General features: G+C 43.7%; 3 protein-coding genes across 7 annotated transcripts; 1 reads left to right on the plus strand and 2 right to left on the minus strand.

Annotated features, from left to right (window-relative positions):
* Positions 1–16640: 16640 nt before the first annotated feature.
* UBA52 (ubiquitin A-52 residue ribosomal protein fusion product 1) lies at positions 16641–20401 on the minus strand. Its single transcript, XM_072112449.1, has 5 exons — positions 20272–20401; positions 19228–19349; positions 19023–19109; positions 18808–18910; positions 16641–16805 (listed from the first exon to the last, which is right to left on the minus strand). The coding sequence occupies exons 2-5, from the start codon at positions 19328–19330 to the stop codon at positions 16712–16714; spliced, it is 387 nt and encodes a 128-aa protein (XP_071968550.1). The 5' UTR covers positions 19331–19349; positions 20272–20401; the 3' UTR covers positions 16641–16711.
* A 20526-nt stretch (positions 20402–40927) lies between these two features.
* KXD1 (KxDL motif containing 1) lies at positions 40928–52256 on the minus strand. 5 transcript variants are annotated; one of them, XM_072112462.1, is made up of 6 exons: positions 52052–52234; positions 51597–51650; positions 47537–47646; positions 47307–47459; positions 46520–46566; positions 40928–42454 (listed from the first exon to the last, which is right to left on the minus strand). In XM_072112462.1, exons 1-6 carry the CDS (start codon positions 52145–52147, stop codon positions 42222–42224), a joined length of 693 nt encoding a protein of 230 aa, XP_071968563.1. In that variant the 5' UTR covers positions 52148–52234; the 3' UTR covers positions 40928–42221. The 5 variants fall into 5 exon arrangements, with proteins under 5 accessions (XP_071968563.1, XP_071968571.1, XP_071968588.1 ...); XM_072112470.1 differs by having other exon boundaries at positions 52103–52232; XM_072112487.1 differs by lacking the exon at positions 51597–51650 and having other exon boundaries at positions 52103–52256.
* Positions 52257–64152: 11896 nt separating this feature from the next.
* FKBP8 (FKBP prolyl isomerase 8) lies at positions 64153–109116 on the plus strand. Its single transcript, XM_072112522.1, has 9 exons — positions 64153–64307; positions 69576–69910; positions 88129–88298; positions 88580–88668; positions 89361–89578; positions 89793–89965; positions 102613–102690; positions 103916–104047; positions 107870–109116. The coding sequence occupies exons 2-9, from the start codon at positions 69607–69609 to the stop codon at positions 107954–107956; spliced, it is 1251 nt and encodes a 416-aa protein (XP_071968623.1). The 5' UTR covers positions 64153–64307; positions 69576–69606; the 3' UTR covers positions 107957–109116.
* The last annotated feature ends 6239 nt before the right edge of the window (positions 109117–115355 follow it).

Consider the following 115355-nt stretch of genomic DNA (forward strand, 5'->3'; position numbering starts at 1 on the left):
CGCCCCCTCATGAATACGTCGGACAGCTTTGCGAGCTGTACGACAATTACATTGTACCCCGCCGCAGTGCTTGATATTGTTACCGGAGGTTTCCGGTAACGCTATCGCTCTAACCCTGCGGCGTTTGATCAAGCACTAGGAGCTGCTTACTTTAGTAAGCAGCTCCTAGTGCCGATAAATTGGGTGACAGGTCCTCTTTAAACTTCACAATATATAGATTTTTGGCAGTTAACCCCGTATCACAGACACTTGTTTTCGAATCTGCCCTGTGTCACGATAATTGGTTATACCTTCGGAACGTATCCAGGTGATTTTGAGATTGTTTTCTCGTGACACATTGTACTTCATGATAGTTGTAAAATTTAAGTGATAAATTTTGAGTTTTCATTTTCAAAGTTTGAAATTTTCTGCATTCCAGACAGGAAGTAAAACTACCCAAAAAGCTAGATAACTAACATTTCCGGAATGTCTGCTTTATGTTAGAATGCTATTTTATGCGTCCTGTCCTTTTTCTAGAATGTTATGAGGCGCAGATTTTTCAAATTTTCATGAAAATCGCCAAAACTCACATTTTGAGGGACAACTCAGCTTCCAAGTGACTTTGAAAGGCCTAAATCATAATAAAACCGCATAATTACCCCACTATATAAACTACACCCCTCAACATATGTAAAACAACTTGTATTAAGTCTATTAACCCTTTAAGTTTTTCACATGGGTTAAAACAAAATGGAAGTGCGATTTTGCTAATTTTGATGCCCAATTTCTCCCGAGTGTACTGATACCCCATATGTGGTGGTAAACTGCTGTATGGGCGCACGGCTGGGCATAGGATCAAAGCAGCACTTTGTACAGGCTATAAAATTTTAATTTTTTTGGTAATGTGAACATATGATTCTTATTATTTATGCGATGAGATACAATGTATAGATAATTAATTTGGGGGTCTATAGCTTATTCATGAGATTTTATTAACTATTTCAAGGGGGATACAAACAAAATTATGCATTTTTATTTTGGATTTTAGCACTTTTTTTTTCTCTGCTCACCGTAACATAAAAATAATATTTTATCTTTATTCTCTGGTTCACTACGATTGCGGTGATACCTCATTTATATAGTTTTTCTTATCTTTGTTAAATTTTACTGAGCAAAACCAATATTAGAGAAAATCGCATTGTTTTTACTATCAACAACTTTTTAGGGGCATAACTTTTGTATTTTTCTGTTGACAGGTCTAGTTGAGGGCTTATTTTTTGCGAAAAGAATTGTTTTCAGTTGTATCATATAAGGGCACGTAACATTTTTTTGTGAGGGTTTTTGATTAAAAATGGTATAATGGTTTTTCGTGTCTTTTTTTTTTTAATGTCGTTCACCAAACGGGTTCAATATTGTTTTAAATTTATAGTATAGATATATCTAAAATATAAGCCAAAATGAAATTTTTTGTTTTTTAACCCCTTTAACGACCTGGCCCTTTTTTGTTTTTTCATTTCCATTTTTCACTCTCCACTTTCAAAAATCTATAGATTTTTTATTTTTACAGAAGAGCTCTGTGACAACTTGTTTTCTGCTTAACAAATTGCACTTCAAAGTGATGGTATTTAATATTCCATGCTGTGTACTGAACTGGAGCTGGAAAAAAAATTCCAAATGTAGTGAAAATGGTGAAAAAACGCATTTGCGTCGTTTTCTTGTTGGGTTGGATTTTACAGCTTATTCTTTGGGTCGGTGCAATCATGTGAATTAAAAATTTGTATAGGTAACGCTTTCATACATTTACAAAAATAAAAGCCTCCTGTACAAATTGTTTCTTTAAATTTTGCCATATTCTGGGGCTAATAACTTTTTCATACTCCGGTGTACAGAGCTGTGGGTGGTGTCATTTTGTGTGACTTTTGATGATGTTTTGAATGCTACCATGTTTAGGACTGTACAACCTTTTTATTGAATTTTTTATATTTTTCAAAATTACAGTGCCATTTTGACTTTGGGCGCTGTTTTCCGTTACGGGATTAAACACTGTGAAAAACTGTTAATATATAATTTGATATATCGGGCATTTTCAGACGCGGCAATACCTAATGTGTTTATGATTTTTACTGTTTATTTATCTTTATATCAGTTCTAGGGAAAGTGGGGGTGATTTTAATTTTTAGGTCATGGCTAGAAATCGCTGCTCCCCAATGATGTCACGGGGAGTGACGACTGTCACCAAGATGGCAGCGCCCATGTGCCACCATATTTTTGTAGCCAACAGCAGCTTTGCCGGTGGCGATCAACGGGAAAACACCTGCGATCAGTGCTAGCAATATGCAGCAAAGACTTCCCAGCTATGGAGAGGGCTCAACCCGTGAGCCTTCTCCATGCACCCGACGGCAGATTTCTGCCTTCTTGGGTTCCAGCTCTTCAGGAAACTTCGTGGATGCTGCTCTGGTCTCCCACCATCATTTTTCTGTGGTCCATCTCAAGAAGCCCCTAGTCAGCACCTCTGTCAGTGGCCAGATCCTCTCCAATCCGGTACCGCACTATGCTTTGTTCCTGCAAGGAGCACCACACAAGGAGAGACTGTCTTTCTATGTGCCACCTCGGTCCACATCTTACATCCTGTTGGGTCTTCCGTGGTTGCAGCTCCACGCACCTGTTCTTAACTCAAAGATGGAGGAGATTCTTTGTTGGGGACCAAATTGCCAGTCTCGCTGTATGGTGGTTCTTCATCCAGTACCTGTAATGGCCTCTTCAATGGTCACCAAGCCTCTGGAGGGTTTCCAAGCTGCCTATCAAGATTTTGCGGATGTCTTTTCAAAGAAGCAAGCAGAGACTTTGCCAATGCACACCGTCCCCAAGACTGCCCTGTTGACCTGCTGCCGGACACATTTCCTCCATGGGGTTGGGTGTACCCACTCTCTGTGCCCGAAACCTCAGCACTGTCAGCCTATGTCAAAGAGAACTTGCAGAGGGGGTTCATACGTAAATCCTCTTCTCCAGCCGGTGCAGGCTTCTTCTTTGTGACCAAAAAGGATGGGTCACTCTGTCCATATATAGACTATCGCGGTCTTAACAAGGTTACTATTAAGAACCACTGATCACTGTATTGTTCGACCGCCTAAGTGGAGCCAAGGTCTTCTCAAAACTGGACCTACGCGGGGCCTATAACCTCATCAGTATCCGCGAAGATGATGAGTGGAAGACCACTTACAATACTTGCGCTGGACACTTCGAGTACCTGGTTTTGCCTTTTGGTATCACTCTGCACCAGCCGTCCTTCTTTGTCAATGAAATCTTCAGTAACTTGCTATATACGTGTCGTGGTCTATCTTGACGTTATCTTGGTGTTCTCTTGGCCCTTGAACCCATCGGTCCCACGTATGGCAATTCCTCAGTCGTTTAAGAGCCAATGGTCTTTACGCCAAACTTAAGAAGTGCCATTTCCATCAGAAGAGTCTTCCCTTCTTTGGCTATATTATCTCTGACAAGAGCCTACAGATGGATCCTGCTAAGTTGTCTGCAGTTCTTCAATGGCCACACCCAGTAGGACTGCATGCAATACAGAGATTCCTGGGCTTTTCAAACTACTACCAACAGTTTATTCCGCACTTCTCCTCTCTTGTGTCTCCCATTGTGCCACTCACCAAGAAGGGCGCAAACTCTGGCCTCCAGCAGCTGAAGAATCCTTCTCTAAATTAAAGTCTGCCTTTGCCTCAGCCGCAGTTCTCAGACGGCCTGATACAGAGAAGCCTTTCTACCTGGAAGTTGATGCCTCCTGGGGTGGTGGTCACCCAGAAGGAGCCCAAAGGCCGAACTCTTACTTGCAGGTTTTTCTCTAAGACTTTCTCCTCCGCAGAGTGGAATTACTTAATAGGGGACCGAGAACTATTGGCGATAAAACTTGTGTTTTGAAGAGTGGCGTTATCTCCATGGTGGGAGCTCATTTTACGGTCTGCGTATACACAGATCACAAGAATCTCCAGACTGCTCAGCAACTCAATTCACAACAAGCTCGCTGGTCACTCTTCTTATCCCATGACTGACACTCCCTCTTGTGCCTTTGATATCATTGGGGAAAAACCCGCCCCCCTCGGCATGTTATCCCTCCTGAGTGACTGGTTGCGGCCGCTCCAGTGGACCTTCAGCAGCTACCTCCTCGCAAGACCCATGTTAGATCTGCTCTTCGGAAGAGGATTCTGACTTGGGGACATTGCTCACATGTGGCTGGGCACCCTCGGGTGCAGCGCTCTGTCGCCCTCATTTCCTGTTTCTATTGGTGGCCAGATATGGTCAAGGATGTACAGGACTTTGTGGGCTCCTCCACTTCTTGTGACCGAAATAAGCCGTCTCGTCTCAAACCTGCTGGTCTTCTACAGCCATTGCTGATACCCAGCTGCCCGTGGACTCACGTGGCTATGGACTTTATCACAGACTTTCCGTCTTCCCCTGAAATACTGTCACCTAGGTGGTAACTTACAGATTTCCAAAATGTCCCATTTTGTTCCTCTGCCAGGTCTTCCTTCTGCTCCACACCTTGCCAGTCTGTTCTTCCATCACATCTATCAGGCCCATTGACTTCGTTTCTCACCGGGGGGTTCAGTTTGCTTCTAAATTCTGGCGATCCCTCTGTAAGCAGCTTCAAGTAAAATTGGACTTTTCTTCCGTCTATCACTCACAGTCTAATGGTCAAGTGCAAAGAATTAACTAGTCTCTGGGCTGCTATCTCCGCCATTTTGTTTCTGCATCTCACGCATCCCGAACTCCTTCCACGTATCGCTACTCGAGCCTGTCATCCTGAACCACTTCTCCCGGCAAGTGCCTCCTCCTGCTTCACCAACATCTTCAAGGTAAAAGAGATCCTAGACATGAAGGCGGTGGGAGGTAAGCGGTTCTTCTTGGTTGCCTGAAAGGGGTTCAGGCCGGAGGAGAGATCTTGGGAGCCCGAGGATAATATCCTGGACGATGATCTCCTGCAAAGATTTCTGTAGCCCAAGAAGAGGGGGAGGTCGAAGGGGTGGGTACTGTCATAGGTGCTCACCCGTATCCCTCTCATTGCGTCAGCGCAATGCCCACTTGGTGATTATGGCTAGAGACCAATATGTCCTTATGTTCCGCAAAATCCTTAGGGACAGGAATTGCTATAGAATCTTGGATGAAAATCCCACTGCAACCCACGTTTTATGGCCTCCCTAAGATTCACAAGGGGACAAGCCTGCTAAAGGGGCGCCCGATCGTGTCAGGAATTGATAGTGTCAGTGATAGTGTCACTCAAAAGCTAGTCTTTATGTGGACCAGATATTACGCCCCTTCGTCCAGGCTCTCCCGTCATATGTGAGAGATGGACCAGGACACCTATCTAGCCAGTCTGGAAATCGAGGCTCTTTACAATTCGATTCCACGCGATGCTGGGTATAATGCTGTTGCATCTTTCTTACACACCGGTGGCAAACAGTTTATGAAACATAATTGTTTCACTTTTAATGGCAAATTCTCCCAGGGGAGTGGCTATGGGGAGCCTGTGTGTTCCCACATATGCTAATTTCTTCCTGGGCTGCTGGGAGGAAGAACTGTCTTTAACCACTTAACGATGCCCGCCGTAATAGTACGGCGAGTGTTGGGTGAAGGCACATGGAGAGGGCTCACGTGCTGAGCATTCTCCATAGCCGGTAAGTCTTTGCTGCATATTGCGTTGATATCTATGAAAAAGTTATTAGCGCCAGAAGAAGGCAAAATAAAAAAATAAAAATTGTACAGGTTTGAGGTTTTAATTTTTGTAAATGTATGAAAACCTATACAAATTTGGTATCCCCGTGATGGCACCGACCCAAAGTATAACGTAGACAGCCGTAAAATTCAAGCAAATGCGTTTTTTCACCATTTTCGATGCATTTGGATTTTTTTCCCCGTTTCCCAGTACACGGCATGGAATATTCAATTCACCATCACAGAGCTCTTTACGTGTAAAAATAAAAAAAGTTGTAGATTTTTGAAGGTGGGGAGTTAAAAATTGAAATGAAAAAACAAAAAAAGACCAGGTTGTTAAGGGGTAAATGACCAGTTGGAGTATTTCACGTCTCATACAATGATTTGGCTACTTAGCTCATCTTGTGGAATGGTACAATTGACAAATTCAAGGAATTTGTAATGGTCCTGAATACAAACACTATGGAGCTCATTTCCATTTTGTGACGAACTGCACAAGGTTTTTGGCGCACGCAATCGGATTATGGTGCATCGGCGCCGGCTTGCACGCGACAGAAATCGGGGGACGTGGCCGTCGGAGAACCTGACGGATTTGGAAAAACTTTGGAATTTAGAAAACTAATTGTGTCCCAAGATCAAGCACTCACATGCACCAAGAAGGTGAACTCCGGTGGACCTCAGCGCAGCAGCGACACCTGCAGGAACTTTGGCGCACGATCTTAGTGAATCACGGCAGACCCGAATCCTCGTCGGACAACGCACTGTGGAATCACGACAGGACCGGGTAAGTAAATGTGCTCTATAGATCTATCTTTGACCTCAGAGATTCATGTAAACAAGATCTTATTCCTTGATCTCTCAATTGAAAAATCTGAGTCAGGCAGGCTAATAACAAAAGTCTTTAGAAAATCGACGGCTACAAATAGCCTGTTGGTATGGAAAAGCTGGCACCCAACGCCACTTACGTGGCATTCCCAAAGGACAGTATCTCTGAGCAAGGAGAAATTGTTCAGATATGTCGGTGTACCTAACAGCGGCCACTGACCTTAAAGGGCACCTGTCATCAGGTCTCTGTCATTAGTCCTGTCAGCTCTACCTGTTGGAGCAGCTCACAAAGATCCATCACAGCCTTTATCTAGTCAATACATACATTAATCATTGCAAAATCATCTATTCTTTCTTATGTAAATGAGGCTGGTCAGGTGGTCAGAGGCAGTGATGTCACCCCTGTTTCCCCTCCCCTCTCCTCCCCCTGCTCATGTCTGTGTGTAATGTATATTAAAGCATTGCTAGTGTCTGTGCTGAATCTGCTGACATGCTCTCCCTCCTAATACACAGAGACACAGACATCAGCTACACAAGTACCTGACATGTTCTGCTAAAACATGGCTGCCTGGATCTGTTGTATCTCTCCTATACACACACAGGCTGCAGGGGGCGCCAGCACCAGGAAGCACATCATTATACAGCCTTACACCATTATACAGGCTCTCAGTCAAGCACTGTGCCTCCCACTCATGAATAGAGTGGACAGCTTGAATATGCTAATGCTTCATTGGACATTTCACAGGTCATTTGCATACAGCTTTAGGACCTCATTGCTTAGGTTTACAGGCATGAAGAGGGACAATGAAGGGATAGAGGCGGCGGTATTAGGGGCGGTGACTGCCGCATGATAGACACAAATCGATATAGGTAGATCAGTGGTTTGCTAAAATCAGTAGTACTGTAGACAAAAATGCACATCCAGATCGGGTGTATTTCTGATCCCTGGGCTTGCATTTACGTCCTGCACTGATGTCACCGAGACTATTGGCAGACGGGACTCCTAGGTAATAGCCGGGATCTCGATAGCTGTGAACCCAGCTGTGTAACCCTTTAGACGCTGCGGTCAAACATGTCCGTGGCTCCTATAGGGCTTTTATGTGTTCCCCCTCGACGATCACCCCTCCCCAGCCGGTTTCAGGTTATCAAGTTCAACAAGGGCTGTTTTGAAGTTTGAAGGGTGCAATTTAAAAATGTAATACTTTGTGGGGAGTTTCTTATAAACAGAACCTTTAAAACCCCTTTGAAAATGAATAGGCCTCTAAAATAATTGAATGTTACTTTTTTGTGAGAATCTAGAAAATTGCTGATTGCTTTGTAAGCCTCCTAACATTCTAATTAAATAAAATAACATTAAAAAAATTATGTCAACATAAAGCAGACATATGATTAATTTTTGTTACTAAGCAATTTGAGGGGTTGAAATAACTGTATGATGAGCATAACATTTGGAAATAAAAAAATTGCAACTTTTTCAAAACTTTCAACAAATTTTTAATTTTTTTTCATAAATAAATGCAAAACATTTCAACCAAAATATGCCACTATGGTGAAGTACAACAAGATGCAGAACTGGGAATAGGGGTGGATGGGCATGGCTGACCAGAAGCTAAACTCAGTGGAGAGACGGCAGCGTGGGACACCAGGAGGGACCACGGAGGTAAGTAAATGTTAATTTTTAAGCAGGCCCCGGCCCGGCAACTTATGATTTTTTTTCACATCTCGTGCAACCCCTTTAACCTCTTAGCGCACTGTGCACTGCGCTGGCTCCTGCGATTAGCGCTCAGTGCAGTACTAGTAAGGCGCAAGCGCACCCGGGCTCTTTCGTGTCACCACGTCACATGATGTGGTGACATCGCAATGGTAGGCGCGTGACGGAGGCAGGAGAACCTCCTGCTGATGCTGATGTATTTGTCCAAGTTTTTAACATGTTTCAAATGGAGGGGTGTAGTTTTCAAAATAGGGTCAGTTCTTAGGGGTTTCTACTGTACTGGTCCCTATTGGCATCTACAAATGCTTGATGATGCCAAAAAGAAAAAAATATGTAGAATTTCTGTGCTCCAAATGCAAGTTATTCCCTTTTGAGCCCTGCCATGTCTCCATCCTGCAGATTATTGCCACTTAAGGGTATTGCACTAACTGGGTAGCCTGCAGAATGATTTCCGTGCAGAATGTGTTTTTCCCCAATGGCATGAGTTGTGCAAAATGCTTTTGTCACTACAATGGCACGTTTGATAAATTTAAATACAATTTTACTTTGCACTACTCACTTTGGGGCATATTTATCAGGACCTCTGCGCACCGCTTATTGCTAGCTTTTGCGATTATTTTCCCCAATCCACCACCTTCACGCCAGTGGGGCGTGAAGGGGGGGCGCGGCCGGACCGGATTGGGCCGGCGCGGGGCGTTACTGTCCCAGCGCCTGCGCACTCGCTGCTGCCGGCGACTTTTCATACGTGAAAAGTCGCCCGCTGCGTTTTTTTCTACGCCAGGCCCTGCCGTAGGTTAAACACTGTGCTGCTGGCAGCCCGATACATCAAGAGGCAGAAGCCTCTTGATGTATCGGGTTGCAAATTTGCAGCGGCGGGGCGATAAATATCCTCCTTTGTATTACATTTGAGCCAGCTTTTGTTCTTGGGTTGATTTGCAAATTTTGGACCAAAGCACATTCATCTCTGGGACACAGAACCGGTCTTCTTCCTGAGGGTGCGTTCACACGTTCCGTTATGAGCGCAATGGTAGGGGAACGTTTGAACGCGCTCTAAGCAGTATGATAGCTGAACATTCCCATCTAGTAGGAACTTGCATAATTGTTGAACGAGGCAACACATGGTCAAGGCAACATCAGGTTTCACCCAAGGACTTGTGCAAGTCCACAATTCTCTTCCTGATATGTTGGCGGATTTCTTTAGACTTTCCTATGATGTTACACAAAGAAGCAGCGAGTTTCAGGTGTGCCTTCAAATACATCCACAGGTGTGTCCCTAACTCAGATGTTTGCAATATATCAGAAGCTTCCAAAGACATGAGGTTACCATATGGAGTGGACCATATTGTTTAAAGTTACAGCAATCTTAGGGCTGTTTTACATTATTACGTGATCACAGTCGTGACATGGACTAAATCACTATGCTAAGAATTGATATATATCAAGATAATGCAAAAAGTTAAATCCCCAGCATAGTGATTAACCCCTTCCGGACGCGCTCTGTAGTAGTAAGGCGTGCGTCGGGTCCCGTGCATGGAGAGGGCTCACGGACTGATGTAGTATGGCAGTATATAATAGGATCGATCAGACAACCTAGAGTTAAAGTACCCTAGGGAGTCTGAAAAATAGTATAAATAAAAGTTATAATATAAAAAAATCAATAAAATGTGACCAAAAGCAGGGTCCAGTCGTAAAAATTATATTGAAAATGTAATCAAAAGTCGCATAATGACACCACCTAGAGCTCTGTAAACCAAAGTATGAAAAAGTTTGCCAGAAGATGGCAAAAAAAAAAAAATTGTACAGGTTTTAATTTTTGTAAATGTATGAGAACATTAAAAAACCTTTACACATTTGGTATCCCCGTAATCGTATCGACCCAAAGAATAAAGTAAACATGTCATTTGGGGCGTACACTGAAAGCCGTAAAATCCAAGTCCACAAGAAAACGACGCAAATGCGTTTTTTCACTGCATTCGGAATTTTTTCCCGCTTCCCAGGACACGGCATGGAATAGTAAATACCATCACTATGAACTGCAATTTTTTTACACAAAAAATAAGCCATCACAGAGCTCTTTATATGTAATAATAAAAAAGTTATAGATTTTTGAAGGTGGAAAGTTAAAAATGAAAATACAAAAAAAGCCAGGTCGTTAAAGGGTTAATCCATGCTCTCAGAATAGCCCTTAGTGTAAACTTTCAACTTTGGAGAAAGTAATAAAATGCCTTAACTCTCTAGCATTTACTACTCTGGCATTTGGAAAAAAAAAAATAATTTTTGCTTTCCTAACTGACCTAAAACAAGATTTATTCTGATTTCATGCAAGACATTGAGGACAGACATGCATAGGTGTCTTTTTGTATAGTTCCTATAAACTTCTTGTTTCAACTATATCAATATGATGCACAGTTTCAGTCCCAGAAGTGCGGTCAATCCGTAACACTGCCAGGTGTTCCAAACAATCGGAAAGGGCATTCATCAGCAGTCCACTCCCTGTACCTTTTGCAGAATATCAGTCTGTCCCTGATGTTTGTTCTGGAGAGAAGTGGCTTCTTTGCTGCCCTCCTTGACACCAGGCCTTGCTCCAAGAGTCTCCACCTCACAGTGCGTGCTCCCACCACTCACACCTGCCTGCTGCCATTCCTGAGCAAGCTCTGCACTGCTGGTAGCCCTATCCTGAAGCTGAAACACTTTTAACCCCTTAAGGACGCAGCCATTTTACAGCTTAAGGCTCAGTCCCATTTTTTAGATTCTGACCTGCGTCTCTTTATATGGTTATAACTTTTGAACACTTTTACTTATCAAAGTGATTCTGAGATTGTTTTTTCCCCACGTGTTGTACTTCATTTTAGTGGTAAATTTTGGTTGATAAGTTTTGCGTTTATTTACAAAAAAAAGAAAAAAATGATGAATTTTTAGAAAAATTTGCCATTTTCGAAATTCAAAATCACCGCGTTTTCAGGCAGATCGATTTACCACCTAAATAACTTGCAGAATAACATTTCCCATTTGTCTACTTTACATTTTCATAATTTTTGAAATGTTTGGATAATTTATTTTGACGTCACGCGGCCTACAATTCGAATAGCGATTTTCCGTATTTTCAGAATTGACTATTTTGGGGATAAATACTGTTTGAAATCAAATTTTACATATTTAGCGACAAAAACCCCCTATATAACCAACCCATTTTCAAATCTGCACCCCACAAACTATCAGAAACAGCATTTACAAAGATTGTTAACCCCTTGAGATCTTCATAGTAATTGAATCAAAATGGCGGTGAAATTTAGAATGGTCAAATTTTGTCGGTTATACGTTCATTTAGCCCTAAAATGTACATTTCCAAAAGAGAAAAAGAGAAAACCCACCATAAAATTTGTTCTACAATTTCTCCTGAGTGCAGCGACCCCCCACGCGTGGCCGTTACTTGTGTTATGGGGGCACAGCGAGGCGCAGAAGGGAAGGATCACCCTGCAGCTGCCAGGATTTTAGTTTTCTCGTTGCCCCCTTTTGAAGGCTATAAAATTTTCGCTTTTCCGTTATTTGGGCCATGTGACGACTTTTTTGCGGGACGAGATGCTTTTTCCAGTGTTACCATTTTGGGGTTGGTATCACCTATTGTTGAAAATTTTTGAACTTTTTTTGAGGTCATGAGTAGAAAAGCATCAATTCTGTACTGGATTTTTTACTTTTTTTTTTTTCGTGTTCACCGTATAGCCTAATAATTATGTTATCTTTATTCTATGGGTCGATACGATTACGGGGATACCAGACATGAATATTTTTTCTTATGTTTTACTAAATTTGCCAAATAAAACCCTAATGTGGGGAAAAATCTATCATTTTTGCATCGCCGTCTTCCAAGTGGCATAACATTGTTACGTTTTTGGCTACAGAGCTGGTTGGTGGCTTGTTTTTTGTGGGACATGTTGTTCTTTGCAAGGGTATCATTCTGGAGTACATATGTTTTGTTGATCACTTTTTATTGCATTTTTAGTGGGATATAATAGGTAAAAATCATAATTTTTGGCAGGTTTTTAACGTTTTTTACGGCGTTCATCATATGGGTTCAATAGTTATTTAGTTTTATTCTATGGATTGTTACGGACGCGGTGATACTATATATGTGGGGTTTGTGTTATGATTTAGACTTTTTTGAGCGTTATATGTCTCTTTATATGTTTTGGGGCTTATGGGCATTTTTAGTGATTTATAAAGTAATTTTTTATTGAAAAACATTTTTTTAACATTTTTTTACATGATCCACCATGGGATATGAACAAGCAATCATCTGATTGATTGTTCTTGATAATACTCTGCAATACTAATGTATTGCAGGGTATTAGCAGTGCCAGCCTATAAAGAATGCATAGGCTGACACTTTGCCTTTAAGATGACGTCAAAGAAGCCATCTTAAAGGTAATCCCTCCAGGCTTCTCTGGGGTCCCGATCGCCCCCCCGAAAACGGGGCGGGGGGGGGGGGCGATCGTGGGGTAAAGACCCCCAGAAGGCATGTTAAATGCCGCGGTCGCGTTGACAGCGGCATTTAACGGCTTAAACACCCGCGATCAGAGCCCACTCCGACCGCGGGTGTTAGCCGGGGATGTCAACGGTAGATTACCGTTGAAATCCCGCGGCTAACAATGCCGGTTCAGCATCGTCTCTGCGCAGTAGCTGTACTGCGCTGATCGCTATTCGCGGTACAGCTACGGCGCAGAGCGCTAAGGGGTTAAGAGATGGTCCTGGCGCTTGCTGGTCCTTCTTGGGCGCCCTGGAGCCTTTTTGGCAACAATGGAACCTCTCTGCTTGAATTCCTTGATGATGCAATAGATTGTTGACTGAGGTGCAATCTTTCTAGCTGCGATACCCTTCCCTGTTAGGGTGCGGTCACACGTCGCGTTTACTGCATGCGTTTAAAAACGGATTGTTACAGCTGAAGGGAGAATTGCCTAATTAAACAGCTGTTAACGCTTGCGTTTACAAAACACAAGTGTTAACGCATGTGTTTGATAATGCATGCGTTAACATCGCAGTTAACACATGCGTTTTGTAAACGCAGGTGTTAACAGCTGTTTAATTAGGCAAATCTCCCTTCAGTTGTAGCAATGCATTTTTAAACGCATGCAGTAAACGCGACGTGACCGCACCCCTAGGCCAGTTTTGTGCAGTGCAATGATGACTGCATGCGTTTCCTTAGAGATAACCATGGTTAACAGAAGAGAAACAATGATGCCAAGCACCAGCCTCCTTTTAAAGTGTCCAGTGGTGTGATTCTTACTTAACCCCTTAAGGACACAGGGATTTTTCGCTCATTTCTCACTCTCCACCTTCAGAAATCCATAACCTTTTCATTTTTCTGTGTACAGACCTGTGTGAGATCTTATTTTGTGTGTAACAAATTTTACTTTCCCGTGATGTTATTTATTATTCCATGCCATGTACTGGGAAGCTGGAAAAAAATTCCAAATGTGGAAAAATTGAAAAAAAAAAATATGTGCATCACGTTCTTGTGGGCTGTTTTTACAACTTTCACTCTTCGCTCCAAATAACCCCTCAGCTTTATTATTTGGTTCTATATACGATCGCGGTGATACCAAATTTATATAGGTTTTATTGCGTTTTAATACATTTTCAAAAATGAAACAAATGTGTACGAAAAAGGAAAAAAAATTTTCACCATCTTCTGACGCTAATAACTTTTTCATACTTTGGTGTACGGAGCTGTGTGAGGTGTAATTTTTTGCAAAATGAGCCGACGTTTGCTACCATTTTGAGGACTATGCGACATTTTGATCACTTTTCATTACATTTTTATGTCATGTAAAAAGGTGTAAAAGTCACATTTCAGACATTTGGGCACCATTTCCAGTCCCTGAGGTCACTGCCAGTTAAAACTGTTTTTATTTTTTGATAGGTCAGGCATTTTGGGACGCGGCGATACCTAAAGTGTTTGATTTTTACTGTTTATTATATTTTATATCAGTTCTAGAGAAGGGGGGGGGGTTTGAACTTTAAAAATTTTATTAATTTTACATTTTTTAAACAGAACCTGTCATGCAAAATAACCCCCTAAACTAAATATATTTTCATAAACTGCCATTAGAAAGCATTGCCTCTATCTCTTCATTGTCCCTTTACATGCCTGTAAACTTAAGCAATTAGGTCCTAAAGCTGTATGCAAATGACCTGTGAAATGTCCAATGGGTCATTAGCATATTCAAGCTGTCCAGCTTATTCATGAGTGGGAGGTACAGCCACACCCCCAGTGCTTGATTGACAGCTGCTCCAAGTAATGGCTGCTCCATGTGCTTGCTGGTGGTCACGCCTCCTGCAGAGTGTGTGTGTTAGAGATACAACATCTCCGGGCAGCCATGTTATAGCAGAACATGTCAGGTACTTGTGTAGCTGATGTCTGTGTATCACACAAGTGTATTAGGAGAATGCAGCATGTCAGCAGATGCAGCACACACACCATCAATGCTATAATATACATTACACACAGACATGAGCAGGGGTAGGGGTAACAGGTGTGACATCACTGCCTCTGACCATGTGACCAGCCTCATTTACATAATAAAGAATAGATGATTTTACAATGATTAATGTATGAATTGACTAGGTAAAGGCTGGGATGGGATCCTTGTGAGCTGCTCCAACAGGTAGTGGTGACAGGACTAGTGACAGAGACCTGATGACAGGTGTCCTTTCAACTTTTTTTTCACTATTTCTTAGACCATCTGGGGTACATTAACCCTAGATGGTCAGATCGTTCCTACCATATACTGCAATACTACTGTATTGCAGTATATGGAGTTTTAAATATATAGAAGCCATTCAACCTAGGGTCAAACGAAGACCCGAGGCTATCATAGCAACCAATCGCCACCCCCTGATGACATTCGGGGGAGTGACAACCAAAGGTAACATGGTGCCGCCGCCGGCAAAGTCTAGGTTAACACCCGTGAACGGTGCAATCAACGACCGTGGGTATTCGCAATGGGTCTTTGCTGCAATATGCAGCAAATCCCATTTCTGTATAAAGAGGGCTCAGGCCGTGAGCCCTCTTCATAGCTCTGTGGTAGATATATCCGTCACAGATTGCTCTTCAACCCTGTCCTCATCAACACCCACACCTGTGTTAATGGAGCAATCACTGAAACAATGTTAGCTGCTCCTTTTAAGGCAGGAATGCAATAAAGTTGAAATGTGTTTCGGGAGAAAAAGTTCATTTTCTAGGCAAATATTGACTTTGCAATTAATTGCTGTTAAGCTGATCATTCTTTATAACATGCTGGAGTATATGCAAATTATAAAACCTGATGCAGTAGACTTTGTAAAAATTAACATTTGTATCATTCTCAAACCTTTTGGCCATGACTGTAGAGTATTCTAACATAGTACATTTTTATCAGAATGTAGCATCAATAATACTTATAATGTCCAGTCCCAGTAAAAACCCCACCACTTTTTGGAAGAAATATGCTAATCATTTATGATGAAAGCTACACCACCTCCTGGTTGGTTTTGGCAAGAGTTGTGGTGGTGAGATGAAGCCATTAGTTAAATCAGCTAACAAGGATAACTGCAGCACACTGCTGGCTTCCTTCATCACATCATCAAAAGTTCATAGACCACTTTGCTTCAGGGCTTCATGGAACTTTTCATGATTTGCTAAACTGTAATCTCCCCAACCCTCATAATGAGAGATTAACATCCCTTTAACACGCCCTGCCATTCTGCCTCAGTTTCTATCACTACACTCTTAAAACTCAACTCCAATACTCCTACTCACAAAGAGGGAAACTTCCCAGACTTCATGCTCACACAGAACTGTATTACACATGCAAACAAATATTCCATCCAACTGAAACATACCTACTTGTTTTAAAAAATAATAGAATGCATTGCACCTGGCTTCCAAATATCAGCCAATTAAGGATTGCAATCAGTTTCTATTTTTCATGAAAAATTGATAGGCATCTCTTAAGTAAACACCAACAACCCATAGGGCAAAAATTAGTGCAATTCCATCAATGTGGAAATGTACCAAAATTGCAATTAAACATTCAGCATTTGTGGATGAACAATACACCAAGGCTGCGGTCACACGCAATGCATTTTTAAACGCAACAACTGCTAAAGAGATTTACCCAATTAAACAGCTGTTAACATGTGTTTACAAACCGCTACCGTTAATGCATTGTTAATGCAAGTGTTAACAGCTGTTTAATTAGGCAAATCTCTCGCTGTTGCAATGAGTTTTTAAATGGATGCATTAAATGTGACATGCGACTGCACCCTAAATGTTTTTTTTGCATATGTTCCTTTATCATGCACTTCAGGTTTATTTTATGAAGATTTTGAAGCCAAAAGCAGAACATTACACATCTACAAGGTATTAGAAAAGATCTGAAACAAGAAGTTTGTGTGTTATTTATTTCTCAACTAAAGTCAAAAAATAAGCAGGGGACAAAATGCAGCTTATTTGAGCTTCTTCTTGGGGCGCAGGTTGTTGGTGTGGCCGCACTTCTTCTTACGGCAATTCACAGCACGTGGATGAAGACGAGCATAGCACCTGAAATATATGCAACAAGTTATACAAAAACAATCCAAACGACTGCAAATAAGTCTATACTACAGATTGGGAATGTTCCAAGTTTGGAAGCAGAAAATGTGTAACTGGCATTTTTTGCTCTGTTCAAATTGTGCTCTCTGTTTATATCAAAGCAGGACACTATTTGATCCACGAGATGCACCTAAAGCAGTTCTGCCCTATGAAACAGACTCAGAATTTCATAGGAAAGTGAAAGCTGGCTTCTGGTTAACACAAAATGCACAATACAAATTTGACTGCCAGGTACTGGAACAATATGCAAAACTCAAGTATTTGATATTTTACACCCTATATCACGCTAGCAAATGAATTAAGTTGCATACACTTATCTGAACAGCTGCGGTCACTCAGTTATGTTTTAGTAAACCACAGTGTAAACAAATGTAAATGTCAAAACTTTAGCACAAGTGTCAACAGGGCCAAAGTATCAGTAAATCACTGCACTAAAGCCTCTATTTACATATGCAATCTATAACGCATGCACCGATTAATCTCATGATAAAAGCAGTTATGCCTCTCACCCATCCACTGTCCGTTTCAGTTCAAGTGTCATGCTTGGAATTCTGCATGGCACTTGAACTGAAAAGGGCGGTGGATGGGCGAGAGGCAGAAGTGCTTTCATCATGGGATTAGTGCATGCGTTATAGAGACCGCATTTGAACAGATGTGCACTGTTATTCACTGATACTTTTGCCATGTTCACACTTGTGCTAAAGTGAAGGTTTTTTTCTGTTTTTGAACTTTGTATTATACCAATGGTATTTAGGCAAAACTTTAATTGTTGCACTTTCTAGTATATCACTTGTCGACATAAAATAGGAAAACAAAGGAATGATTCTAAAAAAACAAAAATGTGAACAGAAAGGAGAATGGAACTTGTCAACTGTAGTTGTGAACTTCGCCTAAAAAGTAGGCGACATCACATTTAACCTCTTTGCGCACCAGGACATACAACATCATGGTGCTGTTGGAGTCATTTTGAAAGAGCTCACAGGCCGAGCTCTCCATAAACTGTAGGTTTCTGAGGTATAACAGCACAGTGGGTGTCATAAGACAGCTGACCGATTCCAACCCCAGTGACAGAGTGCTCCAATTAGTTGCCATGACAGCCTACAGTCCTACCAGTGATTATTAGAGTTTAGTAAAACATACTGCAATACTGTAGTATTGCAGTATATTGTATGAGCAATCAGATCCCCAAGGGTTTAAGTACCCTAGGAGGACTGAAACAGTAAAACTTGTTTAAATGACATGTACCATCTGAATACTACTCAACTCCCGTGCGGATCTGAAGTAAACCAAGTAAGTGCCACATTGCGTAGAAAACAAGCTTCTAATATGCAGTGCCTCTTGGTCCTGATAATTTATTCATAGCAACCAGCCCCACACAGCGGTCAGAGAGCCTTCCTTTGCAATTCTCGAGCTATGCACGATCATAGAGTGTACGATCAAAGCGCGTAGATATACAATGAATTGACCACTGTGTGGGCGTGCCCAACAGGCATGAAGCCATGAATAAATTACTTCCGGAACCAAGAGGCACTCGGCAAAGCACCTCAGGCTAATTTACATCTTTAAAAAAAGATTCAGATCAGACTGATGTGAAGTACCTTTGGGTGCATGTAAAGCTTGGGATTAATTGTATATTTGTGTCCCTTTGTGTAGTGACCCCAACAATAGTTTATGTAGGCAACACTCAAGGCACGGTCACATGGCACGGTTTCACTGCATCTTGAAACACGTTACAACAGTAGAGATGAGGAGATTAGCGTGATTACATGAATATTAACATTTGCGTTTACAAAACGCAAACACATTAACGCATGCGACCAAAACGCACCGTGTGACTGTTTTAAATGCTCTACGCCAGTGTGGAGGATTATTATTGCTGCAACCATCTATTCAATAGCCTAGAATAACAAATATAGACATAGAAAGAATAATCAAAAGAAAACTGTCTTACTTGCGGCAAATCATCTTGTCGCAATTGTACTTCTGGGCAAGTTGGCGGAGGGAAGGTTCAATGATACCACCACGGAGACGCAGCACCAGATGCAAGGTTGACTCTGTTAAAGATATGTAAGAACTGCTCAATACAAGTTTCAAAAGCATTTACTATACAGTATTGAATCCACAAGTCCACAGCCTATGAATAGATAATGGAAATGATTACCATACCTTTCTGGATATTGTAGTCAGACAAGGTGCGTCCATCTTCAAGCTGCTTTCCAGCAAAGATCAAACGCTGCTGGTCAGGAGGGATACCTTAAAAAAAAAACAAAAAAAAAAAAACAATTTAATACAAATTGAAAAAAATTCTATGAAAATGGGACAGACTGGGCAGAAGAGCTTTGAAACAGACTGCTAGTGGCAAGTTCCTCACCTTCCTTATCCTGTATCTTAGCCTTGACATTTTCAATTGTATCACTGGGCTCAACCTCAAGTGTGATAGTTTTCCCCGTAAGGGTTTTTACAAAGATCTGCATCTTGACGCCTTCCTGTTTCCTACATTAAAGAAAGAAAAAAAATGATTAGCAAAAAAATAACACATACGGGACTTTAGATTGTGGGTCCCTGAGCCACATTACTACATATCCTGTGAATAAGGCAACATGAATCAAAAATAGGCTTTGGGCTGAAACAGATGTGTGGTGCAATTCATTGCGTAGTAGCATCAGCAAACTGCCCAAGTCTCAGTTTTTACAGCTTCACAAGGAGAAAAAAAAAAAAAAAAAAAAAAAAAAAAAAAAAAAAACTTTGAAAGGGTCACAATTGTGATTCAAAAGAAATGGACTGCACATGGATGACACCAGTGTGGCATATTTTTGTCAACTTCAGACTCCTATAGTAAGTACCAAGCCATAATTATGGGCAGGAATAGTTTTTGGACTGAATAAAGAACTTCTTGTGACCAGGTATTTGTTGCTAAATACAGATGGGTACCACTTCCCTGCAATATGAAAGCCCCACCTGTCAGACACTAGATCTACATATTGGCTGCCCGCATAGTGCAACCTACAAGCCTGTCCCCTTCCCTGTCACACATTCACTGCTCCTTTGTAGCTGCCAGCTGACTAACATGGCCAAGTATTAGTCTTTATTACACGACTGCAAAGAGTAATCTATACAACCACTACTCCAGTACAATGGATAGTAAAGCGCCTGATAGTAAATTACTACACGCTGTGTATGTATCATACGTGTATGGTACGAAATGGAGGGGACTGAGCGAGCCCGGCTCTCGCACGCTGGGAAGGCCTGCGCCATGTGGAGCACTGGCCGCTTCTGTACCACGAGCGGAGTCCGCTCTATCGCCCCAGTCACCCGTGGCTGAGGTCTGGTAGTCTCCCCCGGCGCTGTACCATATACAGAGCGCTTCACTCACGCTCAACGCGGACTATAACCGCCACACTTCACTTATACCCACCCGCACGGCGGCCCGACTAAGGAGAAAAGGACAGGCCGGAACTGGACGTGACGTTTTCACTCCAGCTACCGTGGGTGGGGCGGGGAGGCGTTATCTGTGTCATCGGTGCCGGCGTCGCCATATTTGCTAAGGGCAACAGTGACCTATAACACGATGATGTCCTGTCTAGTGGTCACAGTTATCCGCTTCCTGCAGCACTATGTGGCTGGTTATGACTATCACGTTTAGTGGAGTTCTCCCCAGAAAGACAAGACACTTATTTATTAGAAAGTACTTGCAGGTTTGTTGTGTTATAATTGACAGGGTTATCAAAGGGACATACACAGATCTAAACTGAGGGTTATGCTGGTAAGACCACATTATTATGCACCTGTATTATTCAGTGTATTACAGACAACAATCCTGTGCTGGCCATGTCGCTGTGAGGGAGATTTATCTGTAGTGTATGAGGTAAGATTGTTCTTGCTGACTATTGCAACCAATCAGAGCTCAGCTTTCATTTTATAAAGAGTTGTGGGAAAATGAAAGCTCTGACTGGTTGCCATGGGAAACTAGAACAGTTCTGCTTTAGCCCCTTAAGGACGTAGCCATTTTGTAGCTTGAAGAGGACCTGTAACCTATAAAAAAAAAGCAGCTCTTAGTGCTAACACCTCCGATAACGCTAGTAGACACTGCAACAATGTACATTTCGTGCGTGGTTCAGTGTATTCATGAAGGGGTGGTCTGAGGTGCTGCCTCTTCCACGGACCGCCCCATCGGTGACTGACACGCATTATGTGGCTGTCACCATCCCTAATCCTGCCCCCTCATGAATACTCCAGACCAATTCCAGCACGGTGCAGCGTTCACAATGCAGTCGCTGGCTGTGCAATTGTCCTGGCTGTGCACAGTTTGCAAAAATTCAACCACAGCGTTCATTTAACCTTTAGCCTGCTGTGCCGCCCTGCCTCCTGTCGCCCCACCTCCCAGTCAGCTTCCAGAACATGTCGCAGCCATAGTTATTTTACTGCTGCATGTCCTTGCTGGCTTACGATACACGGCCAGTGTGTCCTCGGTCCTTCCACCCCCATATTGTGCACCAGGGGGCACCGGCTGAGGCAAGAGTCTCAACTCACCTTATGGGTGATGCGCCTCTGAATGGGAGGTATTAGGGGACGCTCTGCCTCTGTTAGCCAATGCGTTGGATAGAGACTTAAATAAATCCTTTTCACATGAGAAATGGCAAAAGGCACTCATTACTGAATTACAAAATTTTATCCCAATTTTACAGCATACTATCCAGATTACATAGGATTTTTCCTGGTATCCCTTCTATGTGCTTGATAAAGTGAGGAAAATGGTGCATATATGGTGGGAATGCCCAACCTCTGGAGGGAGAATCTTCAGATTACTTAAAGGAAACCTACCACTTGAAGTGGCAGGTTTCCGATGGCAATACCGAGCACCAGCTCAGGGTGAGCTGGTGCCGGAGCTTATTTTAGTTAGTGTTTTAAACCGCGGTATCGCGGTTTAAAACACTTTTTAAACTTTATAGCCGGCGCATGGAGGTACGCGCGGCTCTCATTCACTTCCTATGTAGCCGCGCGCATGATAAGCGCCGAGCGCGTACCTGCCTGCGCCGGCTATAAAGTTTAAAAAGTGTTTTAAACCGCGATACCGCGGTTTAAAACACTAACTAAAATAAGCTCCGGCACCAGCTCACCCTGAGCTGGTGCTCGGTATTGCCATCGGAAACCTGCCACTACAAGTGGTAGGTTTCCTTTAATGGCTTGTGCCACACCGAATATCTAACCCTCACTTGTGTTGGTGTTGGTAATGTTCCCAGGCACCATCTCCAAATTTAGTCTGCATCGCCATTTTCTGCTGACAATGAGACAAATAATACCCCAGCTGTGGAGATCTCCTGTCCTCCCTCCCCCCTTACAAAATACAATCGGTGTTAGCTCTTAGGCTACATGCACACTGACGTATGCCTGCACAATGCACTGCACACGGCCTGTAATAAGGGGAAAGATAGGACGTGTCTCTCCTTTACCCATGTACAGAGCAGTACGGTGCCGCACATGTGCAGCACCGTCTCGCTCCGTGCACCCATTGCTCAAGCTTGCAGCCGTACATATGGCCCCCTATGGTTCTGTGCATGGGGCTTTAATTTAATCATGTGCATGGAAGAGATGCGGGAAGCGATGATGGCAAGCATGTGAACTCTTCCACAAAGTTCCTACCTTACTTTGAGAACCCTACCTGCTATTGGCAACTTGTTGACTGCTTCATCCTAAGTATGGCATCCTCGCCAAAGGTGTGTGTCTGTTTGCTCCAAACTCTACCCCTCGCTACCTTTCTTCTTTTATCATGCATTCTATGTTGTCTTGTGATCCCTTGTCATTTAAACCCCTTTAATTATGTTCTTATTCACAGTCCTTTATGGATCACTTTAATCAGTCAGGCTCGGCTCCAGGGTTTGGTAGGCCCCTGGGCAACAGAGCCTCAGTGGGCCCCTTTCCTGTGAACTCTTATGGCGGCATTAAAAATTCAGAAACTAAAACAGTCTCCTGTTCCCTAAAATATTCTCTAGTTTATTATACCAAATACCCCCCTATTGATTAATTAGATACAGCCCCCCTTTACCTCATGGATCACCTCAGGGCCGGGGTCAGCACCCGGCTGACCCGGGCAAGTGCTGGGGCCTCAGAGCTCCAAAGGGACCCACTGTGGTGATGGATCTGAAAAGTCAATTACATCAGCGTCGGCATACTTGCCGCTGATGTAATTGATAGATATGATTGTCTCTCTTACTGTGTCCGGTGACAGGGGGCGGCGCCAGCGCTGCGATCATCATAGGGCAATAGATAATATACAATCCTCATCGGCAGTGTGTCGATGAGCCAGAGAGCCAGCGTGCATGCGTCCGTGCTGGACACTTAAGAAACCATAATGTGTCTTTGCTTGTCCTCAGTATTATAAATGATAGTTGGGGATCTAAAACAGGTCTATATCAGCAGCTTCAAGTTATTTAGTTATATAAATAAAGGAATTATTATTATTATAGCAGGGCAACTAAGATGGACTGGTGGTCGACCATTTTGTTGATTGCTGGGGGTCTTGCCAGTCTGAACCATAATAATCAGACATTTGTCCTATTGCAACATTTGCCAAAGTTATCAGAATGCCATTAAGAAGATTTTTGAAAAAGAAAACATGAGCTTAAATTGAATTATTGTGTTGAAAAAAAAAAGGCTTTATTTTTGCTTTTTATAGACCAGTATGGATAACAGCGATCAGGCACAAGAAACGACAGGTCACCATGCACCTCCTTTCAAAAGATATAAGTCTGAAAGCCAGAAAAGAAAATAGAAATAGATTTTGGAGGAGAAAATCAAGAAACTACTTTTCATTGAGAATAAAGAGTCTTCAACTTCCACTGTATCCAATGCTGAACCAAGTGTAATTGCATCTCAAGGAGTATGTTCCAGCATTGAGAATGTTGTTGAACTGGCTGTAGATACTCCACAGCAGCCAATCTTACTTTGTCATTCTGGACATTAGTGATGATCCAGAAGAATGGCCTTATATAGTCGCTGATCCACAGAGATATCAAATCAAAAAAAGGGGTCCTAAACAAGTAAATCTTGAAGATTTTCCACTTTCAGAATTTCAAGATGGTACAAAGAGACGATTCTCTTCTGCCCATTATTACCGATTAACCCCTTATCAGCTCAATGACCAGACTCGATTTTTCAAATCTGACATGTCTCACGATAATTGGTTATAACTTCGGAACGGTTTAACATATCTGGGTGATTTTGAGAATGTTTTCTCGTGACACATTGTACTTCATGTTAGTTATAAAATTTAAGTGATAAGTTTTGCATTTCGTTCTGAAAAAAAGTGAAAATTTGGCAAAAGTTTGTAAAAATTCTTCATTTTCCAAGTTTGAAATGTTCTGGTTTCCAGACAAGATGTAAAACTACCCAAAAAGTTTGATAATTAACATTTACAGAGTATCTGCTTTATGTTGGGATGATAATTTATGCTTTTTCTAGGATGTTATGAGGTGTAGAACTTTAGGTGCGATTTTTCTTATATTCATGAAAATTGCCAAAACTCACATTTTGAGGGACAACTCAGCTTTCAAGTGACTTTGAGAGGCCTTAATAATAGTAAAACCCCATAAATTACCCCACTATAGAAACTTCACCCCTCAACGTATGTAAAACAACTTCTATTAAGTCTATTAACCCTTTAAGTGTTTCACATGGGTTAAAAAATATGGACTTGCGATTTAGAAACTATAGAATTTTTTTGGAAAATACATTCATTTAGGCCAAAACTTAAATTTTCAGAATAAATTAAATGATGAAACGCACTGCAACGTTTGATGCCCAATTCCTCCCGAGTGTACTGATACCACATATGTGGTGGTAAACTGCTGTACGGACGCACGGCCGAGTATAGAATGAATGGAGGCGCCATTCACAGCTGATTTGTATTGTCACATTGTACGACCTATACATTTTTATTTTTTTTGGTAATACAAACATATGAGGGCTTATTTTTTATGGGATGAGATACAATGTATAGATAATTTATTTTGGGAGTCTAAAGCTTATTCTTGAGATTTTATTAACTATTTCAAGGGGGACACAAACAAAATCATCAATTTGTATTTTGGATTGTTAGCATTTTTTTTCCCCCGCTCACCGTAATGTAAAAATAATATTTTATCTTTATTCTCTGGTTCACCACGATTGCGGTGATACCTCATTTATATAGTTTTTCTTATTTTTGCTTAATTTTCCTGAGCAAAACCAATATTGGAGAAAATCGCATTGTTTTTACTATTGACAACTTTTCATGGCCATAACTTCTGTATTTTTCTGTTGTCAGATCTGGTTGAGGGCTTATTTTTTGCGAAAACAGTTGTTCTTTTCAGTCGTATCATATTAGGGAACGTAACTTTTTTTGATCACTTTTTAGAACATTTTTTGTGATGGTGTTTGATGAAAAATTGTATATTATGGGAAGTTTTCCGAGTTTTTTTTTTTACGTAGTTCACTGAGCGGGTTCAATATTGATTTAGATTTATTGTACAGATTAATACGGACGCGGTGATACCAAATATGTATGTTATTGTGTTTTATTTACTGTATTTGCATTTTATGTGTTACTGGGGAGATTATGGGACTTTTATTTTATTTATTTATTTAATTATGTTATAAAAAGATTACATTTTTTTTTTTTTAACTTTTTTACATTTTCTACTTTTTGGCTTGAATAATCGATCATCCAGGAAGGCAGGACCCGGCGAGAAGAGGAGCCGACAGCCTCGGGTCACTCGTCGGGACCCGGGGCAGCGGCAGGAGGGATCGGATCCCCCGGGAAGCACACCGGGGGGTCCGATCCACGGGGGACACAGAGTTTTTCCGATCCCGGGTGTTAGTGCCGGGTCTGGGCTGTGATATCACAGCCCGACACCGGCACTATACTGACCCGATGTCCCGAAATCTTCTTCTGACGCGGCGCCGTAGAAAGGCGTCACATCAGAAGAAGTACCCTTAATGACCGCCGTAGAAACCCGATAGGGCGGTCATTAAGGGGTTAATAAGTACTGGAGAAAAAGTTGCAGGGGATTGGCTGATTTATATAAGTGCTTGGACATTCGTTATATTGTTATTGTTGGAAGTTATTTGACAATGACTCAAAATCCATTTTCTGAAGCCCAGATGGATTTAGAGATTGGAAGCATGTTGGTGTTAAGAGATCCTTGCATTCCCATGAAACTTCCTGCGGCCACATATTAAATTATGCCAAATGGAAGGAATTGGAGGAAAACATATGTTCTGGAAGAACTATTGACAGAGATTTGTGCCAACAACTCCATTTGGAAGAGCTTGAGGTGTTGCTGCGGTTACTGAAGGTTATTAGATGGATGGCAAAAAATAATCTACTATTCAGAGGATCATCAGATCTCTGAATTTGATTTGTTTTTGAAGGAGCACATGCAGCGTGCTAAAGAGAAAACCAACGTGCATTATCTTAGTAAAGATATGAAAAATTATTTTCTGCGTTTGATTGGAGATTGGAATTGAAAAGTCATTGAAATTAGGTCATTGAAGCAGAGACAAAGTGACAAAGGTAACAGCCCAGAGTTTGGTTGACTCTCTCTACTTGCCCGTTAGTCTGGGGATGAGGTGCAGAGGAGAAGTACAATTTGACCTGCAGTTGATTGCCGAGGGAACGCCAGAATCTGGAGACAAACTAGACTCCACTAGACAATGTTCAGAGGGAGTCCATGTAGCCGGAAGATACAGAAGAAGAACAGACTGTCCAGACGAGGAACTGATGGCAGCGGAACAAAATGAGACATCTTCGAAAAACCTGTCAGTTACCACCCAGATGACGGAATTTCCAGAGGAAGATGGCAGATCCTTAATAAAGTCCATGGCCATGTGCAGTTGTGTAACGGCAATGGCAACAGGAGACCAACAGGTCTTAGACGAGATGGCCTGTTAGGAGCGCAGGACATGCATGAACCCACAAACTCCCGCACATCTTTGACCAGGTCTGGACACCAATAGTAGCGAGAAATGAGGGCCACTGAACGCTACACCTCAGGATGCCCAGCCATTCGAGAGCAATGTTACCAAGTTAATGGGGCTCATTTAATTACCTGTCCTGCGCGATCTCCGAATGTGCATTGTTCCTCCGGAATGCACATCTGCTGCGATTCAAGAAGATTGTGCACCCAATATCTTATCCATTCCCCGTTCAAGTCCAACGGAGTTCACCATCTTCTTCCCCGTGTATGTAAGTGCATGTATTGCGACACAATTTAAAAGCTAAATTCCGCGCTTAGTCCGAAAAATCATCAAAATACCCGACGAAAGTGGGGTCCGCGGACCCTTATTAAATGAGCCCCAATATCTTTTTCCGCAAAGCAGGTCGGACATATGTCTTGTCAGGAGGGAGCTGCCGCAGATCTTCTGGAGCAGCAAGAATCAGTCTTTCAGGAGATATAACATGCTGCGGAGCCGGTTCTTCCGGGACAACGTCGGAGACACCACAGAGAGCATAGGCTTTGACATTTTTCTCAGCAGGGCGGAAGTGGATCAGGAAATTAAAGCGAGAAAAGAAAAGAGACCAGCGTGGGTTGAGGCGCTGAGCGGTCTGGAGGTGCTGGAGATTCTTGTGGTCCGTATATACACAGACCAGATGACGAGCCCCCTCCAGAAGATAGCGCCACTCTTCCAAGGCAAGTTTAATAGCAAGAAGTTCTCGATCTCCAATGGAGTAATTCCTCTCGGCAGTGGAGAATGTCTAAGAGAAAAACGCACAAGTGAGTGTTCGACCTTTGTGCCCTTTCTGGGTGAGAATAGCTCCAGCACCTACAGAGGAAGCATCTACCTCAAGTTGGAATGGTTTCTCAGTGTCAAACCATGTAAGGACCGGGGCAGAAGCAAAGGCAGACTTAAGCTTGGAAACTGCTTCTTCGGGTGCCGGAGGCCAGAATTTAGGATCAAAGTTCTTTTTTGTTGAGGCCACAATGAGAGACATGAGAGAAGAAAAATGCTGTATAAACTGCTGGTAGTAATTGGCGAAACCCAGGAATCTCTGTATGGTATGAAGTCCTACTGGGCGAGGCCACTGAAGTACCGCAGATAACTTGTTTGGATCCATCTGTAGACCCTCACCGGAGATGATTTTTCATAGTTTCATAGTTAATACAGTAGAAAAAAGACACATGTCCATCAAGTTCAACCAAGGAAGGGAAGGGATTGGATGAGGAAAGGATTTAAGGGAAAACAATTCTATACAACATAACCATCAATGTTATTTAGGTGTAATAAAGCATCTAGACCCTTCTTGAATCTCTCTGCTGTCCCCGTTGTGACCCACGCCTGAGGCAGGCTATTCCACAGATTGACATTTCTCATAGTAAAAATCCCTGTCATCTCTGGTGATTAAACCTTGATTTCTCCAGATGGAGACAGTGTCCCCTTGTCTCATGATTTGATTTAATCTGAAACAGCTCACTACCATATTTTTTGTATGGACCATTCATATATTTATATAAATTAATCGTGTCCCCTCGTAGTAGTCTCTTTTCCAGACTAAATAAATCTAGTTGATTTAATATTTCCTCATAACTGAGACCCACCATACCCCTTATCATTTTTGTGGCTCTACGTTGAACCCTCTCCAGCTCCAGGGCATCCTTTTTATGGACCGGTACCCAGAACTGGACAGCATATTCCAGTTGAGGCCAAACCAATGCCTTGTACAGTGGTAATATTACATCCCTATCCCAAAAGTCAATACCACTTTTGATACATAACAAGATCCTACTGGCCTTAGAGGCAGTTGTTTGACATGCATGCTTTTATTCAATTTATGATCTACTAGTACCCCCAGGTCCTTCTCAACAAGGGACTCTCCCAGATTTACTCCCCCAAGCACATATTTTGCCTTTGGATTATTAACCCCTAGGTGCATAACCTTTACATTTATCCACATTGAACCTCATTTGCCAAGTGGATGACCAAACTCTCAGTTTGTCCAAGTCCCCCTTCAAGAGATGATTGGCCCTGAGGTGCCTAAGAACTTGTCGTACATGGACATGATGAGACTCCAGGTCAGAAGAAAACACCAAGATATCGTCTAGGTAGAGCAAGTCTCTAAAAATGTCATTGAAAAATTCCGGAAACACTGCACATGCATTGCACAGCGGCATAACAAGGTATTCAAAGTGCCCGTCATGAGTATTGAAGGCGGTCTTCCACTCATCACCTTCACCGATGCGGATGAGGTTATATGACCCGGAGATCCAGCTTGGTACCACGTAAACGGCCAAAAAGTTCTGTGATCAAGGGTAGCGTTTTTTCACCGTGATTTTATTGTGGCCCCTGTAGTCAATACACAGGCCCACAAAGAAGAATCCAGCACCGGCAGGATAATAGGATTTTTCGGATGAACCCCTTCTGCAAATTCTCCTTGATATAGGCCGACACACCCAAAGTCTCGGGCTCTATAGGACAGTCGTAAGGATGGTACTTTCTCAGAGAAGATGTCAGCAAGGTCCATATAAACAGCAGAAAGACCCACCAAAGGCTTGGAAGACTCACAAGAAGACCTTGTGAAGACTGGTTGGAAAGTCTCGAGGCAGCAAGACTGGCACTCAGGACCCCATCGAAGAACCTCCCCAGTCTGCCAGTTGCAAGGACAGGTAGCGGGGAAGTACATAGAAAGTAGTCTCTCTTTATGCAAGGCACCAACTTGTAGGCACTGTGGTTCGGTGCGATACTGGACTCGGTTACAGAGGGTCTGCCCACTGACTGACGAGATGACCAGTGACTTCTCCAGACGAACCACAGGAAAATGATGCCGGGACACCAGAGCAGCATCCACGAAATTCCCTGCAGAACTGAAGCCCAGGAAGGCCGAGACAGGAACTGGTTCCAAAGCTGAGCAGAACTGGAAGATGCAGGCATGGAGAAGCTTTACTCTTGTCTAGGGACACTCCTCTTAGGAACCCTAGGTGTGAATGGCTTCCTAGACGCTGGGGACGCACTGGACACGACTGGAGGAAATGTTCCGGGCTGGCACAGTAAATGCAGAGATTTCCCTAGCACTCTTTGGGTGTTAGCCGGGTTTAACCCACCTGCAAGGGCTTTTCCGTAGCAGTTGTAGGAGATGGCAGAGGAGATTTCTGGAAAACCGGTGCCAGGCGAGAAAAATGTCAGACTCTGGGTTGTGCTAATTCAACCCGCTGTTCTTCCTTGTGTTTAGAGAGGCGGATCTCTATCCGAGTAGACCATTCAGGTCAGAGGGCAACTCCCGTGCAGACAGGGCATCTATGATCTGACTAGAAAGTCACTTTTTAAAAGTAGCGATCAAAGCTGCTTCATTCCAGGAAAGTTCTGAAGCCAAAATAGAGTCTCCTTGGCACAAGTTCCGAAGGGCAGTCTCAGCAGAAGATGCCCAGGCTGGTTCCTCAAAGATGGCCTCTAATTCAGCGAACAAAGTGGTGATGTCTGCAGTAACTGGGTCTCCTTTGTCCCAGAGGGGTGTGGCCCAGGCCAGGGCTCTGCCAGAGAGAAGACTGATCACGAAAGCTACTCTTGACCGTTCAGTTACGAACTGTGTAGGCATTAGTTCAATATGCATGGAGCACTGGGTAATAAAGCCTCTGCACAACTTCGCATCCCCATCATATTTAGGGTAGGGTCACTCGGCGACCGTCAGTTCCTGATTCCTGATAGTGGGTTCGCCCTTTCCAGGGCAGTTTATTTGCTTTAGGCAGGCCCTTAGCCCGCAGGGACGTCGCAGGGTGAGTTCGCCACCACTTACCTAGTCTGACAGATAGCGCCAAGCCTGATTGTGGTTGCGCAGTTGCTGGACAGGTACTGACACCATCTAGTCAAAGTACCCTTGAGCTGCTTTGTAAGATACCATTGGGTAAGTGTGGAGGGTTTCATTAGACCCACCCTTTCCTGTACAGTAAAATATTTTACCATGAACAACCTCCACTTTTTAAAAAGTTTACCCGCCAACTTGGACTTATGGTGCTCTGCTTCCAGCCTTTTTATATAGAAAAGTTTCTTCATCTGCTCTACCACCTCGTTTATTGTCGGGACAGTAGGTTCAAGCCACTGTTGCAGCAATGACCTCTTTGCCACCAGGAACAGTTTTGGAAGCAAACAAAAGTTCTTGAAACTCTCATTGTCTTGTAGAGTATTGTAATGAAACAAATACGTCATTGGGTCCATAGGTATTACCCATCGCCATAGGTCTTCGCCTATCTCCCTAATTTGTTCCCAGAAAACCTCACATAGCCATAAACCATGATATAAATCCGTGCCGACGTCTGACATTTCAGGCGGGCCGTCAACCTTTGAGGGTTGGTTGGAGATGGTGGAAGGTTAAAAGCGAATATTGCTCTGTGCATGATTCTGAAGTGTGTGTCTCTCCATATTTTGTGTGTGAACTTCCTATTTTGATACCTTCAAACAATGGAGAATCAGACAGGAGTCTTGCCAATGATTTAACCGTGATATTGAATAACAGGGGCGAGAGCGGACAACCCTGGTGCGTGCCCTTCACTAAAGCAAATGGTCTGGAAATAAATCCAGGGCCCATGCACCACTATAAAACACATACAGGTAGTCTTGGAATGAGCCCGTGAACCCCACGTTATTGAGCACCTGTCCCAGCCACTCCCAACACACATTATAGAATGCTTTTTCTGCATCAATAGTGACCATGGCAGGCGCCGTCTCGCCTGCGGGGCGTGGGATGTGGCATCTAACGCCAGCAACACTCTATTCAGGTTTGTTACTGCTGAGCGCCCCACAGTGAAGCCCACCTGTTAGGTTGACATTAGCATGGGCATAATAGGCGCCAGTCTGTTTGTGTAAGTTTGGACAGGATTTTTAAATCTTAATTAAAGAACAAAATCGGGCGATATGATGCCCTGATCCTTCCCCTCCTTGGGTATCAATTTCACATACGCAGTGTTCATATGATTTTATAATGGGGTGCCTTTTTGAATTTGGTTAATAGGGTTGCCAGTATCGGTGCCAACTGGCTGCGCATTGCCTTATAAAATTCCCAGAGTAGCCATCCAGCCCTGGTGCCTTTCCATTCAGGAGATCTTTGATAATATTTTTTATCTCGTCCGCTGTGATTGGAGCGTTCAGTGTCTGCAGTTGGGCTGGTGTCAATTTGGGAAGTGACACCTTATCTAAGAAAGTTTAACCCCACTCTCTGCTGGTTATGGGTCCCAAATACAAGGATTCATATAACTCTCCCACTATTGCATTGATCTCAGCCGGGTCAGTTTTTACTACCCCTGCCCTATCCTTCATTCTAAGGGAATGTATCAGTGTCCTCCTGCCTCTTGCCAAATTGGCCAGGAGTTTGCCCAACTTATCTCCATATTTTTGTAGAGCTGCCTCAAATTGGGATCATACAAAACTGTCTTTCCTCTCCGTCCACTCTCCATGAGTACTCTCTCTGCGCTCGCATCCACCACTCTTTGGTGTCTGGTGTTAGTCGGGATTGAAATTCAGTACAGGCGGCCCCCTACATAAGAACACTCGACTTACATACGACCCCTAGTTACAAACGGACCACTGGATATTGGTAATTTATTGTACTTTAGTCCTAGGCTACAATAAACAGCTGTAACAGTTATCAGGTGTCTGTAATGAAGATTTATTGTTAATCCTGATTCTTATGACAACCCAACCCAATTTTAAAATCCAATTGTCACAGAGACCAAAAAAGTTCTGGCTGGGATTACAATGATAAAATATAAGGTTCCGACTTACATACAAATTCAACTTAAGAACAAACCTACAGACCCTATCTTGTATATAACCCGGGCACTGCCTGTATATGCCTTACGGACTTCCCCACCTGCCTGTTGATACTGTCTGTCCGTCGCCTTTTTAAGACCCCGATATTAGGTGTCTATACGGCCTCTCCTTACCACCTTTCCTGTCTCCCAGAGTAATGGTGAATCAGTGGTGTATCCTCCATTTTCCCCTAAGTACTCCTGCCACAAACCCTGCAATAGATTCAAGAAGTTCTCGTCCTTGAAGGAGGGAAAGCACCATAAAATATCAGAGCCCTTTGGGCTTACATCTGCCAGGTCTAACTGTAGTGGCGAATGATCTCATATGACCATGTCTTCAATTAGCACGTTGTTTATTTTTGAGATTAAGGGGTTGGACTAAAATGTATAATCTAGTCTTGACCATGTGTTTTGTTGATCAGAATAATGTGTAAACTCGGTGTCCTACGGGTGGTGGAGTTGCCACATTTTTGAGTTGGGATAATGGAGTCTCCCTTGTTTCAGGTTGTGTCTGTTGTGGTTCTGATTGTTTCGTATCCTCCTCTATTTTCACTACATCGTTGAAATAGCCCCTCCACCACCAGTTTCCAGGGTTCTCTGTCTGTTAAGATTTTAAGAGCTAACATGTCAAAAAGGGTTTTTGTTCTGAGTTTGGGCGCTAAACATTATACACACTTAAAGTGCCGGTAGGCAATAGTAATTTCATCTCGATCAACCTCCCTTCTGTATCTTGTTCCACATGCTGCACCTGGCTGGCCAGGGATTTGTTTACTAATATCATCATCCCTGCTTTTCTCTCTGTGGCTGGGGAGCTGTATACCGCCCCAACCCATAACTTACACATTCTTGGAAAATCGTCTTCAGTCGGGTGTGTTTCTTGCAACTCGATTCGACTCGATTCCAGCCGCTCCGTTCCTCCTCCACTTCATGTCTCCTGTGGGTCAGCATGCGTCGTTTCTCATGTAACTGCAGACTGTCGGCCAGGAGTTGCTCCACAAAAGTCTCAGCCTCCAGCGGGTTGCTGAATTCATGTTGGACGCCATCTTGTGTCTTAATTTGCACAATTAATCGTGCATTCTTTGCTGGTAATGAGGAGCGTAATTAACTTAACATTTTTCATTTTTTCATTACCACTACAGAGAAATCTGCAAAGAGGAGAACCCTTTGGCCCCTCAGGAAGAGTGGGGCACGCATGTTAAAATATGCACATAAAATCCCCTGAACCGGATGTCGACCAGCTCAACATCTGTATACCTCGCCTTGGCTGCCGTCGCGGATAAAGTCGCACCTGTGGAATGACCTGGTGGTATCACGACGCAGCAAGTCCAACCCGCTTTCTGGCGGGCTCTGGTGAAAACCAGGTACATTCTGGTCCCAGGTGTTGGCTACCCCTGAAGCCTGACAATTATGGGCGCAATAAATTATTACTATATTATTTATTGTGGTGGTATCTATTTATACAAAAATAATTATGGGTGGGTGATGTGAGGAGTATTTATGATATATGTGGGGGACACAGTGTGGTATATTATTTAGGCACAATCATTGGAGGAGATTCATCAAAAGTGACTGAGAGCAAAACTGTTCTAAATGCTCATGACAACCAATCAGAGCTCAGCTTTAATTTTCCCACAGCAGTTTAAATAATGAAAGCTGAGGTCTGAGAGCAACTAGAACAGTTTTGTTCTCAGACACTTTTGATAAATGAAGCCCTGTGAATGTTTGACATCCCGGTGACATTTTGCACAGTGTGGAGATTTTTTGCATGGAGCTAAAGATATTTGGGGCCAAATACAGCCTCGGCAAGTCATGGGAGATGAAAACAAGAAGTTCTGTATTTGAATGAGCAGATAGACAAAAACGATCCCCGCCAGTACACTTTGTTGCCGACTGTGCCCTTTCACACCCCCTTGGCGTGGAAATGATGTAAATGGAGAAATAATCGCAATTTCTGGCATTGCACCAATAATTGCGCTTCTTTCAGGCCTTGTACGCCTGAAAACTGTTGTACAAGCCCTGATAGATAATCCCCTATGTCCTTATCATGTGAATTCATGCCTCATTTGATACAGGCGGACACCCAACTTACAGACAACCCATAGTTACAGACGGACCCCTCTGTCCACTGTGACCTCTGGTGAAGCTCTCTGGATATTACTATAAGCCCAGACTGCAATGATCAGCTGTAAGGTGTCTGTAATGAAGCTTTATTGATAATTCTTGGTCCAATTACACCAAAAATTTTGAAACTCTAATTGTTACTGGGACAAAAGAAAAATATTTGTCTAGAACTTCAATGATAAAATATACAGTTTCGACTTACATACAAATTCAACTTAAGAACAAACCTACAGACCCTATCTTGTATGTAACCCGGGGACTGACTGTACTTCCAATTATTTTATTTGCCTTATTAACCGCTGTCTGGCTCTATTCACTAAATTTACGTTTCCTGTCCACCAAGTAAGTACTTGTTTCCTTAGCTAAAATGCATACTCTTAGGGCTTATTCACATGGCCGTCTGCGGGGACGTATATGCGGCTGCATGTACGTCCCGATAGACGGCAATAGCGGCACGGCGCAGATACATGTGTGGCACCGATCTGGGACGCACACCGCAAAAAGATAGAGCATGCTCTATCTTTTGGCGTGTGTGCGCCTGTGTCCCGCTATTCTTTATGGATAGAGGAGGGTTCACCTCTTCCTCCTCTACAGCACACGGCGGTATGCCCGTACGGCAGACATACCGCGTGTGAATGTTCCCTTACACTTATCTACATTAAACTTTTTCAGCCATTTTTCCACCCAAGCCTCCAGCTTCCACAAATCCCTCTGTAATGTTATACTATCTGCCTCGTTATTAATTACTTTACACAGCTTAGTATCATCTGCAAATATTGAAACTCTACCGTGCACAACCTCTAATTGGTCAATAATAAAAATATTAAAATGAAGATGGCCCATTTCATGATCGCTGTAGCATCCCACTGGTAACTTCAACCCAATCTAAGAATGTGCTATTAATCCCTTCCCGTTGATGCCCTTTCCCGTTTTTGCATTTCCATTTTTTGCTAACTTTTTTCATTTTGCTGCGTACAGAGCATGTACTGGACAGCGGGAAAAAAATCTGAATATGGTGAAATTGATGAAGAAACGCATTTGTGCCAGTTCTTCTAGGCGCTATTTTTACAGCTTTCACTGTGCACTCCAAATGACACCTCTACTTTATCTTCTGGGTCGGTGTGGTTTATATATGTTTTAAAAAATGAAAACCTCTTGTTTGAAACATTTTTGTTATTTATTTCGCCATATTACGATGCCAATTACTTCTTTTTACACTGCGTTTTGGCCAAACCCCCTCCCACTTGAGTTTTGAATGCGTTTAAAAACGCCCCGTAGGAATCTGACCTATGGAGCTGTGTAAGTTGTAATTTCTGCTAGAAGACCTGATGTTTTCAATACTACCAGTTTTTGAACTGTATGATAATTTGATCACCTTTTTTTTGGCAATGTTTAGAGAAATTTGGTGAATTGACCTGGAATAATCATTTTTATAATGTGATAGATGAGGACTTTTGGGACACAATGATAGTTTTGTTTATGTTTTGTGTTTTTCACTGTATTTGAAGCATATGGTAGGGGTAAGCAGACCCTGGACATTAAAGTACCATTGGGGGCTGCTCACTCCTGACATATAATGCAATACTACTTTGCCCCCAACACAGACCCTTAGTAATGACAGAGCCTGGAGTCTCGTATGGACCCCAGGCTGTCATGGCGACAGATCGTCGCACCCCAATGACATCAACAATCCCCAACAACATGGGTCGGGAAAGGGATCAACCTGAGTTGATCATTCAAAATCTAAGTTTTTCCAATTTTCAAAACCCTACAAGAATGGAAAGACGCTTTAAAAATAATTCATACAAAAAGCTGATTTTCGGAAAATTACTTATTTATTTGGACTATCTGAAAATCATAAAAGTAAGACATTTGAAAATGGCAAATTTTTCTACATTTTTGCTAAATTTCTCAGTTTCATAAACAAATGCAAATAAAATACAAACAAAGTACATCCATATGCAGTCCATTTGTTCTGAAATGTTGCTAGGCAACGGGCTTGTCTGGGCAATAAATACATTAGAAAAACCATCCATTTCTTTTCCCGGATGTAAAAACATGCAAATGACATACAGATGGAAAAAACCGGATGCGGATACAATACAGACTGAACACAGATATCATAAGTCTGCATTTTTTGCAAAAACGCTTTTTTAAATAAGCCCTTAAAGCATTCAAAAGTTATCCCCACATAAAGTGACACATCAGGTCTGATAACAGGGCCTGGTAAGTAACGTGAAACTAGCTTTAGCGGAATGAGGTTAAGAACATTTCCACTCCCACTTACCTTACCATTTGGTGCCAGCATGCACCATTAAGGCTAGATGCTCACCAGCCCCTCACAGTAATTGGTCAGCCCCATCCAGAACATTACAGGCCTGAGCAACTGACAGAAACAAACAGTTTAACCCAATTATTTATTGTGGTGATTCAGATAAAGACTAGGCTCCAAACAGCTCTTGGCTCTATCCTGCTTTCTATATTTCACCCAATTAGCAGTCCCCCTCATTCTAAACTTCCCAAATTCTATCCTCACACTTGCGACGGCACACAGTTTTAAAATATGCTCATTTATATCCTGAAGCATTCTCCCCATTTTCTCCTGCTTGTAGGACATCCTTCCCAGCTGACTCACTGAAGGAACATGTGATTTTTTTCCTCATACTCCGCTCTAATTGTTCATAGCTGCATCGCTCTCTCTCTGCATGTACAGAGCTAGGCCTGCAACTAGGAGTGGGGAAGGGGGAGGGAGTACTAACTATATTTTACTCTAGTGGGCATATTTATAGAGATTTAATGTAATGGGGGCCGACCCCTTTAAAGGATTATTCCCACAAAATGTTGAAATATACTCAGGAGGGCAAAAAAACAAACAAACACGTTCTCCAATTCAATGTTAACAAAAAAACAACATTTCACAGATCGAATACTAACCTCTCTATCAGCCCCGTATATTTTGGATGCCCTTAGATACGACCATAACCTCTGTCCTGACAATGGTCAGATTCCTCTGACATGAACACGCATCTGCTGTACTGCAGGGAAGAAGGGCAGAAGGCAGAGGGCACTAGAGACAGAGGCATTTCATGTCCAGCAGTAATCAGAGACCAATTTATCTGAAGGAGGCATAGCGTTGTCAAGTGTGTGTTTCATTAGTTAGGAGGTTTCATTTTGTCTTATATCTATTTCATGACTCTGATCAGTCTCCTCTCCCTATTTCCCGATATTAAAAGAATCTTTTAAAGTTAAATGTGTAGCTAAACCCTGCACCATGATAATTTAATTACATTGTCAGCACACAGCATCTTGTGCGTGAGCAAAGAACAGAGAAGTATCTGCTCAGCTAGCGCCCACCCCCCTTACTGATTCTTACACTGAGCAGTTAATGCAGCAATAGGAGAAAAAGTTGAAACTAAATCAAGTAAGACTGCAAAGAATACACATACACTATAAAGATAGATTGGGTGGTTGGTGCATCTATAGGACCCCGCAATATTTTAATAACTTTTTTTCGCCAATATGTTCATTTTCTAAAGAGGCTACTGGGGCGTGGAGTAGCAGGAGATGAGACTACACGGCGTGGCTACTCCACAACCCAGTAGCCTCTTTGTTCCGCCTACCAGATAACTTCAGGGCACAGCTCCTCATAGCTGCGCGCCATCATCCGTGAAGCCTGCTGTCTCCGGCTACTCCATGCCCCAGTAGCCTGTTTAGAAAATTTACATATTAGCGAAATAAAGGTTATTAAAATATTGCGGGGACATGAGGATTATCCCTTAAAAGGGCTATCCTCATGTCCTATGAATGCACCGACCACCCAATCTATCCTTACAGGTAGATTCGTGGTGGTAGGTTCCCTTTAAGACCATGCACATGTGCTTCACTGTTTGTTCTACAATGGTTTTGATGTCGTAGAGGTTGCTCTGGTGGCTACCACTTAGTAGTTAGGAATAGTTGTATGTAGAGGGCTGATTACTGGAGAGAGGACTTTACCCCCATCTCTCAAATTGCCATTAATGTTACTGGAGACGTAAAAAATGGTGTAGTGCATAACTGTTAATGTTTTACCTTTAAGATAAGTCATCTGTTTTCCCCATTGAGCCAGTGATTGAAGGTTAACCTGTGATTGCACAGCACAGCCACTGCAAAGTGCTACGGTAACAGTGTGGAGTTTTCCTATTAAGGATACATATTCCCTATTCATGGAATTGATTTTAATGTCTGATGGTGGAAAAGCTTTGGCAAAGCTAGAGACTTGCAGTTTCCCCTTCCGAAAGATATGCCATCAGTTGTATGTCCTGGGTACCAGTGGGTTCTTATAAGGCCCTGACTGCTGTCTACAGGGGTGGGAAGGTATGCGAGTTACATTCCACTTCCAACATGGTGACAACAGCAAGCAGGAGGACTGTCGGGCGGAATGACTCTAGGGTCTGGTCTCCAGTTGCTTCCTTGTGGCGCAACCCTTTCTTGCCCGAGTTATACTCTTTGCCAGAGTTTGAACTCCGAGGCCCCTTCCACACTAGCATTGCATTTCACGTCAGGGTGCAATGCGTGAAAAACTGACGTTTTTGGCTGCGTTTTTGTTCCATTTTTCCTTCGAGTCATTAGCGTTTTTGCATTTTTCAAGCGTGTGTTGTTCACGTTTTTTGCGTTTTCAGTGCGTTTTTCACGCACATTTTTTAAGTAAGTGGGAGACTCGAGCATTTTTCAAAGGGACCATGGTTCAGGAATAAAATGTTTTATTTAATTGAAAAAGAATGTCTTCTGATAAGTTTGCAGATGTATGCAAACATCTGCAATCTATTCTTCACTGTTCCGCGCGTATATTATCTCCCGACAAGTTAGATGTGAAGAACAGTGAAGAATAGAATAAAAACAGTGAACACAGGATCATTTAAGTGAAAAACAGTGGAGAATAGATTGCAGATGTTCGGCACATCTGCTTAATTGTCGGGAGATACGCGCAAAATGGTGCGAACAAAATAGCATGTGAAGAACAATATATATGTGTGAAGAACACATTGCAGATGTATGGAAACATCTGCAATGTGTTCTTCACACACACACATATATATATATATATATATATATATATATAGTTCTTCACATGCTATTTTGTTCGCACCGCTCCGCGCGTATCACCCGACAAGTAAGCAGATGTGCCGAACATCTGTAATCTATTCTTCACTGTGTTCTTCACTGTGTTTTTCACTTAAATGATCCTGTGTTCACTGTTTTTATTCTATTCTTCACTGTGTTTTTTTAATTAAATGCTCGATCTCGAGCAGGGGAATTATTCATGTCACCTAGCAACCCATCCGTTTAAAACGCATTGCACTTGCAATGCTTGCGAGTGCAATGCATTTTTGATGCGTCTCCATAGACTTGAATGGGGCGGGAAAACGTGCGTGAAACGCAAAAGTAGAGCATGCTGCGATTTTGACGCACGTCAAAACAAACGCAAGTACGCGCGTGAAAAAAAAAAGCAAATGAGGAAAGGCCCATTGGAAACAAACAATGGGACAGAGTGCAATGCAAGTTCTGCGCGTCAAAAGCACGCGCAGAACTCGCGCGTGAAAAACGCTAGTGTGGAAGGGGCCTTAGTATGCACGCATGGTATTGAAATATCTTGCTCAATTGTACCAAAATGGGATTCTCAGGATGTTTGCATCTATTAGTCAGGAATTTAATTTGGCAACTAACACCTTTTATAGATACCTTCAACTGCATCATGGACTGAAGGAGCACTTTGGAAAAGACCTAAACCTAAAAATCAAGTATAGTCCTTTGGAGACTATTCCTAGACCCAAGGATCTTGCAATACCCATTTCCACCTTCTACAAACAGTTACTAGCCACACAGCCGTCACCCTCGGAGAGAAATTTCATGGGATAGCAGTGAAATAGCCATGAACTGGAAGATAGGCACTTGAAGGAACTCACATATAATTGGCGCTCCACAGTCATCACCACCTGCAATCAGTCGATACAAGTCAAATGGCTACAACACGCTTACCTGACCCCTTTGGGTCCCCATCAGATGCGCAGACTCCCCTCTGATACCTTTTTCCACTTAGTTTGGAAATACCCTTCCTTTCAAGATTATTGGATAGGCAATCCTTCCTACATTAATGAGCGTTTAGGTCTCCTTGATCTCATAGGCAACATTTTTCAGAATAAAATTGAAAGGGTTTTTGTTTGCTAATATTCTATGGTAGTATAGCGATCTTACCTAACTGGAATCCTCCTAAACTCCCTACTCTTCCCAAAATGGATTTGTCTAATTAATGCAGATCTTCCAGTTTATAAACTTACCTATGCGGCTATGGGTAGCCCAGATTTTTTTTTTTCTCTTTGAATTGGGATGTATGGCTGGCAGCCTAGACAACCTCAAACACGGAAGGGGAGAAACTTCAGCACGGGGTGAAGGGGTGTGCGTGTCGCACAAGGGAAGAGGCAGTATGCTACTCTCATTTCGGAAATATTATCTTATGGGGTTTATCTGCACTACTACTACTACTACTTGAACACAGATGCTCATTATTGTATTATGTACGCCTTTGAGGCAGATGTTTGCCATTTCTATGTTTTTAAAAATGGAAAATAAAGTCTTTAAAACAAAAGTTGCTTGCCCTAGATAAGATTTTTAAGTAGTATTACAAACTATGAAATGCTTCGCCAATGGGGAAGGACAGCCAGTAATCTGCTCTGCACCAACCGCATGTAGATGAATGACTTGTAGGATATCTACCTTCTAATATGTAGAGATAAAATAGGGGGTAGAGAGATGTATTCATTTATATTTAGAAAGACAATTTGTTCTATACAGATGAACTGTATGGCCTATAATGCCCATTTCCTAAAGAATAACTGTACCACCCATTACCTGTTTTACAAAAGTGTGAGGACAAAAATCCTTTACAGACTACTAAAACTTTTGTATAGCTAAAATATGAAGTAGTCACTGAAAGGGTTATTACCAAAAAGTGGAAGGACACCTATATTTGTGAAAGAAAATAACAGACGCAAGGTAAGACAATGTTATAAAGTGCTATAACATGATGATCGTTCACATTCCTGAGCCAAAAATCAAACGGGATCAAATAGGATCAGACATTGGGCATTATTATGCAGTTATGACAATATAACAAGGTACTGGTAGTTCAAAATAAAACCTTATATGGAACAGTAATCCTTACTTTAAACCTCACTTTGTAGTATTGTCAAGTCATTTACATACAGTATAGAGAAAGAAAATCTATGAACAAGTGCAGCTTTGGACGCAGCCTTCACCAGAAGAGAGAATGTGATCTCAGCCTTGAGAGAAGTCTTCACATGCAGAGGCTTGGAAACATACAGTTCCTCCCAATGTCACTTCTAGAAGCAGTGTGCTTGTTTCAAGATTGCTGAAATCGCATCCGTGGCAAAGGTCTTAAAGGTCAATAACCTACTTCTCGGAGTTTGGCCACAGTCCACTAGTCCTCATGAGCCACCTCATCATCTGTCAGAAGCTGCCCATTAGCAGATGGAGTTTCAGAGGGAGCCTGGGATAAGTCCTCAAAGTCCTGACTCATTGTTGGGGAAATTATAGAGGGACTGGTATCGCAAGACTCTGTGCTCTGCTCTGAAGTAGCAATAGTGGTGGCTGCACTCTTTGGGGTGGGATCAAAATCATCATCATCTTCTAGAATAGGAGATTCGTGTACACCTGAAATAAGGATAGAAAACACATATTAGATGGCCCTTTTATTAACTTACTATACCTACTAGATTTTATTATAAACCTCTACATAAAACCAAAAAAATTCTAATGACAAAAAAATAAATTTAGTCTAGTAAAATCTGTGGAACATAATTATAACTGTAAAAAGAAAGACATTCACAGCATCCACAGGATATGCCATAAACATCTGATAAATGTGGTTCCCACCTCTAGAGCTAGACTCTCTATACCAGGGGTAGGGGAACCTGTGGCTCAGGAGCCAAATATGGCTCTTTTGTTGGCTGCATCTGGCTCTCAGACAGATCTTTAATAAATAGTGATGGCCGCTGTGTGTCTCCTAGACTGATCACAGGCAGCGATGTTACAGCTGCCTACGTCCTTTGTACTACCCAGGCGCCATTGCCGGCATCGTCTAAGCCTGGGTCAAGGAGAAGAGCATGGGAGCGAAGAGGAGCTGGCTGTCTGCTGGCAAGTGAATTTTTTTTTTTTTTTTGCTGTGACTACCTATCTACTGGGAGTATGTGCTGTGGCTACCTGTCTACTTGGGGACATGTGCTGTGGCTACCTATATACTGGGATACTTGTGCTATGGCTACCTATCTGGTAGCCCCAGGTCTTTATAGGAACTCAGAAATTGGGCAGTGCCCCTTTAAATCTGCGAGTGCCGGCGCATGCACTGGCCAGCCGGGACAGGAGACGGAAAGTGGTGGGTTGAGTGAGCTCGGCGCCGCCACAGAGAGTGTCACGGGTGTGCCTGCGATCCGAGACCTAGATCTCAGGTTGTCCCAGTGTCACGGGTGCCCCTATCTACTGGGGGGCATGTGCATATGGTATGGCTCTTACTGAATAACATTTTAAAATATGTGGTGTCCATGGCTTTCTCAGCCAAAAATTCCTGACCCCTGCTCTATACCAGGCTCCCTGTCCCTGCTGACATACAAATAGACGGTCAGTGGTGGTTGGAAGTTTAGTGTACTGTTCAGATCCACTGTTTGAAAATAATTACATGATACATTATATAGATAAAATAATTCAAAAGGAGAAACCATGTATTACCGTATATTATTTGATTAATTGGAGTGGCCCGGCATATAATATGTAAGGGGTACAGTATTTATGTAGTATACACTATATTGTGTACATTGTAAATATATATCTATATCAATGCAAGTTTATACATGCAGGCCCACAGCAAGGTTTATTATTGGGTATATTGCAAAGTCAGTTGTGGGCATAGGAGTAAGACTACATTCAGGCTACATTCATAGGAACATGTGCCCACGCACACGTCGGCACACGGGAGAGGAGGGGGTGAGCGCTGCTCGCCACCCTGCCCCTCTCCATAGAAATACATGTTGCCAGAATACAGGGAAAGATGAGACATGTTTTACTTTTTCCGGCGGTACGGAGCAATACGGTGCCGCACCATACCGCTCTGTGCACCCATCGTTGGCCTGGGGGGCATATATACATCCAAATGTATGGGTTTATGTACTCCAAACCCAACTCCCCATCATAGAGCCAAAAATAATGGACTACTATGAACAGTTACAAATTACAAATACAAATTATAATGCATGAGAAAAATGACCAGTTGTTAACACTGTAAACATGTAACCCATGCATCATGACAATAAAAAGGTTTGCCATTACAGGGTAAAAGAGCAGCTCTCCCATGTGTTCCACCACTGCCATGTGGCTTACTTAGTCTATGACTAACCATCTAGAGCAGTGATGGCGAACCTTTTAGAGCCTGAGTGCCCAATCTTCAACCAAAAGCCACTTATTTATTGCAAAGTGCCAGCACAGCAATTTAAGCAGTAATTTATTTTTTCTTGTTCTTTGACAACTTTTAGTCGTTCAGCCTCCTAAAGACACCAACGCAATTGAAAGGTGGAGGGCAAATTCCCCTATCATTGTAGGAAGATTCTGTAGGAAGAGTCTTTGTGTCCTTTCTAGTGAACTTTATGCTGGGGTGATGGCCTGGGTGCCCACAGACAGGGCTGCGAGTGCCGCCTCTGGCACCAGTGCCATAGGTTCGCCACCACTGATCTAGAGTGTGATACAGCTCTCAGCCTGTGTAGCGTTATTTCAAGGGTGTTGGTCAGCAAAATATAACTTTAATGCCCTGACATAACATGAACATCCCAGCCATTATTTACAAACCAAGAGCCATGCACTAGCAGACGGGGACGGAGAAAGGGATTTCTATGTTCTTTTTATTTGACTGCCTTGGTAGGTGGTGTCTAGAAATTAATGAATCCTGGACTCCCATGATACAGGTAATATTTCTATGTAGCAAAAGGGTGGACCACAGTATCAATTTCATTGGTAGGCCCCACCACACAGTCCAACACAGAGGACAATTTGCCCTTAACCCCTTACCAACAAAGCCACTTTTCACCTTCCTGACACGGCCCATTTTTTCAAATCTGCCCTATGTGCCACATATCCAAGTGATTTTGAAATCATTTTCTCATATACTTCAGGCTTCAAAATTTTTGTGGTATGTATTGCATTTATTTATGGAAAAAAAAATATTTGGTGAAAATTTGCAAAAAATTTTTGATTTTCAAAATGTCTTTTTCAACACAGAGTCAGCAAAAAAACGTGATATTCGGTAACATTTACCGAATGGCTGCTTTCTGTTGACATGGTTTTTAATGCATCCTCTCATTTTTGTAGGATGTTATGGGGATTTGAACTTTAGGTGCGATTTTTCACATTTTCATAAAAAATGCTAAATCATGCTTTTGAGGGAACTGCTCAGATTTCAAGTCGCGTTGAAAGACCTAAATAATAGTAAAAGCCATAAATTACCCCATTATAGAAACTACACCCCTCAAAGTATGTAAAACAACTTTTATGAAGTTTTTTAACCCTTTAATCATTTACAGGGGTAAAACAAAATCTGATGCAATTTTGAAATTTACATTTTTTTTTGGATACATTAATGTATCTTTTAAAAAAATTTACACATTCTCAGTGGATAAAATACCAAAATCTGCCACAAAGTTTGATCCCCCATTTCTCAAGAGTCTAACAATACCCCATATGTGGTGGTAACCTGCTGTATGGGCACTGAAGGGAAGGCTCCAGGTGTTTAGGAATGTTGGTGTTTAGAGGACTTTCACTTTTATTTAATGAATTTTATTAAAAAGACTATTATGTATTTAAAACTTTTTTATTTTTACAGTTTGGCTTGAACAAGCAATGCTCTGATCATTTGTTTGAGTTCTTCTTCACTTGACAAGGTGTAATACAAGTGTGCCTTCTACCAGCTCCCTGAAGATGACCACACAGACCCAGGCCGCGGGGCACTGGCAGATCCCGGAGCTGCCATTGGAGACACTGACCCCCTGGGTAAGTGCTCCGGGAACAGGGTCCAATCAAGAGCAGAACCCCCTTACATGCCACGGTCATGTGGGGCGCAAGGGGTTAACAACCTCGATTGGAGGAATCCCTGATCGATCCCGGGTATTAGAGTCTGTTACCTCACGATGCGGCAAGTCCCTGCCCCTGCGGGCATACTACTACACCAAATGTCGGGAAGGGGTTGAAGGGGTTTTCCCACCAGGGGAATTAGACCCTATCTACAGGATGGGGCCCAACTTGCTGATCAGTGGGGGTCTCAATGATGCAATCTCCGTCAGCTCCATCGAGATGAATTGAGCATAACGGTCATGCATGGATGTCTGTTCTATTACTCCTGGAACCCCATCAAATGCCTTGTTCTCTTGATCTGTGTCTCATCATTGAAACCCCCACCAATCAGTAAGTTATCCCCAATACTGTGGATAGGACCTAATTTTCTTGGTGGGAAAACCCCTTTAAACTATACACCAGATGTTCGAGATACAGGTCCCACCTATGGTACCTTTACTAATCAACATTACAGGGATTCCTTACATTCTTTCCCATACAACTTTCCAAGGCTCCTAAGATTAGGTAACTGGACACATATGTGCGACTGTCTCTATGCACTTCTTTGTGAGTTATGAACAGCTAAGCAACATTCAAATATTTGAGATAATATTATTAAAAACTTACTACTGAAAGACTCTGGATACTGCTTTGCCAACTTCCCTTTCAACATCCTACATTGGGAAGAAAAAAAAAAATTCTGAAGATTTCAGATAAAGGAAGTTAACAAGTGTATTTTCTGTATTACTGTATATACTCGAGTATAAGCCAAGACCCCTAATTTTACCACCAAAACTGGGAAAACCTATTGACTCGAGTATAAGCCGAGGGTGTAGTATACAGCCAGCCCCCTGTATGCCAAGCGCACAAAAAAAAAAAAAAAAAAAAAATCAACTTAATATTCACCCTCCGGAGATACTTGCTCACCCTCAATGCTCGGCGCAGCTCCCGTTCCTCAGCGCGGCTTCTTCTCTTTTCTCTCTTTGCTGTAATAGCCGGCATAGTCGTGTCCATGCAATCCGTCGGCCGGGGCACACTATGATGCGGCGGTGCTGCCGCTGCCCTGCATATTGCATAGACGCGACTCTGGAGCTGGAGAAGAAAGAGAAGAAAGAAGAGAGAAGACAAGCCGCGCCGAGGATCCGGGCACCTGAGGGTGAGTATTAAGTTTTTTTTCTTTATTGACTCATGTATAAGCTGAGGTGAGTTTTTTCAGCACAGTTTTTGTGCTGATAAACTCGGCTTATTCACGAGTATATATGTTATGGACTTTCATCACAAGTGATCAAATGTGCATTCTGTTTGCTATAGATGTGTACAACAGTTCCATCTCATCCAAGTAGATTACAAGCAGTCTGACTAACAAAGTAACATGGCCTTATGTCATGATCAGGAGACATGCCAAAGAACCCACCTTATTCTTCTAAATATGATGTCCAGATCCTTTTTCATCTCCACCAGTGTCCTGGTGTGATGTATAAATCGATCACTCATCTGCTGCAGTCGTGTATTAGATAGACTGTTAAAATTTGAGAGCATTTCGTTGGTCTTCTCAAATCGATCAAGCCTGAGAACAACAAGAAATACAATTCTAGTCCAGGTTTTTTTTTCATTTTTATATCTGTATTTATGACAAAAACCTACATGTGCCTCTGAGCCAGTATGATGGCATTAACATCTTCAGAATTCACCATATTTAGAATCCGGCTACAAAATACTCCTGAAGCGCTCGCTTCCATCACGTGGTCAGCAGCCTGTTAAGAGTTCGGGAAAGCAAATAGAAATACATGGTTATGGTGTCATGGAGTCCAGATTTGTGAATGCAGATTGCAGTACAATTGATATCAGCCTTGTATGGATAATGGGCCTCCTTCTCAATATGACAGCCAGAACTAAAGGAAGAGGTTATTTATGAAAGGGGTTGTCCACTTTCAGACAATTGTTATAGTTTGTGTAAGGAAAATGTATACAATTTGCTATCTATGTGTAGCTTAGTTTGTAGATTCAGAAATCTTCTACACAGAATAGTGAGGTACAACATCTACCCCTCTTCATTAGCCCCCCTCTTCCCAGTCTGATTCTACAAAACTTTCTTTGTCCCTCTTTGCATCTCAAGCCGTGTCATACACTGCTCTGCACCACTTCCCCATCTTTACTCTCTGCAAAGTGCAGAGAAGCTATTAACCTTCGTGCTCACAAAGGTCAGTTACCGTAGCTGTTGTACAGCTGGTTTCTACTACTTATTACATGCTGAAAGCTCCTCCATGCCAAGAAAGCTGCCAGATCAATTATCAAAAATCCACTCCGCTAAGGATCTATATTTGTAGGAATCTCACTGGATTTGCTGCTAAATGACTGAACCTCAAATTGACTCTGCTTCAGGGCAGGTACAGGAAGCTTAGTCTCTGCCATGTCAATGCTGGTGAGAAAGATTTTTGACAAACAGCTCTAGAACACAAAAGGCCAAATCAAATATGTCAATTTGTAACAACGCAGTAATGTTTAACCCCTGTTATGTTACAGCCACTGGTAACAACTGCGATCTGTGCTAGCACGTGGGCGCCGCCATGTTGGCTTAGATCATCACGCCCTTTGACGTCAGTGGGGAACGGCGATTTGTTACTATGACAGCCTACAATAGCCTAAGGCGGTTTCGTTTTAACACACTGAGGCAGATTTATCAAACTGTCTAAAAGTCCATGACAACCAATCACAGCTGTCCTTTAAAATATTCATATATGAAAGCTGAGGTAAAATGAAAGCTGAGATGTTATTGATTGCCATGGGCAACTAAGAACTTTCTGACTTTTAGACAGCTTCATAGATATGCCTCATTGATTACAATGTGCAATTTGCACATTGTAATAGATAATGCCAAAAACCCCAATATACTGCCTTACTGCAGTGTGACAGTAAATGGTAGAATCAGAAAACCTAGGGTCTAAAAAAAAAATTAAAAAAATTAAAATCACCACTTTCCCTAGAACTGATGTAAAAACAGTAAAAATCATAAATACGTTAAATATTGCTGTATCCCAAAATGTCTGATCTATCAAACTATAATAACTGTTTATTTAATCCCGTAAAAGAAAATAGCGCCCAAAGTAACTTTAAAACATATAAAAAATTCCATAAAAATTCATTAAAAGACTGTACAGTCCTCAAAATGGTAGCATTGCAAAGGTCGCAAAAAAAGCTCTGTACAATGAGGTATGAAAAACTTATTATCACCAGAACAAACCAAAAAAAGGAAGTTTTTTTTTTTGTACAGGTGGTTTTAATTTTTGATGTATGAAAACATAAAACCTATATAAATTTGGTATCCCAGTGATCATAACGACCCAAAAAAATAAAGCAGACATGTCATTTGGGGCACATAGTGAAAGCCGTAAAATCCAAGCCCACAAGAAAATGGTGCAAATGCTTCCTGCTTCCCAGTACACAGCGTGGAATTTTCAATACTGTTACTATGAAGTGTAATTGTTGCACAGAAAAAAGCCCTCATATACCGTATATACTCGAGTATAAGCCGACCCGAGTATAAGCCGAGACCCCTAATTTTACCACAAAAAAATGGGAAAACCTATTGACTCGAGTATAAGCCGAGGGTGTAGTATACAGCCAGCCTGCCCCCATAAAGTATACAATCAGCCTGCCCCCATAAAGTATACAATCAGCCTGCCCCCAGTATGCCTAGCGAATAATAAAAAAATAAACTTAATACTCACCCTCCGACGATACTCACCTTTGATGCTTAGTGGCGGCTCCCGGTCCTCTGCGGCGGCTTCTCTCTTCTATCTTCTATCTTCACGTGCCGGCAGTCGCGTCCATGCGACTTGCCGGCGGGCGCACAGTGTGATGCGGCGGTGTCGCCGCTGATGACGTCATCAGCGGCGACACCGCTACATCATATTGTGCACCCGCCGGCAAGTCGCATAGACGCGACTGCCGGCACGTGAAGATAGAAGCCGCCGCCGAGGATCAGGAGCCGCCGGGTGAGTATTAATTTTTTTTTTTTATTATTATTGACTCGTGTATAAGCCGAGATGAGGTTTTTCAGCACATTTTTTGTGCTGAAAAACTTGGCTTATACACGAGTATATACGGTAACTCTTTACATGAAAAAATTTAAAAGTTGTGCATTTTTGAAGGTGGGGAGTGAAAAATGAAAACGCAAAAACAAAAAGGGGACTGGTCATTAAGAGGTTAGGTGGCTGCAACCGTAACCAGTATCCTAGAAATTAAAAATGCCACCCCAGCAAACAAATAATGCATTCAGAGCACACAATAATACTGCAGAACCTGTGGGCAGACAACTACTAATACTGCAGAACCACAGAGCACACGAAAGAAATCTCTTTTCTTGGTTCCTATTCAGTTCCCTGCACCACACTGTTACTTATTCTCTCCTCCTCTCTGCTCTGTGCAGAACTGTGCCAGGAGCAGGAGTGGACCAGGGAGCAGTACAGTACAGCTAACAAGTACTTACTGCTCCTGGGTCCTCTATGCTTTGGGCCCTGATGCCTGCAAATACAACCATTGTCAGGAATGAGGACACTGAGCTGAGGGGCAGGAGAGGACCCAGGAACAATGAGGACTTCTCAGTAGCAATCACTGCTACCTGGTCTCCTGCACCAATTAACACTTTCATCGCTCATGGAAGTGCTTACAGGACTTTCATCAGGGTGCGAGCCACAACTTGAGGCTTGACGGGCTGCATGTGGCCTGTTGGCTCTGGGTTGTAGTAGAGCATTTTGGTGGTGTCGGAGTCTAATGAAATTGAGAAGTCTGAAGCTTACTTATCGACTCCATAGCCCTGTAGGAAACGCACACAGTGCAGACCATGTCCATACCAGAGTCTGCAGCAGATCTATATAAACCCTGCAACAAACCAGCATGTTACAGTGCGAGGTATCCTGAAATAGGCTTGCTGACATGGACATAGGTAAAATGAATAATGATTGCGATATTCAAGACTACATCAGTAAACCCTGGAATAGGCAGCATGCAGAATAAGAAGTGACACACTTGTTACTGAAAGTTTCTTGTGAAATAGCATACCCCATGTGAATGCTGCTGTGTCCCTGATCAATGTGGTGTTTGGAGTTTTTATATTATTTATCCATTGCCCTGATATCATGTACAATTTCTGATTCTGACTGCAAATATAACACTAAGAAAAAGAATGATGCTGCATGCATTTATTTGTCTAGGTGATGAGCCATTGCTAAATGTTTGGGACAAAGGGGCACAATTATGTACAGGGTCACCGGAGTTCACAGAAGGTGCACTGTCTTACAATAATGCACTGTGCTGCGATTCACCAAGATTGTGCGCCCTATATATCCTGCACGTGTCGCTTCCCCGCTCACCATCTTTTGGTGCAGCTAAGTGCAAATCAGTTGGACCATCCGAAGGCAGGCCCCATAATTTGTGTCCCATGGAAGCCATCGCAGCTGCGCCAAAAAGAAGGATCGCGTTTGACACAATCCCAGAGCACACACTTCTTAAATACCATTTTAGCCCTAAAAATGCACAGTCCAACAAGTGCATACGACCCTTAGTAAATGAGCCCCAATATGCTTGAGCATTCAGATGACAGCTACTAAACATGGGGAAAAAAAAAAAAAAAAACTTGCCCACAAGTAAAACCAGCATTTTGTAGAGCAATACAGATTTCCATGTTTATATTTATGCAAATTACCTTCTCAGTGCCCCGGGATGGCACCATATCTGCTGGTGAGCACATCTCTTCTTTCTACAAGGGATTGTCAATCATTGATGTTTGGTGCAGGGTAGAATAAGAATAAAACCAGCATAAGGGATGCAAATCACCTCGGTGCACCACAAAGCTAAATTGCATATCAGAAATAACATTTTCCTAAAATAGATTGTTACTGGAAAGTGTATAAGGACCCTCACAGGATGCTGGGCTGAGCTGAGGGTGAGCTGCTAGACCCCTCCAATACTTTGTCTCTAGTGGTGCAGGAAGTGATCAGATGGCTGCAGTTACCCCAGTTACGTTCATCAGTGCATAACAAGGTTATCATACAGCTCAACTCCCGCACCACCAGACATGTAGCCCCTACATACGTAGCAGAACCTGAGCCACTAACTTCTCGCCAGCCCGAGGACAAGGACTTGTCTCTATTTCCTTACTGCTTGACATGTTTGTGCAGGTGCCCGGACCAGCCGTGAGCCATGGGTTACCGAGTGCGGCTGCTTCTCCTGGGACTCGGGCAGATCCTCGCTCATTTCTCAGCACCCCTGCTCTGACATGCAGCAGCCACCGGCAATCTCCTCACTTCCTGGTTACACTTGTTATCTTCTGCCTCATTGGTCACTTCTTGCTGTTCGCAGATAGGCTTCCTTATTTGCCCCGCCCACTACCTGTTTAACCCTTCATGGCCAGTGCCTGTAAACAGATGACGCGAGAGCTGCTCATATCATATGATATGGTCCTCCCTGGAGTTATGTTACTAATTATCCCCCACACAGCAGCCAGTATAATATCAGTGATAACATCAGCTTCTCACATGCTTTACTACATTGTATTGTTATTGCCATTCATTACTGCATCTTAGGTGTGATAGATGGGGCGCTGCAGAATGTCCACATGAACCATTTCCTCAGCAAAAGCGGAATAAAACAAGTGTGCACACACTCCTAGAGGACTGTGTGTCCAGCTGCGGTCACATGCTCAATGGAGAAACTGAAGGACCTGTGATGTCATGATCGCATGACCCTTCGGCTTCTCCTCTGTACAGCCTCGAGCTGCTCTGCTTACAGTGAGGAGATCAGGGGCGGGGACTAGAACTGGGGGCAGCATGGTGGGTCAAAACTAGAACTGTGGCAGCAGGGGTGGGGACTAGAACTGGGGGCAGCAGGGGGGGGGGGTGGACTAGAACTGAGGACAGCAAGGGGGGACTAGAACTGGGGGCAGGATGGGGGCAACTGGGGCAGGAGGGGGGAACTAGAACTGAGGGCAGGAGTGGGTGAAGGGACTAGAACTGGGGGCAGGAAGGGGGGACTAGAACCTTTGGCAGGAAGAGGGATTTCTTGTCCATAGGAGGCAGTATTAAAGTAGTAGTTGTATTCTTGTCAATCAGGGGCAGTATTATATGTGACGGGTGAACACTGTGCACCGTCACATCTGAGGTGTTAAACAGTATATCAACCCCGGCGTGATGTTTACAAGTGATGTTTACACATTTGTACTATTAAGTTACAATACGTTGTTTTGCTAGCTGTGATTATACAATATTAGGCTTTTCACACTTCACACACAGATTGACCATTTGTGTGCTATACTTATTTTGATTCCCTCGGCCACATGTCCACCTGTTTAAGATTTTGTGTATGTATGTTTTTTAAATGATTTTAAACTGTCCCTGTGTAGTCTGTGATTTTTTAGTTTAAGAATTGAATAAAAAATATTGTTGTTTTTGTACCCTCAAAGATTGTTTTGAGTGTTTGGTTTACAAATGCATTTTCCTACATATAGGTAGTATAATCTCCCTTTCTACCACCTGTCTCCATGTCTGACTCTACAGTTGCCTCTACAGGAGGGGGCTTCTTTTTAGTTGGGGGGTCCCCTGTCTCCGCCTCATATTCATTATCAATGCGCTGTAACTAATCACTGACTCATACAGAACATCATATCTGTTTGATAGGACCATGACCCTGGCATCATCACTGACTTTTGCACTATCATCTGAGAAGTCCCTGTCGATGTTGCAGTCCCTGGCACGAAACGGTCTGTTGTTCACTCGTATCTGGCATAATTTTGCTCCCTGTATGGCTGGAATAAAAATATATTCACAGTTTGTGGTGAGTGCCCAAGTTTTTGTTTTCCTACTGAAGAGATGTTATGCCAGGCGCCCGGGGAATCCTTGTGTGGTTGGCTGACCTCTCCACACAGGTTACACTTCACCACTGTACATATTTTGGCCACGGGGCCGATCTTACCACACCTGAAGCATTTCCTTGGTTGCCCGAGATAGAAGTAGATGCCTTTCTCTCTGCCTATAAAGAAGCTGTTAGGGAGATGTAGGGTGATATTATTATACTGCCTATATTATGTCTGTCTGGAAGGTTGATAACTGCCAATATGTCATCTGAACCCCATCTGGCCGCACAGGAGATCCTGCATCACAAACCTCCTATCTGGGAGATCTTCCTTTGCGCCTCTGTTTTTAGAGCACACCACATTCCTCCTTTTAAAGGGCACCTACCACCACGATTCTACCTATAAAGGCAAATCGGGTGGTAGGTGGATGTAAGGGACGTGAGGAGAGCTCGTGTTAGAGCTAATCCTCACGTCCCCGCTAACTTTTAATAAACTTTATTCCCCTAATATGTAAATTTACTTATGCGGCTACTGGGGCGTGGAGTAGCCGGGCACGAGGCTACACAGCACGGCTACTCCACGCCCCAGTAGCCACGTCACTCCTCCTACCCTGTGTGTTCGTTACACTGTGTGTACCCTGTGTGTTCATTACTCCTCCTACCCTTTCCCGACATGTCCGCGGCTGAGCAGCCACAGTTCTGAGGCTGGAGCTACTGCTCATGCTCTGGCTTGTCGGATGCTGCGCGCCGCACACACAGGGTAGGAGGAGTAACGTGGCTACTGGGGCGCCGTGTAGCCTCGTGCCCGGCTAATCCACGCCCCAGTAGCCGCATAAGTAATAAAGTTTAGTAAAAGTTAGCGGGGACGTGAGGATTTGCTCTAAAAAGAGCTATCCTCACGTCCTTTACATCCACCTACCACCCGATCTACCTTTATAGGTAGAATCATGGTGGTAGGTTCCCTTTAAACGCCTGCTCTGTGTAGTGTGCGCCTGAGGTGAAGGAGGGAGCACTGCTACTCCAGGCGTTTCTAGGAGGCTCATGACAGGGCTCACTCTGGTTATTGGGGGGTAGGTCTGATATAGAGGGACCTGACTCATCTGGGGGGCTTGATGTTAGTGGGGGGAAGTTGCACACATTATTCTGCACAAACCCCTGCCCCTCATCCACCTCCATATTATCCTCAGGTGGCTGCACATCCCATACAGATTGAGGATCCACTCCATCCCCCAACCCATCAGGAACATCATGATGTCTCTCTCTTGGTCACCACATCACCCTGACACATGGCTACTGTCCTGCAGTGGTGTAGTGCCTTCTGGGACTTGTGGTTCCTGTGCATGCTCCTGCTGAGGGACGGCTGCAGACCTTTGCAGCTATTTTCCCTTATTGCCCTCTTGAAACACAAAACTTGGTGCTTGGAGTATGGGACGTGTTCCTCTCTCATCAGGTGACATACTGGACACTGACGCAGCGTCAGAGGGTCTGGACATAGATGTAATGTTCTGTCTCTCTGCTTGTCTTGCAAAGCGTTCCTTATTCCTATAGGACTCAGACAGTGGCACCATCTTCTCCACCACCGCCAGCTCTTTGCTCAGTGAGTGCAGCTTAAAGTTATATAGTTTGCTACTTTCAGGGTGCGCAGTTTTTAGTGAGTGCAGACTATCTCTTTGCATTTGCAGCATTTGTTTATGGTGATGCAGCTCCCCCATTCTCCTTACCAGGCCCGGGACCTCTTCCGCCAACTGAAGCTCAGGCACTCGAGTGTTCTCCTTCACCTGCCGTGCTGGCCTCAGTAGCCCTTGAAATATTTGCCTAGAAAATGAACTTTTTTCCCCAAAACACATTTCAACTTCATTGCAGGCCTGCCTTAAAAGGAGCAGCTAACATCGTTTAAGTGATTGCTCCATTGACACATGTGTGGGTGTTGATGAGGACAGGGCTGGAGATCAATCTGTCATGATTAAGTAAGAATCACACCACTGGACACTTTAAAAGGAGGCTGGTGCTTGGCATCATTGTTTCTCTTCTGCTAACCATGGTTAACTCTAAAAAAAAACACATGCAGTCATCATTGCACTGCACAAATCTGGCCTATCAGGGAAGAGTACCGCAGCTAGAAAGATTGCACCTCAGTCAACAATCTATCGCATCATCAAGGAATTCAAGGAGAGAGGTTCCATTGTTGCCAAAAAGGCTCCAGGGCACCCAAGAAGGACCAGCAAGCGCCAGGACCGTCTCTTAAAAGTGTTTCAGCATCGGGATCGGGCTACCAGCAGTGCAGAGCTTGCTCAGGAATGGCAGCAGGCAGGTGTGAGTGCATCTGCACGCACTGTGAGACGGAGACTCTTGGAGCAAGGCCTGGTGTCAAGGAAGGCAGCAAAGAAGCCATTTCTCTCCAGAAAAAACATCAGGGACAGACTGATACAAAAGATACAGGGAGTGGACTCCTGAGGACTGGGGTAAAGTCATTTTCTCTCATGAATCCCCTTTCTGTTTTTTGGAACATCTGGAAAACAGCTTGTTCGGAGAAGACAATGTGAGCGATACCACCAGTCTTGTCTCATGCCAACTGTAAAGCATCCTGCAACCATTCATGTGTGGGGTTGCTTCTCAGCCAAGAGAATCGGCTCTCTCACAGTTTTGCCTAAAAACACATCCATAATTAAAGAATGATACCAGAATGTCCTCCAAGAGCAACTTCTCCCAACCGTCCAAGAGCAGTTTGGTGATCAACAATGCCTTTTCCAGCATAATGGAGCACCTTGCCATAAAGCAAAGGTGATAATTAAATGGCCCAGGAAAAAAAAACATAGAGATTTTGGGTCCATGGCCTGGAAACTCCCCAGATCTTAATCCCATTGAGAACTTGCGGTCAATCATCAAGAGACGGGTGGACAAACAGAAACCAACAAATTGTGACAAAATGCAAGCATTGATTGTGCAAGAATGGACTGGTATCAGTCAGGATTAGGTGCAGAAGTTGATTGAGAGCTGCCAGGGAGAATTGCAGAGGTCCTGAAGAAGAAGGGTCAACACTGCAAATATTGACTTGCTGCATTAACTCATTCTAACTGTCAATAAAAGCTTTTGTTACTCATAATATGATTGCACTTGTATTTCTGTATGTAATAAAAACATCTGACAAACACACATAAAAACCAGAGGGCAACAGATCTTGTGAAAATATACATTTCTGACCTGCAATCCACCGTCTCTGCCCAATCCTGCGCCTTGAGAGACGTTATAATGCACCTAGAAGATTTAGATAATAGAGGACGGCGCAACAACTTTAGAGTTCGTGGGGTGCCCGAGGTGGAGGGCAGAGAGTATGTGCGCCAAACATTGACTTTAATTTTCGCTGCCATTCTAGCCGAACCAGATATGCAAGTGAAATTTGACAGAGCCCACAGAGAGCTGAGACCAAAATCCTCTAATGGGCACCCGGGAGATATAATCTGCTGTTTGCCCGACTTTGAACTTAAAGAGCGAATCATGCTTGCAGCTAGGAAGAAACGGGACTTTGACTTTGAAGGATATAAGATCCAGCTGTATCAAGACCTGTCATGGCTCACTCTACAGAAGAGACGTCTCCTTTGGCCCCTCCTTGATATCCTACAGAAACAAGGCATCCTCTACCGCTGGGGTTTCCCATTCCCTTTAACGGCTTATAAGGATGGAAAGTCTGCGACCCTAAGATCCTATGAAGACCCGGATCCTTTCTGCTCTGTCTGGGACTTGCCCATTCCAGATATGGTGGATTGGGAGCTTGACATGCCGCCCCCAGCTCCTCCACCAATATGGCATCCTGCACGACAGAAAAGGAGACGTCCGCCATCCCAGAACTCAGCAAGGGACTCTCCGACTTAAGGGATACTGGTTCCCCCTCTATATCCTTTTCATAGTTAATACGATCGGAGGGCTACGCTATGTTATGTCACCTTGTTATTCTGCACAGTTTCTGTCAGTTTAGGGGGGCAAGACAACCAGACAGTGAGCCCTAAGGCTGAACCCCCCCCACTGTCCCTACCTACTTGCCTCAAGACAGCTCTAGCAACTGCGGACAACCTCGGTGGCGGTCCCTATACTATGTAAGTGACACACGTAACAGGACAAGACATACAACACAATAAGGGGTAGTCGACAAGCCAGAATCAAAACCAGAAGAATCGCAGTACAAATTCAGTGGGCAAAAAACGGTAGTCAAAAGTCAGGCAGAGGTTCGGCAACGATAACAGAAGGTACAAAGAGGTCACAGGGAAATATGGGGAGCTGGGATATCCAGGTAAGAACAAGACAATAGCCAGCACGCAATTGAGCCACTAGCTGCCTTATAAGTAAAGCTGGAGAGACAGACAAGAAGCTGATAGGACTAGTGCTGATTGGAGCTGAAATCACCTGCATCAGTCCAGCAAAGACCAGGTAACTCATTAACTGCTGGACCAAAGTCATCGGGTGTGTCCAGACTCCAAAGGCACAATTCACATTGCACATTACTGTCAGAACTAGCTGCACCACCGCAATCGGGCGTGTCAAAACCCCTGAGACACAATTCACACTGAACGGTTCTGACAGTACCCCCCCTCTTATGAGGGGCCTCAGGACCCTTAATCATTGGACCAGGCTTAGAAGGATTATGTAAATGGTACCGCCGGACCAGACGGGGCGCATGCATGTCCTTAGCAGAGACCCACGTGCGCTCCTCCGGTCCGAAACCCTTCCAGTGGACCAGATACTGTAAGGAGTCCTGTACCCAGCGGGAATTCAAAATTTTCTCCACCTCATACTCCAATTCCCCCTGGACGATGAGTGGAGCCGGAGGAGGTGAAGGCAACACCGGTGGCACATATCTTTTAAGAAGAGACTTATGAAACACAGGATGGATACGAAGAGCATTGGGTAGTTTCAACCTAAAGGTTACCGGATTAATGATTTCCACAATGGTATAAGGTCCAATATATTTGGGTGCCAGTTTCCCTGACTGCACCCTAAGTTTCAGATTTTTAGCTGAAAGCCAGACCTTCTCACCTAGTACATATTGCTGGCCAGATATACGTCTTTTATTAGCATGTCTTTGATAAGACTCTTGGGCTTTTACCAAGTTCTGATGAGCTTGGGCCCAAACTGTGCACAGTTTAGAGAAAATGGCCTCGGCTGAGGGATTAATAGATTCTGCAGAATGAACAGACGAGTACCTGGGGTTAAAACCATAATTACAGAAGAATGGTGACATCTTAATAGCACGTTGTTCATGATTGTTTATAGCAAACTCTGCTAGAGAAATGAAGTCTTTCCACTTATTCTGAGTATCAGCCACAAAACATCTTAGAAATTGCTCTAACGATTGATTGGTCCTCTCTGTCTGTCCATTTGTCTGAGGATGGAATGCAGACGAGAAGGACAGAGAGATACCTAATTTGCCACAGAACTCTCTCCAAAACCTAGCCACAAACTGGACACCCCTGTCGGAAACAACATTCTCAGGCACCCCATGAAGACGTAGAATATGATTAATAAAAAGTGTGGCGAGTGTGCGAGCGTTAGGCAGTTTACGTAGTGGAATGAGATGACACATCTTAGAAAATCTATCCACCACTACCCAAATGACTGTCTTACCCTTAGATAGTGGCAAGTCGGTAATAAAATCCATAGAAAGATGCGTCCAAGGTCTCGTAGGGACCGGTAGAGGATGTAACAGACCCTCGGGTGGCCTACGAGGGACCTTGGACCTAGCACAAACCTCACAAGCTTCGACAAAAGCCTTGACATCTCGAGCCCAAGATGGCCACCAGTAATGGCGTGAGAGCAGATACTTAGTACCTGCCACACCTGGATGACCAGACAAAACAGAACTATGAATCTCTTCAAGAACTCGGAGTCGAAGGTTAGGCGGTACATACAACAAAGAGTCTGGAGTGTTATGAGGTGCTTGACCCTGAGATTCTGCAATCAGGGTCACCAAGTCAGGTTGCAAAATAGACACTACTACCCCGGGTCTTAAAACAGTATCAGATTGAGTTCTGGGGGAACTTTCTAAATCAAAGCTACGAGACAAGGCGTCAGCCTTGATATTACGGGAACCAGGTCGGTAAGTGACTTCAAAATCGAATCTGGTAAAAAACAAAGCCCATCGGGCTTGACGTGGCGAGAGACGTTTAGCATTGTCTAGGTAAACCAGATTCTTATGATCAGTGAGTACCACCACCTTATGTTTGGCACCTTCAAGGAAATGCCTCCATTCATCAAATGCCAACTTGATGGCCAATAGTTCCCTATTACCGATATCATAGTTACATTCAGCTTGAGAGAACTTCTTTGAGAAGAACGCAATAGGTCGCAGGTTAGTTAGAGTGTCCGATCCTTGGGACAACACCGCTCCTACCCCTACCTCTGATGCGTCCACCTCCACAATAAATGGACGTTCAAAATTAGGTTGAGTCAGTACTGGGGCCTCTGAAAAACACTTACGGAGCTTGTCAAATGCTCGGATAGCCTCATGAGACCAGTTGACAAGATCTGCCCCCTTCCTGGTGAGATCAGTAAGTGGTTTGGCTATAACAGAAAACCCCTTAATAAATTTCCTATAATAATTAGCGAACCCCAGAAATCTTTGTAAGGCCTTCAAATTATTGGGACGTTCCCACTTTTCGATGGCCACCACCTTAAGGGGATCCATACGGAAGGAATTAGGGGTGACGTAGTAACCCAAAAAAGAGACCTCCTGGATACCAAACTGACATTTAGACAACTTAGCAAACAGACTGTTTTGTCTAAGCAGTTCCATCACTACCCGAACATGTTTTATGTGTGAAGCCCAGTCGGGAGAAAAAATCAAAATGTCATCTAAGTAGACCACAAGAAAACGACCTAGATGCTGACGAAATATATCATTCACAAAATGTTGAAAGACCGCCGGGGCATTGCATAAACCGAAAGGCATCACTAGATATTCAAAATGACCCTCTGGTGTATTGAAAGCGGTCTTCCATTCATCACCCTCTCTGATTCTAATCAAATTGTAAGCCCCTCGCAAGTCTATCTTGGAAAACCATTTGGCCCCCACAATTTGGTTAAATAAGTCAGGAATCAGGGGTAGAGGGTGTTGATTCTTAACAGTGATTCTGTTAAGTTGTCGATAATCTATACAGGGTCGTAATCCCCCATCCTTCTTTCCCACAAAAAAGAACCCTGCTCCCAATGGGGAGGAAGATGGGCGAATGTGACCCTTCTGGAGACTTTCCTTAATGTACTCCCGCATAGCCTCCCTTTCTGGACAAGACAAGTTAAAAATACGACCTCGAGGAAACTTGGCACCGGGAATTAATTCAATGGTACAGTCGTATGGTCTGTGTGGCGGCAATCCGTCCACAGCTTTTTCATCAAATACATCCGCATAATCGGACAAAAAACTCGGAATACCCTCTTCCATGGAAGAGCACTCAGCAAAAGAAACCACCTCACAATGGGAGTCACATTCAGTACCCCATTTTACCAGTTCCCGGTTTGCCCAATCAAAAACAGGATTGTGCTTCTCCAACCAAGGCAAACCTAAGATCACATCAGACGACAGGTTATGCAGACACAAAAACTTCATACGTTCCACATGAACTGCCCCCACCTTAACCTCAAGGCAGGGAGTGATGTAACGTATATCCCCCTGAGCAAAGGGGGCTGAGTCTGCTCCTGTGACATTAACAGGAGATTGGAGCAGAAGGGGACACACCTCTAGACCGGAAAAGAACATAGGGTTAACAAAATTAGCAGAAGACCCCGAGTCAATCTGAGCATAACCAGAGATGTTTCTCCCTCCCAAAGACAATGAAATAGGCAATAATAACTTATTCTTATTGGTGAAGGTTACCTGTTCGCCTGAGTGACCCCCTCGATAGTCACTCAGGCGTAGAAGTTTTCCGGCGGTGGTCCAGGAAGGGATGGACATTGCCGGACTCGATGTCCTGCTTTCCCACAGTAGAAACATAAGTTGTTCAACACACGATATGCACGTCTGGTCTTGGCATCAGTAGAATCCACTTGCATAGGTTCCTCTGATGGGGGTATAGCAGAAGGGGAAGGACTAGGGTTGGTAACACGAATAGGTGAAGGTCTAAAAGCGTCTGATGTACCTCTCTCCTTTAGCCTGTCTCTCAAGCGTCTGTCAACTCGGATAGCTAATGTCATGCTATCCTCAAGGGAACTAGGAGTGGGATAAGCTACCAACAGATCCTTCAACCGATCATTCAGTCCGACACGAAACTGAAATCGGAGTGCCGAGTCATTCCAAGTGGAGGGACCACTCCACTGCCTAAACTCCGAGCAATATTCCTCCACAGGACGTCTACCCTGCCTCAGACCTGTCAAGTGACGTTCAGCATTAGCTGCACTATCCGGGTCATCATACAGTAGCCCTAGGGCCTGAAAAAACCCATCCACCGTCTGCAACTCAGGAGAACTAGGAGGTAACGAGAAAGCCCATTCCTGTGGTGACCCCTGGAGTAGAGACATAACTATGCCCACCTTCTGGACCTCATCCCCAGAAGAGCGGGGGCGCAATCTAAAAAACAATTTACACCCCTCCCGAAATGCACAGAATCTCTTTCTATCCCCACTGAACTTATCTGGGAGTTGTACAGGTGGCGCTGGGGAAGCCATGGTAAACTGACGTGGGGCCGTCTCCTGCTCATGAAGCCGAACAGCTAGTTCCTGCACCATGGTGTTGATTTGCTGCATCTGTTCCACAATATTTGTCAACGCAGTTCTGCTGTCCATGACAGCGACAGTATATTGGGCTGGCTATTCTGTCAGTTTAGGGGGGCAAGACAACCAGACAGTGAGCCCTAAGGCTGAACCCCCCCCACTGTCCCTACCTACTTGCCTCAAGACAGCTCTAGCAACTGCGGACAACCTCGGTGGCGGTCCCTATACTATGTAAGTGACACACGTAACAGGACAAGACATACAACACAATAAGGGGTAGTCGACAAGCCAGAATCAAAACCAGAAGAATCGCAGTACAAATTCAGTGGGCAAAAAACGGTAGTCAAAAGTCAGGCAGAGGTTCGGCAACGATAACAGAAGGTACAAAGAGGTCACAGGGAAATATGGGGAGCTGGGATATCCAGGTAAGAACAAGACAATAGCCAGCACGCAATTGAGCCACTAGCTGCCTTATAAGTAAAGCTGGAGAGACAGACAAGAAGCTGATAGGACTAGTGCTGATTGGAGCTGAAATCACCTGCATCAGTCCAGCAAAGACCAGGTAACTCATTAACTGCTGGACCAAAGTCATCGGGTGTGTCCAGACTCCAAAGGCACAATTCACATTGCACATTACTGTCAGAACTAGCTGCACCACCGCAATCGGGCGTGTCAAAACCCCTGAGACACAATTCACACTGAACGGTTCTGACAGTTTCTTTCATTAGTGTACCACTAACTAAGATTATTGGGGCATATTAATATTGCACCTTAGATGTAATTGAGGGGCCTTGAATTCTTCTTACTATTATCAGGCAGACCGGTCATCGGGGTTCAGCAAAGTGAACCTTGTTACAAATTTTTCTTTTACTCGGAATCATTCTGCAGCTTCTTGTGCTACAGCTGTGGCACAGTCTTCACACCCTCTATTTGGGGTTTAATCCACGATTCCCCTGCTATCATAGATAACTAGATATATAATAACTAGAGTTATTATACTCTAGTATGTCAGCATATGGTAGAATCAGACAACCTAAGGTTAAAGTACCCTAGGGGGTCTGAAAAATAGTAAAAAATAAAAAAAAGTAAAAACAAATTATATTAAAAAAACCCTAAAAATTCAAATCACCCCCTTTCCCTAAAAGTCATATAAATAAACAGTAAAAATCATAAACACATTAGGTATCGCCGCATCTGAAATGCCAGATAATGCCGTAATGGGAAATAGCCTGCACTGCTCGGACAGAGTGCACCAACTTTTTTAGATGCACCTTTAACATGTGGCATGCAATACATTTCTGTGGGACTTTGCATGATAAATATAGTGCACGGTGTGACTTTATGTGCAGAAAGTTGTGTGGCGTTGGGTATAGTGCAGCTGCAGACACTTTATAAGTACATGTGCACGCAGTTTGCACGTTCTTTCTAATGCACAGTCAAACAGAAAACTGGCGCAGAGGCTTTGATAAATGTGAAGCCATAACGTATTTAGTATTATTTATTTTTCACCTTTAATATAAATGTCATTTTCTTTTTAATTATTGCCATTAGTATTTCAGATGCAGTTCTCGGCAGAGAAGTCTGAAGATGCGCGCTGTCCAAAGGGGTCACGGGTGAGATTATACCGCGTCCAGTCCACCTGTGAGAGGACGCTGCTTGCGGCAGACAGGCGCTATCGCGCTCGGTCACGTGCAGCGCAGGGATGTGACCGGGCGGACCAATCAGGAGACGAGGCGATGCGGCCAATCATAGCGCTGTTTATATGCTGTTACCGGAAGGGTTGCGCTCTCCAGGTGTAAGCAGCACTGGAAGCCGCAGGTGACATCTCAAGTGGCCCGGTGACAGGGCACGCAGTGGTCGCAAGCAGGACACGGTAATAGGCGCGGGGCATCGATGGACACCGGGGCGTTTGGGCTTCTGCTTGTAGTGGGGAGCTAGTGGACTATGCACGGGGTTCCAGTCCTACGTGACTTCTAATGTAGAACATCTGTGATGACGGGGTGGGAGCCGTGGACTGCTATGCATGGCAGTGCCCTATGAGACACATAATGGGCTGCTCCTAGCCATGCCCTAGGGTTCTGCCACGACTTATTTTTGTCTGGATACTCAAGCCTCATAGTCTTTACAGCCCTTTACAAAGGGGTATTGTATATTTCCCCTAATAATGGACGGTCTGGAATCCTCAGGGCGCGTTCACACGTTGCGTTTTGACCTGCGTTTTCATTGCGTTTGAAACGCATATACAACAGCTGAGGAGAGGTGATTTGCCTAATTTCATCACTGTTAACGCATGCGTTAACAAAACGCATCGTAAACGCGATGTTAACGCATGCGTTAACAACGCGTTAACGCATGCGTTTTGTTAACGCATGCGTTAACATTGCGTTTACAAACGTAAACGGTAATGTAATTAGGCAAATTACCTCACATCAGCTGTTGTATATGCGTTCCAAACGCAATGAAAACGCAACCAAAACGCAACGTGTGAACGCGCCCTCAGACTTCTTCAGTTCGGGGTCTAGATCAGGGGTACACAACCTTTTTTGGTCTGAGGGCTGCACCTGCCTTAGAAATAGCCCAAAATAACACAGTGCTGCACTGAAAATAAACCCAGAAACGCCAAATAAAAATACATATCCCTAGGGAATGAATAAGACAGGCCACCACCCCCCCCCCTCCCCGACTAGGGAATGAATAAGACAGGCCACCACCCCCCTCCCCGACTATGGAATGAATAAGACAGGCCACCACCACCCCCCTCCCCGACTATGGAATGTATAAGACAGGCCACCACCACCCCCCTCCCCGACTATGGAATGTATAAGACAGGCCACCACCACCCCCCTCCCCGACTAGGGAATGTATAAGACAGGCCGCCACCACCCCCCTCCCCGACTAGGGAATGTATAAGACAGGCCGCCACCACCCCCCTCCCCGACTAGGGAATGTATAAGACAGGCCGCCACCACCCCCCTCCCCGACTAGGGAATGTATAAGACAGGCCGCCACCACCCCCCTCCCCGACTAGGGAATGTATAAGACAGGCCGCCACCACCCCCCTCCCCGACTAGGGAATGTATAAGACAGGCCGCCACCACCCCCCTCCCCGACTAGGGAATGTATAAGACAGGCCGCCACCACCCCCCTCCCCGACTAGGGAATGAATAAGACAGGCCACCACCCCCCTCCCCGACTATGGAATGAATAAGACAGGCCACCACCCCCCTCCCCGACTATGGAATGAATAAGACAGGCCACCACCCCCCTCCCCGACTATGGAATGAATAAGACAGGCCACCCCCCCCTCCCCGACTATGGAATGAATAAGACAGGCCACCACCCCCCTCCCCGACTATGGAATGAATAAGACAGGCCACCACCTCCCTCCCCGACTATGGAATGAATAAGACAGGCCACCACCCCCCTCCCCGACTAGGGAATGAATAAGACAGGCCACCACCCCCCTCCCCGACTAGGGAATGAATAAGACAGGCCGCCACCACCCCCTCCCCGACTAGGGAATGAATAAGACAGGCCGCCACCACCCCCCTCCCCGACTAGGGAATGAATAAGACAGGCCACCACCTCCCTCCCCGACTAGGGAATGAATAAGACAGGCCACCACCTCCCTCCCCGACTAGGGAATGAATAAGACAGGCCACCACCCCCCTCCCCGACTAGGGAATGAATAAGACTGTGCGCGCCCCTACATAGGAAGTGCCGGAGAGCCGGTGTAAAGCGCACACGGTGTGCCGAAGCGTCTTCAGATATAAAGATTAAAAAGTGTTTAAATCGCGATATAACAAAAATAAGCTCCGGCACCAGCTCACCCTTTGCAGCTTACACCTACCATTTCAAGTGGTAGGTTTCCTTTAACGCTGCCACCTTGGCTCAGATCGTCACTCCTCGTTGCCATGACAGCCTGGGGTCACACAAAGATCCAAGGCTGTCATGTTTTAGGCTACTACAATATGAAATTTGCACATTATAATAAATGATGTGCAAAATTCCCATATACTGCCATACTGTAGTATGGCAGTATATGGTAGGATCGATCAGACAACCTAGAGTTAAAGTTCCCTAAGGGGTCTGAAAAATAGTAAAATAAAAGTTTAAAAAAAATTCCCCCCCTTCCCTAGAATTGATATAAATATAAATTTTCCCCGGTGTTAAACCTTGTAACGGAAAATAGCTGCCATTTTGCTAAATATATGAAATTCACTAAAAAGTGATAGAAAGGTCATACCCTCTTCAAAATGGTAGCGTTGAAAAGGTCATCAAAAGCTCCGTACAACAAAGTAAGAAAAAGTTATTAGCGCCAGAAGATGGCAGAATGAAGTTTTTTTTTTTTTTTTTTTTTTTTTTTTTTACAGGAGGTTTTCATTTTTGTATATGAATGAAAACATTATAAAACCTTTACAAATATGGTATCCCGTGATCATACTGACCCAAAGAATAAAGTAGACATGCCATTTGGGGCTCACAATGAAAGCCGTAAGATCCAAGCCCACAAGAAAATGATGCAAATGCATTTTTTCATCATTTTCACTGCATTTGGATTTTTTTTTCCCAGTACACAGCATGGAATATTAAATACCGTCATTATGAATTGCAATTTGTTATGCATAAAACAAGACCATACACAGCTCTTTAAATGGAAAAATACCGTATATACTCGACTTTAATCTGGGACCCCTAATTTTAACTCCAAAAACCTGGTGGGAAATGCATTGGTCACAGCGTCCCCAGGATATGGCCTGCCACCCCCCTGGGGGATATGGCCTGCCACCCCCCTGGGGTATATGGCCTGCCACCCCCTGCCCCCAATATAATGCCTATAAAAAAACAAAAACCGAACCCCCCCTCCCTCAGGTCCTCTTCTTTACAGCGATGCTCCGGTATTGGCTCCATGTCCGTCGCAGGCATCATGATGTCAGCCGCTCACTGACATCATAGTGTGTGCCGATGCCGGAGCACATAGTAGAATGTCAGCGAGCGGCTGATGTCACGATCCCTGCGATGGACCATGCGGGGACACGGAGGCGATGTTGGAGCATCGCTGTATAGAAGAGGGCCTGCCTGGGGGTGTCGGAAGGTGAGTACACTGTGTATTTTTCTTGACTCTAGTATAAGCCGAGGTGAGGTATTTCAGCACATTTTTTGTGCTGAAAAACTTGGTTTATTCTGGAGTATATACTGTAAAAAAGTTATAGATTTTTGAAGTTGTGGAGTGAAAAAGGCATAAATTTGCTTTTCCTTAAGGGGTTAGGGGACTTCTACCACCAGGATGAAATGCATTATGCAAATGAGCCTGAAGTGCGCCATGTTCCATTAACACCTATGGAGCCTGGAGCTGCTCATGGTTAATTTGCATACATTCCTTCATCCTGGTGGTAGATGCCCTTTAAGATTTCCCAACAATTTGACATTAAAGCTCTATTTCCATGAATACAAGGTTCTTAAAGGGGTATTCCAGGAATAAACATAATTCATATGCAAATGGGTACTCAAAATATAAGCTAATGTGTAATTAGTTGTTATTTAAAATTTTGCTCCCCTTAGCAGAAAAATGCTGGTGACATAGACTGTAATGAAGAATTAAAATGCTACTGGCCCTTTAATCAGTCCGTTAATTTCCTCCGCGCGGTCCGTCGCAGAACAGAAGATGGCCGCTGGTCACATGTCCACATCACATGTCCTGCACCTGCCTGGGCAGGTCATGTGATCACCACTATGTTTGGCTGTAGTCGGTTGGTTGCAGTGCACCCAGTGTGACTAGTGCTGTGGTAATGGCAGTTACACATCATTACTATGGTGACTGAGCAAGAAAACCTGTTAGATCATCACTGGGAGCAGAGCATAAAAGGTAGGAGGAGTTACTGAGAACTAAAGGATCATGGAACTTGTATTTTTCATTGGCGGCCATCTTGGTGATAACTCCACCTACTTTAGAGAGGCCATAAATTTTGTAAATCATAAAATCAAACTATTTAAGCTCCATTTTGTGACAAATGAAATTGAGTTTTGTTATATTCATTTATTTATATCATCATGGGTTTTTGTGTCAGACGTTCATATTCCCGGAATACCCCTTTAAATATAGCAAAATAACACATTCTCTAATTCAAAAATACAGCATTTCACAATTATAATTCCAACCTATCTCTATCAGTCCTGGTGTTTACAATTTGGTTGCTCCTGATTCTGACCGTAGATCATCTGACTATGGTCAGATTCTTCTCATGAATGGCTTTTCATGTCTGCAGGATGCAGTGCTCTCTGCCTCCTGCCCCTCCCCCCTGCATTACAAGACCAGCTCAGACATGGGCATTTCATGCTGGCAAGCAGCATGCAGAGGCTTGCTCTACAAGCTACAGAAAGATGAGGACTTTATCCAGGGGAGGGAAGAATATAGCAGAGCTGACTGTGTTATAGGTGAATTAGCAGAGCTGAGGGCGTCATTGTGTCCTCCATCTCATGGATCTCATCATCTTTGATCTGTCTTGTCTCTCTTTTTCTATGTGTGAGATACTAGTAGACTTTTCAGAAGCTAAATAAAAGTGTTGATAAACATGCACCCTGATAATCTGAGCACATTGTCAGCTCACAATAAAACTGAGTAAAATTGTAAGGGGGTTCAAAATGATCTTTATTGTGTAAACATCACTAGGGATTGAAATTTGAAAACTTTCCTTCATGGTAAAACCCCCTTTAACTGTTGCAACGTCACTACATAGGCCTGTGGCTGGTTCGACACGGTCAGGTATTGTGCCATTGGAGGACATGTGATTACACAGACGCGTAAAACAATTTTAAAGGAGCTGTCTGTGAGTTTAAAAAAAATTAGGAGCTGTGCTGGGGCAGGCTTTTTAAAAAATAAAAAAATAAATAAACATGTACTTAACTCCTCCGTCGCTCCCAATGTTCTGTGCTGCGGTCCGTCTGATAAGTGCCTGTTTGATCCCAGCGCCTGATACATTTCTGCGAGCCTTTTATGTGTATTGGAGTCTGTCCTTCTGGAGAAGCAATGAGGAGTGGAAATAGATTTGGTGTGAAGCCTACAGGCTTGACCAAGTCACAGTTTATGGTACTAACATTTCGGTACTTCATTTTGAAGTGATCTCTTTTGTTTATCCTTCAGGTGATTTATTCCTCCAAGCTCCATCCAGAGGATGGCCTCTACAGATGAACCTGTGTCTAGTGTGGATGACTCTCCAGTACATGAAGAGGGGTCTGACAGTGCTCCTCTATCAGAGAACGACTCCAAACCAAGAGACCGGGCTTCCCTGGTGGACAGTACAGAAGAGTTTGAGATCATAGACAGCACGGGGGAAGATGATGATGACCTGAGTGATCTTCCACTTCTGGAAACTGTGGAGAATGAGGGGGTGGTCAAAAAACAGACTGAATCAAAGGAAAAGACAAAAGATGATGCGGATGGAAAACAAGCAGAAGAGGAGTGGCTGGATATTTTAGGTAACTTGGAAGATCCCTTGTAGCTTTGTTTATTTTATTTTAATAGAAATGTATATTTATCATCAAAATACAGGTTAAAGGTTCTACCTGTAAATCTAAGGATAAATCTGCGGCTATTCATCTCGGCACAAACCCTCCGGGCCGTGGCTCCATTACACCTTCACATAACCCTCTACAGTGGTCGGAGGTGAATGGCAGTGTGCCCTTGTGCAGACACAGCCATCAACAGGATTGAGGTATCTTTGTGACAACCCACTTCTGTATTTTGACAGGGGGCTGATATTATCAGTCCACTATCGCAGCAGTTCCCAAATACAGGGCTTATACTGAGCACTGTGGTGGTGAGAGGCATGCTGGGAAGATGCAATGTGTATCCTTTCTGCATGGGCTGTTACCATTGGATCACTGGTATATGTGATCTGTATATTTATATGCATATATAGTTTATTAAGAACGTAAAATAAAGCAGAGTGATGCCCCCCCCTCCCCAAAAATACACTAAATAAAATTCATCTGCCTCAGTCTGCTCTGGGGTGTCTGGTGCATTAGCACTAGTCTGCTCCGAAGGTTGAAATTTCTAAGAAAATGAAAAAAAAAAAGGAAAAAGGTTGTACTCAGAGGTCGCTTTAACACCTCACCTTTCCTCATGGACGCATGATCAGGCGCCATTACCCCCCCAAAATAATTGCCATGCATAAAAGTATGTTTGGCAGTTATCCCCTGTAACGTGTTGGCTAAGTGGTCCGGCGCAAGCTGCAAGGAAGGGAAAGATCAGTAGCAGGATCACCGCGTGTCGGACCACTCAGAAGGACAGATAATGCAGTGTCCACATGACCAATAACAAAACTCCTTTTGCACTGCTGATATTTAGGTTTGTTTTTTGGCTGCCCTTTTACCATGTGTTATATTACCCCTGGCTGCTTTTTTCTGTGACGGAGCACAGGCTGTGGGCAGGGACAGCGGAGTGCTCCTGCCAGCACTGCGGATCGCTGGTCACTTCGCACATGCGCACAGAGCCATCGGCAGGATCCAGGCTGTCACACTGACATGTGACAAGTGGCCGTCAGCAGCGAGTGCGGCGGCGTGGGGACAGCTCTATGGGAGCTCTAATGAGATAAAATCCTCCTACTGACAACCAACCAATAAGTCCATAGTTTAGATACTGACGCTGTGGGGCATATTTATAAGGGGCTCTGCACCACTTCTGTAGCTTATTATTAGCACTTGCAATTATTTTAGCCAATCTGCCACCTTCATGCCAGTGGGGACTGAAGGGGGGGGGTGAGCAGCGCGGCCGGCCAAGCGGAGGGTTGAGGGTGGCCGGGAGTGGGCCGGCGTAGGCAGTTGCTGTCCCCACGCCGGCCCACTCCCGGCGACCCTCGCCCTCCGCTGAGGATTTTCTCATTAGAGCTCCCATAGAGTTACACTGTTACACAGGCTTAAAGGAAATCAGGACGGGGACAAGGTGTGTGGTTCTCCGGGCTGCTAATTATGCACGCTTCGCACCTTCCTCTCCCATGCTAGGAGAGATAGGTGACGTCACAAGAGAAGAGTGAATTAGTGCGTCTTGCATGACGTCGCCTTGCTCCCCCAAGCTCCCATCATGGGAGAAGGAGGTGCGAGGACATACATCATTAGCAGCCCGGTGAACCGGACATCTTGTCCATGTCCTGCTATTTATAACTTTAACTGTAAGTCAAAATCCAAGCCCACAAGAATATGGGGCAAATGTGGTTTTTCACCATTTTTGCTGCATTTGGGAGAGGGTGGGTAACGTCACGAGGGGGGGGGGCAGCCTGGACCTCTTTTTTTTGAATAGTCCCAGAGTGACAAGCTTAGCAAAGGACACCTCAGGGATCAAGATGAAGAGGAGCATAGGTAAGTAACGTTTAGGTGTTTTTTTTTAAATAGTAGACTTCCTTTAACCCCCTTAATGACCTTGACCTGTTTTTGTTTTTTCATTTCCATTTTTAACTCCCCACCTTAAAAAAAATCTATAACTCTTTTTAATTTTTACACGTAAAGAGCTCTGTGATGGCTTTCTGCGTAACAAATTGCACTTCTTAGGGAGGATTGCATTTAATATTCCACGCCGTGTACTGGAAAGCGGGAAAAAAATTGCAAATGCTGTGAAATCGGTGACAAAACGCCATATTTTCGTGGGGTTGGATTTTATGGCTTTCACTGTGCGCCCAAAATAACATCACGGGGATACCAAATTTGTATAGGTTTTATAATGTTTTCATGCATTTACAAAAATTAAAAACTCCTGTACATAAAACTTGGGGGGTGGGATTTTGCCATCTTCTGGCATTAATAACTTTTTCATACTTCGGTGTAAGGAGCTGTGTGTGGTTGGCTTTTGATGATGTTTTCAATGCTACCATTTTTAGGACTGTACAAACTTTTGATCACTTTTTCTTTTATAGAATTTTTTTATATTTTTCAAAATGGCAAAAAAGTGCAATTTTCACCTTTTGGGTGCTATTTTCCGTTACGGGGTTAAACGCAGTGAAAATAACTTTATTATATTGTGATAGATTAGGGATTTTGGGACGCTGCAATAGCTAATGTGTTTATAATTTTTACTGTTTATATGGCTTCTAGGGAAATAAGAATTTTTAGGTTTTTTGATATAATTTTTTTTTTTTTTTTTCAGAACCCCTAGGGTACTTTAACCCTAGGTTGTCTGATTGATCCTACCATATACTGCCATACTACAGTATGGCAATATATGAGGATTTTCCATACCATTCATTACAATGTGCAATTCGGAAGACCCGAGGCTGTCATGGCAATGGATCGCACCCCACTCGATGACATCACGGGGAGCAAAAATCGTCACCAAGTTGGCGCCCCCCATGCGCCGGCATCTTTGCCTGCGGCAATTGACGGGATAACAACGCGATTGGTGCTAGCACCAATTACGGGTGTTACCGGTAATTGTTTGCTGCAATATGCCATAATAGTACAGCGCGCGGTGGTTGCGGGTGCATTGAGAGGGCTCTCGGGCTTACCAGCTTTGGAGAGGGCTCAGCCCGTGAGCACTCTCAATGCACCCGCACCCGATGTGCGCTGTACTATTGCGCCGTGTGTCATTAAGGGGTTAAGGTGAAAATGGGCTGGGCCCTTAATGACCAGGCTCTTCTTTATTTGTGCGTTTTCCATTTTTTTACTCCCCACCTTCCAAAAATTTCTGTCTTTGTTTTTTCCTTTACTATTATTTTATTTTATACCTCCAAGGGTACTTTAACCCTTGGGCAATATGCAGCAAATTCCCACCTGGTACAGAAAGGGATCAGCCCTCTATGTCCAGCCGCTCCCGTGATAGTACGCCATGTGTCGTTAAGGGGTTAAAGGAGTTTTCCCATGAAAGAAAGTTCTCACATTTTAATACCCGTGTGGTGATTGCACAATAAAGATTATTTTGACCCCCTGCTTTACGAATTTTAGTCGGCTTTATTGCTGTTTTTGGTCCCATCCCTCCTTAGACGGGTCAATGTAAGGGTGATGCCACATTTTTGGGCCGTTTTTGAGCAGTCCGTTAAACGCATCAGTTTTTTTAAAAACGCATGCCTTTTGTCCAGTTTTCGGAATTTGCGCAATTAAAAACGGACAAAAACGGATGCGTTTAAAAAAAAAACAAAAACGGATGCGTTTTTTTTTAACGGACTGCTCAAAAATGGCCCAAAAACGTGTTCAAAACGCCATGTGTGGCATCGCCCGAAGAATCAGTATTGAAGGTTACTTTATACAGGTTTGTGTAATATGACTGAAGCAAAAGTTGATGCGTTTGTGGACCATTTTCCATAAGTCCTTTTCTGCAGTCTATTATTCTTGAAGAGTTTTCCTAATGAAGCAGAGTAGAATAATGCACACTGGCCCTAGACTGATGGTGAGGTGATCCAGAGACACCAGAGGGAGTAGCAGTCAATGATTATTTCCATTCAGAAAGCCATTAATAGTCGGCCTGCCATGAGTTTCAGCAATGAGCCATGATGTTGGGAATATATTAGCTGTCACCCAAGTGAAATATAGGAGGCCCAGAGGAAGCCATTACAGGCAGCTAGTGTGACGGTGGAGGTGATTTACGAGATGTCGCCGTAATCTGCCCAGCCAGTGAGGACAGACATCATTTGCTGGAGTAAGCTTGCAGCATGGGGAAATGGTGCATATTTAAGCACAGGTGAAGTGAGCAACCCTAAATCTCCCTATTAGCTGCAGGTGGAATAACAAGGCTGAGGTTTAGGGATCCCTGTGCAGGGAGCTCATTAGGACCACAAGCAGCATTTTCCAGGGTACATGGAATTATGTATGATGCTGTGTCCTGTTGCTGAAAGCTTTGGCTCAAGTTGACAAGCCCATTTATTAGTTTTGGAAACTGACCTCCTATTGCAAGATCTGGGTGTATTAAGTATCCTTTATATGTTATTATTGAGGGCATTGTACTCCAGGCCTACTGGAGGTTTTCCCAGATAACCCCAAGCTTTTATGTCTGGGAGACTTGAGCTGCTGAGCTTGGTATCCTAGTATCTAGGCCTGCTGTGGGAGGTGAAGACATCATTGCCTGCAAGTTACTGTCCATCACCTAATAGATTGGGTTCCAGGAAATGTCTCTAACTCTGCGGGAATCTAAAAGGTAGAAGAAGATGCGGCATAGAACCTTCCAAGGTTACAAAATGGCTTGCAGAATAAGTAGACACGAGCATTTATTTGCTGCAGCTAAAAGCTTACTTGGGGTATTACATAAGGGTGATGTCACACATGGCGTTTTTAGGCAGCTTTGGGACGTTTTTAGTTAGTTTTTAAAAATGTAGGCGTTTTTTTGAAAACTGCTTTTTTGTCCGGTTTTCTGAATTTGCGCAATTAAAAACTGACAAAAACTGAATGCATTTTTAAAAAAAAAAAAAAGCATGCGTTTTTTAACTATCTAAAAACGCACAAAGAACGGCACAAAAATGGCCTAAAACGCCATGTGTGACATCACCCTTATGTAATACAGTTGGGTAACCAAAGGTTGTATTAATGCCTGCTATTGAACTTCTTAAAAGACCAAAAAAAAAAAAGCCAAAGAAGCATGAGATCTTTTTTCTCCTCCATTAGCCCTGGCCATGATCCGTAGCCACTTTAATATCTCTTCATTGCTTTAGGGATCGCTGATGCACTGGTCACATGACCATATACAACGTTTGGTTCATGGCTGTTGCTACCATTGGCCAGGAGCTGCTTGAGCTGTGCTGCACTCTGCTAGAGCTGTGCCTCTCCCTCTCCTGCAGCCGTCGAGTTGGTGAGGAAAGGGGAGGAGCTGCAGACTCTCATGTCTGCCAGGATGCAGACATTGGGGCAGATTTATCAAACTTTCTGAAAGTCACAATATTGCTAGTTGCCCATGGCAACCAATCACAGCTCAGCTTTGATTTTACCAGTGTTCATGAATATTTTAAAGATGAGCTGCGTTTGGTTGCCATGGGCAACTAGAAATATTGTGACTTTCAGACAGCCTGATAAATCTGCCCCATTGTGCTTCATTTGCCAAATAAATTATGCATTTTGCACCATTTTCTTGTGGGCTTGGTTTTTAAAGCCTTCACTGTGCGCCCCAAATGACATGTCGTCTTTATTCTTTGGGTTGGTTCAAGCAGGGGGATGCTAAATTTATATAGGTTGTAATGTGTTTTAATCCATGTAAAAAAGAAAAATCAAACCTTCGGTGCAAAAAAAAAAAAAAAATAAAAAATTTTTTATTTTGCTAATAACTTTTTCATACTTTAGTGTACAAGTTTAAATTTTTTATGAGATTACTTTTTCATTGCTACCATTTTGTGGACTGTACATTTTTTTTATACTTTGCTAATTGGCAAAAAAGTGGCGTTTCAAACATATGGGTGTTATTTTCTGCTTGCCAGGAATAATCGTTGTCATATTTTGATAGTTTGGACATTTTGGGATGCGGCGATAACGAACGTGTTTGATTTTTACTGTCTATTTTTATATTGATTCAAAGAAAAGGGGTGATTTTGTATTTTTAGGTTTTTATTTAAATTTTTTTTAAATATATTTTTCAGCCCTCTCTAGGGTACTTTAACCCTAGGTCAGTGGTGGCGAACCTATGGCATGGGTTCCAGAGGTGGTACTCAGAGCCCTTTCTGTGGGCACAGAGTTCACCAAACAGGACCAAATCCATCAAATCTTCTTGCTGTCCCAGGCAACTTGGAGATAAGCTATAATTAAAGTCTGAATTTGCCCTCCCTCTTTCAACTGTATGGGTGGTCTCAGGCAGCCGATACAATTGAAAGAAGTGGAAGAACAGGTAGCATTAAGTTACTGCTTAAAATGCCACGTCGGCACTTAACGGTAAATAAGTGGATTTTGGTTGTAGTTTGGGCACTCTGTCTCTAAAAGGTTCGCCATCACTGCCCTAGGTTGTCTGATGCTACCATATACTGCCAGTCTACAGGAGATTTTGCTTCATCGGGGAGCGACAATCTAATCCATGCGCCATTGGCTATCTACCACCGCCAGAAAAGCTGCCACCAATCGCGTGTGTTACCAGTGGGAGTTAGTTGGAATATGCACACACCTTCTATGGAGAGGGCTCAGCACGATGGTAAGAGGTTAAACCAAATAGTCTAGAAATTGCCCTGTCTGGTTTCATTGTAAGGATCACCCTGACAAGCCCGATACTTTACTGTGATGGGGCTGATATCTTCAGTCCCCTGTCAAAGCGCTGTGCACCCAAATTCTGGGGGATCCAGTGATGATGGCAGTTACATCATGAGGCTTGGACCTCACGATGTATCCACCAGCTGTTCTGGTTGGTTGACGGACAAAAAAATGCCAGGTCGACCTAGTGTAGTTTTCAGTAAAAATCGGTGAACGTTTGATTTAAAAAAAAAAAAAACGTCGTAGAAGCACTGATAAATCTCCTCCACTGATAACACTGATAACTGATGCCCCAGTTAAAAATTTAAACCAAAAACAAAGTTAATATTGTTTCACATCATGATGTGCATACAGAATATATATAGATCCAACCCCACAGGTTGATATATTAAAATTAACAAATTTAAAAGCTATGTTTTAGTTGACTCAATGCTCATCACTTTTCACTTCCCCTCCCTGTCTATATATACTTGTACATATTGGTTGTGCACACCATGAGTGCTCAATATTGACTTAAACTTCTATATTATCTGTGTGTGACAACCATTTTTTTTTTTTTTTTGTGAAAGATGTTTTTTTTAATGTCCAAATATGTGGTAGGTATTCCAGGAAACCCTTTTAATATTTGTTTCCATGAGTGTTTAAAAATGGCAAGTGGACATTGCCTGTGTAGGAGTTTTAACAAATGTAAAGTTTCCCAGTGGGGTGCGTGAGTTAAAGCATGTATTACTTTTTTTTTCTTTACTTTTGTAACTTAAGGGCTTGGGAATAGGACATTTCTCGGTCATTGATTGGGTAAATAAGTAGATGGCTTTCCTATGGAGGTGAAGGATGGTATTTATTCTCAAGTGGCACGAGGCATGAACCGTATTATGGATGGAAGTTCTCACTCATCATGACTTATAAGAAACAGATGGAAATTCCATCACGCAGGGTGTACAGATGCAGATCCTTTACCTGGTCTCTTAGGTACTGTATTAAGCTGCCAGAAGTCTGGCATATATTTGCAGTCTGTGTAGAATTTTAGATTTGATTCTGAGTGAGGTAAACTAGAAACTTAATCCCATCAGAGAATTTCTGGAAACCTTCTCTTAGGGCAGGGATATGGACTGTTGCGCTCCCTACCGGTTATTATGTGTGTGCAGTAGTTTCCGACTCAACCCCTTCAAGGCATATTATCTTTAATACATTGTAGCCATAGAGGCGCAAAATCTGCATTGGTGAATGACGTATCTCATCTGATATCTGCAGTGCCCCTGAATGTTATGGTATGGCCTAAAGAAGTTTTATATATACAGGCAGTCCCCGGTTTACGTCCCCTGACCCAAGCATGGTGTATTAGTACAACAATACTACAATCAAGTGCTGTGCGGTGTGTATCCTCTTGTCTGTCCAAGTTTCAGTTAAGTTCTTCTGGGGGATCTCCTACAAGCTGTCGCTCCTGGTACCACACTGTGGTGACGAGGAAATTAGAAATTGCTTCATCTCTGGCGACAGTACTGAAAGGAAACTTCCCCAAGATTACATTCTCTTTTCCCTGCTCAGGAAGGCCTCTATCCATTCCATGCGCATTATGAAAGTGAGTTTGTCCAAAAATTGTCTAAAGGGGGCCGCTGTGGGGCTGCGTCAAGTTTGGAGGATACTTTTACAACCTGCTGCTGCCACCGCCATCAACAATCACAGACGGCCTTTAGTGCTACGCTGAGTTTGTGTCCAGAGATTGCCAGAGATATAGCAGCTTAGGGAATTCCACCATTTTAAGTAGGTTAGCCATAACCAGAACGGGAATGGTGTAGCCATTTGGAGAGTGTCTGCTATCAATTCTGTACATAAGGCGTTATATTTATTTATACAACTTGGCTTGTTGTTTGGAGATCTGTACACCCAGGTATGTAAGTGAAGAGGTTTGCCACTTGAAAGGGGAATTCCCTGTCCAAAGGGGATCTCGTAAGTGCTTCTGTTTTATAGTTGTCCTACCCCAACTATGTCCTCCAATAGGGATTGCAAGCATGTTGGGGATCAGAGACCACAAGCAATAGTTCATCTGCAAAAGATGAGAGACGGATTTCCCTTGTCCCGACATGTAAGCCCCTAAAGCTAGAGGTGGTGTGTAGGTGGTAGAGCAGGGGGTCTGAAGTTAAAAAGAAGAGGAGAGATCATCAACCCCTAAAAAAATGTCTATCTGCGGGGTGTTTCCCCCATTGACAGTGATCGCAGTCAGGGTGTGGCTTGGGCGGAGATGTGAGAGGACGCACGCTGAGGAGCTCCTGCTAGGCACCCAGCATTTTATCCTGTAAACTGTCTGAGCTGTGTGTGCCCTCCGTGACACCCGGAATCCTAAGCAGGAGCGGCAGTGCGGCACAGATGGCTGGTGGCAGCATTTAGAAGCGTACCAAGGAGGTGTCGGAGAGGGCGACGACAGGCATCCAGCGGGCGGGGAAAGCAGTGGCTCCATTGATCCTGCAGCAGTGGTGAGTCGCCAGCAACACTTCGCTCACGGGCAGTCAGGACCCAGCAGGCAGACAGGGGAGATGTCGGCAGAAGACTGAGGTGAGGCTGGAGCAAAAGTGTCCACATTACAAGAGGCGCTAAATGCAGTGCACAGCTGTAATAATGCCATATCCTCTCTTACAATGCTGATGGGAGGTGTGAAGGAGGATCTCAACATTATCCGACATGATGTGCAGCAGGTGTCTGAAAAAATGGGGTCCCTTGAGGGGACAATGGGAGAGGAGGAAGACCAGCTACCCTCTGTCAGACTTAATGTCTCCCGCATGCAATCCACACTGTTGGCTGTTCTAGGGTGAAAGAGTAGAAGGCCGTAATCCCAGCGACTATTTTTAGCAATGGCTGCTGTGTCCTTATTTGGGCGAAGCACTTTAACACCATTGTTTGCGGGAGAACGGGCTCATCGGGTCCCATCGAGGCCACTGCCACCAGGCAATACGTCTTGTCCAATTCTTATCCGCATTTTACATAATAAAGATCAGAATATTATCCTACATAAAGCAAGAGAGAAAGAGAAGTTGCAAATCAATGGCAGTTGTATATCCATCTTCCTCTGTCTGTATGGAGAGGGCTCAACCGGAGAGACTTCTTCATACACCCCTTTCAGGATGCCGATATACTATATATGTCAGTTTGCGGCACAGGACATCTTAAGGACATTTACCACCAGGATCATGGATTGTAACCCAAGCACACTAACATGCAGGTGTGTGCCCCCTCTGGCAGGATTTGGTCTTCCTTTAGCTTCTTATGACTTTATTTTTACAAAAAAAGGCTTTCAAAATTATGCATATAAGCCTGAAGGGCTGCAGGCTCCATACGATATACAGTAATGGAGCCTGGAGCTCCTCATAATTGTAAAGCTTTTTTTTTCCCCAGCACCACGACGGCACCAACCAGAGAGAGGGATCCGCCCCCAGGGACAGGAAACCTGAGCTTAAAATCGTGCTCCTCCTATCCTGCCTCAGTGGTTTCCTGTCCCTGGAAGGGACCTGAGCTCTCTGTTTTGTTATTTTAAACCGCTGGTTGGCGGTTCGTTTTGTTTTACTCACCAGCGGAGGCCTCCATTCAGGGAGTTGCACCCGTGGTCGGCCGTCTCCTTTCGGGACCAGACGCGCGCACGCCCGTTCTGGCGCATGGTGGAGCGCGACCGGAAGTAAGGATGTAGTACTTCCGGTTCGCGGGGCCGTGTTTCGCCCGACACGCCGTCAAGATCCAGGAGGAGCCCAGGGATTATAGCACTCCTCCTTGGGTGAGTGGAACGCCAGCCAAAGTTAGCTTTTTGGCCTTGTTTTGTGACTCTTAAAGAGTTAATAACTCACAAGAGCCAGGCCATACCGGAAGGGGGGGGGGCGGAGCCTTCTTGGATAAAAAGACCGGGGCTTTCAGGTGGACGGCGCTCTAACACTCTTTCAACATGGCAGAAAGACGTGATGCTCCTGAGCCCTTGAGGACCCCGACTCCGGTAATTCAGGGTGGTGAGTGTTCTTATTGTTTCTGTACTGTGATTATTCTGACACTGATGCAAATTTTCTAAAAAAACTACTTTAGGGAGAAGAGGTCCCCAAAAAAGCCACCAAAAAAACCCATCACAGGGATTGTAAGATCTGTAGTAGAAAATTGCCTGCGAACCATGAGAAAAGTACATGTCCTTCATGCATCTCAAAAATTATGGCAGAAGAGTCTGCCTCTTGGTTGGAATCTTTGCGGTCTGTTATTAGAGAAGAAGTGCAGGTGTCGGTTAAAAATATCATTGACCAACAACCTGCCTTCATAAGTAAAGACCTCCCAGGTCCTTCCTCAGCTACTCCCATGGAAACGTTATCCGTGTCAGAGGAGGAAGGAGAAAAAGGGGATGATTCTTCAGCCTCAGAAGAGGAATTGTCGGGACGTCCTTTATTTTTGGCAGAGGATACGGAAGGACTATTGAGGATGGTTAGATGCTCCATGGACATAGAGGAGAAAAAACCTCATAAATCAGTGCAAGACATAATGTTTGAGGGGCTGACGGAGAGGAAAAGGCGTACCTTTCCTATCCATGATACCATTCGTTCCCTGATCTCAAAAGAAAGGCAGAGCCCCGATAAGAAATCCTATATCCCTAGGGCTATTAAGAGGAAATACCCCTTTGATGAGAACGCTACGTCCGGCTGGGGCCTTCCACCAAAAGTGGATGCCTCCATTATTAAAATTTCTCGTGGTGCCTCTTTACCCTTTGAGGATATTAATGCCTTAAAAGATCCCATGGATAGAAAAGCAGAAGGTTTTCTCAAGAAATCATGGGAATATGCGACCACTTCCTTCAGACCAGCAATAGCGGCAACCTGTGTGGCTCGCTCACTCCTGTTATGGTTAGACCATCTTGGGGGGGATATACAGAACAAAGTCCCTAGAGAATCCCTTAAAGCCTCAATAGCAGGTATCCAAAAAGGGGCGGCTCTACTAGCCGATGCTTCAGTAGACGTGTTAAGACTTTCAGCTAGATCTGCAGCCTTGTCTAATTCAGCCAGAAGGGCTCTATGGTTAAAAAACTGGTCAGGGGATATGGCCTCTAGGGGTAAACTATGCAGCATTCCCTGCGATGGTAATTTTTTGTTTGGGCCCATCTTGGATGATTTGCTGGAAAAAGCAGGTGACAAAAAGAAGGGTTTTCCCACTACCTCTACCCCTAATAGACCCAGATCCTTTCGGTCCTTTCGGAGATCAAGGTACCAAAGGAGGGATAGGGAAAGCAGACCAGGTCCATCCAGACCCACTCAGCCAGCTAGGGGTTATTTGTTTGGCCAACAGCACTCGCAGTCTAGGCAGTCCACTTTCCGACCACAATGACGCGAGGCCCCAGGTGGGGGGAAGATTGTCCCACTTCCTCCCTGCCTGGGAACACATTTCATGCAGTCAGTGGATTCTCAGTTCCATATTTCGGGGGATAAAGCTGGACTTCAAGAACTTTCCTCCTCAGAAGTTCAGGATAACAAGAATCCCATCGGGAGAGAAAGGCAGCATGATGATGGCGGAAGTAACCGAATTGCTCTCCAAAAAGGTACTGTGCCCAGTCCCATTAGGGGAAGAACAGACAGGGTTCTACTCGACCCTATTCTGGGTAAAAAAACCAAGTGGGACCCTAAGAACTATCATAAATTTGAGAGAGTTAAACAGTTTCTTACAGATACCAAGCTTCAAAATGGAAACGCTAAAGTCCGCGGTAAATCTGTTATATCCGGGGTGTTTTATGGCGTCAATCGACCTTACAGACGCCTATTATCATGTACCTATTCACCCGGATTATCAGAAGTACCTAAGATTTGCGATTCAGTTAGGTCAAAAGATAAAACATTTCCAGTACAGAGCCCTCCCTTTTGGTATCGCCATTGCACCAAGGGTGTTTACAAAAATTGTTTCAGAGATGTCGGCCTTCATCAGACTAGATCAGGGGCTTTTCATACCTTACCTGGACGATTTTCTTCTGGTGGGGCCTTCAGTAGAAGCAGTAGAGGGTCAGGTGGTCAGGGTCCGAAAAATTCTGGATTTTCTGGGTTGGCTAGTCAATGTGGAAAAGTCAGAAATAGTCCCATCCCAACAGAAGCTCTTTCTGGGGGTTCTCCTAGACTCAAATTACCAAAAAACCTTTCTTCCCAGAGAGAAGCAGGGGAAAATAAGGGAAAGTATAATGAACATAAAAAGGTCCTCACATACAACCATCAGGAAAGGTATGTCCCTTCTAGGGAGTCTAGTGGCCACCATCCCTGCAGTTCCCTGGGCTCAGTTTCACACAAGAACCTTACAGTATTTTCTTCTTCAGGTCTGGGACAAGAATCCTTCTTCCTTAGACAAGGAGATACACATTCCAGAGTTAGTAAAGGAGTCTCTAAGTTGGTGGTTGAATCGGGCGAACTTAGAGCTAGGCCTCCCCTGGTTTTCAGGTCCAGAAAAAACCATTACAACAGATGCAAGCCCGGGGGGTTGGGGGGCTCACATGGAAGGCAGAATATTTCAGGGCCATTGGAGCACTCAGGAAGCAACCCTTTCATCAAACAACAAAGAATTACGGGCTATACTAAAGGGGCTGGAAGCAGCTCTTCCATTCCTGAGGGACAAGAACGTTGTAGTAAGATCAGACAATACCTCGGCGGTAGCCTATATAAACAAGCAGGGGGGAACAAGGGGTCCACGACTCATGGAGATAACCTCTCACATTTTTCAACTGGCAGAGTCTCACCTAGCGTCACTAAGGGCGATACACATAAGAGGGGCGGAAAATACCCAAGCAGACTTCTTGAGCCGCAATGTCATCCGACAGGGAGAATGGGGCCTCAATGGGGAGATCTTCAACCTGATAACCAAAAAGTGGGGGATCCCAGAAATAGACCTTTTTGCCAGCAGAAAAAACCGAAAAGTGAATCGTTTTTTCTCCATAGATTACAGGGATCGTCCATTGGCAATAGATGCCTTCTCCCAAAATTGGGGAGACCATCACCTGTTATACGCTTTCCCCCCCCATGATCTTGATTCCCAGGACTCTGGGGAAAATAAAACGGGAAAGGGCAAAAGTCATCCTCATTGCCCCCTTTTGGCCTCGCCGTGCCTGGTTTTCAAGTCTGAGAGACATGACAATAGCGGATCCATGGGTCCTGCCAGAGTGGAAAGACTTGTTATACCAGGGTCCTATTTGTCATCCGGAGGTGAGGGGGCTTCATCTTACGGCATGGCTATTGAGAGGTTGATTCTTGAGAAAAAGGGTCTGTCAGGTCAAGTCATTTCGACCCTTCAAAAAAGTAGAAAACCCATCACCTACAGGATTTATTTGAGAACATGGAAGGCGTTCTTTAGGTTTATGGGTCAGAGACCAATTGATATGTGTAAGCCAGATTTCGGTAACATTCTGGGTTTTTTACAGCTAGGCCTAGAAAAGGGGCTGAAACCGTCCACACTAAAAGTCCAGGTGTCGGCCCTTGCAGCTCTGTTTGACCAGGACATAGCCAACCATCCTTGGGTGGCTAGATTTGTTAAAGCCTCCGTAAGACTCCACCCTACTGCTAGGTCAAGTTTTCCACCCTGGGATTTATCCTTAGTACTAAAGGCTCTGTCAGGTCCTCCTTTTGAACCCTTAGAAGAACTCTCTTCAAAACTACTTACCTTCAAAGTTGTATTTCTAGTAGCTATCACATCTGCTAGGAGAGTAAGCGAGATTGCTGCACTATCCTGTAGACCTCCATACTTTGTTTTATTCCCAGATAAAATTGTATTGACACCTGATCCCAAGTTCCTTCCAAAGGTAGTCTCAGACTTCCATAGATCTCAGGATATAGTTCTGCCTTCTTTTTGCTCAAAGCCTAAGTCAGATAAGGAAAAATCCTTTCATAATCTGGATGTCAGGCGTAGTGTACTTATATATTTTGAGATTTCAGAATCGTTCCGTAGGACAGATAGTCTGTTTGTTCTCTTTTCAGGGAAGAACAAGGGGAAAAGTGCATCATCAACGACTATCGCTAGATGGATCAGGGCTACCATCCAGTTAGCATATGAAGTAGCCGAAAGAGCTATTCCAGAAAATATTCATGCCCATTCCACCAGAGCTCTGGCTACATCATGGGCAGAGTTCAGACATGCCTCATTAGAACAGATATGTCAAGCTGCATGTTGGTCTTCCCCCCCACACCTTCTTTAAACACTATAGGTTGGATGTGGCGGGTTCTCTCGACCTTTCCTTCGGGAGGAAGGTTCTTTCCTCTATTATCCCTCCCTAAAAAGTTTCTTCTCTGAAAATCTCTCTGGTTGGTGCCGTCGTGGTGCTGGGGAAAACAGAAGTTACTCACCGGTAATGATGTTTCCTCGTACCACGACGGCACCTGGTATATTCCCACCCGGGTGTTATTTCCTACTTTTTTCTTGGTGTCGGTCAATTGGGTGTCGCAAAAAAAAAAAAAAAAAAAGTGTATATATACGTTAATATTCATATACGCACGTATATGGGTATATATCCACATACTACGCATGCATGGAAAATGTTTTTCTGATGTATTAACGATGAATCTCTTCCAAGTCTCTGTAACCCACTGAGGCGGGATAGGAGGAGCACGATTTTAAGCTCAGGTTTCCTGTCCCTGGGGGCGGATCCCTCTCTCTGGTTGGTGCCGTCGTGGTACGAGGAAACATCATTACCGGTGAGTAACTTCTGTTTTTCTTAAAAACAAGGGCATAAGAAGCTTAAATGAGAGACAATGCTGCCAGAGGGGGAAGACACCATGTGTAAGTGTGCTTGGTTTACAATCCTTGATGCTGGTGGAAGATGTCCTTTAAAACTATATGCAGCTTTGTGGATGTCATCAAATAGCCAAATGTAATGGTGAACAATGTAAATGTAGATACATGTAAAATTACATTCAACCCCCTAAATGCAACTGCGTGGCTCATGTGGCCCCCCGTGAAAATGAGTGTGACACCCCTGAGCTACATATGCAGATGCATATAATATATACAGTTATTAAAGGAGTATTCTCATCTGCACATTCACATTTCATTTAATTAATCTGCCATCTACATACATTTCTTCAATTTAATGTTGAATCGTACCTGTGTGAAGATAATTTCCCATAAATGCAGTCATATAGTTCTCTAGGAATGGATGGCAAATATCCTTGAATACCACCACCGCTGTTGGGGTGAATATATATTATATACAGGCTGTCCGTGGGTTACGTACAAGATAGGGTCTTTAGGTTTGTTCTTAAGTTGAATTTGTATGTAAGTCGGAACTGTATATTTTAGCCCAACCCAATTGTAGCCGAAGCCAAATTTTTTTGGGGTCTTTGTGGCAATTGGATTTTAAAAATGTTGGATTGTCATAAGAACCAGGATTAACAATAAGCTTCATTACAGACACCAGTGATAACTGTTACAGCTGTTTATTGTTGGTGCCAGAAGGGCTGGTCTGAGTATTTCAGAAACTGCTGATCTACAGGAATTTTCACGCACAACCATCTCTAGGGTTTACAGAGAATGGTCCGAAAAAGAAAAAACATCCAGTGAGCGGCAGTTCTGTGGGCGGAAATGCCTTGTTGATGCCAGAGGTCAGAGGAGAATGGGCAGACTGGTTCGAGCTGATGAAAGGCAACAGTGACGACTCAAATCGCCACCCGTTACAACCAAGGTAGGCAGAAGAGCATCTCTGAACGCACAGTACGTCGAACTTTGAGGCAGATGGGCTACAACAGCAGAAGACCACACCGGGTGCCACTCCTTTCAGCTAAGAACAGGAAACTGAGGCTACAATTTGCACAAGCTCATCGAAATTGGACAGTAGAAGATTGGAAAAACGTTGCCTGGTCTGATGACTCTCGATTTCTGCTGCGACATTCGGATGGTAGGGTCAGAATTTGGCGTCAACAACATGAAAGCATGAATCCATCCTGCCTTGTATCAACGGTTCAGGCTGGTGGTGGTGGTGTCATGGTGTGGGGAATATTTTCTTGGCACTCTTTGGGCCCCTTGGTACCAATTGAGCATCGTTGAAACGCCACAGCCTACCTGAGTATTGTTTCTGACCATGTCCATCCCTTTATGACCACAATGTACCCAACATCTGATGGCTACTTTCAGCAGGATACTGCGCCATGTCATAAAGCTGGAATCATCTCAGACTGGTTTCTTGAACATGACAATGAGTTCACTGTACTCAAATGGCCTCCACAGCACCAGATCTCAATCCAATAGAGCATCTTTGGGATGTGGTGTAACGGGAGATTTGCATCATGGATGTGCAGCCGACAAATCTGCGGCAACTGTGTGATACCATCATGTCAATATGGACCAAAATCTCTGAGGAATGCTTCCAGCACCTTGTTGAATCTATGTCACGAAGAATTGAGGCAGTTCTGAAGGCAAAAGGGGGTCCAACCCATTACTAGCATGGTGTACCTAATAAAGTGGCCGGTGAGTATATATATCTATATCTATCTCTGGGTCCCGTAGCCGTTCTGTGGGAAAGAAAGCTGAATCCATGTGGTCAGACGCCTCAATAGCGCATGGCTACTGCTGGAAGAGTACAGTGGTGGTTGTATCCAAGGACAGCTATCTCGTTTCTAAGGGAAAACGTAGCTACAAGTTGCCTCAATGCACAGTGACTAAGCATCGCAAAATATACGACTATGAATATAATATGGGATATGTCCTAAATTATGCCATGTTATGGTGCTGGTTGCTCGCTTGTCTATGGAGAGGGGAGGTGTGAGTAGCGCTCACTCCACCTTCTCTCCAGCGTGCTGGGCTAATACCCAGGCGACCTACTTGGTGTAAATGTAGCTAAAGAGATAGGAGAGGCATGACTTATTATCATCTTTTTAGGTTTTCAGAATTTCTTCCTTCCCAGGGTGAAATGAGAGCTCCAAACTTCGCTTTTACCTTGGGGCTTAATTGCACAAACTGCAAACATAATAAAAAATGGCCTGGCCCCCTGCTTTCCTGTATGGTGGCAATGTCTCACAGGGATATAGTGACTCCATGCATCGCATTGAACATGGAGTTCAGTCTGTGACATATGGCCACTGTAAGGTCCTTGTTCATGTTCAGGACCGTGTTTGTGGTCTTGTTTTAAAACCAGAAAAATGTAGTTGTAAAATAACTCTAAATTTTAATATTCTAATTGTAGTAAAATACTTGCAGCATCACTGCAGGGTTCTTCTCAGGGAAAACTGTTCAGTCTTTACGGAATGGATGTTAAAGATTGTTGCAGCTTTTATTAATCTAATACATACAGTCATACCTATGACATTTAAAGGTTTGTATTGGCTACTGTAAGGATGTGAAGAAATGATAAATGGAAGAATAGATCATTTAATGTACACTTCAGCTTTAGAATAATTCTTTCAATATTTAGTTATATAATAATCTTTATTTAAATAGCGACATCAAATTCCGCAGCGCTTTTCAAATAATAGGGGACATATACAAATATAACATTACATTACAGAGTTCAAACAATCATATGGAACAATAGGAGGGAGGGCCCTGCTCACACGAGCTTACAGTCTATGTGTTTTATTATCCTACAGGTAATGGGCTTCTAAAAAAGAAAGTATTGACTCCAGGTAAAGGACCTGAGAGCAGGCCAAGGAAAGGTCAAGATGTCACAGTGCGACTGAAGACCTCACTAGAAGATGCCAGTGTTGTAGAAGATTGGGTCTCCCTCACTTTTACATTGGGAGATGGTGATGTAATACAGGTAATCCAGTTTGTACATCCATTCAGGTACAGACTACTGAAATGTGACATTAAGCATGACCGGTGATGTGACAAAGTGTGCTTTACTGGTTTATCGGAGTATCGATATCCTCCTTGATATAGAAAGGGCCAATTGGGTTTTTCTGCTAGTAACTTGCAACATGCTGGTGGGAAAGTGGTACCATCTGAAAACTGTTTTCTTCTGTTCCATGTCTGCCAACCCTTGCTGCTTCATCACAGACAGGACCATTTGTATATTTCTGCCTATCTCTCTCTTTCTAGGCCCTGGACCTATGTGTGCAACTTATGGGGATTGAAGAAACTGTACTTATTGATGCAAATTCCAAGTATTGCTATGGGACCCAAGGCAGGTAGGTACTGTTTCTTTGGTATTTTCCAAAAAATCTTATCCCCCCCCCCCCCCAAGTTAAAGCATTGCTAAATCTTTTTTAAAGATTTTTTTTATCTTTGAATTTTTTTTTATTTCAGAAAATAATGATAATAGTAAACTTTATAATATACTTCACTAAGTTAAAAAGCAGTGTTTCCTGCTGGATGCAACACTTGTATAAAATGGCAGACTGAGGCCTCTGCTCTGTATATAATTTGTCACTGGTATCTATGGCATCCAACTAATGCCCTCATCATGTACCATATGAGCCTCATGCACAATGCTGCACCTGATGTCGCTGATATCCATAGGAAGCGAGTGGGCAGGAAAAGGACCTGCTCTTTATTTTGTAGCTTGGCTGCCATTCACAGTCACTGGGGGTCATTTACTAAGGGCCCGAATCGCGTTTTTACGGCGGGTTACCCGAATTTTCCCGTTTTGCAACAATTTTCCCTGAATTGCCCCGGGTTTTTGGCGCATGCGATTGGATTGTGGCGCATCGGCGCCGGCATGCACGCGTCGAAATTCGGGGGGCATGGCCGAACAAAAACCCGACGGATTCGGAAAAAACGCTGGATCGTGAATGGAACGGGTAAGTAAATCTGCCCCATTGTGTTTAACCTTTCTACGTGATTATTAATCTGTATGACAACATATCTATTTGCCTTCAAGGATTCCAAATATCTTGCCCAATGCCAACCTTCTCCTTGAGGTTACCCTGCTTGATGTACTTGATGGTCCTGATTTGGAACTTCTGACTGGGCAGGAAAAGCTAGCTTTGGCCAACCAGAAGCGGGAACGTGGAAATTTCTATTACCAGCAAGCAGATTATGTGTTTGCTATAAACTCTTATGATATAGCTCTGAAGATTGTTAACTCCAGCTCCAAAGGTGAGTTGTTTAGGGTTAACACCAGAATACCATAAATAAAATGTGCCCATGTTCTCCAGGGAGTGCTCATACTACGCTTCTACTGCAGTGCATGAGAAATCTACTTTGAAGGTACAAAGATGTAACTTGACTTCTAAATGATAAGAATCCCCTCCTAATATAAGCCCCACACATCGATAAATGGCTTTCTTTTCCTTTTTTCCCCATCATGTAGTCGATTTTACACCTGACGAAGAGAATGAGTTATTGGATGTTAAAATGAAGTGTCTAAACAATCTGGCTGCATCTCAACTAAAACTGGACCATTTTGAGGCTGCCCTGAAGTCATGTAACATGGTGCTAGAGCAACAACCAGAAAATATCAAGGCTTTGTTCAGGAAAGGAAAGGTATGAGGAATAGGGACTTGACTATCAGACTTTCTGTAATTCACTCTTATTTTGCTACATAAGGTTAATGCATTGTGTTCTATATTGTATATCATTGTATTGATTGTGATGTTACTGATAACAAGGAAATGCTGACATCCATCAGAAGTAGAAATGTGACAGAAAATGAGTTTTATGTTCTATTTTATATAAAGATAACATTGCTTTTTACAAAGCCAGTGCAGGAACTGCTCTATTAGAGTATTTTTTTAATGGTAACATGAGCCTTGTGTTAGCATCAGTCTGTGGGTTAGTGTGAACACAAACATATTTGTTTTCACTATTTGCACAGTTTCATTATATCTTCATGGCTTCTGTGAAAACAGTAAAGGAATGAAATATTGTGCATTAATGAAAGGTTCCACTAGATGTCTCCCTGGCATGTGAGCCTATGTTGTGGATGACTTTCCTACACACTGGGAGGTTTTCCCTCCATTGGGATTGCTATACATTACTGTGGGCCCTATTGCTTGCATTCGGTCCGTGAGCCCTCTTCATGACCCTTCATAGCCCGCTGACAGATATATCCGTCAGGGAGCGTGAAGGGGTTAAAGGGAGATAACAAATCTCAATCTTAACTGCCTGTATTTCCAGTTTTATGTATCACAGAACCACAAGCCTGAAAGGGGAGATTCTTATCTTTCATAGGATACCAAAGGCTTGGTTGTAGGTACTATAGGTACAAGATATGCAAGGTAATGCTAGAAAGGACATTGCATACCCTACCTGAGAAGGCTGGTGTAGTACAAGCTGGTGACTGTGTTCCTTCAACACCTACATGCCACTTTTTTTTTTTTTTTTTTTTTTATTTAACTGTATTTTTATTGATTTTTCCTTTTTATAGACATTCCATGTTTCATAGCAAAATATAGCATTGTACATAGTAATGACTGGAGTATCCCTGTTCGCAGCCAGGATAGTGTATTATTGTAAAACATAAAAAACCGTATAACAAGATAACAGTGTAACAGTAAGGCGGTGTTGGCTGAACACTATATAGACACGAGACAAGGGTAAAACACAAAGGGGAAGTTGGGTGTCGGTTCAGGTATCCCTAATACGGCGCATCAAAAAGGTCTATTGGCCATTGATAGAGCATTGTTACTCAGAGAATGTCTCTGCTTCTCCAGAAGTCATCCCATGGAGCCCACACTAAATTAAAACTCTCTAGTTTGTTGTTCAACAAGGCTGTCAAATGCTCCATTGTACGAACATCCTGTATCCTAACACAATAATCTTTTCGGGAAGGGGGAGACGCTTGTTTCCACTTCGAGGAGATTAGGCACTTTGCCGCTGTGAGGAGGTGTAAAAGTAGTTTAGCTGATTGCTTGCCCAAGGTGTCAGGGAGGATATTCAGAAGATATACACTGGGGTCTAAGGGTACTGCTTTACCCAGGGTAGATTCTATTACCGATCCTACCATTTTCCAGTAGCTACCTATTTGGGGACAGGACCAAAAGATGTGTGGTATATTGGCACCCTGAGAGTCACATCGCCAACACGCATCGCTAGTGTCAGGATAGATCCTGTGCAGTAAGGCTGGGGTGTGGTACCACCACATCAGGAGTTTATATTGATTTTCCTTGTACTGTACACACTGTGATGTCTTGGCCGCCCTGTCCCAGATCCTCTTCCAGACTGTAGGTGGTAGTTTTCTTCCTAGAAAGGCTTCCCATTTTAGCATATAATCATGCTGGGGATTGTGGTCAGGGTAGGGATTGCTAAGCAGGGCATAAATGGCTGATATTAATCCCTTGGTGCTCGACCCTTCTTTACAGATAATTTCAAAGAGAGTAGGTAGTGATACCGCTGGTGAATTGTAAAGGGAAAGCATATAGGATTTAATCTGTAAGTATCCATACTGAGCTGTGAGTGGGAGTGAGAATTTGTTCCTTAGAATAGAGAAGCTGAGCGGTTCTCTATTCTGGAAATCAGCGATGTCCGCAAATCTGAATAAGCCTGCCTTATGCCAAGGTTTCGTCATTTGTCCAGTGAGACTAGTGGGTAGGGTCGGGTTATAGAGGAAGGATGTCATGGGGGAATGTTCCGAGGCCAGAGGGAAGTTTTTGGCACAACGTAGCCAAATGGATCTAGTATGATTCATTGGGCCAAGTAAGGGAGAGGGGGGTGGTATGTGAGATGTCGCCCATAGGAAAGAGTTGGGATGTATAGGGGCGCTCCAGAGCTTTTCTATTTCCATCCATCTGGAGTAGGCCAAGAGTGTTGACCATGCTGGGATTCTGCGGAGGTGAGCTGCCCAATAATATTTAAGCAGATCAGGAACTGCCAGCCCTCCTCTGTCTCTCGGCTGCATTAGGAGTTTCTGGGCTAATCTATGCCGCTTATGAGACCAAATGAATTGAAGCATGGAGGCCTGGAGTGACCTCAATGCGTTCAGAGGGACCGGAATCGGCAGTGTCTCAAAATAATACATTAATTTAGGAAGTATGGTCATCTTAACTGCATTTATTCTGCCAAAAAAGAAAGAGGTAGTTTGTGCCAATTAGCCATCAGTTGTTTTAAAGTTTCAAATAATGTGGGGAAGTTTTGAGAATATAGAGTCTTATAGGATGTGGTGATTTGGATCCCCAGATACGTTAGTGATCGGGTTTGCCATTTAAAGTTAAAGTTAGAGCAAAGTCTCGTCAGTTGAGTCTGGGGGATATTTATTGGAAGGGCTTCTGTCTTATTTATATTAACCTTGTATCCTGACAGTTTCCCGTATGTGTCCAGTAGGTCATAGAGATTAGGGAGTGAGGTATGGGGCTGTGTGAGTGTTAGTAGAACATCATCCGCGAACAAGGATAATTTAAACTCTTTGTCTCTTACCATGACACCCTTAATATTTTCCGATTTCCTGATAGCTGCCGCTAGGGGTTCTATACATAAGACAAATAATAGGGGGGATAGGGGGCAGCCCTGCCTTGTTCCGTTATGGATGCGAAAGCGGGGTGAAATAGAGTGGGGCAATTTTATCGTGGCTGAGGGATTGGTATAGAGAGTTTCCACAGCTCGCATAAAGGGGCCCTTTAGCCCATAGGCCCGTAGGGTCCGGAACAGGAATGGCCAACCTAAGCGGTCAAACGCTTTTTCGGCGTCCAGGCTTAAAAGCAGGGCCTCCCCCTTTACCTTGTTAACTACATCAATCAGGTCAATAGTACGCCTAGTGTTATCCCCCCCTTGTCTACATGGCACAAAGCCTACTTGGTCTTTATGGACTATTTGCGGGAGCCATTGGATCAACCTGTTGGCTAGTATTTTGGTAAATAATTTATAGTCCGCATTCAGCAATGCTATGGGCCTGTAGTTAGAACAGTCTGTGTGATCTTTATTCGGTTTGGGGATCAAGGTAATATACGAATGTGTCATGTTGCCTGGAACTGGGGAGCCCTCTAAGAAAGTATTAAATAGGGGAAGTAAATAGGGAGTCAGGATGGACTGGTATGTCTGATAATACAGGTAAGTTAAACCGTCTGGGCCAGGCGATTTGCCTCCAGGGAGTGCTTTCAGGGTTTCAGCTAGTTCGTCGGCATCTATGGGGGCATTTAAAGCGGTCAACGCGCCGTCTGGTAAGCGTGGGAGATTGCATTCCTGTAGGAAGGGCGTCTAGACGGGTGTCTCTAGTCATTGGGTCTTGAGGTAGTGTGTCGGGCAGGTGATAAAGTTTAGAGTAGTAGTCATAAAAAATATTTGCCATTTCCCTCGGGTCATAGGTTATAGAACCGTCCGTGCGTCTTAAGGAGTGTGCCTGTGTTTTGGAGGCTTCAGTTTTCAGCTGTCTAGCCAGGATTGTGTGTGCCTTATTCCCCTTTTCGTAGTACTTTTGTTTGGAGTATAATAACAATTTTTCCGTGCGAAACATGGCCAGTTCTTTAAGTTTGGCTCTTGTCTCTATTATTCGCTGGAGGACTGGCTTGGAAGGGGATGTTGCTAGTGCTGTCTCTAATGCTTTAAGCTCGGAGGTCAATTGAGTTTCTTGTTGGGTCCTATCTGATTTTATTGCAGTGGCTAGAGAGATGCACTGCCCCCGACCACCATCATTTTATGGGCCTCCCACAGTGCTGGTAGAGCCACATCATTGGCATTAGATTGAAAAAATTCCGTGATGGCTGTGGCCAGCGCATCCCTCTGCTCGGGTTTTTTAATAAGTGACTCATTCAGTCGCCAGTGACATGCGCGCGTTACAGCAAAATTATCTGCCGTTTCTAACGTTAGTGGGGCATGGTCTGACCATGTGAGGGGACCCAAGGTGGATTTGCGCATGAGTCGGAGGAATTGTATGGTTCCAAATAGGTAGTCTATCCTTGTATGTGTACCATGCGGTGGGGAATAAAAGGAAAATGAACGATCTCTTGGATTGTCAACCCTCCAGAGATCATACAGTCCATGAAGTCGTATGAGTTTTCTAAATTCCCTGGTCATAGACACCAAAGGTGCAGGTGGGGGGTTCCTACTAACAGCTAGTCTATCCATCTGTGGGGAAAATGGTAGATTGAAGTCTCCCCCCATTAGTAGTGCGTCCCGGGGTAGTTTAGAGAGACGGGTCAGGACTTGCCTCAGAAAGCGGATTTGGCCTTTGTTTGGGGCATAAATGTTACAAAGGGTGAGCGGTGTACCCTGTAGTGTACCTTGTACAATAAGATATCTCCCTTTCGGGTCTGATATTACATTCGAAACCCGAAGGGGACATGAGGCAGCTATCAGGATGGCTACTCCCCCTTGTTTTTTCTCCCCGGATGCCACATAGGATGTGGGATATAGTCCCTTAGCAAAGGAGCAGGAACCAGATGCATCGAAGTGTGTCTCTTGTAAGAGTACTACATCTGCTTTCTGACTTCTCATTTCTGTCAAGGCTAAACGCCTTTTAGCAGGGGAATTAAGCCCCTTAACATTCAGGGTGAGAAACTTAACCATGGCGGAAAACTAAGTGGGTGAGAACCGCTATAAAACAAGTCACTTACTTTACCGTAGAGGCCCTCGTATGGATCAAAGATAGTGTAACACGTGTAGGAGGGTCGCCTCATTGGCTTTCCTACGCGAAACCTGAGGAGAACACATAAGGGAAGTAGGGGTAGGGTACACAAGACAACAATAAAATCAACACATTGCATCAAACATAACCAATATGTGCCTATGGGCACAGTGATCGGTAGGGGCATCCTTTAGGTTCGGGCGGGAGCCAGGAGAGATTAACAACCCTCTCAGCTCTCGGACCCGGCCAAGGATAGCCAAAAACAGGTAGTCGATATGTAGGAGACTACAAAAACAAAAAAAAAAGGGGGAGAATAGATCTCCTTGGCAAGTTGAGACGTTGTGAAAAAGATAGTCAATCAAAAATGAAAAATTAAAGGAGATTTAGAGACGAGCCACCTCAGAACCGTCCCTGTATAGCACCTAATTCGGACGTGCAAACCTGGACTCTCCACCTAAAGGCTTCTAGATGGAGGAAAAAGGGCCATTTTTGCAACATAATGATAGCAATGATGCTATCTTCTCCTCAAGCTGGGAAGTTTAAGCTGTTTGATCTTGCGTGGGGTTTCTTGGAGATGAGCGGCGTCTCTTTTTCTGCACCGGGGTCCACTCCGGGGGAGGAGCTGGCGGTGGAATAGTGATCTCCCAGTCCGGAATGTCTGGGGGACTGAGGCCCAGGGCCTTGCAGAATCCAGGCATGTCCGTATATGATGATAACGGGATTGTCTGTCCATTGTGCAGGGCGAGCAGGGCGAAGGGAAAGCCCCATCTGTATGGGATGCCGCGATCTCTGAGCTGGGACAGAAGCGGTTTCAGTTGGCGCCTTTTATGCAGGGTAATCCATGATAGATCTGCGTAGACTTGTATGGAGGCCCCTTTGTACAACAGAGAGTCTTTCTTTCTAGCTTTAAGCATAATTCTTTCCTTTAGCTCATAATCTGTGACACAGCAGATAATGTCCCTGGGTCTTGCGGCTGAGCTTCTCGGGCCCAGAGCTCGATGGGCTCTGTCGAATTTGATCCTATGCGATTCTGGCTCATCCAAAATGGTGTTAAAGATAGATTCCAGGATTGTTTTGACGTCTTCAGGGCCCTTGGGTTCTGGGACCCCTCTCACCCTGATATTATTGCGTCTACCGCGATTGTCGAGATCTTCAATGTGACGGCTCATGTCTCGTAAAGCATAAGTTTGGTCCACCACGGAGTCACGTAGCTGGGCCACGTAGGTTCTTGTGTCATCATGAGCCACCTCTAGTCCTTCCACTCTGTTCACTAGGGAGTGCAGGTCGTCTCTAACCGAGTTTAATTCAGTGCGGAATGTATCTTTTACTTCTTCCACCAATTCTCTGAAATCCTGCTTAGTAGGTAAACTGTGAAGCACACTTTGCAAGTCAGCTGACATGAGTACAGAGGTAGTGGACGGCGGATCATCATAGTTATCGGGTTCAACCGGTGAGGCCCATGGGTTTTGTACGGATCCCAGGCCTGTGAGGGAGGGGGTGGTGCTCAGGTCCTCTTCCAGGGGATCCGACCAGTCCCCAGAGGTGCTATTGAAAGCGGCTGGAGGGCGAGCAGGAGTGCCGTCTGAGGCCTGGGTCTTCTTTTGTTGTCTCTGGGGGAGGGAGGGAGGTATCCCTGTAGAGGAATCGTTCCCCACACTTTTAGCCACAGAGGAGTAGGAGAGTGGGGGCACATGGGGTGGAGAGTTTCCACTCTTACTGGCTCCTGGTGGTTTATTTGAGCCCTTATAGGGGTTCTGTTGTTTATGACCGCCCTGTCCTGGCATCTGCTCTGGGCCCTGCTGTGATGGCGGCACATGGGAGGCCTGCTGCCTTTTGTGGCGGGAAGGACTCGTCGGCTGCTGCAGGGGGGTTGCACTTACTTGTGCTGCCGTGCTCGGGTGGACCTCGTCCTCCTCTCCCCGACTTCTGGCGCCTGTCCGGGAGTTCGGCTCCAGCCCCTTGGAGCGGGCGCCTGGTCCCTGCTTCTGCTCCCGCGGTGTTGCGGAGCTGCGTGTCTGCGGCGGGGAGACACGCGCGCCCGCCGCGGACCCTTTGCCTGCCGGCGTGGAGAGAAAGCGCTCCATTCCTCGAACGGGCGCCGGGACGCAGTCTGAGGGATCCCCGATCTTGGCGGAGGTATGTGAGTGGCGGAGGGTCCGGTTCTAGTGCGCTAATGTCGCTGTAGGTGGCTATCAGGAGCAGGAGCTAAGGCTCACACGTCCGTCTCCATGCGGTAGCAGGCCACGCCCCTGCCACTTTTTTTAAAATAGTAGTGGGTGTGGGCACATAGCAGTGGAGATCTTTTGTGTTTCTAAACATGTTGATTTTCAGGTTACATTTGACGGTTTGTTATAAGAGGGACAGTCTTGGGTGATAAGGTCCAAGATATATGGAGAGGACCACTTGTGAATAGTGATAAGCGGACATGGGCTGAAGATTGTGGGTTTGGGTCATCCAGAAGTTTGGTATTAGTGCCAGCACCGATATTGGGTGCAATTTTTACAACAAACCGGTGCCTCCCAAATATGAAGCATGAGAAGAAATAAGCTGATAAGCATATAGTCATATAGATAAACCCTCTCTTGTGTAACAGTGACCATATAGATCAGCGATGGCAAACCTTTTAGAGACTAAGTGCCCAAACTGAAAACCAAAGTCCATGTAATTATCACCAAATCACCAGCTATTTAGCATAAAATTACAGACCACCATAGAAATGCCAACATCGCCAATAATATCACTCGGAAGGAGAAAATGCAGTAAGGAATGCTTTTGCCATACGTTAATTAATCTTACACCAGTACAGTGGCAGTAGTCCTGACGTGGGGTGGGGAGATATATGATGCTTTAGCTGCTCATGGACCAAACATTGCCAGTATTAGGGGCAATATGAAGGATTGGGGAATCCAATTTGGCAGGGGATGTGTAGGGCGAAGTGTGTATTGTGGGGTGGAGGGTGTGGGCACTGAACAGCAATGTTACAAGAAACCAGGCAAGTGAATTTTGGATCTAATCACCACATATGACAGCCGTCTTATGTCACATGTATATATTTCCCTTTGTCCGGAGCTCTGGACACCTGTGCCATGCTGTCAGTGAAGGCAGCATAGTGCACCCCAGCTTAACTGGCAGCATGGCACAACAACAAGAGATCTGGGCCAAGGGAAGTGTATATGTGGCCATAGGATTTTTCCCCAGTTCAAGGACTGCTGTCATCAAAGCTGTAACCAATTCTGTCACCACTGTTGTAGCAGCTCAGAAGAATTCCATAACAGCCTTTATCTTGTCAATTCATACATTCACCCCTTACCGACATGTGACGTAATACTACGTCACATGCCAAGTGCGGGTGCATGGAGAAGGCTCACGGGCTGAGCCCTTTCCATAGCTGGCAAAAATCTTTTCTGGGATCGTCGCTCCCCGTGATGTCATCGGGGAGAGGCGATCTGTGATCCGTTGCCATGGTAGCCTTGGGTGTTCCCAAGAGCCAAGGCTACTTTGGGTAAACCTATTGATTACAATGTGCTATCACATTGTAAAATCCACACATACTGCCATACTGTAGTATGACAGTATATGATAGGATCGATCAGACAACCTAGGGTTAAAGTACCCTAGGGAGTCTGAAAAATAGTAAAAATAAAAAGTTTAAAAGAAAATTATAATAAAAAAACCCCTAAAAACTCAAATCACCCCCCTTCCTCTAGAACTGATTTAAATATAAATAAACAGTAAAAATCATAAACACATTAGGTATCGCCGTGTCTGAAAATGCCCGATCTATCAAAATATAATAACGGTTTTTCACTGCATTTAACCCTGTAACTGAAAATCTTGCCCAAAGTCGAATATGGCACTTTTTTGCCAAATAAAAAATTCTATAAAAAGTGATCAAAAGGTCGTACAGTCCTAAAAATGATAACATTGTAAGTTAAAATTGGTATCCCCGTAATCGTACCGACCCAAAGAATAAAGTACACATGTCATTTGGGGCATACAGTGAAATCTGTAAAATCCAAGCCCACAAGAATACGGCACAAATGTGTTTTTTTTTTTTTTTTACCAATTTCACTGCATTTGGAATTTTTTTCCCGCTTCCCAGTACACGGCATGGAATATTAAATACAACCATTTTGAAGTGTAATTTGTTACGCAGAAAATAAGCCATCACACAACTCTTTACATGGAAAAATAAAAAAGTTAGATTTTTGAAGGTGGGGAGTGAAAAATGAAAATGAAAAAGAGCTGCGGCGTTAAGGGGTTAATCATTCTAAAATAATCTTTTCTTTATTATGTAAATAAGGCTGGGGACATGGAGAAAGTGATATCACTCCTGTTCCACCTCCTGTAATGTATAGTAAAGCATTGCTAGTGCTTGTGGGAGACACACAGACATCAGCTACACAAGTAGTATACGGGAGTAGCAACATGTCAGGCTGTTAAAACTGCTACAGAATGCAGGCATGTGTATAGGAGTATCTCATACACACACAGGTTGCAGAGGGCACAGCCGCCAGAACCAGGAAGCACATATAGGAACCAGCACTAGGAGTGACACTTCATTATACAGGCTGTCATTCATGTGTAGTGGAGTATCTCATATACACACATGCTGCAGGGGGCATGGCCTCCAGCACCAGGAAGCACATGGAGGAAGACATTACACCATTATACCTCACATCATTATACAGGCTGTCATTCATGTGTAGTGGAGTATCTCATATACACACATGCTGCAGGGGGCATGGCCTCCAGCACCAGGAAGCACATGGAGGAGCCAGTAGACCATTATACCTCAAATCATTATACAGGCTGTCTGTCATGTGTATAGGAGTATCCCATACACACACAGGCTGCAGGGGCTTGGCCACCAGTACCAGGAACTATAGAGAGTGGCCAGCAGCAGGAGTGTCACCTTTTTATACAGGCTGTGAGTCGTGTGTATAGGAGTATCTCATACGCACAACCTACAGGGGGCATGGCAACCAGAAACAGGAAATACATAGAGGAGCCAGCACCAGGAGTGTCTCATCATTATACAGTCTGTCAGTCAAGCACCGGGGGGTGTGGCTGTGCCTCACACTCATGAATAAGCTAGACATCTCGGGTCAAGTGCTTACAGCTTTACCTAATTGTCCTTCTACATGCCTGTAAACTTAAAGGGGTATTCCAGGAATCAGCATAATTCATATGCAAATGCATACTCAAAATATAAGCTAATGTGTAATTAGTTGTTATTTAAAATTTTGCTCCCCTTAGCAGAAAAATGCTGATGACATAGACTGTAATGAAGAATTAAACTGCTACTGGCCCTTTAATTAGTCCGTTAATTTCCTCCGCGCGGTCCGTCGCAGAACAGAAGATGGCAGCCGGTCACATGTCCACATCACATGTCCTGCAGCTGCCTGGGCAGGTCATGTGATTACCACTATGTTTGGCTGTAGTCAGTTGGTTGCAGCGCATCCAGTATGGCCAGTGTTTTGGTGATGGCAGTTACACATCATTACTATGGTAACAGTGCAAGAAAACCTGCTACATCATCACTGGGAGCAGAGCCTGAGAGGTAGGAGGAGTTACTGAGAACTAAAGGATCGTGGGACTTGTATTTTCCAGTGGCAGCCATCTTGGTGATAACTCCACCTACGTTAGAGAGGACATAAAATGTTGTGAATCATAAAATCAAACTATTTAAGCCATTTTGTGACTAATGACACTGAGTATTGTTGTATTCATTTATTTAAATCATCATGGGTTTTTGTGTCAGACATTCATATTCCCGGAATACCCCTTTAATGTAGGGATAGGCGCAATGTTTTCTGATGGCAGTTTATGAAAATATATTTAGTTTTGGGGGTTAATTTGCCTGACCGGTTCTCTTGAAAGGATTTTTCCCATTACTACATTATTTGGTAACTTTTTGTTATATTTACTTTGTCAGCCATGTTTGATCCTTGTGCAGTTTGTACTATGGTTTCCATGTGGTTCTTTGTGAATGCATAGACCTTTAGCAGCACAAGCTACAGTGCACTACTATACAGGGCCGATTCTAGCATATTTGCTGCCTGAGGCGAATATTAAAATGCTGACCCCCCGCTCCCTGTTAAGTAAATCCTTAAACTTTACTAACAATTAACAACCCTACAGACAGCTCCCTGACAATGTGTGACTGACTACAGGATCTGAGAGGCATTAGTGGCATCTAGTACCTTATAGATGACAATCTCTTCCATCAGTAGAACTTTATTCAGGGTTCTCTAATCCATGACGTATCACTGCTGAATTCACGGGCAGATATCTTCAGCTCCGTGCAACCTCTTCACACGGCGTCCTCAAAAATACCACAGTCGCTTACAGTATAAAGTCTCCTGGAAAACAACACTGTGCTCCTAAATAATATATACCCCTCACAACACAACTGACCACACTCTCCCCACATACAAAACATCCCTTCATTATATAGGGATAAAATCTTGCCCCACATATACAGTCCCCTCCCAGCTTAGTAATATACTGTATCCCATATACATCCCCCCCCCAGCTTAGTGATATATAATATATACAGCACCCACCAGTATAAAATGATTCTGGCCCCATATAATATATACTGAATCCTTCCCCAGTATAAAATAATTATAGCCCCAAATAATATCTATAGCATCCCCCCCAGTATAAAATAATTATAGCCCCAAATAATATATATAGCATCCCCCCAGTATAAAACAATCATAGCCCCAAATAATATATATAGCATCCCCCCAGTATAAAACAATCACAGCCCCAAATAATATATATAACATCTTCCCCCAGTATAAAATAATTTTAGCCCCAAATAATATATATAGCACCCCCCCAGTATAAAACAATCATAGCCCCAAATAATATATATAGCACCCCCCCAGTATAAAATAATTATAGCCCCAAATCCCCAAATAAAATATACAGAACCCCCCCCTAGTATAAAATAATTATAGCATCCCCCCAGTATAAAACAATCATAGCCCCAAATAATATATATAGCATTCCCCCCCAGTATAAAATAATTACGGTATAGCCCCAAATAAAATACATAGCATTCCATCACCCCCTCCCCAGTATAAAATTATTCTGGCCCAATATGATATATATAGTGCCCCGCCCCCCAGTATTAATTATTAGCCACATTTAATTAATTAAAATACATGAAAAATAATAAAATCATACTCACCTGCAGGCAGCTGCTCCCTCAGCGCGCGGCTCTCCTGTGATCCGCGGCTCCGCACAGTGACACAGGCGGCGTGACATCATGACGCCTGTGTCACTGCTTAGAACGGAGCGACGCAGCTGCCACAAAGGCGCTGCGTCGCTCTGCATATAAATCGCGCCTTTTTCTTAAAGAGACAGGCGCAATTTATTTAGCTGGTGGGCGATTCGGCCGTTAATGGACGCCCGAATTGCCCACTTTAGAGCCGCCCTTTCATCTCGCCTCATGGCAGATGCGGCCCTGCTACTATAGGCGCTTAGTCCATTGGGCACACTTGTCACTGACAGTCTCTTGGTTCTATTTTATGGACAGATTTATTTTCTTGGGCTGACAAGCTTAATGTGATGAGCGATGTATTTGTACTAAGGTTTTAATCCTCCATTTCTGTATCTGCAGGTCTTGGCCCAGCAGGGAGAGTACAGCGAGGCTATAGCCATCCTTAGAAAAGCATTGAAATTAGAACCAACAAACAAGGTACTTACCCACAAGACTGTTCCTGTATATTAGTAGAGACACACAGCTCCATGTAAAGCAATAAAGGTATAACATATACTGCACACTTTCCTGGTCTATTTGCCAGCTGCAATCCATCGTATATAGGAAGGAAAGGATCCGGATGGTAAATGTCCTATGTCCTCGCGTATAACACTATTTCTATGGTAACAGACTTCCGCAAAACTCTGCAATGTCCTGATATGGGAGATGTTGGCTGTATGGTAGGACCACATAGGGGTTGCTTGTTGTACCATGATGATGCCAATGTCCCTGGAGCTGTGGACTCTAAATCTGAATTATGAACCTTTGTAAAAGTCTTCATCAAAATTCCGATCTGCTCTGATATCTTGGGCGAATACAGAATAAAATAACAGGCCTCCTGCACATGACCGCTGTTTTTCTGCAATCTGCGGCTATTTGTGGACCATGTATAACCTGTATTTTACATGTGTCACGGCTGTATACCCGCAAAGTTGGTCTGTGTGTAATCTGTGTTTCTGTGATTTAGCGAGGTCAGCCCATAAGGTCATGTGATTGTTGCCCAGCACCAAACACAAAACCGAACAGAAAAACCAGTGTTCCATCCCAGTTCTGCAGCCTGTGACCAGATTTTGTATTGTAATAGGCCAAATGTTCGCAATGGGAATATCTCCTATAGCACAGACATTAATTCTGTGCAGGTTACAGCAGGTATCACTTGAAGTCACACAGGGGTATCTTATGAGGTCTGGCTTACTTTCTTATTTGGGCTATCCATATATCTCCCAGGAGACCTCTGACTGATGCCACTAAGGGGAGCTTGCTGCCAATCATTTATGTTATGATTTCAATGGGAAATATTTCTGAGTTTGCTCAGCTTTCTAGCAGCCATAATGTTGCAGTGTGAAGGGATGCACTCTACTGTCTGTTATTTACGTAGACACTCACATTGGTGTACTGTTACTTGTCTGTAAAAATTACGTACTGGAAGAATCCCATGTAATCTAAAAATAAATGTGGCTCAATTTGTGAAGCACATTGGAATAGCTAAAAAAACGTCCTTACTGCACATGGTGATTTGTGTTCTATTTCTTTCTCTTTTTTTTTGGTTCTATTTTTCTTAATCTCTATCTATTAGTGACATTATGCTGACAAAGCCAAATACAATATAAGGAATATAACCCTTCCCATACACCCTTATCTGTAATATTTTAATTATTTACAGACTATACATGCTGAGCTCTCTAAACTGGTGAAGAAACATGCAGACCAGAAGATTGTAGAAACTGCTATGTACAAGAAGATGCTGGGAAATGTGAGCACTTCTACCAACAAGCCTGCCCATAAGTCATCTTTGGTAATAAGCTCTCCTTTAGGTGTTTTACATTTATGCTGAAGTAATCGCTATAAAGCATGTGTGTGTGTTTTTTTTTTTTTGTTTTTTTTTACAATAACTTTTCCAGTTCTGTTATGTGGCCAGTATTTGTCAGTAGTGTAATCTGCACCCCCACTAACCGACTAGTAATGACCCTCTCTATTGGTGCCCAGAAAACACTTTTAGGCCGTGGACAGATGGGGCATTGCAAAGGTTGCCAAAGCCCCCAGAGCACTTTTCCCCTGTCTCCCTGTACCCTTTACAATCTCCCCCACCCTGATCTATTTTTTTTTTTATGCTATGCTGCCTCAGATGTGTAGTTTGTGATTTTGTGGATTGAGAAAAAAAAACTGCTAGGTTACACTGTGCAGGAGAACTCCCCCCCCCCCCCCCCCCCCCACTGTGCTGAGGCAGCAGGGGAGGTGTGTGTGAGACGTTCTCCCGTACAGTGTAACAGCCTGTGAGGCTGAAGCACTGATGTGCTTTGGCAACCCCCACCCAGCTCCCTTATGTCTCCATTAGCATAATTTTAAAAGTTAATTTTTGAAGGAAGAAAGCCATGGGGAAACAACTATAGGAAAAATTACCACAGTCACATTGCTTGGATCTATAAGCAATTGCCTCTGGTTAATCATTCTTGATTTCAAAGATAGATTTCCTTTAAAGTGTGCCTCTCACTAGTCTTCACCTGTTTGTCTATAAGAAAAAAAAAAACTTTTTAGAAGCCCTTCTGTTCTATAGTAACAGACTTTAGAAACATGCTTTTTGTGTCATATTAAAGATAAGGATTAGAGATGAGCAAGCACTGAAATGCTCAAGTGCTCGTTACTCGGGTCAAACTTTTTCCGATGCTCGAGTGCTCGTTTCAAATAACGAACCCCATTGAAGTCAATGGGAGACTCGAGCATTTTTCATGTGTCATTTTATTGAGAAATAAGGAAGTCGTGTTTCTTCGTTTTTTTTAATTCAATTTTATATTTGTGGAACTTCAAAAAGCAGAATGACCTGTGTTAAACATCTGCAATGTGTTCTTCACACATATTGTTCTTCACATACTATTGTGAAGAACACCGTTCTGCACGAATGTCTTCTGATAAGTTAGCAGATGTTTCCGTACATCTGCTAACTTATCCGAAGACACGAGTGCAGAACGGTGTTCTTCACAATAGTATGTGAAGAACAATATGTGTGAAGATTCTTCACACATATTGTTTTTCACATACTATTGTAAAGAACACCTTTCAGCACTAATGTCTTCTGTAAGGAAACATCTGCAATATTCCTGTGTTTTCTGTGTTCACTGTTTTTCACTGTGTTTCCTTAAGTGAAAGCTCATTATTGAGCAGGCGAAATACTCGTCCAAGCAACGAGCCGTTTCGAGTACGCTAATACTCGAACGAGCATCAATCTTGGAAGAGTATACTCGCTCATCTCTAATAAGGATCCTTTCTGATCACATCATCCTTATGGCTTTGTGAGCTACAGAACCAGAGATGCAGACCACACTGCAGATAATTCCTGCCTATTTCTTTCTTTCTGCCTGTATGTTCAGTTCTGTAGATCACAGAACCATGAGCTTGATGGGATTATTATCTTCAATTTGACACAAAAGACATGGTTCTAAGTATTATAGAAACAAATCTAGGGGCCTCCAAAGTGACACTACCCCTGCAACCACCAAACTTGACTCCTCTCATGTGAAATGTGATTTGTCTGAGATTTTTTTTTAAATTGGTGAGATTTCACAAAATAGAGTGAATTGTAAAAAGGGCATTTCATACCCTTCCTGAGCTTAGTGGGGCTAAACCTGGTGACGGGTTCCCTTAACCCCTTACCGATATGTGACGTAATAGTACGTCACATCCCGGGTGCGTGTTTATGGAGAGGGGTCACGGCCTGAGCCCTCTCCATAGCCAGTAAGTCTTTGCTGCATATTGCAGCAAAGGCTTAGCGATAACAGCCGATCGCATGGGCGCCGCCATTTTGCTGCGGATCGTCGCTCCCTGTGACGTCACCAGGGAGCGTCAATCCATCACCATAACAGCATGATAACCCTTTCATTACAATGTGCACATTTGGAGGGCTTGTTTTCTGCATAACAAATTGCACTTCATAGTGACGGAATTTAAATTCCATGCCGTTTACTCGGAAGCAAGAAATACATTTTCTTGAAATTGGTGAAAAATTGCATTTGTGCCGTATTCTTGTGGGCTTGGATTTTACGGCTTTCCCTTTGTGCCCCAAATTACATGTCTTTTTTATGTCGGTACGATCACGGACGGAATTTATATTGGTTTTATAATGTTTTCGTACATTTACAAAATTTAAAACCTATACAGAAAAAAAAAAATTTCATTTTGCCATCTGCTGGTACATTAACTTTGAAAAAACTGTACAGCCTTTTGATCACTTTGTATAAAACATTTTTATATTTTGCAAAATGCCATTTTTTATTTTGGGCGCTATTAAACACTGGAAATAACCGTTATTATATTTTGATAGGACATTTTTGGACGCAGCATCGCCTAATATGTTTATGATTTTTACTGTTTATATCTCTATCAGTTCTAGGGAAAGGGGGGTGATTTTTAGGTTTATGATTTTTAGGTTTTTTTGTTCAAATTTTTTTTACCGAGGCGGTCGCTGGAATGAGGGGGCCCGACACCGAGGAGGTCGCTAGAATGGACGGAGACCGCCGTCTGTAGAGACATATAAAATATTTTTCTCTATTTTGTTATAGCTAAGAGCAGTTATTTACTAACCCAGGCAATGCCAGGAGCTGCAGCTCGTCTAATATATAAAGCTGATTGTTTGTAATGTATGTATGTCCGCTAAAGGAATCTGCACTGTCGTGTTTAGTCACCAAATTTTGCAAAGCTGTTCACTCCGCGATGTCCTTGTCCCCCAGTATACAGCACACTGCAGCCCCCAGTCCCCCAGTATAAAGCACAATGAAGCCCCAACCAGCACATTAAAAAAAAAAAATATTGTGGAGCAGGTTTTCCCCAAATTCACCCATTTAGTTCATGTCTGTCACCTCTTAAACTGCATCTAAAAGCACCAAAAGCTGATTGCGATGCCGTTGTAACTACAACGTGTGAGCACCCTGAGGATCAGAAGGAAATGGACAGCATGTGAGGTAAATAAGTGTCACAGAAAGGGTCTGAATACCTATGACATGTGATGTTTCAGTTTTTCTTGTTTAATTAACTTAATTAGCAAAAATATCTACATTTCTGTTTTATCTATTTTTCTGTCTAGTTGGTGGCAGAGTGTGCATTAATGAACAAAAAATAAACAACTTGCCAATCGACTGCAATGAAACAGAGTGAAGTTTTTTTAAAGCGGTCTGAATATATTCTGTCCTCGCTGTTTTCAATGGATAGCTTATAAGTGCTAGATGGGACCAGGCACTGGCACATGAGTAGCATTTTTGTAATGCGTATAACCCCTTACTAGGACACTGTTTTACACCAAGCTGTTTTTCTGTGTTTTTGTCAATGCTTTCTGCAAGCTATAACTATTTCAAATATTTTTTATTTTCCTTTTTTTTTTTTTTTTTTTTTTAACCCTATGGGGTCTTGTTTGTTTTCTTGGACAAATTGTAGTTATTTAATAGCACATTTAGGTTTCGTGTATCCTTATGATGAACTTCTTTGTTTACAGTATATTTTATATCTTGCATTGTTTTTTCTAATAAATGCTTTTATTGTGTAACCTAAATGGCAAACTTGTCACTTTTATTTTGCAGCTATACAAAATGCTTTCACAAGGTACTGAAACAATTGTTTTCTTTTCCCACAGTCTATCTCCTGGAAGTGGCTTTTTGGGGCCACAGCCATAGCAATAGGAGGTGTTGCCCTTTCTGTTGTAATTGCTGCCCGCAACTGATGAAACATCCTATGAGCATAAGGACAGAAGCCATTTTCTGTGTTGCGACGATCTAGAAGTGTTCTCACCTTCACTCTGGCAAAAATTAAATCAAGGTGCAATGTACAATCGATAAAGATATTCCATGTGATACTTAGAAAATATTTTTCTGAACAGATGCCTCTTGATCAATCCCTGTCAATTACTGTGAAACCGTGCACCTTCATCATTGAGCTCTAAATGAAGCTACAGACGTTGGACATGACAATAACATGAACTCCATTCATACAGCGCTTGATGTACGTTTTTTGAGGCTGGTATCTGGACAATAAGAATGTTCTTGTAATGCGTATTTTGTGAAATGTTCATTCCAATGTGTTAAGAGAACAGTTTGGGCTGGTCTAAGGCCTGTCTGTAACTTCAGCAGGGGCCAATCCCCTAACAGGCAATTGGATTTTTCTAACCATGTCTCTGAACTCTGTAAGGCAATTGTAGATATTCTTTAAAAGACCCCATAAGTTATCTGCTGGGATCCCCAGGAAATAGTGTTCTGTAAATTCCATATTATTTTGAAAAGAAAAGAGAAATATATTTATTAAAGAAAGTTTATTAATGGCCTTGACATACAACCTCCATCGGTCCTTGTGAGCACAGATTACAGATCTAATACTTTACTCTGTGGATAATATGCTAACAGGGCCTTTCCCCATAGAATTCTAGAGGGCTTTTTGGGACCACAGGGGGCATTAGTAGTAAATAGTTCTCTTGGTACTACCCACCTTTAGCCCAAGTGACTAAATTCTAGTTCAAATGAGAACCCAATGCCATATGGCCACCGTTTACTTGTAGTTTGTTACGGGCGTGCAAGTTTCTCTTGATGATGTAAGATGATAATGCAGAAAACTCATCACCAGAAGGGCTGCTTGGTTGTACCAACAATATATAGCCAGTGTGGGACCTGAGACAAGAAGTGGCATCCAGGTTCTGATATGCTCCCTAGGCAAGATTCCAGAAGTGCTACATTGTCTAAAACTAGTAGTGATAATTGGGATAGAACCTGCTGATTGTTGGTTTGTATGGTAATCAAGACCATTTTAGAGATTACATTCTATGTTAATTAAGTTAAATATATATTGTTTTCATTTTACTGGTTAATAAACCTGATTCCATTGTTTAATTTATTCATGGTCTGTGATGGTTCATTGTGACACTTGTATTAATGTCGTTGTGCCAGTTATTTGAAAACATCTGTTTGAATGGCATATACTCCTCGGGCAATATCTTTATTATTTTTTTTTTATAGTTCTTAATGGAGTTGATATTGATGACCTATCCTTGGATCCCCGCAGATTTAAAGGGGTTGTCCAACTGTTTTTAAAATTCCTCAGATGGGGAGGGATTTTTTTTTTAAAAACACAGCTTTACTCACTTCCTCCATCACTCCCAATGTCCCACACTGCCGTCTCACCGTGCCCATTTGTTTAGTTCCGCTTCTTGCCGGCCACTTGTACCCAGTGGCGTAACTAGGGGAGGTTGGGCCCCATGACAGACTTCTTCATGAGGCCCCCCTTACCCTAAAAAAAAAAAATATATACATTTTTGTACAAGCATATTTATACAATTACACACGTATACTTAACTCCATCAAGCTCTGCACCGTACAGAGCTACAAAGGGTTATGAATAGGGCACCGCCATCTTTGTTGTGATCGCTGCTCCCCCTGACATCATCGGGGAGCCGCGATTGGTTGCCATGAAAGTCGCGGGTCTGCCTCAGACCCGATGCTATATGGCTTCTGGGGATTCATTACAATGGGCCAGTAGCTCTCACTGTAATAAATCATATGTAAAAATGCCACATACTGCAAAAACCTAAAAATAGGGGTTTGCGGTAGTGGGCGGAGTTCAGGCAGGGGGTTTGTGGTAGTGGGCGGAGTTTGGGGGTTGCACGGCAAGTTCTTAGGTTGCGGGCGTAGTTTTAGGAGAAGGGCGTGAGCGGTCAGGAAACTAGCCTTCCAGCTGATCTATTATGCCCTGTGGATTGAATTTTAAAAAATTAAATAAACTCGCCTCTTCTCTTTTCCACACGGAGTTATGTGCCCAGCACTGGCAGCGTAATGACGTCATAACGCTGCCAGCGCTGGGACACTTACTTTCCGTCCTGTGCGCTGCAGTGATTAGTGTGACAGAGCAGGCAGTGTCAGCACCCTGCTATGTCATGGCTTTTAGCAGTATCGGAGCGCAGTTAAACTCAAAGGACCCGCTCGCCTGTGCATAGCCGTGCATCCCCGTCAATATATGAATGAGCCCCCGTTCCAATGGGCCCGATCACAGTTGCGAACCCATGCAACTGCGATCGGTTCGCCAATGTATATCTCGGCATCTGATGCAGCCCTCTAAACAAACAGGGACACGCCGAGACTGTGGCATGGGACAACGACAGAGGAGATGAGTACAGGTTCGTATTTTTAAAATATCCCTCCCCAGCCCACCTGCAGAATTTTAAAACCGGTATGACAACCCCTTTAACCAATCCTGTCAATTTACCAATATCTACCCATAAGATCCCCTGAAAAATGTGCATGTGTTATGCCTGGAGGTCGTTGGAGATTCCTGTGCAAGGGACAGCCCCCGCCTCCACAAATGCCTGCTCTCATAAAGTGCTAAATCCTCACCTTCTATAGACAGTGACGGTTGACAATGAGGTAAGTACTACCATAGTATGGAACAAATGGTAAAAATGACAGCACCTTAACAGAATCTGTGGCATACATTCATAAAAATTTAGTTGTAGCACAGCTACACTTATTGAAATCTGGAACATCCACAGAGAAGTCGAGGCTTAATGGAAATCTACCATCAAAATAGTTCATGACAAACCAGGGGCACTTGCTCATAGATCAGTGATGGGCAACCTTTTGAGCTTGGTGTGTCAAAATTCGCCAAAAAACCGAGCATAACTCGGGTGCTGTGTCACCTTTAGAAAAAAACTAATTTTGTAATAACATGTCCAGCAGCGGACTCCCCTTATTAATAACATGTCCAGCAGCGGCCTCCCCTTACTATTAAAATGCCCCTAGCGGCCTTCCTTCCCTAATAAAATACCCCTGGCGGCCTCCCTTTACTACTAAAATACCCCTGGCGGCCTCCCTTTACTACTAAAATACCCCTAGCGCCCTCCCTTTACTACTAAAATACCCCTGGCGCCCTCCCTTTACTACTAAAATACCCCTGGCGCCCTCCCTTTACTACTAAAATACCCCTGGCGCCCTCCCTTTACTACTAAAATACCCCTGGCGCCCTCCCTTTACTACTAAAATACCCCTGGCGCCCTCCCTTTACTACTAAAATACCCCTGGCGCCCTCCCTTTACTACTAAAATACCCCTGGCGCCCTCCCTTTACTACTAAAATACCCCTGGCGCCCTCCCTTTACTACTAAAATACCCCTGGCGCCCTCCCTTTAAATATAATAATAAACTTATATACTTACCAAGTGATGTCTTCTTCCCTGTAGCTTTACTGCAGGTCTGACGATAATGGCGGCTCGGCTCCTCCAGGTTGCACCGCGCGCCTCGGGCGCTGGGCGGTCGCGTGTCACCAAAAATGACTACGCGTGTCATAGGTTCGCCATCACTGTCATAGATCCAGGCACTGTGACTGTGGTATACAGTGCCTTGTGAAAGTATTTGGGCCCCCTGAACTTTTTTTTTACCTTTTGCCACATTACAGGCTTCAAACATATAGATATAAAACTAACTTTTTGGTGAAGAATCAACAACAAGTGGGACACAATTGTGAAGTGGAACGAAATTTATTGGCTATTTTAAATGTTTGTAAAAAATAATAAACTGAAAAGTGGTGCAATATTATTTGGCCCTTATAGGACACCTGTCATCAGGTCTCTGTCACTAGTCCTGTCACCACTACCTGTTGGAGCAGCTCACGAGGATTCCATCCCAGCCTTTATCTAGTCGATTCATACATTAATCATTGCAAAATCATCTTTATTATGTAAATGAGGCTGGCCACATGGTCAGAGGCAGTGATGTTACCCCACTCCTCTCCTCCCCCTGCTTATGTCTGTGTGTAATGTATAGTAAAGCATTGCTAGTGTCTGTGCTTTATCTGCTGACATGCTCTCCCTCCTAATACACGTGTGAGACACAGACATCAGCTACACAAGTACCTGACATGTTCTGCTATAACATGGCTGCCTGGAGCTGTTGTATCTCTCCTATACATACACAGGCTGCAGTGGGCGCCAGCACCAGGAAGCACATGGAGGAACCATTACACCATTATACAGGCTGTCAGTCAAGCACTGGGGGTGTGGCTGTGCCTCCCACTCATAAATAAGCCGGACAGCTTGAATATGATAATGACTCATTGGACATCTCACAGGTCATTTGCATATAGCTTTAGGACCTTATTAATGTAGGGATAGAGGCAATGCTTTCTGATGGCAGTTTATGAAAATATATTTAGTTTAGGGGGTTAATTTGCCCGACTGGTTCTCTTTAAAAGGGTATTCCAACCAAGACAAGTATATTATATCTAATCTGGATAACAAAATAACATTTTCTCTTATTCACTATTATTAACAAAAATGCAGCATTTCACAGTTATAATTCCAACCTGTATCAGTCCTGCTGTACACAATTTCAGTTTCCCCTAGACACGACTAGTAACTTATCACTAAGGGTGATGCCACACATGGCGTTTTTGGTCCGTTTTTAAGCATGCTTTTTCAGTCTGTTTAAAGACGTGTTTTTTTGTTTGTTTTTTTTAAACATATCCGTTTTTGACCGTTTACCATGCGTTTGGCTGCTTACAACCTGTTTATCCATTAAGATAATTGGGAAAAATGGACAAAAACTGTCAAAAATGGCTGCATTTTGAAATGTATTGAAAATGTATGCTTAAAAACGGACCAAAAACAACATGTGTGGCATCACCCTTAAGGTGGTGGCACGTGGCGTTTTGAACTCATTTTTAGGCCGTTTTTAAGCAGTCTGTTATAAAAACGCATGCATTTTTTAAAAAGCATCCGTTTTTATGACAAAAACGGTCAAAACCCGCATGCATTTAACAGACGGCTTAAAAACGGGTTCAAAACGTCATGTGTACCACCGCCCTTAGGGCCAGGTGGCTGCCATCATGGATTTCTGTGTGAGATCGTGGAGCTGAGTTTGTCTCTGCTGTGTAGCTGCAGCCACGCCCCCTGCACAGAGCTCGGAGACTCTCACTGATTACATCCTGCCAGCACATGGTACGCAGAGAGAGAGGCTGCAAGCTACAAGGAGATAAGTGATCCATGGCATAAAAAAAGGGGAAGGGAGAGGCAGACACATATCTGTGAGATGTAGCAGAGCTGTGTGTGCAATAGGCATCTCATAGACAGAGAAATGAGACAGATCAGAGATTATGGGGCACATTTACTTACCTGTCCAAGGAGTTCACCCACAGTGCATTGTCCGACGATAATACACTCTGCCAGGATTCCCTAAGATCGCGTGTCAGATATCCTGCATGTGTCGCCTCCATGCTCAGGTCTGCTGGAGTTCACCTTCTTCTCCCTGGTGCATGTAAGTGTTTGATCTTGCAACACAATTTTAAAGTTAAATCCCGCACTCAGTCAGAATCAGTTGGATCGTCTGACAGACCATCATACCACTCCTTGCGGCCTATGGGGGACGCATATACGTCGGTTGTGTGAATGCAGTCTAACGATGGTGAAAACATAGAGTATGCAACAGATTTTCATAGCCTCATTACAACACATACATGTATGTCATACATATACGTATGCAATACAGCCATATATAAATATGTATGTCACATACACTCACCGGCCACTTTATTAGGTACACCATGCTAGTAACGGGTTGGACCCCCTTTTGCCTTCAGAACTGCCTCAATTCTTCGTGGCATAGAATCAACAAGGTGCTGGAAGCATTCCTCAGAGATTTTGGTCCATATTGACATGATGGTATCACACAGTTGCCGCAGATTTGTCGGCTGCACATCCATGATGCGAATCTCCCGTTCCACCACATCCCAAAGACGCTCTATTGGATTGAGATCTGGTGACTGTGGAGGCCATTTGAGTACAGTGACCTCATTGTCATGTTCTAGAAACCAGTCTGAGATGATTCCAGCTTTATGACATGGCGCATTATCCTGCTAAAAGTAGCCATCAGATGTTGGGTATATTGTGGTCATAAAGGGATGGACATGGTCAGCAACAATACTCAGGTAGGCTGTGGCGTTGCAACGATGCTCAATTCGTACCAAGGGGCCCAAAGAGTGCCAAGAAAATATTCCCCACACCATGACACCACCACCACCAGCCTGAACCGTTGATACAAGGCAGGATGGATCCATGCTTTCATATTGTTGACGCCAAATTCTGACCCTACCATCCGAATGTCGCAGCAGAAATCGAGAGTCATCAGACCAGGCAACGTTTTTCCAATCTTCTACTGTCCAATTTCGATGAGCTTGTGCAAATTGTAGTCTCCGTTTCCTGTCCTTAGCTGAAAGGAGTGGCACCCGGTGTGGTCTTCTGCTGCTGTAGCCCATCTGCCTCAAAGTTCGACGTACTGTGCGTTCAGAGATGCTCTTCTGCCTACCTTGGTTGTAACGGGTGGCGATTTGAGTCACTGTTGCCTTTCTATCAGCTCGAACCAGTCTGCCCATTCTCCTCTGACCTCTGGCATCAACAAGGCATTTCCGCCCACAGAACTGCCGCTCACTGGATGTTTTTTCTTTTTCGGACCATTCTCTGTAAACCCTAGAGATGGTTGTGCATGAAAATCCCAGTAGATCAGCAGTTTCTGAAATACTCAGACCAGCCCTTCTGGCACCAACAACCATGCCACGTTCAAAGGCTCTCAAATCACCTTTCTTCCCCATACTGATGCTCGGTTTGAACTGCAGGAGATTGTGTTGACCATGTCTACATGCCTAAATGCACTGAGTTGCCGCCATGTGATTGGCTGATTAGAAATTAAGTGTTAACGAGCAGTTGGACAGGTGTACCTAATAAAGTGGCCGGTGAGTGTATATAAATTACATGCATATATCACACATATATGCATAACACAGACGTACACACACACACACACATAAATGCATAACAGACATATTCAAATATATATCATAACACAGATCATTCACACGGCCGTCTGGGGGGACATACATGCGGCCGCATATACGTCCCCATAGACGGCAACATGTGTGGCACCGATCCGCGCCATACACTGCAAAAGTGCGGCCGTGCGAGGCTGTTTTCTATGGAGGGAGAAGGGGTCACCTCCTCTCCAGCACACGGCGTTATGCCCACATGGCATAAAATATTGCCCTGTACCTTGCTCTTGGCTGCATCAGAGGGACCTGTGAGCCTATCTTTCTCAACAG

This window comes from Engystomops pustulosus, chromosome 1, assembly GCF_040894005.1.
Source record: "Engystomops pustulosus chromosome 1, aEngPut4.maternal, whole genome shotgun sequence".
NCBI lineage: Eukaryota > Metazoa > Chordata > Amphibia > Anura > Leptodactylidae > Engystomops > Engystomops pustulosus.

What these genes read in the sequence shown, in the direction of transcription:
- UBA52 (XM_072112449.1), bottom strand. Translation starts at nt 19,330, where the DNA reads ATGCAGATCTTTGTAAAAACCCTTACGGGGAAAACTATCACACTTGAG. An exon ending in TAAGATACAGGATAAGGAAG is followed by an intron (nt 19,110 to 19,227) that starts GTGAGGAACTTG and finishes TTTTTTTTTAAG; the next exon opens with GTATCCCTCCTGACCAGCAG. An exon ending in TGACTACAATATCCAGAAAG is followed by an intron (nt 18,911 to 19,022) that starts GTATGGTAATCA and finishes TATCTTTAACAG; the next exon opens with AGTCAACCTTGCATCTGGTG.
- KXD1 (XM_072112462.1), bottom strand. Translation starts at nt 52,147, where the DNA reads ATGAGCGAGGATCTGCCCGAGTCCCAGGAGAAGCAGCCGCACTCGGTA. An exon ending in CATCCCGGGGCACTGAGAAG is followed by an intron (nt 47,647 to 51,596) that starts GTAATTTGCATA and finishes AACTCTTAACAG; the next exon opens with GCTGCTGACCACGTGATGGA. An exon ending in ATCATATTTAGAAGAATAAG is followed by an intron (nt 46,567 to 47,306) that starts GTGGGTTCTTTG and finishes TTCCCAATGTAG; the next exon opens with GATGTTGAAAGGGAAGTTGG.
- FKBP8 (XM_072112522.1), top strand. Translation starts at nt 69,607, where the DNA reads ATGGCCTCTACAGATGAACCTGTGTCTAGTGTGGATGACTCTCCAGTA. An exon ending in CTTTGTTCAGGAAAGGAAAG is followed by an intron (nt 89,966 to 102,612) that starts GTATGAGGAATA and finishes CTGTATCTGCAG; the next exon opens with GTCTTGGCCCAGCAGGGAGA. An exon ending in AATTAGAACCAACAAACAAG is followed by an intron (nt 102,691 to 103,915) that starts GTACTTACCCAC and finishes AATTATTTACAG; the next exon opens with ACTATACATGCTGAGCTCTC.